General features: G+C 35.7%; 1 protein-coding gene across 3 annotated transcripts; it reads left to right on the forward strand.

The window, feature by feature from the left end:
- The first annotated feature begins 672 nt into the window (after positions 1-672).
- prdm5 (PR domain containing 5) lies at positions 673-80815 on the forward strand. Of its 3 annotated transcripts, XM_015344760.2 has the most exons (16): positions 673-905; positions 1909-1992; positions 4500-4622; positions 11791-11950; positions 13565-13739; positions 24440-24532; positions 24773-24894; positions 29257-29336; positions 31719-31803; positions 32246-32403; positions 34544-34637; positions 36160-36320; positions 40754-40847; positions 59281-59366; positions 78472-78576; positions 79765-80815. In XM_015344760.2, the coding sequence occupies exons 1-16, from the start codon at positions 807-809 to the stop codon at positions 79927-79929; spliced, it is 1884 nt and encodes a 627-aa protein (XP_015200246.1). In that variant the 5' UTR covers positions 673-806; the 3' UTR covers positions 79930-80815. The 3 variants fall into 3 exon arrangements, with proteins under 3 accessions (XP_015200246.1, XP_015200247.1, XP_015200249.1); XM_015344761.2 differs by lacking the exon at positions 24440-24532; XM_015344763.2 differs by lacking the exon at positions 4500-4622.
- Positions 80816-144179: the final 63364 nt, after the last annotated feature.

The following is a 144179-nucleotide window of genomic DNA, read 5'->3' on the forward strand; positions in this document are numbered from 1 at the left end:
ATTATGTAACTCGAATTAGGAGTGGTCATAATATTACATCTGTTATGCTATCAGCTGTATATTAACTGTATAATCAGATGTTATTTCTAATCAAACGTCATCACATGGTCTTAGTTTGTTTATGTAGTAACTGAAAATTGGTTAAATTTACATTTTAAAAACCCATGTTTGGAACCTGTGTCTGAATTTAACAACTTATTTTCTATTTTTGTTTTAACAGCGTCACGTAATATCAAGTGAATGTAATCAAATATGGATCAGTTAAGATAAGCAATGGTGCATTGTTCATTTACCACTCAGATCAATGTACTGCTAAATCTATTACTTTCCCCAAGAACAGCACTACCTCTCTAATATTAATACAGAAATCGATATATGTATATACATTGTGAATGCTATTGTCTGCATTTTATGTTGTTTTTTTCTGGGAAATCAAAGCTTTCCTTTTCTTCATTTCAATAAGTTTTCGTACTGGTAAAATATTTTTTTATTTTGTAATAGTTGGTCAAATGTTTATACACACGTTAAAATCTGTCTCCGTTTTCTAACTTTTAAGCGAGGTATTGGGCGCAAAAACAGTGTTCATCTTTCAGCATTTTGAGATTTGTAGCTTTTGGGCACAAACTTTCCACCAATCAGGTCGCATTAATGCGCTCTGTCTAGGAGGAACAACATGGAAGTTTAAATCTGGGGTGTATGTTTTAGAGTAGGAGAATACACACAGTTCTCGCATGAAAATCTAACATCTCATAAACGAATAGTTATTATGAGAGTTAAATTTTCTTATAGAACAGTTTTTGAAAGAAATGAAAATGCTGGGTATGTACGTGCCAGAAAGATTTTCCCTGAAGTCTTCTAAGGTCCAAGAAGGAATCGGTCTTTACACCGCCAGACGAGTGAAAAAGGTTTGTTGATTTGAGCACAATCACGAAATCCTGATTTACAGAAGTTCCTTAATGTAATGGAATGCGTGCGAGAATTTTTAATATGTGATCCAGCATTAAAGTCAAGACAAATGACTTGTGAAAGCTTACGTTGTAAGGAGACACTGGACCAGTATTGAGTGCCACGTATCTACTATATACTGTAACTGTATTGTGTTGCAATTGTGTAAGATGGACAAAGCCTTTTTTCATATCCGTTTTTATACAGTTTAAGTGAGTTCTTTATCAGATTTCATAACAGTTACATATTATATCCTCTTTTAGCAAACTTCATAATAGGTACATTTTAAAAAACGCAACTTAACAATGTTGGCGTCTTAACATGCAGGATCAACAGCTTCGACACATTCCTTAGACGTCATTTTTATAAATATGCGTAACTGATAGTGAAAAACCGGGCTAGAGGAAGACGGTGAAAAACTTTGCGTTTTGAAATTATACATATTAAAGATTCACCTTACTTTCATATTCAACGTTTTTAATATCTATACGCGAAAACAGACGATTTATACAGTACATATCTAAATGAAAAGTATGGAGACTCATGCGAATACTCATGTTTAGTTCCAGATTTTTGTTTTTTTATCCACAGGCTAGTATTTATCTGAACAGATATTATGAAAGAAATGTTTACACGTTGTATCTTTCGTGAAGAAATTGTTTTACACATTTATAATCTTGTATAAGGATTTTACCATTGAAATGCAGGCAGAGATTGTCAGTTGTCTTCAAAAATACAACTTAAGTAGTGTGTACCAGTGGTAAATAGAGGATTTTTATTTAATTGAACTGGCTTGACAACATGGCAAAAATTACCTTTATGCGTGTGTAAACTATTATTTTTCCACTAGATAAAACAGCATAAAATTCAGATTGCTTTGAAATAAAATGGTATCTAGCAATCAATGTCTGTGACATTGATGCTTTTGAAGTGTGTATTGAGTTATTTTATGTTCTCTTTCAGGGAGAGAGATTTGGCCCCTTTGCGGGTGAGAAGAAAATGCCAAATGAGCTGGATGAAAGTATGGATCCCAGATTGATGTGGGAGGTATGTTGTAAGATTATTTACAGACAGATTGCATACTAATCATTTTTAGATATTTTATTTACTGATGCTACTTTATACATAGTACTTTTCATTTAGCATTTAAGACTTCCTGCTAAAAGCAAAAGTTAAATATTGCAATTCTTGTACTTGACTGTGTATGCTCAGCATGAATATGGAAATCTACCACAGAAAATTTGTATAGCATATCCTTTATATAATATAAATTAATATTTTCCAATGGGAAAGTAATGGGCACATTAACAGAAGCTGAGAAGAATCAAATAGTAAGACAACTACAGGCAACGGGGTACATGATTTTTGTAGTTGCATAGAACCATTATTCATGATCTCAGATCTCAGACAATGGCAATCAGTTGAGACCACGTGGCAAAGAGTTTTGATGTGTGCCCAAGCTGCATCTTTGCAGTTGCTTGTGAAGTGCTCAATAAAATGTTGAGAAACTTTGTCAATTCTGCCAGTTCTGCTCTGGCTCTAAAGCAACTTGCATGAAAATTGAATCCGTTTTTTGCTTTCTTTTTGTCTCACTGCCAGGCAATTCAAAACCTGACTTAATTGTTCTAACCAGCACATTTGATGAAAACAGGATCAATTGGCTAGTAGATAGATATTTTATTGATCCCGTGAGGGAAATTGCAGTGCAACAGCAGCTTAACACACACAACACAGCCACAGTGTAACGAATTATATAATAATAGTACAATACATACAATACAATACAATACAATACAAGAGTTACTCACAGTCCGGACACACAAAGAACAAACTAGAACAGAACAGTACACAGAAAAATTCTATCACACATATGAATATAAATATAGATGTAAATATAGATATGGATGTAAATATAGATATAATGTATTGCACAGGTCCCTGGCATATATTGCACAAAAAAAGGTTGTAGACGGGAAAAAGAAAAAGAAAAAGAAAGAGAACAGATGTAGCAGTAGATGTGTAGATGCGTTCAGTCCAGAAACAGGTCACTGTCGATGTTGCCTCTGCCAAGACGCAAGGTGGATGCGTTGTACAGTCTTATGGCAGAAGGCAAGAATGACCTCCTGTAGTGCTCCCTGTCACACCGTGGATGAATCAGTCTATTGCTGAACGTGCTCTTCATTTCTGCAAGCCTGTCATAGAGGGGATGGGAGAAGTTGTCCATGATGACCTCTAGTTTGGACATCATTCTCCTCTCAGCCAGTACCTCCAAGGGGTCCAGGTCAGACCCAATGACAGAGCTTGCTCTCCTGATGAGCTTGTATTGTTAACCTAATTATATTAATCATAATTTATAGATTAATAGTAATTTATTGAATTTATGTAGTGTTTTTCATCTCAAAAGATCCCAAAGCACCTAACAGATGGGAGAAATATGCTACTTTCATAGCTTGAAGTGTAGCACCCACCAATTATGGTAGAGCAGCTACAATACACCACATAATAGGCAGAGAAGTGAGAAATTGCTCACTTAATTGACACCTGATTGATAATGAATTCACCAACTGGACTGGGGGAGGAATTCATGTAGATCTGACTGTACAAACCCAGAATGTAATTTTGGCAGAACACAGAGGATACCATTCTTGTACTTGTACATTTCCATGAGCTTTTTAATAACCAAATAGTGTGGACATTGGTTTACCAACTCGTCTGAAGGATGTTATCTCCAAATAGGTCTCCTATCACAGTACTGACCAGGCCCAGCCTTGCTTAGCTGTTAGATCTGACAATATCAGGTAGAATGGTTTCTGTAGAATTGACATTTAAACCCCATCAATGCATTTCATTGACAACATTGTTCATACTGTATATGAGCTCACTATTCCATGGAACACATTTTCTGTCAGACTCTGATCAAGTCAGTGACACATGTTAGAGAACCAACACATATGGGCTTAAAATATGACAAACCAAGCAAAATTCTTTTTTATGATTTTCAATTGCTAATGCTCATACACCTGTTTGGTTGGAACGCCACTCTCCCTCCACCTTCATGGTTTGGAAAACTAGCACTGCTGCCACTTTCTATTTATCTGGTTTGTTTTCAATGTGTCTTTGAGACAGAGCTTCTTGCTTATTGAATTTTATACCCTCTCATTCATGGCTGTATGTCATCATGGTCAAACATTCTATCAACATTGAATGTGCTTGTGTGTTATCTACATACTTTTTTTCTTGACACATTAACCATTATATGACATGATATGTTTTATATGTGGAAGCAGTATTAGATTAAAATGCAAATAACATGAGAATGGTGCATGAGTGATTCTTAGTCATGCTGTAACACTTAAGTGAACTTTTGCTGCATGTGAAATGTATGGTATGGAATGATATCATAAATAACTTTGAAAAGAAAATGTTTTTCATCAGACACCTAGCAGCCATTTTACAGCATCATCCATTTCATTTTCTTTAAGTCTCTACTGTTTGCTCATAAATTGAAATGTTAAAGGAAAAGGTTATCTTGGAAACATTATTTCACTTTCCAGGTTCGTGGGAATAAAGGAGAAGTTCTTTATGTTCTGGATGCTAGCAATCCAAGGCACGCAAACTGGCTGCGTTTCGTCCATCAGGCCCCATCACAAGAGCAAAAAAACCTGGCTGCTATCCAGGTAAAGCTGTCTTCTTTTAGGTAGCACCTTTATATTATCTTGAAATTAGAGTGTCTGTAGATATTTTGTTTTTTCTGGATCAGTTGCCTAGTGAATTTTTCATTTTTTATCTAATGTAGAATAGAAAGCATACTTTCTGTAACAAAATCATCAGTTAAAAATGTACTGGTTGACAGTAAGAGTAAGAAAATTCTCTATTGTATCTAACCCTTAACATTTCCTGATATCAGAATTCTAACTGAAACTCAAGAAAGTGAGAAGTGAGCAGAATAAACAAATGTGTCCTAACAAATTTAAAACACTAAATTGAGGAAATTATGTCTGAACAAGACCAATACTGTCCATACTTTTACGTCTTACTACAAGAGTCACACACCAATCTGATAATCTCATTTAAATGTTCTTCTTACATGCAGTTTCTTGTTGGAGTTCAAAAGTTCAAACTTTATTAAGTCTTATTATTCTTTGGTCTCCAGTAATATGCACTGTACTGTTTCTCATTTTTTGTTTCTATGGTTAGGTGCCCATTTGAGATATTTCAGACTGTTTAACTTATCACATCACAGACCTCGACTTCAATGCAATGACATTCACTAGAGAACTGAAAATGCAACAAGACGGTTTCAGGTTATAAAATGTCTCACTTGATGGTTTAGATAGAACAATTTTAACCTTTCTGCCTTAGATGCCTTTGTATGCATTACACCTTTGGTTTCTTTGTTTCTGTATGTAAATGTTGAGGTCTGCAGGAGGGTGCCCTGAAAGTTTGGTGTGGATACAAGATCATTTTATCTCCTTCTTTGAAGACATTTTTCATACTACTTTTTCCCTGCCCCTTGTTGAAAGGAACAGGGTATCTACAATAGCTGGTGACTTCTCTTCGCAAGGGTCTTGCTTTAATTACTGTAGTTCAGGTTCCAAAATATGTCTACTGAACTCTAACTGATAATGTAAACTCCTTTTCAAAGGGGAAAAGCTTGTTGGGAGTAGCTGAGATAAATTATGAGTAAGTGTATCTATTATTATAACTGTATTTATTACTGAACATTTTCCGTAAGACAGTGGTTGAAGCATAATTTACTATTTAAGTAGGATTTCAGTACGACACCTACATGGCCCCATAATTTTGACTGGCTGTACAGTAAAAACTATGTTGCAAAAATACTTCAACTCGTTTAATTTTAGTAGTCATCATTTAAATAGGCAATGCAAGTTTTCTGCTTAATTATGGTTTAATACAGCTTGCAAGACAGGTAGACTGACAACATTTAAACATAAAACACAAAGTCCTTATGTATTTAGGGTAGCACAAATGTTATCCTTTTTACTCATAAATTAAGCATTATGAAAACAAGTGGTAAATTGTTACATCAAACATCTTGTAACACACTTATGATTTAGGTAGCATTTTTTTTGCCCTGAACATATTAATCTTATCCAATAAAAACGATTTTTTACATTGCAGCTTGCAATGTGGACGTCAGTTTCTGAGAGGTCTTAAAACCAGAGGGCTAGGTGATTAGTAATCTGACAGAATGCTGTTCTGTGTCTAGATCATGAAACAAAGGACTTGTTTAATAGAGTTGGAGAGGTTAATAGGAACAGAAGTATTTTCTCTGAACTTTGAAAGACTATGGTTTAGATGATGCTATATTGAACGATTAGTAATGAAGACCAAAGCAGTAGTTAAATATGTAAAGTTAGAACAAGCTATCTCTGTTAAGCAGGCAAAGGAAAAGAAATCATGGAAAGTGGGAAGGTTAAATTTCTATAAGCTGCTTAATGTCATTTTTATACTGTCAGCTGCACATGTGAAAGACTGCAGTCTACTCATGGTGTCTTAATAGCTATAATTCTTTCAAAGCAGAGGGATTAAATTGTTATGCAATGAGGAAACCATATCTAGAGCACACTGAGGCTGTGATAAAGATGGCATGAGCCTGTCCCAGTGATGTACTATTTCTTAGCAAAGATTTGATTTAATGTCCCTCAAAGTCAAACATTCAGTTGAAGAAATAATTAATGTAATTTTTCACTGAATCCATTTACAATTTAAATTAAAACCACATAGGCAACATATATAAGAGATATTTAGTCATTCCACCTTGAGTTTTCTGTTTTTGTTTTAAAACTAGTATTCTGAATTGAACTTTCATCCTTTTTTGCCAATAAATTGGGATTAAGTTGCCTGGAACCTCTTTTCTGTGAAAAATAAAACAGTGGTGTATTTCTTCTAGAATACTGTTGCAGTATTTCCCTATGAAAGGTTTTAACTCCCCAGTGTAGACCCTCAGTCTCCTTCAAATGAAAACTGCTAGAAATATTTTTATGTTAAATGAGTTTGCTTTGACAACACAATGTTTGGTCTTTAGATATTATTTCTATGTGAAGATATTGTCATGTAAGCACATTTAGCTTTTCAAATGTTTAACATAAATTAAATAAAATACCACATAGTCTTGTCTGACTTGGAATAGAGCAAACCACATTTTTTTCTCGAATGGTTACTAACCGTATAATATATCTTTGCTGTCTTCTGCCAAGAGACATCAGAGTGACGCTATGGTCAAGTCATAAAGTAATGTTCTAAACAGTTTAACAAAACAATTTGGCCTCAATCTTTTGTTGATAAACTTTGAAAATAGGGTTATAGGAGGTATAATCCAGTGGCTCGCACAATCTCAACACTTAATATTGTATAATTTTATGGGAGAGCTTAGCTATTCAAAGCAGTTTTTTTTCTTTTTTGTTATTGATTAAATATTTTACTCAATTACAGTCATGAAATGAGCTAAACAACTTTCCCAGGAAAATTATTTTCAGAAACGACATTATTGACTGCAGGTGAAAAACCTTTTTTTGTACTAGAAATATTTTGACAAATATTCAGTTTGGGTAATTCTTTGATGGTAAATATGGGTTAAATATCTAAGTGGCTTGTAGGGTCAAAGTTATCTATGGTCTTACATGGACTGAAAAACAAGACTTTTCCTGGAAAGAATATTAGGCCTAGAGTTTAACCCCTAACAAATGCTGGTACACATTTTATACAGCTGAGTTGACAGGAGCAATCAGGATGACATGCTTTGCTCAGGGGTACAACAGCAGCACTGTCTGTACAGGGAAGTTGAAAGCTGAACCTCTGATTTTAGATGTAACTAGGAAAACCTAGACAGTTCTCTGTGCACTTCTTTCTTGATCATATGGATGACATAAAATAGGCAGCACCAAAAAAATCAAATAACACAAAATAGCAGATGAGAAGATCACCCTGTAATCCACATTAATTTATCTTTTAAATTAATTGGTGGATATGTTTCATCAGTATTAAAAGCAATGAAGCAGTAGGAAAACTTGGATTCATGCCCCTTTAACCAGATCTGCTCACAACTATGCTGCCCATTCACTGCCTTAATGCCTTTAATGCCGTGTTGAAGAAATCTGACTATGTGAAGATTGAGGTCAGCTTTAGACATCTGTTTCTGGCTCTAAATTAAAGTATAATTCTGTCATTTGTTATTATGTAATGTAGAATTAATAATCTAAAATAATATTTTAAAAATTTTACTTTTCTTGGTATCTCCAACTTTCTCATAATAAAATGTGGAAATTTAAATTTAATATTTAATATTTTTAATGGATCCCTTATATAAAAAATAATAAAATAAAATGCACAATTTCAGTAGTTTTGTTCTTGTTAAAAAGTGTTAAAACAGTCATATTATGATCATCATATTAATTAGATATATTTTAAATTCTTTATTTGTAGTTATTTGGTTTTCCCATTTCTATGTATTTCTGAGAGGTTTATTTCCATTGCAAAAATGTATATTTAGTGTTTACATGTACTAAGCATCAAAATAAACACTGCAACATGAATTATGAGAAAATTTACATTTTATAGGACAGACATATGTAAATTTATAATGCTGATTAACATCTGTTATCAACGGTTGTTGTACTGCTTAAGTCACAGGGTAGAAATCTGTGTGTAGCCACTGCTGGAATCAGTGCATTCACACTGCACTTCAGTAGGCAAGGAAGGTCGAGTATCGAATCCTCCATCCGGGTCAGGAACGTGCGTCTTAATCCAGTGACCATGGATTGTGGCTCCTTATGGAAAGCTATGAGGATAAAATCTGTTGTAATAACAATGAGCTATAATGTAGCCACCACAAAAAAAATGTTTGAGAAAGAACTGCTGATAAATCGAATGTAGATGTTCATTATGAAATCCCTCCAGATAAAACTGGACTATAACAATTCCCTGGGCGTTCATGTGTTGGCATTACTTAATTTACACTCTAATGGCATTTAAGTAGAGCTACTTGTTAAGCCATTGTGTAGTTGTTCAATTTTGATTTAATTTGTGCATTTACTGTAGCTTGACCTCAATGAGAGGAGCCTGCAGCTGGTCAGGACAAAATACAAGAATATCATCCACAGTGCTACTGTTCAGTAGAGTACAGTTCTGTCCTCTGAATGAAAATATTCCTTATTTTAGCCAACAAGAAGAAGCATGAGCAGAGTAAGACTGGGGAGTTAGGAATCATCATCATCAGCACAACAAAGAATGTATTCCTTTTTTGGGATCTTGTTTTCTTCCCAACATTTTTGTGGTGTGAATCAAGTAGTATAGGTGAGCCCTCCCAAGTTACCGAGAGTCTTAAGCCAGGTAAAAATGTCTGTATTGGTTTTAGGCACGAGATTAATTTCTTAACTGTACATTGATGCTGTGAATTGATTTGATGTTAAAATGAATAGCTCGTTTGGCCCTATGGGCTTTAATGTCAGTTTCTGTGCAGTCAAGAGAGCCGGTCATATTAGGAAATGCTGCAAGAAATGGTTAGATCTCATAGCATGGCTACAGGCAACAGAAGCTACATTTACAGTGGATAGAATTAAATATGAGAATATTGCCAGTAATTTTATGAATCCCCTGTTTGATGGTATTTTGGTGCAAACACCACTTTCCTTATTGTTCAAAACTGATGCACTCTGAGTTGCCAACACAGCAAAAAAAAAGCACTAGTCACAAGGATTCTCAGCCCTATGAAGAAGGTTTAAGTTTCTTTTAACACTTCGCTATGACAAGCAGTATTAACAATGTCTGGGCTTAAGAGATTGGAGTGTAAAGTATATCTTTCATATAAAAATTATCAGCTGTAAAGCATGATCTAAAAAATTTCATCCTCTCCGCAAAGCTCTAATGTCAACTGGATCCCTGAAGAAATGTGACATCATTGGTCATGATTGGTCTGTGAGTTAAGCTCCTTACCTCAAAGTCAAGTTAAGTTTGACTTCACCTGCCCTGGAACAGGTTAAGAATAGAGGATGTTGCTGTAGTTACTTAACTGTATACAATTAAGTCCACATTTACAAAAGTTATCCAGTAAACTGAGTAATTTTGCTTCAAAAAGCAGCCCCTTGACATCTCATCACAGTGGCCTAAACAAAACCTCGATTCATTGCTAAACATGACTTGGCTCCACTGCTGGCATATTTGTTCCTTTCTGTGTTTTTTCTTTATTGATTTTCATTCAGGTGGGTTAAAGCACCTCATCACCTGTGCCCAACCAGCTCTCTCATTAATAAGGTGATTTAGTCTTATGAAACAATAAAAAAATCACGCAAATTAAACAATCATGTCTCAGTCAGTCGTGAATGATCAATGAATTATAATTATGCAAAACACATTTATAGACATTTATAGACACTAGAGTCTGCTTAGACTTTCTCATTCTCCCCTGGTGTGTCAAGATGAGCAAAGCATGCAACTGGTGAAATTGGATGGGTATAAGAAAAATAATGGATATTCTATTCTATTCTGTTTTGTTAAAGTATTTAATATTTTGCTTATATTTAATTTTTATTTATGTGGGCAATTAGTAACTTGAATTAGTTATAATTATTACATGCTTAATGTTGCTTTGCTGCATTTCACAACCATCATAACAGACTTCTGAAGTTATTCAGTACTACTCATTCTAACAAATAGCTGCATTTCCACTTTATATTGTATATGACTAACTGAAATCGCCACCAACCTCTACAGTGCCGAAGTAATCACAATCCACTGTTTCCAGAAGACTTTGACAGTAGAGTTATAAAGGCTGCACTGCAAGAAAGCAAACCTCTCATCAGCTCCGAAATTAGAAAGGCCAGAATACAATTTGCTAAAAAGTACAGAGACGAGCCAGTAGAGTTCTGGAACAAAATGCTATGGATAGATGAGTCAAAGATAGACCTCTACCAAGTGATGGAATGGTGAAAGTGTAGAGAAAGGGATGAACTGCAGGACAATCAAAAGCACCACTTCATCTGTGAAACATGGTGGAAGTAGTGTCATGGCTAGGGCATGTATCTCTGGAACAGGCTCACTCATCTAATGTACAGTAACTAATGCTTGTAGCTTGTAGAATCGAGAATAACTGTTTACAAAAACATCTTGGCTGCGTCTGTACAAGAAAATGCCTCCAGATTTATTGGCCAGTGCTTCATCATGCAGCAAGACAATGATCCAAAACTCTTTTCCATGCTACCAAAGAGTTAATCAGGGAAAAAAAAAAGTGGAAAGACTTTGACTGGTTTAAATCCAATTGAGCATGCATTTCACTTGCTGAAAAAGAGAATGAAGTTAGAAGCCTCCCAAAACAAACAACCACTGAAAATCGCTGTAGCGAATGTTTGGCATAGCATCTCAAAAGAACAAACCAAGACTTTGGTGATGTGAGTAGGTCACAGGCTTGATGCAGTTATTGTGTGTATAGGATTTGCAACCAGATACTAAGTTGTTTACTACTTAATTAACTTTGAGTCAATTCCTGGAGCTCAAAAAGTGTTATTTATTCTAAAATGTTAAAGTGTATATGCTCAAGAAATAACCAGAAAAAAAATACAGTTCTGTACTTTTGGCTCATTCATCTTTTCATCTCAAATCTGAATTGTTTTGAATATAGAGCAAAAACAGCAATTTTGACTTCACTGTCCCAGTACTTATGGAGGGCACAATATGTAAAACTGTGCTATAACAGCAAAGTTGTGCATCAGCCTGTCCATTATTTATTATTGCTTGTACATGTATTTTGTATTTGAAATATTTATTTGGGTAACATAATACCAAGAAATCATGCAAAGTTAATTTTTGCATTTTTGTATTTAATAACAGGATGGGGAAAATATATTCTATCTGGCTGTAGATGACATAGACACAGATACAGAGCTTCTGATTGGCTACTTGGACAGTGATATGGAAGAAGAAGAGGAAGAAGAGGAGGAAGAAGTTATTAAAGATGACGATGAAAACAGCAAAGAATCAAAGCATCTTGGTGAGAGTCTGAGGTTTGAAGCTTGTTCCTGGCTGAACACTGATTTTTTTTTCTGTGCATGCAGTCTTGGATGCAGAATCCAAACAAGTATGATTCACATTTACATCATTCGTTTCATCACTTAACTTGCACATTGTTATTTTCTTTTTCTTTTTCATGGTGTGTTCCTTGATACTTTTGCATAAGTACCTTCTATATCACAAAGACATTTTTATTGTACTCCATTAACTAAACAATAATTCACATTAATTTGAATATTGAAAGTGAAAAACTGCATTTTTATATGACATATCTGGACAAATGCAGTAATGTAACTACAAAACAATATGTTGTTCAATTATTTTGTAAACATTGCATTGCAAAGGGATAAGAACATTATCAGACCCTAAAGACCATGTCAGCTAATGTTTTTTTCTAACCTAACATGTGACATGTATTTTATGGAACAATTACTATTGTGGTTCCATATTTGAGTCATTTACATGATGAGTAATGGTGATGACAGCTGGTACAATCAGGCTTTTGTAAAATACCCCCTTCGTGCAACAAATGAAGCAATTTTGCTTTACCCAAACTGCTGTGTAGTGGGGTTGCTGGCACATAATGGTCACTATCCATCATGCTGATGGGAACTTCACTTACTGTAAGTGGTAGAGGAAGTGGGATTCTTCCTATATGAAAAGTGCTTTGAGATCCTTTTGGATGAAAAATGCTATAAAAAGATATGTAAAAATGCAAGAAGTTATTTTACAGTGTTCAACATATGAACATCCTGATTTTTCTCACTCATAGTTCAGTGCAGGGTGGCATGGTGCTTAGCTTTGCTGCCTAGCAGTACTGGGACCCTCAGTTCAATTATAAACCTGGGGTTCTGTCTGTAGAGTTTGTGTTTTGTGTTCACTTGGGTTTCCTCTGGGTGCTCTGGGTTCCCTGGGTTCCTTACACAGTCCAAAGACATATTGGTAGGTTAATTGGCTTGTTAGAAAATTGGGCCTGCAATGTGTGTGTGTGTCTGGGGATGCGTGTACCCTGCAATGGACTCGAGGGTGAATCCTGCCTTCTGCCAATTGCTTGGGATAGGCTCTAATTCCCACATGACCTGTATTGGATATAGCAGTTAGAAAATGAGTGGATGGATAGTTCAATGTACACAGCTTAAGAGTTTTTTTTTTTATATTGGGGTTTCTCTATATTCAACAATATTTCTGGAAGTCAGGAGATTGCAATGGCCACTTTCAGAAGATTGTTCCTTTCCTTTTTTTAAATTGCATTATTGTCTTAGCCTTGTTTATTAATTGATGAAATAATAAACTACAATCGATGATCATTAAAACTCTAGGTGTTATTTTAGTCAGTAGTACATTAGTGCTGTACTTTATGTTCCTTCTTTCATACTAACATTTCTGGCCATTAACACGCTAAGTCATACATGCAACTGATAGAATGATTAAGTGCCATAGCGTTCATTTGGAAATTGTAAAGTGGAATATTTGTCTCTCATTTTTAGTTTATTTCCGTTTACCTTACAAAATAACCAAAAGGAGGATAAATAGTGAAAGTGAGTTATATTACCAGTACTCTGGGCTGCCGTGAATGAAGTCTCTGGTTTTGCAGAGATAGCGATCAGAAAAGAAGACCACCACTGTCTCCTGTGTGAGAGCAGTTTCCCCAGCCAGGAGATTCTTGCGGCACATCTGCAGACCTTGCATCAGAGGCCCAGTGAAGACAAAGAATTCAAGTGCAGGAACTGTGGGAAGAAGTTTCCAGTTAAACAGGCTTTACAAAGACAGTGAGTTTCTTTTTTATTAAACAAAAGAACTGCAACATACAGGTCTAATAAATTTAATGAATTATATTAGTTAATGGTTAGCATTGCTACCTCGCAGTGCTGAGGCCCTGAGTTCAGTTCTGGACCTGGGGTGCTATCTGTTTGGAGTTAGCATGTATCTGTGTTCTTGTGGGTATTTGGCAAGGCACTTCAGTTTCCTCCCACAGTCCAAAGACATACTGTTAGGTTAATTGGCTTCTGGGAAACTTGTCCATGGTTTGAATGTGAGTGTTTATGTCTGTGTGTGCCCTGAGATGGACTGGTGTCCTGCTCAGGGTGTATAGGCTCCAGCTCCCGCTCGACCATGTATTGGATAAAGAGTTTAGAAAAATGGTTGGATGGATATTCATCATGAATAAAATCAAAGAGCATGTGAGCTAATATACAGATCAGTATGAAAAAGCATACAACTCAAGGTTGTATATTTCTGCTGTAGGGCCTTTTATGTGTACATGGCAAAGTTTGTGGATTGTTGATGTTTGATTTGGAGGCTTAATGTGTTCCTTGCTTTGTTGATAAGGTGCACATACTGTGACTTATCTTGATTAGTGTGGGATCAAACATAGTTTGATACATATAAAAGTTTTGTAAAACATCCTTATTAATAATTATTCTGAAGCCTATGAGTGATTTGCAGCAAATGGCACATTCTGGAAGTAGCCCGGTATCCCAATGAAAGTAAAAACTGCAACAAAATGTAGTTTCTCCTTCAAAACGTAAACATTGAAAAAGCGAGTACTGAACAACAAGCTAAAGCACAGGAGAAAGTGCAATGATGCAATTGAGGACCTGGGGGAAAAAAAGCAACAGCATAGAGAAGGTGATAGAGAAGAGCTGGACCCATAATGTCACAGAAATAAATGTATGTCAGCCTGTCCTGAATAACCCGTCTGCCATCAGATCACCAAATGATTTTTCTCCACTAAAGGACCTAGTAACAGACAGTTAATTAGAATGCTCAAGGCTATAGCTCCCTGGGCACCAACATTACATATATGAATATTAAGGTATGAGACGCAACAAATTCAACAGTTACAGTGTCCTAGAAAAAACAAAATGAGAAGTGGTGGTTCTTGGAGAGTCTATTCTGCAGAAGCCTGCAAGTAAGATATGAATGATATTGAATTAAAAACGTCTGTTTTCTCCCTGGACATGGAGTGGGCGTCATTGTCCAAAGACAGGGTCTGAGCAAACGCACATTAAAACAAATGTTGATGTTGTTCATGTTGAGATGGGCAACTTTTGCATAAACAATACTCTTTCCAATTGAAACAAATTTAACGACAAACAAATTGAAAAGTAAGACCAAAGAAGGGGTTTTTGTCAGAGATCCTGCCTGCACCACAACAAAGTGAGCAACTACAAATGTTAATTTGTAAACACAGCACATCGATGAGGATGTTGTTTAAGTGTTTCTCAACCACTGGCGATCTTTCTATGATAAAGGATACCTGTATATTTGAGCAAAATTGGCAATAGTTATAGTATCTTACAGCAAATATTTACTGAGAAATTCAAAACCATTTTAACTAGAAAAGAGGCAAAGACTGAATGTGCAAAGGAGATACGGAAGGAATACTGCCAAAATAACCCTAAGGGGAAAAACAGACCATCAGTGGAGCAAGTAACTAAACAGTATATTTAAATATTCTAAGTATTAGGAACAAAACAAAATAAATAGAAACATTCAGTATTACCATGTATTATTGCTATAATTGGAATCACAGAAACATGGTTAACAGATAATAATAGTGATGAATTAGTGGATACACAGCAGTCCTGTTGGATAGAAAAGATACAAGAGGTGGGGGCTTAGCACTGTATGTAAAAAAAAACATTCAGGCTCAGGACGTAACTGAGATTAGTCAAGACCTTCAGAAACTATAATAATCAGATGTGTAGAATATATACAAAAGCATAATATTAGAAGAGTAATACAGACAGCCAAATTCATGTGTCCATTATAATGTAGGCACATACAGATGCAGTCATCTATAATGTTCATCAAACCTCGCGTTAAAGGTAAGGATGCAACATTATACCACACTTTTAGCCAGTGTACTGCAATCAACCTTTCACTGCTCAAAATAGAATCGATAGGTGGCCCTTCTGATGTTGCTTTAGATGTTACTGAAATGACAGCTACATTTAATCTGTGTTTTTCTTAGTCTAATAACCACTTTCTTGAAAATATAACATATGTGAATATACAGTATGTACTGCTGAAACATTGTATTTTATTTTAGTAACTCCTTTAAAAAATTGGTGTAAATGATTTAATCTAAGATGAACTAAGCACTGTACATGTACAAAGGTAATATGGTAGTTGTTGTACAGCATACTGTAGAAATCTGTGGATGTTCACAGAATTCTGTGTTCCTGTGTGGAACATTGGAAATTGTAGTTTTTTGGCATCCAGGAATTCAGCTCACATGCCGAATTAAAGTACATGCTTTTGGTGGTTAGTTCTTTCGATTCTGTTAAAAAAATTGAATATTATTTCAGACTTGTAATTTTAATCAATTTCACTCACAAAACCAAACAGTATTGAAAATATTTATGTCTTTGTCCTCTCATATCAGAGCTAGTACTCAAAATACTTTGTTTTTAGTCTATCTTAATACATCGCCTGTAATGTGGGAGGCCCTAGTTCGAAACACGTCAAATGTAGTTCTATTTTATCACATTGCCTCTTGGGGATTACTAAATTAAGATTAAAATAAAATTAGCAATAACATGAATGAGCCTGTGTGGTGCAGAACTACTGTAGCAAACAAGAGATCCTGGAGCTGTTTCACAGTCCAAGAGAGGGATAGTTGGGAATTGAACCTAGACCTCCCACACATGAGGAAAGAATTCTACCATCAAACCACCAGTGTGTCGCTCATGTATCAACTACAGTGCAATTACCAATGTGTAACTGTAAGTCTTTCTTTGAAAGTAATTAAAATATATTTTTTATATGTTTATTTTATTTTTATTTAGTATGATATATTTTTAAAGGCAAGTTTTACAGTATAATATATTTGTAATAATCTAAGATAAAATTATGGTTTCTAATTACTATTTATACCAAATTACAGTATATTCTATGTAATTTAAATTATTTTCATGTTATACAGTATTGTGTCATACAGTATTTTATTTGGATTTGTGCGTAATCATTGTAGTTATTTAAATTGTTGCTAGTAAAGTAGAAATGCCCTACAATATGATTAGCCATGGAAGAACTAATGGATTAATAAACATTTAATTTTTATTATTAAAGTAAGATTTGAGTGACAGGCACCTACAACTGCTGTACATTAAGGATTCACTGAGCCACCTGGCAGTTTTAAAGAGTAGTTCACTTCGCAAAAATATAAAAGGCACGATGCATTGCTGTTTGTCATGTTGAAACACTTGTTGCTACTTGTGGTATACCATCTGACACCTTGCACATGCATCTGTATAATGAAAGTAGTATCATATGTGTGAAGGGAGAATGGTTATTATGCAAGGTTTCAATTTTCTTCACATAGAGTGAGAAAAATCAGTAGGGACCTCAGTACATAAAACTGAAATGGTAGACAAGGCTAATGTCTTCAGATCTTTATTCCTTATTTTCCCAGATCACCTATTGGAAGGAATAATTAATTAAGTAAAATATAAGGGGAAAGGAAGCGATTTCTAAAATGATTAAAAAATAATGTGATCCAGCATCAGAAAACAGATTATTATAAAAAATGTTCTTATAAAGCTCAAGAGAATGAAAGTTAAAGGCTAAATACATGTTCAGTATTAGAACTGTAGAAGAACAGTAAAATATTAAGTGTGTCAGATAGTATGTACAGTAAACATTTTGTAGTGAAAAGGAAATGGTCCATTAAGTTATTTACCAGTGAAGAAATCAACAATGTGCCTGAGGAATGAGTGAGTTCTATTTCAGACAATACTAATGTTGAAGAAGCTTAAGATTTACAATTTCTAGAAGACTTAATGTAAATCTCCAGAATCCGATGCTATTTTACCAGATATATTTAAGGAAACAAGAGGTTTTAGTCATAGCTTTTGAGCAGTCACTCAAGCTGGGGTAGTACCTCTGAAAAAATTGCTAATGTAGTGCCAATCGACTAAAAGTGTGACAAAACCAAAGCAAGTAATTGTAGGTCAATTAGTCTTACTTCAGTTACAGTCATAAGTACAATTCCTTAACTTTATGGAAATTTTAATTGGAACTAAACTAGATGATCATCTGTATGGCAAGAGAATCCTAGGGGATAGTCAGCATGGATTGCTTAACTAAATTGTAAGAATTAATTGAACAAGCAACAGCATTAATGGATACAAAAGATGTGTGGAGCATAATGTATTTAGACTTTCACAAAGTCATCAAGCACAAAGTATGAAGTGGCCATTTGCATTGTTTGGTGTCTTGTGGTGTTTGGCCAGCTTTTGTCACAAAATAATTCTTAAAACAAAGAAGGAAAGAGAAAACATATTCCTCTGTTGTATTCACTCTAGCTAGCTGGGGAACTTCAGCTCTTTATGACATAAAGGTACAGAAGTCTACATTGTTGAAATTTGCTAGAGCTTCATAAACTAAAGAAAATTAAAGGAAATAGAATTCAAAATAAAAACCACAGAAGACTGCTGCTTTTCTCAACTCACATTAATGATTTTGATTCTGCTTTAGTTAGCAAACAAGAAGCAGAGGACACGCAAGTAGGAAGATTACCAAACACTCTAGAAGCTAAAAAGGAAATTAGAGAAACGTTGACAAAAGACCGGGTTAAATAGAGAATATCAGAAAATGAATCATGAATCTACAGTAAGATAGAAAATACTGAATTTGAAGTAATTTTAAATTTGGCTAAACCTACCATTTGTTTTATTTTAAATGCATATAAATAATAGTATTTAGCATGTAGAAATGGTGTTTTCAGACTTTTGAGTTTTTACCACTTTTGATTGGCAGGCGCATGGCTCAGGTAAAACTGAAAAATGGGGCAAAATTGTTTGTCGAGGAAACAATAAAAGAACACTTTTCCTGCATTTTAAATGCACCCTAAAGCACAGCAAATTCATTACAAAATGTATAGGCGTTGTGCCAAACCTAACCCTAGCTCGGGCACTTCTAGAAAATATAAAAAAAAAAACTTGCCTTAAGGAACTGTGTTCAAAAAGTTGCCCAAATGACTGCCAAAAGAGAAGTCAGAAACATTTTAAGTAGCTGTTTAACAGTATTTTAATTTTATCTGCTGTGAATCTCTTAATTTTCCAATGATGAATAGGTGTCATCATTGAGATATTTAAAATACTTTACTCTTGATACAATACCTTCAGAAAGTATTAACCCCTTGAACAATTGCAAAAATTGTTGTGTTTCAACAATGCATTAGTTTTGTGATGCATTAAATTCACACAGCATATGCAACAACTTAATGGGGCAAAATATTTTAAGTTTTCAAAAAAAGTTCATTAATCCAGATGTTCAGACTTAACCCAGAAATACAAATTTTAGTTGAAGAGCTTAAGTTTTATGTTAATACATTTTAAGTTTATACATTTAAACAAGTCAAGGAATGTCCCACTTTTTGAGCTGAGATTCCTGTATTATGGCAACTTTTTTATTTTTTGTTTGTATATACTTTTATGTTTATTAATATAATATGGTCATTAGAAGGTGAGGTTTAGAGAAAATGTACAAGATAATGACAATCTCTCACTAAGTTTTATAAATGTAGTGCCTACTGTTATCCATTTTAAATGCACAAACACCTTGATTTCCTTTTGTGTCTGGTTCATAATAAAAATAACGGTTCAGAAGAACTCATATTTGTCAATACCTTTTGAATATTTTGAAAATTTGAATCACAGACTCTTGCAGTCTTTTCTACACTAAAAAATATTTATTTTAGTATGTCAATTAAGGGAATTCGCTTAATTTTGCGAAAGTATCTGGTTCCTCTTCTCTGGATGAAGTACAGAGCAGCAAAATATTTTTTATATTGCAGTATCCAAAATCCTAAATCGGTATTCTAAAGGAGCATTGTACAAGAGTAACATGCCTTGATTTAAATTCTGCAGTTTTTACATTCAGTTTGGTTTTTGTGGCTTCCCTTCAGTGTGTGGGACAGTGTTTTCCAGTCACTGGTGCTGGAGTACAGTTCTTCTGATTTCTTTTCAGTTAAGCCTGTTTACTCTCAGAAGATTTAATTGATTTTCTGCAATCTGGACTCTCAAATAATCTTATTTATGTGTTAATGCCATGGAATATAGTAAACTGAACTCTTTCATTGTTGTTTTCCTGTAGCTTTCCTAATGACTTAAAATGTTAATTACTGATACCATAATAATATTGTCAATACCCCTGTGTAGATTCTTAACACGGCAGAGGAAAGCAAGAAATTTGCCATCTGCAAAGACGAATGCAATGACCATCAGTTTCTAGCATTTTGGATTCATGGTGTAATCATAGCTGGCCCAGGGACACCAAATATGTAATCATAGCCGGCCCAGGGACGCCAAATATGTAATGATGCCATAGCCAAATTAAATGTAATGTAGCTCTCTGAAGGCACCAGTTCTGTAGGGTTTGGGCATTTACTGGAACAATTATTAATTGTAGCAGTAAATCACAAAATTGATTCTTTTGATGGCTTTAGAATCCAACCATGCGATATAACTCAAACAACGCACAAACACAGGTACTAATACACGAGGATACATTTATTAATACATAGAATATGCATGTAAACCTAACAGATCTTATCGAGAGGGTTATCAGAATACAAAAGGTATATATTCAGTCAGTTACAAAGAGTTACACATATCAAGTTGACATACGTTCAGTATATCATTCATTTAGACCATTTCATAAATGAACTTGGTTATAACTTCTACATTAGATACTCGAAACAAGTACATAACTCTTAGGAATTAAATTGATATCAACTGGTTGGGATAGCAATTGAATTCTCAAGCCGTAATGCATTGAAGTACTCATCCAATCTCTGGGGATTCAGATCTCCTGCGGGCACAAAGAAACAGTTGCAGGCTGTTGCTGTCCAATCCGCGCTCTCTGGCTCGGTGCCAGGCTGTGCTGTGCGGCTTGCGATGGTGCACTGCTGATGCTCACTGACCGGCTAGTTAGTGTTGGCTTCAACTAGCAAAGTTTGTGCAGAGGAGAAAAGATGACTGTGGGTCCGAGCAAGTCAGGAAGAGGACCGGTTCGTTCCTGATGAAGAGCTAGTTCTGAATAGTGATTCAGCTGTCCACAGTTCCGACCTGTTCACGAGGCCTGCTGCTGGTGCTAACCTCGGGTGGATCCTCTGGTTACTCTCTGGCAACCTCCGCTCTAGACTCTTAGAATAAAGGAAAGTTCTGGCACTCGGACACACTGGCCGTTCCGTGGTTGTCCGGGCTGAGTCTCAGGATGGTCAGGAGGCTTGCTGCGAGAATGTCCTACCCTTGGGAGCCTTCTGCTCCTGGGCCGTCCTGCCCTGGAATTCTCCTTTGAATTCCCTTTAGAAAAGTCCGCAGAATTCTCCTGAATCTTACTGAATCTCTCAGGCTCTCTGTGTTGCCTGTTTTTACCTGGAGGAGCTTCAGCTCATTGATTGGCTGAAGGTTCCATGGGTATCAGAGTCCCACGTGGGTTACTCGGCCCTACCAGTCCCTGATTGGTTGATCAAGGTGAGATATGAGTCACTTACTCCTGACACTTAGGAATGCAGTCCAGATGTCCATCTGGCACTCCCTAGACAGATAGACGCCAATGGATGACCATTGATCATGATAGCCAGACTTAGCTAAGTGCATCCCCTTTTGGGAGCTGTCCTTATCAAAGGAACCTTAAATCAGCCTGCATGAATAGTTTCTCTGTGGCGGCACCACAGAGATGAACAGAGAAATGGGGCCTCATTTGGGAAAGCTCAGAAACACTTAATTCTGCCTTATTAATAAGCCTCGCCGCTACAATGGGTATCTACTTATATGACCTTTTGTTCTATATAGCAGAAAAGCTTGAAGATACCTTAATTCACATACCTTACATACCCACAGTGAACATTGTTACAGGCAGGTATGCACTCTTTACACTGTGAAACAAGTCGGAGGCTGCGCACAACTTTTTAAATCAGAATGTACAGTACCTGTATACAGCCCTTCCTTGCCAACTGCAAGGCTGCTGACCACTGAACTCTCTCATTCATAAATTCTGTATTAAATATCACTTTTCAAACAGGGGAAAATGCTTGCTCATCCATGGTTCTTCCTGTGAAAACTTTTGTACCATGAGTCCACCCAACTAGGTGTTCAGTTACAGTACAGTTTTAACATTAACACTTAATTTCAGTCCTCTCCTAAGTAAATTCAGTTATTTTGCTGTTTTAAGATCTGTGCTGTTTTATTACTTTTATATGTGAATTATAATTCAAGTTTTTGTATCTCTCATTGCCAACCTCAGGATTTTTCTGGAATGTAACCCCCCTACAGTTGATGAGGGGAGATTGTATAAATGACTTATTTATATTATCTGAATATACGCATCAGTCCCTGCAGCTCTCAATTGGCTGCCCACTGAAGCTCAGCAGGGTTGAGCCTGGTCAGTACCTGGATGCTATGGAAAGCTATGGTTGCTGCTGGAAGTGGTATAATTGAGACTAGTGGGGGATGCCCACCCTGTGGTCTGCATGGGTCCTAATGCCCTGGTGTAGTGGGTGCTATCTTTCGGATGAGACGTTAAACCGAGGTCCTGAATCTCAGCGGTCATTATAGATCCCCTGGCATTTCTCGATAAGAGTTGGGAGTTATCCCGGTGTCCGGGCCTTTACTGTGGGCTCCATATTGTCCCCATGTATGATTGGCTTGCACTTGCCCTGTGATGGACTGGTGCTCTGCCTTGCCCCCGTTGCTTGCTGGGTAGGCTACAGTTTCCCGTGACACCATATGGTATAACGCTGTTTGGCAATGACATGACATATCATTGGCATTTGTTAATGGAAGCATTTATGAAGACTCATTTTATAACTTTATTTTGAAGTTTATTCTGTGTATCCAAAATAGACGTATGTATAATTTTATATTGTTCTTCATAACTACAGTGTAATGAAAAAGTACACCCCCTTATAATTTAATGCTTTAACATATTGAGACACATTTGACTCTCACCTAGTACTCACCAAGCTAACATAATTTGACAAATAACTCAAAAATTCTACTTTGTCATGAATTATTTTAAAAAAATGTAAACTAGTCTTCAATATTTTTGTGTGAAAAAGTACACCCTTAGTTCTACCATCTTAGTTAAAGGGATGTGTGTAATCAGGTGCACCAAAACATGTGCAAAAGATTAGATGACCATCAGGAAGTGATTCCACCTGTATATAAATCAGACACTTTGTCAGTTTGATCTTAAGCACTCAGGTTTGTTGTAACACATCATGCCCAAATCAAAAAAAATCTGTGACAGTCTTAGAGAAAGAATTGTTGCTGCTTATCAGCCTGAGAAGGGTTACACAACAATATGAAGTCCATCATTCCACAGTAAAACAAATATCTATAAATGGAGAAAATTCAAGACCTTTGCGAATCTTCCCAGGAGTGGCTGTCCTCCCAAATTATTTCTATGATCTGATTGTATGATGCCCCAAGAAAACTAGAAAACCAAGGTTAAATCCAGGATTCAGGAAAAGATTGAAAAACAGTAGCTTTCATGAAAGGGTAGCCAGGAGGAGACCCCTGCTCTCCAAGAAGAACATTGCTATATGGCTTACGTTTTCAAAACAGTACTTTAGTGAAAAAGAAGACTCTTGGAACAACATGCTTGGGACATACAGTATACAGTAATTCAAAAATGGAGCCGTCTGGCCATAGGACAAAATGTCATATTTGGTGAAAACCAAACACTGCCTTTGGTTGTTCAGGTTATACCAACCATCAGGCACAATTATGGTTTGGGCCTGCTTTTCTGCCTCGGAGCCTGGATGCCTTGCTATTAGTGAGCTTGCTATGAATTGCACCACCCTATACCAGAGCATTCTAGGGGAAAATGCGAGACCATCTGTCCGACAGCTAAAGCTGAACCGAAAATGAATCATGCAACAGGACAATGCTGCAAAACACAAAAGCAAGACAGTCTCACAAAGAACAAATTCAGAATTTTGGAATTGCTGAACCGAATTCTTAAACCCCATAGAAATGCTGTGTTGGGACCTAAAGACAGTTGTGCATACAAGAAAGCCCTCAAACATCAACTGCATCAGTTGAAGCAGTTCTGTTAGGGAAGAATGAGCCAGAATTCCTTCCAACTGATGTGAAAGACTAATCAACTGCCCCAAGAAATATTAAACTTAAGTTATTGCTGCTAAACAGGGTTCCACAAGTTACGGAATCAAGTGCTACACTTACTTTTCACACAGATATATTGAATGCTAGCTCAACTTTTTAAATAATGACAAAGTAGATTATTTTTGTTAATTGTCAAATGAGTTGAGTTTTACAGTATCTACTCTTAGGAGTTGGTGGAGCTCACATATGTCTCAATATGTTAAACTGTAACACCTTAAGGTGGTATGTATTTTTGCATTTTTACCACACTGTATATTTGTATTAAAGGTGTAGAATACACATCAGGACCCAGGTGTCTTTTTCTGACCCGATTGTTTGTGTCTTTCTAGTGTTCTTCATTGCACAGAAAATGTCAGTCCAGGAGACACCTCAAGATCCCACCAGTGCTCGCTGTGCAATAGCACCTTCAGCTCCGAGTCAAGGTTTTAACTGAGATGCTTTATTGGACTGTCGATATGCATGTCTGCTTTCCAGACTAGTTGCCTGCCCTGCTAGCTAATGCAAGAATCTTCAAAAGCTCAATTTTCTCAATTTACCAAAGGCATGAGGGTAACTGTATTTTAGAGTCTCTGTTCATTTTTAATTTTGCAGGTTCCCTCATGTGAATTAATTATGGGTGTGTTGTAACTATTTATATTGGTCTTTGTTCCTTGAATTTCTAGCTTTGAGCAGCATAAGGAAGCGTGTAAAGGTGATGCCAGGTTTATATGTAAAGCTGAAAGCTGTGGAAAGAGGTTCAAGAGTAAAGATGCCTTGAAGAAACACAAAGGGAACGTTCACACAGGTAATTATGTACCCATCTTTTTAATAGTCTTGGGTCACAACCGGTGTCAAAATCATAGTCACATTAAACATTTGATGTGACTGATTTTGGAAATTAGGGAGCTTTTCTACAGGTTTTGTGTTTTGTGTTTTTTCATGCTGCTGGAACATTTCATTTGAGCCAAACACTTTAATTTCTTCTTAGGTAGATTTAGATTACAACCACAAAATATGAACTTTTATGACAATCCTAACCTGTAGGAGGACCTCAGTTTCATTTTAAAACTAGTTCTCTGCCATAAAAACTTGTGACTTTTCTGTGCCTTTGAATTGCGCAAGATGCTGCCAAATGATATTTTAAGAATAACATCAAGGGGACAGAGCAGGAATGTTTGCATATCTTGATATATTTTGTGTTGTACACTTTTTGCGTGATTATTATACAATATATACTAATGTTATACTAGTTTGTAGTTAAATTTTATACCACATTATTTATCACATGCAACACACATGCATGTATTACATTGTATTACATTGTAGTATAAACTTATTCTGCAATTAGTTTTTTTTATTTAATATAATGACAGAGTGATTTGACAGTTTTTTTAATTCAAATAACTCATAAGGTATAAATTCAAAATTACGCTTATTTTAAGAGAAAACAATCAGAGGCATATTGCATATCATTATATCATGTGAGATGACAGTAGCTCTTGACCTTGATTAATTAAATGTCACTCTTTAATTAAGTAGAGAATAGACCTACTTTTAGCAATTACTGTACCGTGTTCATGTTATGTTTTTTTTTTAATCTGGTACTGTATATTACATAGTTACAGTTACATTATATGTTTCTTGGGACACCCTTGCATGGCATCATTAATTATTTGCAGCACACGGGAATTTATTAAATATCCTATGGTTATCAGTAAAAAATGTTTGATCAACAAATGTTGTGCTTGTTTTGACCAGAGGATCAGAGGAGTCTTTCAGGTGAAAACTGTTTGGCCCATATGTTTGGCTCAGATGCTGTAACAATGTGCAGCTTTGGTTAGTGACTCCTCTGAGACTGCCTTATTCTTATCACGGTCAGTTTCGCAGCTTGTTACTTTTAACACTCAGATCAGAATGGCTCTACTGCAAACCACCCCATTTGAGCAAAACATGTTTCCTTCATAGGTTGCATGGGGGCAGCTGGGCTACCACACATCTAGCAGGAGTCCTGGTGCAGATTTTGCAGTTTGATAACACGTTATACAGTCATTAAATTACACTTCATTATTGTAAGCGATGGATAACAGAGAACTTGGCTAGTTAACAAAGGAAAAGGCCACAGAAATTGTGACAGGACCAAAGGCTGGATGATTCATTAAGCTTACTTTGTGAGTTGTTACTTAGAAACTACAACAATATATCAGTCTTATCTTTTAAGTCACCCTTATTATTGCTACGGATAATTTGATGTTTATTTGTATGTACAGCTTGATATTTGTGATGCCTGTAATATGTGTTGGCAATTTTAGTCATTAAAAGATGGTATTTAGTATTAAAGAAACAAGAAGCAGATGTGAATTTAAGCTTTCAATTGAGCCAGTTAATCGGCCAAGGAGGTACAGAAGCTAGGCACACTTGCACAAAGTGCGTAGTTAAAAGCTTCTTATACCATATTGATCTTGCTCTGTACCTTGCCTACGGTGTTACCTTATCTAAATTACTTCATCCCAAGATACTTAAAACCTTTTTTTCTGGAAATTTTTGAGAATGTAAAAAGTTCAAACTGGAAAATACTGCTGGTGACAAAATATCTTAGCAGTGAAAATATGGCATTTGATTTTGCTATGAATATATCAAAATTATATATACATATTCCTTTAATATTGGATGTATTCTTTATAGTGATTATACATTGTATAAAGCTTTATACCAAAATGGCCATATGCAGTGAAAAATCTGTGCCTCTATGAACATTGAGATTTAATGAATGACTGTTTTTAGAATAAGTGATATGAACCCATCCTGAATCATTTTAATTGTAGTAACACAACTTTTGTAACAACCATGAATCATTTTGTCTGAGCAGTAGACAGCTTGCATGTTATAAAACAGTATTTGTAAGGTTGTTAGTTTTAGAATGTGTCCCGGTTTATATCTTGTTTGCCATTTTTTGTATACTTTAGTATTTGTGATTCTCTTATTTTTATCAGTCTTAGAATTCTAGTAAAAAGAGCTTCTTCAATGTTTCTGAAAGCTGATTTCCACAAAGTTTACAGGGTAAGACAAAATGTGTCACATAAAGCTAACACATCACAAGACGTAAGACCTTCAGTCAGTTAAACTCTAATTCAATTTCCTATTTCACTTCCCCTCTTTTAGATTTCAGAAGTCTTATTTGAAGGTAAGAGTTTTTTTAGCTATGTGCAATGCTGATTTGCTTCCCCGTGTACTTTCTGTTAATCAGCCTTTCAGAAGTGTGATTTACTAAAGTCGCTTTATTAAAATGGACACAACATGTTCAAAAAAGAACCAAGAATCACATGAAGTACATTTCAGACTTTAGTTTAATTTACTCGATCTGGTGTTAGCCCTGCAATATTAATACTGGTCCTTCTGAAACTGAGCAGAAAGGCTATGACCATTGTTAAAAAATTTTCTACATTACATAGTTACTGTTTCCTAAATTTCACTGTCTTGAGGTGTATACAGTGTCTTATTTGGTTTGTGCGTGAATGAATCAGAGACATAGTGATTTACTCTTAAGATAAGGCACATTGTTGAACATTGTAATTTACATGTAAGATAAACTTATGTTTGAATTTTGTTCAGTGCTTGTTAACTCTACTTTTTCCAATACACTGTGCTATGTAAAAGGATGCTTTCTTCTTTGGACTAGCAAGAAAAAACTTTTTGTATGGTATGCTTCAGGGTTCATTTGAGGTGTATTTTTCTTTTTCTCCCTTCACATCACATCTCATATACTCATGTCCTGGCTCCTTTAGAGGAATATAATGGAGAAAAAAATATTTGAAACATCTACAGATGTATGTCACAGGAACATTTGGACATAAATAAAGCATGAGAGTCTGCAATAATTGTGCCCTGTAATAAAATAAGTTTTATAGTCTATTAAAATGAACTTGAAACCATTGGATATAGACAGAGTTAATTAGATGTCACTTTTTAATCCAACTGTGAAAAGGAAAGGAAATACATCTGGTAATTGACCTTTGACCTACCATATAATTTTTCATGGGTATTCAGATTAATAGCCCCTTGCACTCAACAGTGAACAGAGTACTCATGTCTGGTTGTATTGTGAATCACTGGGTTACACTGTCAAGAGCAATTCCTAATGAGAGGCAATGTCAACTTTTATGTGCTTTAGAGGCATGAAAGTTTACAATATTATTGCTCAGCTAATGCATTTTAAATTGTGACTGAAATGGTTAATATTTCTAGATTTTCCATTAATGCAATTTTTAGCTACAAGTGATTTTTCTGGAAATTTTGTAACTGATCAAAGCAAATTGTTTTTTAGTCATGGAGTAAAAATTGTTTGCTAAAATTCCACAGCTGCCTAAGCATATGAGATGTTTTGAACTGCAAAAATGAAAGCCAAATTTTTAACTGCCAAGCATGTTCTTTGTTTTCTTTGGTAAATGTGTATACAAAAAACTGTTTACAGTCTTGGTTAAGTAATATATTCCCCCTTTATTTCAAAATATTATCTACCATTGGGTACCACTATTTTTTACTAAGAGTAATATTTATAACCATACTATAGTTGTTTTTTATTAATAAAATAATGAAAAATAATGTAATTAATGTATCTTATTTATTGTGAACTAGGTAGTCCAGTGAATTAATTCAATTGCAGTTTAATAGTTTAATACTTTTTAATGATAATGCGTGGATAGAGATTAAAGAGTACAGTAAGCTTGTTGGATAAAAAACAACAGAACTGCCCGTCTCTGTTCTTAAACTCTTCGGTGCATGCATTCAGTGTTTCTGTCGTATCTGCTCCACTCCAAAATAAGTCTCCTGGAAGTATTGGCTAGCTGTAAAATAATAACATACAGTATGTATGTTTGATTGACTCTCTATGTTGTTGTCATTGAAAAACAATGCCATTAGATTTTGTAAAACATTCTGTAGTGGTAATATGTTATTTTATTTGTCAAAATGGCCCAAATTGAAAGTTTCTAAAATTATTGCACCCCTGCTGAGCACATCAGAAATTTAACACCTTCAGAGAGAGCTTGAAACGCACAGCCTTACTTGTGTGGACTGACCTGTGAAGAGCCACACACCCGCTGCCAGTTTTGGGGGGTCACTTCTACTTTTCCTGGTCAGAATCACTGATGGTGTTTTGTTTCTTTCGTAGGAAATGCTCGCAAGAAACTGATGTGCTCCATTTGCAATAAGAAGTGTTCTTCAGCTGTGAACCTGCAGGAGCATCGAAAGGTCAGGTGGATAGGGCTGTCTCGCAGTATGATCTGCTTACACTTAGGTCAGGATGTCATGACTCTGGAACCACTGACCAGACACAAAAAATATACTCTTGCCCTTTGATATTCCTTTTAAAAGAGGAAGCAAATTTGAGAGTAGAGTAGATTAGAGTAGTTTATGTGTATTTGATGTGTGTAATGTGTTTTTTGAACAGCAGATGATTATAACAAATCTCTTTGTTTGAAAATTGTAACATTTTAACAGTTTAAAATGGTATAATGTTACTGGTTCTATGTTTTATGTCTATTTTAATATTGTGAATGTAACATGTTAGGTGGTCCAGTCTGTCTCAGATGTTAATTTGTTATGTAAAACTTTGTAAACATACCTTGGCTTTTAGGTACACTCTTTTCAAATGAGGCTATGGGATGGAAAATCGTTCTGAACTACCATTGGAAATTAAAACCAAAATGTTTTTTTTACATTTTCTCATGTTGTGTGACACATTCTAGTAAGAAATTTCTCAAACACATTTCTGCGAATTCCCTGAACATTTTGCTGGGAAATTCAAAACTTCACAAACAGGCTGCAGTTTTTTTACAGCTCCATCACAATCCTGATGCCACCAATTTATTTGTAAATAAAAATGTTACAATTAGCCTTACTTAGAAAGTACAAATTTTATTTGGAAATTGAACAGAAAGGAAGTAGAATTTTCCTTAAAGGAGCGGTGTTAGTTTAATTGGACCTCTGTTGTTGTTGTTTTTTTCCACAAAGCAACTTGATCAAAAGTGTTGATTGGAAGGTTTGTATGCAAAGGTGTCTCATATATTTTATTCTTGCTAGGTGTGGAATTGCTTTTTGATGTTTATAGTTTTTAAAACGCTGTTCTTTATTGAAAAACTCTCAAAAATATCGTTAATTATGACTTCACCTAATTTCAGATTAGCAGTTAAAACACACAGTTCATTTATTTAAATAATACATGTCTGAATATGTTGTTTTTCTCTTGCTTAAAATGGAAGAGATGATGCCTCTCCCCAGTGGAGATCAATTACTTGCACAGTGGGTGTTCTTGTGAGGCATACAATAAATCTGATTTACCATCACCGTTACCAATTTGGAATATTTCCTTTGAAATTAAATGCAAAAAAAAATCCTTATTGAATAATCCCCTTAAAAGTTTCATGGGAAACCACAGTTTTTAATCTGCTAATTATAGTAATGACACTGGTTTCATCTTTAAAGCTCTGGTAAAATGTGTTAGTAGGAAAGTAGTGTCTGAAGCTAAGGCTGTGATATACAAATATCTTTTGCTATGGATTCACAGAGGTATTAACAATTTCTTACATATTTTTTATTTTTTTGTGAATTCAAGTCTTTTTCAGTTCTGGGGTCAGGGATGGCTTAGGGGAAAAGGAGATATATTTCAAGGGAACCTGTCATCACACTTCGTGTTCCCTTAGCATCAAAACTAGTGCTTATGTGCAAAATAATACATCTTTAGTTGTTAATCATTTTCTGTTACTGTATGTGATTTTTTTTCAGTTTTCAGCCTTCAGTTTCAGTTTCAGTCTTCAGTCAATCTGCTAGAATATTGTAGAGTAAATTTTACACTGTAGAATTAATAATCCTTCAATCAAAGTGTCCAGATATGGACATTTACAGCATTAATTGAGTCATTTTAAGCCATCTTTTTAACTTCTGATTTATTATGAATTATGGAAATTGTGAATGTAAAATTCTGTTGAGCCTATTATTTTTTTACTCTTTCTTTTAAATTATGGATTTATTCATTAAACATCAAGATGAGGAAATGGGAGTGTACATTTTTTAGCCATCACAGATCCCGATAGTGGCCTAAGGAGTCTTAATGAAATTCTCTCATTTCATATTGCAGTGGTAAATGTCTTTATGTTTTATTGATACTTTTCTTTATAAAGGTTTTAATTTCATGTCCTATATGTCTGAGTCATTTCTCTGTATTCACATTAAACTATAAGAGACAGTTTATTTCATGTAGGAAATAGGGGTGGAAATATATTGGGAAACAGTTATTGAAACTTTTTGGTAAGCTAAATTAGATTTCCTTTTCCCTTTTATTAACATCACACACAGCGCAGATCTCTTCCCCACACACAGTTCTGCTAATGTATTTTTTCACTGCTATGAAAGGCAGGGGCTTTTCTTTCACATGTAATTTAATATATTAAGAGATTATAAAATATGTAATTTCCACTAGGGTTTTCAATGTTATCTTTACACCAAGCAAAAATGTCTTGAAAGCTCAGCACAAGAGCAGTTGGAAGCTCTATTTGTTTGATCTGTTGTTTTTTTTTATTATTATTTTTAAGGACTGTGTAATTGTAATGTAACTGTTTATCTCTACTTCCATAGGTTCATGAGGTCTTTGACTGCCCAGCATGTGACAAGAAGTTCATTTCAACTAACCAGCTTAAACGGCACATGATTACTCATTCAGGTAGAGTTACATTCAGGCTTGCAGTGATAAAGTTGGATAAATCTGCTACCAAATTATGTACAGGTAGAAGAGGTCAGAGTTATTACACTGTATATGACTATTTCAGAACATGATGTGTCCTCTCCTAGATTCTCCAGTATTTTTAGGTGATGTCCATTCTCTTTGAAGTCAGTCTTTTTTTAAGTAAGGCAATTAATCTGTATTTAGCATTTGGGAAAGAGGATTTGATGAGCCTACCAATTTCCTTGAGATAAACAAGCATTCATCTTTTAAGAAGTGATTTAATGGTCGAAAATGAAGGGCATTAGATGCCTGTTTAATTAGTCTGAACTAAATTGCACTGACTTAATTGCAGTCATCTCTCGGAGGAGCAGATTCTCCTCCTTTCATCTGTCCTGTAGTGTAAAAGAAGATTAAATGTCCCCTTCTCCTTCTTTGGCAGAGAAACGCCCCTACACCTGTGAGGTCTGCAGCAGATCCTTCAAACGCCTTGACCAAGTGACAGCTCACAAAATCATCCACAGTGAGGACAAGCCCTATAAGTGCAAGCTCTGTGGGAAGGAGTTTGCACATAGAAATGTGTACAAAAATCACAAGAAGGTGAGTCAGGGGTTCACACTTTTGGGTTAAAAAATCAAGAGATTGGAAAACAATTTGATGATTAAAGTATAAGAAAATATGATGAGTGATGTAGTATTTCTTGTGTGAGGTCTCCCTGAGCATGGTCTTGTATTACCCAAGATACCTACCAGTATTTAATCTATATCCAGCTTTTTGGTACCAGCAAACTCATCATTAAGGTCACGTGTCTAACCAAAACACAAGACAGTTTCAGGTTTATGTGTACAATAGCAGCTTGTGTCATGTTTCTATGTCCAAAAGCAAATGTAAGGAATTTGGTATGAAACTGGTGTGATAACTCAGGTTATATATCTATTATTTACTTTTTATACCAAATAGAGTGTTTGACTCGATGTTCTTGTCAATCACTGAGATGAAAATAGTAAATTACCTTACATACAGCTTTCCTTATTCTATATTGTTATGCATTTTTTCTGTTGTACAAAAGAGAGTATTCAAGTGAAGTATTATAAAATAAAATAAAGAAAAAAATATTTAATATTTACAGTGTGATTATTTAGTTTAGTTTATTTGGAAGAAAACTAATCTTTAATCATTCTCATTTCATTGAAAGACAACTGTGCCATGTACCATGATCTTTTTTTGTATTTTACTATGATCTTTGTGAGTGAAAAACATATAGTAGAAGTAACATTGTAGATTCTTGTTTATATATAATTTTAATCATGACATTGACCAGCTGTTGTCATAGATGTAAAGCAATGTGTAATGTTTAATCATTAACATGTTCACATGTATAATAGTTATAAAATATGTTCCTTATCTTCCAAAGAAGAGTCCTATTGTTCAGAGGTTTCAGACTTTAGTGTTACTATCCCCTTAATTGAGCTACATTTAAAGTACAGTACATCTTCTGAAACCTCTACATATGCTTATAAAAGTTCTGAGCATTTTAGAAGAAACTGGATCCTGAGAAAGTGGCCCCAACCTGCCTGGCTTAATTTCTGTATGCCTGTCATTAGATGTGACCTAAGGTTATACTTTCAACCACCAGACCTCACCTCTTTAACTGGAGCTCAGAAATTATTAGACTGTAAAAAATCACTTGGCCAGTATCCTCCCCAGACCCAAAACTTTTCTCCCATTGCTGGTAAATGCATTACAAGATACTTACAAGATTGTTGCAGTTTGGCTCATGTTGAGTGCCATATGGGATTTGACATGGGATCTCTGCACCATCCCATGCTTAAAGTAATAAATCAAAGGAAAATAGTTGTAATTAATCTCACAGTACAGTGAAATTATCAGTTTTTTTCTTTCATCTGGAGTATGTGCTATGTTTATATCACCATTTACATTCTGTGTTTGTGTGTGTTAGTGTTGTGCCAAAATGGCATGGGACCAAACTCCACAAAAGGGGTCACAATGAAGAGATATCAGTCTCAAAATAATTTCGTTTTTTTAATTTATACAACATTTCTTACAGTAGCTACTATGTATATTTGAAGTGCAAGCTTTGAACAAATAAAGTAATGTGTCCTGTAAATGTGGGTAATTTAGTACTACATGTTTTTGAGTCTGTTCCTATACTGCTAATGCAGACAGTCCTTGGACTTCTGTGTACACATAGTGATTTGTGAATACTTAGCTGTAAGAAATCTGAAGCTTTCCACCAGTACTGAAGTTATTTTCCCTTATCAGATTTGCAGTGTTTACACATCAACACATCAGGAGTATTAGGAGGAATTAAAAAAACACAAGATGAATAAGTAGTTTAAATTAGTAGCATTGTAAGATATACAAAGCTCCTTTAAATTCAGGACTCACAATCCTGTTATCTTTTCTCTGCTAATTGGGAAGACCAGCTGATGGATTGGAGAGATAAAAACACAAGACATAGAAGCACTCTACAATTAGAACTCTGTTATTTGTTATTTGATGCTGCCTGCTAATTCCTGTTTTTCCTCCTCCTCTCATGAAGTCCTGGATAAATCCCAAACAGCTATAAGAAGATTGAATTTACTGCATTAAAGAGGGATGCATAATTATCACTGCACCATCTCAATTAGAAGAGCTATCTGAATCCACTTAAAGGGTTTGGATAATGAGGGAGATTGCCTGCTGTTGCTTCCCATGATCTGAATCTTTTCATCTCCAGACTCATTCGGAAGAGAGACCATTCCAGTGTGACGAATGCAAGGCTTTATTCAGGACACCCTTCTCCCTGCAAAGGCACCTGTTGATACACAATAGTAAGTCACAGATTGAAGGTACACAAAGTTTCAGGTGAAGAGCGAATGCCAGAGTAGTCATAAAATACATAGAATATTATAAGGGACAAAAAAGTAGAGCTAAACCAGAGTTCTTTAAATTAGCTAAGGCATTATGAGAAGAATCTCAATCAAAAACGATTAATGTTTTCTAGGAGTTGTATACTACCAATACTTTATTTCCTAATCTAAAAACAAGAGGGGCTTCTGTCTCAAAATGATAATCCAAAATGATGTCCAGCTCAGCTGGTATTTCCTTCCATATTTCTAGTTTGAATGATAAATCTAGGGGGACTACTAAGCAGAACATTTTAAATTAGCACAGTCTTTGTATAATATTGCCTTGCAACCAGGACTGGGAATTTACTTGAATGTTTAATATAGATAGGAAAAATAGAATTCATCCCAGAAAAGACCTGATTTTTTTTTACATCTGTTAGGTAACACTGCAGCAATGAAGTACATTATTGAGAAAACAATTTATTCAGTTTTAGATCATAATTCATAGTGACATAAAATGATTTTAGGGAAATTAAAAACTGTTCCTTGCTGATCAAAGTAAAATTCAGTAAAAATGCAGTAAAAACGTTTCTTACAATTACCTTTTAAAAGTACCTGGTTTGCATAGTGCATGAAAAGAAGATACTACTATACCTATTTTTATTATAAAACTGTATTATAAAAACCATGAAACTGTAAATATTATTAACATAAACATCCATATTCTCACAGCACATTTTAGTTGACTGCATACTTAGGGAAAAGTTTCATTAAAATTGTCAACTTAATTACTGTGAATATATGGCAAGTATATGAAGCAAGTAGAGAAGACTACTTTCAACATTTAATCATTTGGATTTTTTTAAGAATGCAACATTTAATAAGTAAATGCAAATTATTTCCTGGGTTTTGAAGACTGGAAATACTGTAGATATCTATGGAATAACAGTGGAATTCACCCAGTGTAATTTTCCTAATAGTAAAGAATGAAATTTAAACTAGGTTTCTTAAGAAATGGTAGAATTTGAATCCCTCAGTATAATCCAGTAACACATTTGATGAATATTAACAGAAGTGTATTCCATCCTTCTGTCAATCCAAACCATATTTTAAATTAAAAGTAAAATTGCACTACACATACTATAAATGCGAAATACACATACATTGAACCGTGATTTTGAAATGCTATACATGATGTGAAATGTGGACTGAATTTAATTTTTAACATAGCTGTTCAAAGAAGGCAATTGTGCAGAAAGTGGTCTTCATTCTCTTTAAAATTGTTTATTCTCTGCTTCTTAATGGTTCAAAAGATAGAGATATAATTCATGTGTAATTACTTACATAAGGCTCTCTCAGATTTCCTGTTGCATTGCACAATTCACATTTTATAACAGTCCAGCAATCAAATGCTATTATCCTACAGAGATTTCTTCTTTAAGCATAAGTCAAGCAATTTCATAGTTACTGAGGTAGTGTTTCTTTTTATTGTCATTCATTACAGGTGAAAGGACTTTCAAATGTGATCAGTGTGATGCTACTTTTAAAAGGAAGGACACTTTAAATGTTCATATACAGGTTGTGCACGATGGCCATAAGAAGTATAAGTGTGATTTGTGTGAAAAAGCTTTTGTGACTCCCTCTGTTCTGAAGAGCCACAAGAAGGTGAGTTGTCTTATTTAAGAATGAGTGATTGTCTTCGTAGTTACTTTAAGGTTTTTTTCTGTACAGCTGGTACTAAATAAAGGTTGGTACACTCACACTCTTTACAAACAATTAGCTCAGCAATTCAGAGGGAAGGGTTGTGATCAGTCACCCATGCCACTTTCATCTCCCAGCAAGTGATTGCTGTGACGTCCCAGAATCCTCAAGGCTTGTGATGACATCAGTGACCGATAAACCTCTCCACCAATAAGAATTAAACCTCCTATATGCCATTGTGGGGCTTTTCAGTGTGTTGAAATTATAACAAAATCATTTTAAAATACTGTATAATTAAATAAGTCCATTAAGATCTATATAAAATAATCTTTCAGCTTTTGCTTAAATGTAATATTTATTATAGGTAACATTTTCAAATTGTAAATCTTCAGTTTGATTTTACGTGAATTTATGTAAAAGAAAGCTTGTGTGACTTTATTATTCTTAAGTAAAACCTGAAACCTGCTTAAAAGTGACTGATTAGATAGATGATAAGATGTATGTGTGTCAAGTGACACAGTGGTTAGTATTGCTGCCTCACAGCACTGGGGCCCTGGGTTCAATTCCTGGGGTCCTATCTGAGTAGAGCTTGTATGTTCTTCCCATGTTTGTGTAGAGTTTCTCTAGGTGCTTCATTTTCCTCCCACAGTCCAAAGACATACTGGTAGGTTAATTCTCTTCTGGCAAAATTGTACCTAGGATAAGTGTGTGTATGTACCCTGCAGTGGATGTGTTCCTTACAGTGTTTACCCTGCCTTGCGTATGTTGCTTGCAAGGATAGCCTATGTCCCTCAATCCCTGTATTGGATACAGCAGCTAGAAAATGGATGGATGTGTGTCCATAATTTTTTACCTTCTATGCTTCGATGTTTGGCTGTATCTAATTATTCCTTTTCATTCATCTTACATAAAGAAACAGTTAACAAATTCATGGAAATTTTGTAATGTTTTTCCAGAGAGTTTAGAGATTAGTGACTGCTATTGTATGAACACAATTTCCTTCTATTTCAAATAAGATTTAAATATTTTGCTTTAAAAATGAATTCCAAACAAGTAAAATATCTCATCATAGTTTATATGAATCCATTGTTGTCTTGTGTAATTATAGGTATGGTTGAAACTGGTTCCAGTCTTGGCACTTAACAAAACAAATTGCTTAAATACTATTTTGTGAGCTTCAACAAAGACTAGTACCTTAAGTTAATGCACAATAATGTACTGTGAGTGTTATGTAAAAATTAGATCTGTAGATGAAGAAATAAGAGGGTGGAATAGTGGTGCAGTGGTTCAATTCTTGAGGTGCTGTCTGCGTGGAGTTTGTATGATCTCCCCATGTTTATGTGGGTTCCCTCCAGGTGCTCGTGTTTCCTCCCACAGTCCAAAAAACATTCTGGTTGTTTAATTAGCTTCTGGGAAAATTGGCCCTGGTGTGAGTGTAAGAGTGACTGTATTTGTGTCGTGTGTGTGTCCCTGCCATGGACTGGCATCCCGCTTAGGGTCCTGTCCTGTCCCACCTTGTGCCCCTTGTGTGCTGGGATAGACTCTGGCTACCCTGTGACCCCAAACTGGATGTAGTGGCTAGAAAATTGAAGGATGGATAATAATAATGTAGTATGGCAGGTTTTATTTAATTTCTCTTGCCTTTTGAATGAAATCTGTTTCCAGCCTTTCTGATGCATTTTATTCAAAGTATTTTCTGTGAATTATATTTAAGCATGTGTGAAACAGACGTTATTTTATCACTTTCCAACACCCAAGATGATGACTGAGTAATTCCAGATAAATATATTATTCTGTTTCTAAAGTTTTGTATTTGGGAAGTTTTTATGTTATTATTTGATTAGAAGAGCTTAACAAGACATTTTCAAGTGTTATGTACTGCGTTTATATAGTACTTTGTCTCATGTGTCAGCATGGTATGGATGAGTTTCAATTGTAGTTTTCCAGTATAGCAGACACATAACATTCTTCAGAACAAAGTATATCCTTTAATGGTGTTAAAATGAACGAGTGATTTAGCTTTCATTTTTACAACCATTAAAAAAAGAAAAAGTAATAAACTACAGCTGCTTAACATGTGTATTGTTTTCAAATACTCATGTAACAGATCACCCAATGGTGGTTATGAATTAAGGAATATCTTCATGGGGCAGTATTTCTGTATTGTTGTAATATAAAGTATTAAACTGTCACTTAACATTTATAAATAAGTTTTAAGTGTTCACGCTGGGGTATTTATTATCATCAACATGTCACTTCCCAAATGTAAATTAAATGTTACTCATACTCATTATTACAGTACAGGGAAGATTTATCTATCTTACACAAGTTCTAACCATGGTCTTTTTTAGTTCTGTCTATAACAAACTCCTTAGACCACTAGATACAAAAATGCATCTACTGCAGGGAGGTACTGTAGGTGATTAGAATTTACATTCCCTCTGGGTTTAAATACATCTCAGTTTTATACTGAAATGCATTTGGTGGTCTCCACTTAGAAGCCAGTGGGTGTTTGGAGTGTGGCCAAAAACCACCACACTATTTGGGAATCGCTGCTGAGGGGGTAAATGCTTTACAAGTTAAAGATAAAAATGATCCTCAATACTTTTGTACTTTTGTCAGATATTACAGTAGAAGTAAGTTTTCATACTAGTTTTCATACTAAAACCATGGTTTACTCAATGACGTTTTAGACATATAACCTATATTTCTACTGAGAGAAGTTGTTGACTCTGAACTACTTTCAACAGTCTGCCTTTTCTATGATCCTCTTACCTTCCTCTTTATCTATGTTGAAACTGGCATGGAACTTAAGCGAATACCCATATGTCCTTGCCATTAGTTTTTAAATAACAGAAGTGTTCTTAATATATAATAATGAAAAAAATACTTTGTTGTTTTGTATTGCTTTATTCACATACAGTACATTCAAAATGTTTTTGTATTGTAGCTACAAATATACTGTAAATGCTGTAAAGTTTATCTGAAAGCATTTTAGAATCACCATATGAGAGGAACCTTGAGATAATTAAATGAATGTCAGTAGCCTATTTTTAACCACATATGGTATTAATTTATAATTTTAAACTCATTTCCTCATTCACTATAGTGTAATTATAGAAATAATAGATCTCATTTACTTCCATTCCTCAGAAATACCTACTGCTAGCAGTTCATATTATTTTTATGCATTTTTTTTACTTATACATCAGATTGATATTAAACCACTTTCTCATCTACAGTATGTATTTTTTGCATTAAAACGTGGAATTCAGATCTGTATGTTCCATCTATTGTTCAGACACTTCTGCTTCATGCACGGTTCAGCCTCCATTATAAGATCACAAAACTACTCAAATATTACAAAACTAACACATTGTGTATTTCTGTTGAAATCTGTGAATTTAATGTGATCACCAGCAAACAACATTATTTATATCAAGGTTAATACATTCTTAACCAATAGAATGAAAAAGTCAGTGACAAAATGTACATGGGATTTATCTGTTAGACATATTTAATTTAAATTTGAAGTAAGCATTTGTCTTAAAATGTACACCAGTACATACAGTGCATATGTTGTGATAATAAAAATGAATATTATTTCTATTAGTTCACATAACAGTTACAGTAAAAGAGATCCTGGTAAGGCAAAAGCCTTTTTTTTCTGTGCATTGGTCATAAATTTCCTGTCTGCACCAGAGCTGCTCACTGTTGAAAAGGCTCCAACATCTTCTGAAGAGGCTTTTACAGCTGGCTATGCCAATCTCCCATTCAGTGAGAGCTCTGGACTCCGCTCCCTTGTGGTCACTTTCTTCTAAACTAAAGTGACTTCTCTTTTGGACCAGCAGACAGCTACATGCATTACTGTATCTGCTGAATAACTTTTTTTATTGGAGTCTATGCCTAATCAAAGCTTGGAGTATTAATAACATTAAGACACTTTCTATGTCACTAGTGTGTTATGAAGGAAGTTCTTAGAAGAGGAGGATTATAAAAGAAAACAGAACTCACACTTCAAGGGTTCTGTGCTGAAAAAACAATTTTCTTATGCAGCTGAAGTAGACAACAAATTACTTTAGATTTAATCCTGGAGATAATCATTTCTCAAGACAATACTTGATGGATCTGTGGCAGTGTCTTTTGAGCTGCTTTCAGAGACAGAAAGAGGCAAGGATATGATTGTACATGGAATGGGTTGCTGTATAATTGCCTATTTTGTGTGGCAGTCGAAAGAAATATAATACTATAAGTACCTGAGCAAAGTGAAAGTGTACCCTAATGAAAAATGTGTAGGATGAAAGTGTGCTTAATCTGTTTCAAATGCATTGTCTTTATGTTTATTTAATATGACTAATCTTCTCTTTCTTCACAATATTGCTTTCATTACATTACAGACACACACTGGGGAAAAAGAAAAAATTTGCCCCTACTGCGGCCAGAAGTTTGCAAGTAATGGAACCTTGAGAGTGCACATAAGGAGTCATACAGGTAAATGATATTTCTAGTGTTTCTTTGAGCCAACTGTTTTAGGAATTATGGGCTGCCCTTCTACTGTCATAGTTATATATATATTATATATACTGTAGTAAACACAACAAGCTAAAATTACAACAAGGTGTCACATGGGGTTTATTAAATGCTAGTTCTTTCAGACATTTTGTGTAACAAAAAACATAACATCCATTGGGTCAACACAAAACTGTGTTCTTTAAATCCAAAATATTCCCATTATCATTTTTGTGAGCAAAGTATATAACCTATATTACAAAATAATAAAATAATTTTATTGTAACAAAATGAAATGAATTTGTGTTAATGGTGAGTAATAGAATAGTTTTTGTACTACAGCAGGTATGTCTTTATTTTGTAAAAAGCTGTGGAATGACGCTCCAAAGAGTTAAGATAGATTATATACACCTGTACTTATTTATATGAATGTTCGTTTAATGGAAATTTAATAGGAGTGATGCCAAGAACAAATTGTGCATTGGGTACTGTACAGAACTGTACTTAGGTATGATTAATAATGTCTAACTAGGTAAGCAGTTATTTTTTTTACTAAAAACACAAACCACAGTATGAATGTTAGTTATTGTTTCTTTTGTCATTTTTGGTGAAAAATGTAGACGTATAGGTGACATTTTTGGGGTCCAGAACAGATTGTAATTTTTCCCCATAAGAAATAATGGAAAATAATTTTTCGTTTGCTATACGAAAGGGTTTCTGGGAACAAATTATGTTTATAAAAGGAGGTACAGGTGTATTTATATATAGTGTATATATTTATTTTATTATTGTTTGTGTGCTGAACCTCAAGGGTATGGGTGGTACTTCCATTCCCTGTCAGGTGGAACAGGAGCAATTGCAAAATGTTACAAAAATGAAATCTCAAACCTAGTAGATGTTTTTCTAGCAGAGAAGCTTGTGTGAGTCTTGAAAGCATCAGAAGGATCTGTGTACTGGAAGAGAGCCAGGCAGTCTCATAGACCAGTAAGTGCTAGTTGTATATTGCCTGAGTTGACTTTACTTGCATCCAGAGACAAGGGTGAGCACAGTGATTTACCAGAATGTAGTATTATGTAGCTAAGACACAAATCCTTGTGGATTACGTTTTAGCCAGTTTGCTACTGATTTATTTTCCAATGAGACTACAGTTATTTCTAAATCAGTCTAACGAAGTACGGGAATTTCTGCTGTCACTTTTGTTGTTTTCACTATTGGAAATTGTTATTTTAGAGTACCTGGAAGAGTTCCTGCAAATACAGTATCTGACTTGGAGTGCAAAGATGTAATGTGCTTTTTTGGTTACTTGAGCAAACATTTTGATTGTCAAGAGTAAAGAAAACATAAAAGCAAAAATGAGTCTGCAGATTTGTGTTCTATGAAGCTTACACCTGACAATGTCACTAGTGAAAAGAAAAAAAATCACAGATGGTGAAGTATACAGCAGGAAAATAATGTAGCTGATAATATGATAGAAAATAAAATAGTGAAGGAACACCAGAATAAGAGGAAAATTATTTTATGGTATCAACAACTAAGATGTTCATTACCTATCACACACATAGAGAGCTAGTCTATATGGAAATGAATATTTTATAATAATGCCATAAACTTTGAAGTAGGAATCCAATGAGGACATTAGATCTCATAAATAAATATCCACTTAATAATCAAAGTAAAGAAATAATATTGAATTAGACATGCCTAAATCATATGCCATCATATGAACAGTGCACGTTTCTTGCATTTTAGCCATGTGGTAAGGGATTTTAATTACTTTTTGTTTTCATTTTTTTGTGTTTGTGTAATACAGCATAAGAAGTTTATTTTCTCATTTTACTTTCCTCCAGTTAATTATCTGAGAATTATATCTGTTACAAGTTGCAATCCAAAATAACACTGATTGGAAATGTGACTTACAAATACGACTGCAGCTCAGCAGTCGGTAATTTTCATTTTAATAGAACAAAGACTGGTACACATGCAAGCTTTGGATCCCACACCCTGTTTTCTCTTTGAAACTCAAGATTTAGTGCATGACACTCGCTATGTAAATTCTTAGTGACTGTGTAAATAAATATAAATTTAAAAAGTTTGTGTCGGGATGTGAAATAGCATTATTGTCAGAATTATTGTCATCCCTCTGTACTTTAATAACTTTCACATTTCTTTTATTTTTGTGCTTTCACTAATATGGGATGATTCTGTCTTGACTTGTGTATGCTGCATTTCTAAGAATGCCCCTTTACGCAGTTCCTGGTGTGTTTTTTTTCTATTGATAAGGGAATGGGCAAAGAACATAAAGAGGCATTTAAACTGGCACAATAAAAAGGCTGTTTAATGAACATCCACTCTCAATAATGCACATTGCTGCAGCTTCCATGTCTCAGCAGACAACCTTTGTGACTGAGCCAGTTCCTTGTTGGGCTTTGTTTGGCCGCGTGGGAGCCTTCAAGATTTCTGGTTTCAGAGAACATCAGAAGAAAACTAAAAATAAAGTAACTTTAAAACTTTCTTTAGCTGTTGAATTTCTGATAAAGTTGAATTTTAGATGTGAAAACAACTCGACATATACCAGCTGTAGAGAATTGGTTCCCTATTTTTTCATTAAGTATTCCAGCATTGAATACTTAAAATATTTGTGAAAAAAATCTAAGATATAACATGGTACTGTCCTTCACTCTTTTATCAAATGTGGAAGTTGAAGTGAGCGAGACTGTTAAAATAAAAAAAAATAAAAAAAAATAGGATATTCTTCTTTATGTTCCAAAAATGCAAAGTATGTCACTAATTTACAGGGAAAAACATTTTTTAGTTATCTTCTCAAGGAACTAATACCAAATGCTGCATCAAATGCAGATGAACTCAGATTTGACACTAAGCTGTAGAATGTGTCATTTTCAGAATGATAGATCAAGTACTTTGCAGTCCTGACCTACATTACAGCCTGATAGATGTTGAATGTCTGCAGATTAATTTACAGTAATATTAAAACCCATTGCATATCGGCTTCATTATTATTATAAAATGTAAAATCTTTATCATAATAATGTACTATAGAATACTTGAGGTAGTGGTTTAATTTTATATTCTAGTCCTAAGTAAGTTTCTAATTCTCCTTTATTACATAGTCACAAAAAATAGATTTTCAAATCTTTCTCCTTGCTAGGAGTCTTTTCTAGTCTAATACCCCTGAATTGTGTTTACATTTTTACACTTTTTATTCTGCATCAGAATTTTAGTATTTAGATGTCACAATTTGCATTTTATTTTAAATTATTTTCAGGCAAGTTTCTTGCTGTAGATCAGCATTTGTGTAAAAAAAGGAGATAGATATAAATATATTTACTTAAAGATAAGTATTTTTCCAGGGATTCAGTAATAACTGACATGTGGTCCCACCCCCTGCAGACCTTATACCCCCCTCATTTTGCCTTTATCTGGAAATGCAGGAATATTAATGAGGCCTAACAATAGCTAGTATTAGCAGTGTGTTTGAATTGGTTTGGGGTGAGTGAAGGTGCATGTGCAGGCAACAGAGATGGTGAGACCTCGGTCTGGTGTGCTGCTCTGTAATCCATCATCCACACTAACAAACCAGCAGAGACAGAGATTACGTTCTGTAGCTCTCTCAGAACACTGCAAGTCTTTTCAGGGCCATATCCTGTCAACCCCGACTTCTGGGGGTCACTGGGATTGAAGTTGAATTTGGTCTTAAATTTTCCTGCTAATGCGGGGAGCGCCCCACTTGATTGTGAATCACAAACACAAATACTGTGAACTGCTCCCTTTAAACCCAGACAAACTAATAGCTTCATACAAAACAGATTCCCTGTAGTAAAAAATAACTAAGTAAAATCAAATCGAAGTTGCATACATTCAGAGTTTACCCAAAGTTTATATCGGTGGACCATTTTAACCATCTAACACCTAAAGCTGTTCAACCAAATTGCCTATTATAATGTAATGTTGTATTGTTTTCCACCACAGATTTTTTAATAGGATTTTTAGAGTCATTTTATTTTCTGTAAGAATGTACTGTATTACCTTAGGTGCACACTGTAAGTGCACAAATAATGGACTTGTTTAACTTTTTTCCTTTTAATCTTTACATATTATGGCAAAACTACTTTTTAAAAACAGACAGTTCATATTACTATTATTATCAGCTTTATTTCAAATATACTAAAGGTGACTCTTACCTGCTGCAGCTACAAAAATCCCATCTTTACCCATCTTTCTGGAAGAAATGTTTGCACCCACCCACAACAAATTGAAAGAATAATGTGTAATCCTTATTTCCTTAATGCTTTACTTTAAGGCAATCTTGATCGATCTTACAGATTTATGTCTTTTTCTCAGGAAGGAAATATATAAACAAGGATTCTGAAAGCAGAAACCCTTGCTTTCAAAGCAGTTCAGCTCATCAAAAGTGCACAAATAAGTAAAAACCCCACACTGCTAATACATGGCTTGTTTTCTTTTTAAGCCTTAGCTGTAGATCCTTTCTTATTGTATTTAAACAGACACCTCTGTATAAACAAAATCTGTTGGTTTCGGAATGCAGGGGGATGGGTGAGACCAAGTAGCTTGGTTTTGATACCTCAAAGGAAAAGAGAAAAGAACACTTGAAACAAGCATGATGCAAGATGCCCTTGCAGCCTTTACTGGCTGTAAATCTTTTGTTGATATCTGGCACCTTTTAGGAGTTTAGCTTGCATCTTAAAAACAGCTCTTTTCTAAAACAGTTCACAGAATGTTAAACTTTGAAGCGTTCTGAAAGGATAGAGATTATTAATGATATAAAGGTACAGAAGTTTTAGACATTTTAGAAGTTAATTCATTTGTTTTGCTTTTAAATGTGTGGGATTATAATATATACTTTTGAGAGCTGAATTTAGAAGGCCTAGCATTCCTATTTTCTTGTTTTGGAATATATTCAGAAAAAAATATTGCATGTATGCATTTATTCTTATTTATATAAGAAGGTGATGTTAATTACTCCCATAGTATATTGGTACATAACTATGGGCAAAAAAATGAAGACAATAAAGTAGAGTTCACAGTCACTGCATCACATACAGCATGACATGTAGGTTCTGGGACTGTCTGAATTAACAAAATTAAAATTTTGTTTTAATTCAGTAGCAATCAGTATCTGAAAGATCTTAAATCTTTTTGTAAATGCAATATTGTAAAAATATCTCTCAAACACAGAAAAATTACATTCAGTGCTATATAGTTAAACTATAAATGTGCATAACCATGCTTGTGAAGTTTTAGTTGCCTGGACTGAAACAGTTAAGTTGGTTTCTGTGATATGTGTTGTACCCAGCAAACAGATGGTGATGTGAGAACTATGTGGGATTAGAAGAAAACAAAAGCAAGCCCCTATTTCCTACAAGCATTCATCTTTACTAGCTTCTCTGCCAATGGAAGGCTTTGATTTTAGTGAAGCGTAAGAAACATTGCATGCATAAATCTCAAAGTCGTTATAGTAGATACCTCAATTAAATTGTCTGTTTACCTAAGGTGATTGGTATCAATGATTTACTTGTAGAACAATATTCCCACTGTGATCCCAAATTGATAGCTGGATATTAAATTAATTACAATCTTTTACATTTCTGTATGAAATACATGAAAAATTAGCTACACAGTCATGTTTTTTATTAAGCGTATCAATAGTCTTTCTATAATGCCCTACAAAATTGGTTGATGTGTCTCTGGCAAGCAAGGTTATAAATTAGAATTTTATCTTTCTAAAAAAATATTTAGCAAAGATTACAGGAATATAGTCACATCCAGATTCCCACTAGTACATTTTTTTTTTAGTTTTAAACACTTGTTTATGTTAAATAGTCTGTTAAGGAGTATGTGCTACATACTTTTAATATTAATATTAAGGATTCCTTGTTTTATTCAATTGTACCCATCTCAAAGGGTATTTTGATCCATCCTAAGGTAGATAGCTTTTTAAATGAAGTCATGGGCTTTTGGTGTTTCAGTATAATTGCACAAAGATGATGGTATGGTTGAAGTGCATGACTGCAGGCTGGTTTCTGATATCTGAAGGAAAACCTACAGTATTTTTGATTTTCAGAAATTACAGTTGCCATCTCTATTTAAATTATTTGTGTAAAAATTGCTTACATGTAGAGTCCCTTACAGGTAGAGCTGGTCATATAATATAACTTTTAAAATAGTAAAAATATTACAAACCATTACATTCTTTTCATTTAAAAAACAAAAATGTGGGGATGTTTATGAAAATTGGGATTACTTCAATATGATTTGGCCATGGGAGCACAGAGAGCATAGATATAACCAAAACTGCTCCTTGGGTTTCTGTTCTAGAGCCTATTTTCTTTATAAATCGTACTGGTTGATATGATTATATCCTATATAGACAGTATGATGTTATTTATGTGTTATTTATGTTTCATAGTATTTTAAAATATTAAGATGTACTGGCTTGGAAATACTTCATATTCTTGTCTAGGTGGAACATTGGTTTGAAGGACAAAGATTTGAATTGATGATACGCAGGATTTTTAGTGCAGAATCAAACTACAAAGTCATAAATTGGCTTTTTACTTCAGCCTAAAATATTTGTGTCAAGAGCAGAGTGAAAAGAAACTGATCTATTTTATGCCAGTAATTGATTATGATACAGAAATACACCATTGTTTTTACCTGGTGTTTCTGGAAAGTTCATACTGTGTGTCACAGTGCTTTAACCTGCATAATGAATTCAAGCAGTGGTAAAAACCTATTCAATCCATGTCATAATGGATTGAATTTGCTAAAAGAACTTCACTGACACTTTTCTCTTTCAGGTGATGCAGAGGGTAAAACAGATTCATTCAGACAATAAAGTTCCGAGATCGTTAAAGAAGTTAGGCTATTGATATTAGTATAATTTGAATTTTGATATTGTGGTGTATGAGTTGATGTTTCATGGTTTAGATTTTTGCTGCCTTCTTTTGACAAGGCTTTTTGTAAAAAGGATATTAATTCTGAAAATGTCTTGTTAAAGGGGCTGCATGATGGCAAATTAGTCTTCAGCATTGCTGCCTTGCAGGGCTGGGGGCCTAGGTTCAATTCCAGGGATGCTATCTGCATGGAGTTTTTATGTTCTCCCTGTGTTCACATGGTTTCCTATGGGTGCACTGGTTTTCTCCCAGTGACTCCCAGATGGATGGATGTCTTGTTAATGAAACCCATAAAATTAATGGACATAATGTTCTACAATAATCAGTACATGCCCTGTTAGACCTTGTTTTCATGTAGGGCACCACCAGAAAACACCACCACTAATGTTGCTAAATTAGATAAATGGAATACATGACTAAATATTTACCAGGATGCCGTGAGACAGGCCTTTAAAACATTCAGTCCTTAAACTGAAAGACTTTAATATGAAAATTCAGACTTTGAATTTGGCCAATATGATATTGTCAAAACTTTAAACAGCAAATAAGTTTATAAAATGCTGACAAAGAGATGTTCCCAGCATGATTAAAGAGACATTCTGTTTTTGTAATGACAGAATTAAAGAATAAGATTATTAGTAATAATACACATATCCAGCATAAAAAATATACACCTATTCCAATAGTGTTTGATATAAGTGTGGTGTCCTACAATTTTAGATAATGTCCAAGCTCTTTTTGTTTCTTTTCTTTGTGTGCATACCCAAGTATACCACCAGAAGATTTGATAGTATGATAGTTGTAACTTGTAAGTGATTTCTCTAGAATATACCTGAGTGGCTGGTTTAATTAGAGGCACGTTAATTCTATGTTCTCTGACACAGCTTTGGTGAGAGGAGTAATATGTATGAAACTCTTAATGCCTACAGAGGCCTGCACCCTAAGGAGGAAAGACGTTTCTAACCGAGGTATCTTTTAACCAGGAAACCCAAATTCCCAAGAAACACAGAATAGCAAGATCTCTCTAGCAAGGTTTAAATACTTAGCTCCAGTCAGGTTTTGTTTGGATGATTATGAAGTAGCGGCTCTATTCTGGTGCAAGCTTTAAGTCCCAACTCCTCCAGACTCTTGTCTCTCCTCTTCCTTGTTCTTCGTGTTCCCTCTGTATTCTAAATGTGATCTTATAATGTGTGTTTCTGAACTCCTCATTGACAATCATTAACCCACAACTTACACAGGTATACTAATGTAAACTTTACAATGGTTTCTGATCAAGGGACCCCCACAACTTAACAAACATCCTCCCTGCCATGAAGCTAGAAGTGCTTACTTTGCCAAGTGTCACATTATCTAAAATCTAAGAGACACTTCTCAGTCATCTAAAGCTGTAACAGTATTTTAAGTATCCAATGATGTGCCATTTTGCTGAATTACAAATGATGTATACACATTTTTTAAGTTCACAGTTAAATCAAACCTTTAATGGGAAGACGTTAAATGTCAGCAAAAGCAACAAACTGTGTATAATAATTAAAATAAGCTACAGACTATTACTTGATGTAAGAAGTGTGAAAAATGTTTTGTGCTATACCCAGGGTCGACAATGGTTGTGGGTTTAATGAATTTTTCTTCTTTACAAGACAGTGTTGTAATTAATCAAATCCAAGTTGGCTTTATTCAACTCCTCATTTTGGACTTTATAGACAACTAAATCAGATTGTGAGTGAACACTTGTTCCCATGCAGTGTTTGAAGTGACATTAATATTACTACATGATGAGCTAGATATGGGATCCTGCCATCTATTGATATTTTAGTAGCTGTTTGAATACTCTATTTTATTTTAACTATGTACTGTATATATCATTTTGCAGAAGACTTAACATAAGGTTAAAGCAAGAGATGGGCACATGATAATAGACCACAGGTTTTTTTTTGGGGGGGAAACCCAACCAACATGACTTTCACAGATATGGTAACATGAATGATAAACAAAAGGATAATTAACAATTGGTTCATAGCTGAAACATCTATAGACAGCCTGTGATAGCCAGGTTATAGAAGACAGGACAAAGCATGGCTGAATGTATCAATCTGTTCATCATATTAGAAAAAGAAACAATTTTAAAAAGAAACTAGTTTAATTTGTATACAAAAATTAGCAAATTAGAGGAAAGCCATATTGAACAGGTGTGACTTCAGTTTGAACTGAGCAACTAGGAGACTATACTAGAGTGAGAGTATAACATTGTTTAAGGTTGAAACCCTGTTATTTTATCTTATTATCTCTTATCACATATGAGTAGAATTTATCTGCCAATTGGAAGGAATAATTGGCACCATCGTTGTAGAGGGCGCAGTACATCAGGTGAACCATCTTAAGGGTAATTGTGAAACCTAATAGGCCACTATTGAAAAAGGCCCAGAAAAAGCCAGATGTGGAATGATGAATGCTTCATGGAACCAGTTTGAATTTTTCCTACTCACAATTGTACAATTTTAAAGCATTTGGTATTGTGCATTAGGAGTCCAATAGGTTCAATTAACTGTTTTAATGGACTGTTTATGTAGGGCTAGTAAACTAAATTACATTCTTGGAATTATCTTGTGACTTAAAATCTATGTTTCTGCAGGAAAAATAAATGTACTGCACAGTGCTGTCATCAGGAATAATCTTAATATCTCATTTCAATTGGTCTGTGTCTCTGCTTGTCATGTATGAATTATACGAACACTGATTTATATGTACACTGTTTGGAATGAGGACATTGAGTAAATATTTTAAAAAATGATTTAGGATGTGTCAAATAAAAATAAAACCACATTGGGAAATCCTGGCATGCCTATATCTGTTAAAAGAATTCATAATAGGTAAAAATACATTTGTTTCATATTTGGCAAACGGTTTACCTTTAAGATACCCGTAGTAAATGCTTACATTGTACTGTATATGCATTATGTAAATTATTTAAATAAATAGCTGGGTAAAATGTTTTTTTAATATATATATGGAAAAATGAAGACACATTTGTTTCTGCTGTAGTTCTTTTTAATATTAAACAGATTTCATATGAGAATGATCTGAATGAAGTAGTGTGTTTAAAATAAAAATCATACAATGGAGCAGAAATTACATGGAATTTCATCTGTTTTTGGTAGTCTTCTGTGAACTAAAAAAACTTGCAGAGAAGAAAGCAATTTGTAAAACAGTTTGACCTGTCATGAGGCAATCCACAGTAGAAATATCATTCAGGTATTATGTGGCTGCTGTATGGTTTCAGATTTTATGAAAGCCTATATTCAGGCGTAGGCAACATTTATGAGAAAATGAGTAATGTGGAACAATCCACCAATCAAAGGAAAATATGACACGTTTATTCATTGAAGGAAAGTTGCTGTGGGAGAAGTTCAGCTAGGATTTGTGGATGAGTTGTAATTTATTCACTGGACATTGGTATTTTAACATAGTTGTTTCCAGAACATTGTTCAGTCATGTCTGATATTGATTTCCTACTGCTCATTGCTGAGTGTCTTTCTAAAATAGGATCTAATTTTTAATTAGCATTTGTGAACCCCACAGGGCATGGACTTCCAGTTTGTCCCCATGGTAAAAATTCCCAGCTGTGTTTGATTGGGCAGGAATGCTTTGCTGTGCCAGAAGAATCAAACTGAAAATCTTTTGAACTACTGCCCAGAGCCCAAACCACTAAGCTACTCGTATCATGTTTTGTAAGCCATTATTAACAGCTACTTAAAACTTATTTTTGTCCATTCAAGTTTAGTGTGCAGTTGTTATGTTTTCTTCAACCATATGCCACCTGAATCTGGCTAGCACACGTATTAAAACGGATTTCCCTGAGTTGTTAAAAAAAGCTATATAGAAACTTGTTCATTCACTCTCAGCTGGATGAATTTATATGTGTATGAGGGATTAAAAGGAAAACTTTAATGGGTATAAATAAATCACAAAAAGTATAAGTTGCAATGAAAAGGTCGAGCACAAGTTGTTAGATATTGCAAATGCTGATCAAAGGCATTGGATTATCGAGGATAACAGATCAATATCAGATTACTTCACCAGCCTCTATTGGCATCTGCTGAAAGCTGTTAAAGGCAAATTCATCAGAATTCAAGGAGGCTGTAATTAATTTCTGATGGACAGTGGTAATATTTTTCAGGCTAGTTCTGACTACAAACACTTTGTAATATGAACGTTCGGCATTATTTGGACTGCATTCATCCATGTGTTTGGCAGCCTTCAAACAACATACCTTTAAAGTAGGGCTGATCTTGAAAACATAAAAGTGTCAAATGGATCAATTAGCAGATTCAGCACCAGTGGCTTCTGGAGCCTTCGTGGTGATGGCAAGGATTAAGGACAGTAGGGTCAAAGAAGATGGTGTATGGTTTCAACAGATGTTAAGTTAGTTAGGTTTGAGTCGGATCTGTGATAAGTATTTGTACTTATTTTGCACTTGCAATAAGTTAAATTAAAAATAGATTTTATTGCTTTTATGTTATTTGTGATTGTGATGGGTATTTCCATTTTTATTTTATTTTTTCACTTGTCCTTTGCAGAAAATCTGGCTTCATTTGGAACAAAACTAAAAGTATACCTTTATGTGATGATTGGAGTTAATTACTTGACAAATAACAAAACGATATTAACTCTTCACTTCTTTAACTGAAGGACCAGGAAAACTATATCTTCCTACTTGTCTTTCAGTGATTATGTGCCCATTGTTCCTCTGTTGCAGACTCAGGAACGCCAACATTCATTTTCAACTGTTAGTGGTGTTTACATTGAGAGTGTATCCAAGCCACATCATAAACACATGGTGAAATACTGCACCATCCACAGTGTAATAACGTATTATCCAGTGCTCTTAAAATGGTTAACCTGATACCTCACTTGTTACTTAAAAGCTAGGTTTGGTGAAATTAGTACTGTATCTGGATATCTGCATCACCTGTTAGTCAGCAAATGTAATAGAAAACATGCTTTATTAAATTGACTTGTACAATAGTATTCATTATATCCATTTTTGCTTTGCATGAGTGTTACAAAGTGCACAGAGGACATCATTCAGAAGTTTTAGCTAGTGAAAACTGAATGAATTCCAGAATAAAACCCTTCATCTTCTTCAAGTCGGAGCCTCCATTCCGGCATCAGGCTGTTTTTGCAAGTTTGAGTGGTCCTGGTTACACAGTCTATGCTTATGGAAATAATCTTCAGTAGTTGTTCTGTAGCAGCTGTCATTCTACCACTGACATAGCTTTTTTGTATTCTGTGCATTTTGTGTTGTTTCAAAACAAAAAAAAAACATTAATAATTAGACTCAAATACCACTCATATATTATATTATAATATGAAACAATATATTTACAATTGTTGTAACAGTTCTTTCAAATATAAAAAATAAAAATGTAGTTATAATTATAAAATGAATTTGGCAATGAAGAAGAAATATTTTACTGAAGAAGTCTGCACTCTGAAAGCTTCTTGTGTTTTTGATGTAGTATGATGTATTTTGTAAACTGCTGTAACAATTGTAGTAATAAACAAAAATAATTTCTTTACATATCAGTTAGAAATTGCCATTCTCCTGGGAAACTGACAATATGTTAGATTGTAAACCAGATACTAGTTTAGAGCAAAATGTTTAGGAATACTATCAGAATGATTTAGTATCTTAGAGATGTTTTTACATAAGGTCAGAATATATATCTCCATCTGTGCACCACACACTATTTTAAGTATCTTTAGAGATGAGATAATGTTGTGTTATTCAGGATTTTTTTCCCTTGCAGATGGGATTTTTTATTTCAGTATGTTGTCACTTGATGATTCATGTGGGAACTGTGGGAACTACTAGGTTTTGTGTGAAGGTCCGCACTTACAAGTGTAATAATTAAAAATTGCTTACACTTATATAATGCTTTTCTAGACACTCCACTCAAAGCGCTTTACAGGTAATGGGGACTCCTCTCCACCACCACCAACGTGCAGCATCCACCTGAATGCTGCGACGGCAGCCATAGTGCGCCAGAACACTCATCACACATCAGCTCTCAGTGAAGAGGAGAACAGAGTAATTATGCCAATTCATAGATGGAGATTATATGGAGGCCATGATTGGTAAAGGCCAATGGAAAATTTGGCCAGGACTCTGGGGTAACACCCTTACTCTTTTTGAGAAATACCCTATTTTTCTTAATGACCACAGAGAGTCAGGACCTCGGTTTTATGTCTCTAATAGTAAATACAGAGAACAGCTGATCTAGAGTGATTAAAATATATATTTATCACTGAAGGAATGCTTCTAAATGTGACATTTAGAGAGCATAATCATTTAATTAAGTTAATGTGACCATTTTGAGTGAGAAGGTACAGAATTTATCAATTTGTAATATCTAGTTTAAAATGCATAAGAATGTTATGGACAATTTTATTTAAAAAGATGTATTTATTAGCATGACATAGATGCCTTATTAGGTGAATTTTGTTGCAAATTTTAAAAGGTAGGGTAGGTAGGGTTCCGTGTCATCAAAAGATTTTTCTGCATCCAGTGAATTTGAACTTAGGGGAGATGTCCAGTTGAAGGTGTGTGTTATTATATATTGAAACTGTGCTTTAAAAAAATTAGTCAGACCATATTACCACTAACACCCGTCCATCCATTTTCTAATCTGCTTTATCCAAGACAGGATCACAGGAGGAGCAGGAGCCCAACCTGGCAGAGAAACAGGTGTAATGAAGAATACACCCTAGACAGGACACCAGTCCATCACAGGGACACACACACACATGCAAATTCACACATTAACACCAGAGCAAATTTTCCCAGAAGCCAATTAACCTACAGTTAAAGCATATCTTTGGACTGTAGGGAAGAAGCACCTGAAGGAATCCTGGGGCACGTGAAGGAAACCCACACAAACACAGAGAGAACATACAATCCGTGACGATAGTGCACTACATATTGAACCCAAGGCCCCTGCTTCATGGCAGCAATGCTAACCATGGCATAGCCATGCCGCCCAATACATTTAACAATCAACACAAATTGAAAACAACTATTAAACAGCCTTAGACTGTTAACTCTGGTATATTATCTAAAATAGAGTTTTAGCACAAACATATGCAATGTAATGTACAAAACATTGTCAGTGAAGGCTTAGGTGGATTCTCAGTCATCAGGCATTTCAACAGTGTGGTATTCAATTACTTTTATTGAGGGAGAATGGATAGGTTATTTTTAAAGAAAGACAAAACACTGAAAAACACTATACAGGATAAAGAGAGAGTCTCTCTGTAAATGTCTCATAATTATATTTTTAACATCAATACAGAGAGCATTGTAGTTCACTGTAGTATTGATTAGACAGACAGCAATCTAGTTCATTGGTCATACTGATAAAGCTCTTTGAATTTGAAAACAGTAACAGTCTGCAGGTCCCATTGGATATGTTCAGTATATGTAGACTAAGAAATTAATCTTTAAAATTGGCATCACCATTTAAAAATAAATAAAGTATATGTGGTTAAGCCCAAATCGACACAACAGATTTTCTTGAGAAGGTAAACGTTAAATGATTTTGTGTTTGCAAAATGTCTCTGCATCTTCAGGGAAATTGAACAGCATCTGTCTACCTCCAAAGAAAACACAACACCAGGCATTTTAAAGTAGTAGCCCAAACATTTTCCCATATTTATAAAGTCTCCATTTGTCAGACTTAAACACAGGGTATATGAAAATTTTATGACCCACAAACATAAATGCTCACTGTTTCCTGAGCACGCACAGAATTAGCTTCATAGTGTGGTAGTGGTGTAGGCTGAAGTGACACATCTCTTTCTGACATCACTACATGTCATGTCACAAGTCTACATGTGACCTGTTTTCCTAAGATGGAGAAGACCATTCCTAGCCAATGCCCTGGCAGCACTTTGGTCCTCTTTGCCGTGAAATAAGTCCATCTTGAAAATCCAAATGTCTCCCTTTGAATAAAGAAAAATCTGCATTTCTATAACATCATGCCTGAACCAATTTGTTTAAAAGAGAGCACATAATAGATATTGGATTGTTTTGTTAGTGAATAAAAATGGCATAAAGTTTTGGATTGTTTTCATGAAAAGTTGGTATAGCAAAGATACCTGATGGTTACAAACGTAAAAAGAAAATACAGAATGTTCTACACATTGAATCCATTTGGTAAAAACTTTTTCTTTATTTGTTTAGCTTTACGATGGCAAGAAGACATTTGGGCTTAGCACCATGAAGTACATCATGACACTACTTGCCATTTTGTCTCCTATGTTCCAGTCATTGTTTTTGTAGGATACTGGAGTGGGGGGTTGTGCTGCCAGTCTTAAGACAGATACAGTCTATCCTAAATTAAAACCAGACTCATTTTACCTCTGCCATGTACAACTATGAGTATTCTCCTAAAATGTACTGACATTAGAGTAAAGTTTTGCATCTATTTAGGCTGTGGTCTGCACTGCAAAAAAACCTAGTGTGGTGAAAGTAGAAAAAACACCCTGTGTATTATGATGAATAACATACGTGGAATGTGCATTCTTTTATGTATGCAATTTGGTAAAGAAATAACTTAGGAAACCAGGAAAGTCATCTTATAATTGTACTAAGAGAATATAGTAGAATTATAATTGTAGCAAACAAGTTATCCAGCATACCACAGTCAAGGTAAAAAAGACAGTAAATGAAGACAGTAAAAAAATCTGTATAAATAAACTGAGCTGCAGTCATGGAGGCATGTTTTCATGCTGCAATTTGCACCTTATTAATATCAAGATTTATTAAATTCATTTGTGAGCTCATTGGACTCTTGTTTAAATCTTTTCATGGAGCTAATTTATTTACCAATCTGCTGTTGTGTTCCCGAAGGGATTTTTTTCCTGCTAAGTATCCTTGTTAAATTACCTCTGGTATGAGGAAAATTATAGAATACATTAATGCAATTCTTTTTTTCTCATATTTCCTACTAGTCTTGAGTTCATTTACAAGTGGAGTTGTACTGCTTTCTCAATGTCCCCATTTTACAAGTCCCCTTTAAGTATTCAAGAAGCAGAAAATAGTTTGTGTCAGATCTTCTGCTTAGTCATTTAATTTGTTTATAGTGTTTCAAAACAGATGATATGTATGGCAAGTGCATTTCTGTCAGTGGTTGCTCCAGGGAGAGATCATTTTCAAACATTGATTATTGGGTTTAAAATACCATGAAGATCAAGATTATAGGGTAATCAAGTGTGTATAAAAATAATTGTTTTAAACAGAAATAATTTTGAAAAAAATTAAATATCCACAAAATGCAGAAGAGAAAAGACTTACAGGAACCTTTTATATTACAGTGTTCTTAAATTGCAGTAGATAAAGTTTTTCCTGGTCTGGATCACTTAGCAACACATATTCTAGTAACATTTGGAGCCTGTTTGTAATTTAGTAGTTTTGTATCACTATTTTATTCAAATTGAAATAATTAGGTAAAAAATATTAGCATTTTCAATGTAATGATGTGTTTAAATCATTAAATCATTTGGTAGGATTTTTGAATTGCTTCATCTTTAGGTACATGATGTTTTCCATTGCTGAAGTCAGATGTGTAAATAAACATTACAGTTTAAATTCTTTAACTAATGTATATGCAAAGCAAAAACTAAATATAGTTAGGTTTTGAGCTTTCTTTAGGTGCTTTTTGAAATCAAATAAGGATATGTTGCATTTACCTTATACCCAAAACTATGTACATTCCCATGAATCTTTCTTCAAATAACACAACACATACAGTACAGTAGGTACTTTTTCAGAATATATAGACATTTTCTTCAGTTGTGTTTTTGGTGAATCTTACCTGTAGACTTGAGGAGTTGACTGAATAATTATTCATTTAGAATCAGCAAAAATAAAATAAGAAGTCTACATTTATAGTTTTAAAGGATTCTGTGACAACTTGTCATTTCCCCCTACTGTTGATCTGGTAGATACAATCTTCCAAACTGCATGTTTTTCTTTTGATGTCTTGCATTGTACTTCAAACGATTCAAGACGTGACAGCAGTAGCTTAAATGCAATCAACCTCTCCAGGCACAGGCCTCAAGGAAGTGCTTCTAGAATTTCGTTGCAAAGCAACTTACAATTTGGGAAAAAAAATCAATGCTTAATCTGCAGTAACCTTCCTTCCTGGAATTCAACAAGACAGGAGAAGTAATACAAAGTACATACTGTACAAGGTAAAATCAGAAGCACTTGCATCAGACACTTGGAGTTTTTTAATTGTATAACGATCTACAATAGGAAAATGTTGCTAGAAAATTTAATAATTGTAAGACTTTTTTTAATGTTCTTTGCAATAAACGTAAACAAAATAGATCTTAAAAATAGTTTGTTAGTAATATAATAAGTGTGAAGGGGTGGTCACTACCTAAATTAAATTAAGAAATGCCATTACTTTCATCTTATATTTTGTTGTTATCATATAATACATAAATGTATTGAAGCAGATTAACCTCAGAATGCAATATTTTTCCAAGTCTATGTAAAAACATGTTGAAACTGTGGACTAAGTAATGAACTATATATATTTAATTATATATATATACTGTATATGTTGGGAACATACTGATAAAATGTTTAAGATTCAATAAGTAATCGAAATATGGTCGAAAAAGTAAATTTCCGTTAAAGTACATGACGTATTTTATAAATATTATAAATAGTGTATAACATTACATCTTACTAATGTTGACCATCAAATCCCAGAACCGTGTACTGTATATGTTTACAGTTGTTAAGGATGGTACCAGTTTTACCACCTATGTGTCCACTGTATGATTATCTCAGATCTTTATGGAGAACCTAACACCTGTCCGTTCCCAGTAATATAAAGATATTTATAAATATAAATGTATAGATTTCTGATACAATTAAAACATTTTCATGCAATTTCTTTTCGGTAGTTTCAGAAAATTAATCCTGTTTGCAAATCAATCTTTTAATATAATCAATGGGAAAAAATATATTTTTTAATAAGTGTATGCTATCTTTGAACATCGTCTCAGCTGTCAGGCAAAGTCCATCATAGTCTAAGTCTGAGATAAAGTTGGCTGTCAGATAAAGATTCATCATAGCAAATTCAAGGAACATTTCAGTCATTTGTAGCCAGTCTTGTTTATTTACAGCTCAGCTTTGTATGGAACCATATCTTAGCAGGTAAGACTTCAAACAGTGGAAATGTAGAACTTTGATCCAGCTCTGCATGTGACCAAAGCATAAACTTTTTCTTCATGCTTGTAATTTCTGAAAGCTGTGATCTCGCTGTTTGAACTAAAGATTAACACTAGACCAGAATTTTTCTAGCCTTTTAAGGCAGCCTCTGTGAGATACCTTGATATGCCAAGACAGCAGGTTTTTTTTTTCTGTGAGCTCTTTTGCCGTCCTCTGATGCTTATCTTGTGTGCAGGTGAGCGCCCCTACCAGTGCCCCTACTGTGACAAAGCTTTCAGCAAGAATGACGGCTTAAAGATGCACATTCGGACACACACAAGGGTAAGCATCACCTTCTTTCATTTATACCAGTTCTTTTCCAGCAAGCTGTATTAAATGATTCTGATGTGTTCAATGTGATTTATTTTATGTTAACAATGTTAAACACTAGGTTTTACTTTACTCCACATTTGTAAAGACATGGCTGTATTGCCACACAAAATGTATATTTCTTGTCACAGCATGCTAGGTATGTTTACCTTAAATGCTATCTATATTATGTATAATATCCTGACAACAGATTACGTTTGTTGGTCTTGAATTTAGAGTTACCTTGTTTGGCTTTAGAAAACAGCTCAGGAATTTCCATGCCTGGAGCTCTGTTGTGTTCCAAGTACTATATGGGATGACTTGTATTCCATACCGTAACATACCCTCATTGAAATTTCTCATTTCAAAACAGTGGTATTTGAAAAGCAGGTTAGTTACAGAAATATTTATAGAAATACAAAAAAATCTAGAATGTTGTTCTTTCCAGCGAATAAAATACAGAACATGCTTGGTGATAAAAAAAAATCCAGTGTCAGAGTCAGAGGAAGCCATGATTTCATCAATCATATTGTAATCTTCATTAGTGTAAAGGCAGAGGGTGGCAGTATACATTATAATGATGTACTATTTTTAGTTTTTCTGGTGAAGAATTCCTTTCATTCCCTTCACTATTCTGAGAACATTGTGCCTTATCAGAGAGGTGAATAAAGAGTGAGAGTGATAACTGAAGCTCCTACTGTCTCCACTGAGAGATGGTCTTACTTTAGAAGAAAATAGACAGGTAACCCTAAAATAAACAGTGGGGAAATGAAACATAAAACATCCCTGATTTTCAGCATTGCAAGCATAAGTGTCACTCTGGGTCTCTTTCACGGTCCCTGGGCCCAGATCATTAGCTGCCTTTAGCTTACATTCTTTCATTAGCTGTCTGCTTGCTGGTGAGTCTTTCATTCTGCTGGTTCACTATTCATATCCCATTGCTCTTAACACCTTCAGTTTTCCACCAATGTGTGCCTCTTAATATCCCATATCTATCAATGAGTTGGTTACTCAGCTTTGGCTGCCGCCATGGCAAACAGAAAATAGAGGGAAAAATAATTTTTTTTTCTAACAAAAGCCCCCTTTACTCTGCTCAATTTTTCCACTTTTTTATGTTTATATTTAGAAAAGACAAAAGTTACTGGGTAAATAGATTAAACAGAACATACATTTTATTTGTTGTTAGCCCACACTAATAATACATCCACAAGAATGCTATACTGTGATTACCTCCATCTTCTAAGATGTATCTACCATGTAATGTATATATTGCATTTGCACAGCCTTTTGGATAATATTTTGGAAGTAACAGCTTGCTTGAAGTACAGTATGTTACTTTTAATCCAATGTGTAATGTTGTACATTATCTAGATACATAGTGCAAATCAGTGCAAATGGTATAATTGAACAGTCATATTTTATGTTACAGCATTTGTTATGTAATTTTGCCATTTTCCACTTCTAAGTTTAGAAAAGAGATTGGAGGAAAATAAAAGGTATTCCTCCTGCTCATTTTGCATGTAATGTCATGTAATGAGGAAGACATGAAGTAAACATATACTGTAGCTAGGATTAGAATGACAATTTTTCTTTTCCTTTCAAATCATACTTGTCACACCTATAATTTAGACATAATGTACCGACACGAAAACCAAGAATATTAATTTAAACTTTATTTATGGGTACACTGGAAGCCACGAAATTGAATGCCTTTTCCTGAGTTTTTTTAATGTACAGACAATATACAATACAAAAACCTTTGCTGAAAATACCTAAATCATACCATACCTAAATCATAATCATATAAAAATACTTATATTAATCTGTAACTGAAGCAAACTGATTCTTGTCTGCACAGTAACTAAGGGAATAAATGATTTCATTAAACTAAAGGAAGCACTAGCAATTTTTGTAGTAGTCTTGTAAGAGAACCAATGAAAGTATTTATATGGTCTATAGGAAATAATTTGAAAGCAAACTGCTTAGTTTGTATAATTTAAAATAATTGAAATTAAAAAACCTACAACACCCTGGTTGCATACGTATACACACCCCCACCCCAACTAATACTTTGTGGAAGGACCTTTTGCATTTATTACAGAAGTAAGTCTTTGTGAATAAGTCTCTATCAACTCTGCACACCTGGACTTTGCAATTATATTCCACTCTTCCTTGCAAAAAATTTCAAGCTCCTTCAATTGCCAGGGGATCTCCTGTGCAGAGCCCTCTTTATGTTATTTCACAGGTTTTCTATGGGATTGAGGTCTGGGCTCTGACTGGACCATTCCAAGATCTTGATCTTCCTTTTCTGAAGCCATTTCTTGGTTGACTTGGATGTGTGCTTTGGGTCGTTATCAAATTCCTGATATTTTCTGACAGAGGCCAGCAGGTTTTATGCCAAAATATCTTGATATTTGGAGATAGTCATTATCCCATCTATCTGGAATAGAGCCCCTGTCCCAGCTGAAGAAAAGCAGCCCCAAAGCATGATCCTTCCACCACCATGCTTCACAGAAGGTATGGTGTTCTTTGGATGATGAGCTGTGTTGTCTTTACACCAAACATATCTTTTAGAATTAAGGCCAAAAAGTTCACCCTTTATCTCATCAGACCATAAGACATTTTCCCATATGTTTTAGGGTGATTGAATGTATTTTTTTTGCAACATTTAGATGGGTTTGGATGTTATTTTTTGTGAGAAATGGCTTCCACCTTGCCACCCTACTCCATAGCCCAGACGTGTGCAGAACACGGGAGATTGTTGTCACATGCAAGGAGTGACCAATACCTGCCAGAAATTCCTGCAGCTCCTTTAATGTTGCTGTAGGCCTTTAGGTAGTCTCCCTGATAAGTTTTCTCCTTGTCCTGTCATCAACTTTGGAGGGTTGTCCTGATCTTGTCAATGTGTCATGTGGTGCCACATGTTCTACACTTACTGATGATAGTCTTCATGGTGCTCCATGGTACATCCAATGCCATTGATATTCTTTTATACCCCTCTCCTCATCAGTACCTTTCAACAATAAGAACCCATAGATATTTTGCCAGCTTCTTGCGGACCATGGCTATCCCAGTAGGATGCAACCATGAAAGTTTCAAGTTTCAAGGAAATCCTACAGGAATAGCTGATTTTATTTGGGGTAAATCAGACTCACTTTCATTGATGGCAGGTGTATGCTACTTACCTTTGGACATGATTTGATTGGTTAACTCTGAACACAGCTATAGCCCCCATTATAAAAGGGTGTGAACACTTATGCAACCAGGGTGTTGTAGGTTTTTTAATCTATTTGTTTTTCTCTTGAATTTTGTTGGTTGCAAGGTCACATTAAAGATGGAAAAATGTCTGACATGATATAGCTTGATTTCTGGCTTTACATCACAAAAATCTGCAATTTCAGTAAGGTTCAGTAAGGTTTTGTAGACTTTTTATATCCATTGTATGTATAACCAATACAGCACTTATACCTTTAAATGATGAATGTTATTGATGGCATATGGTGTCTGTCTGGTTAAGGAGACTCTGGACGCTTAGTTGAAACCTAAATATTGGAGTACCAGCATCCAACTCTCACATTGATGTATGTAGGTTCCAATCACACAGACAAACCAACAGGTAGAAGCTGAATTTGAACTTAATCCCATATAACATCATACAGTGTATTAAACTGAAGGAATGAACCCCATTGAATCAAAATAGGAGAAAAGCAGTTAATTAAAATGTTCAGGTGGGTAGCTGCGTCGGCATGCGTAGGCTGCAAAGGAACAAGTAATAGGTTTATTCCATGCTGAAAAAAAGAAGAAAGAGAACACAACGTTTCGGCCGTGGAGCCTTCTTCAGGTGTGAGAGAGACAGGGCAGTAGGCAAAGGTAAAGTAGCGGGAGAACAAAGGTTGGGAGGGAGGAGGAGTGAGAGGCGGGAGCAGGGGACAGAAAGAGAGGCCAGTCAAGAGGTGTGAAGTCAGAATGGGTGCAGAGAGGTGTGAAATGAAACTTCCAATGAATGGAGAAAATTTAAAAGAACAGTAATCTGTCGTTAAGGGAAGGGAGAATGAGTGATCCTAACTGCAGAATAATTTTAGTTTCGGTGGTCTTTCTGATGTATGAGTTCGGAAAACCGTCTTTGAGAACACAGACGGAGAGATTAGTGTGGTCGTGGCCTTCAGAGGTGAAATGAGAAACAATGGGCTTGGAGAGATCTTTAATCTTCACAGCCCTGACGTGTTCTCTGAAGCGGTCTCCGAGTCTCCTTCCTGTTTCTCCAATGTAGATGGCTGGGCATTTACTGCAAGAGATACAGTAAATAAGGTTGCTGGAGGTACAAGATGCTGTCTGGGTGATCCGGAATTGTCCTGAGGGGCCTTGAATGAGTGTGGTGGTGGCTGTGTACTTGCAGGTGATACAGCGAGCTCTGTTGCAAGGGAAAGTGCCTGGTGTGGATGGTTGTTGAGGGTGGTCAAGGGAGCTGTGAACAAGGAGGTTACGCAGATTAGGTGGTCGGCGATATGCGATGATAGGGCGATCAGAAAAGAGGGCCCCAATGGAGGGATCATCCTGTAGGATGGAAAAGTTCTGGTTAATGGTCCTGGGGATAGGAAGTGTGTTAGGGTGGTAAGGAAGCACCAAGGGAATGCGGTTGTTACGGCGGGAGTTCCTGATCGGGTTGATGGTCCGGGGGGTGTTTTTGGCTCGGGCAAGGGCCCTGTCAATCACACTGCTGGGATATCCTCTGTTGATAAAAAATGAGTACATTTCGAGGGCTTGGTTCTCGAAGTCGATGTCGTCGCTGCATAGTCGTCGTAACCTAAGGAACTGTGAAAAAGGAAGAGAGTTTTTAGTGTGGTTGGGGTGAAATGAGCTGTACAGGAGGTAGCTGTGTGAATCCGTGGGTTTGTAATAAACTGAAGTGGACAGTCGGGGGTAGTTGATAGACAAGTGGATGTCTAGAAACGGAAGAGTGGTGGAAGATATGTTAACCGTATATTTGAGGGACGGGTGGAAGTTGGTGAAATGGTGCAGGAAGAACTCAAGCTGATCGTTGGAGCATGTGGCGGCACCGACACAGTCATCAATATATCGTTTGTAGAGGTCAGGGACATAGCCAGTGTAGGAGGCGAAGAAGCGTTCTTCTACCCAGCCGACAAAAATGTTGGCATAGCTGGGTCCCATTCTGGTGCCCATGGCAACTCCACTGACCTGTTGGTAAAAAAGATTATTGAAAGAGAATGCGTTCAGTGTGAGGACCAATTCTGCAAGGCGTACCAGGGTGTGGGTGGGTGAATCAAGCACTGTGCGTTTGTCCAGTGTGTGCTTGAGTGCTGTAAGGCCGTCATTATGGGGAATGACGGTGTACAGAGATGTGATGTCCATGGTAAAAATGTGGCATTCGGTACCCTGAAATTGGAAATCATTGAAAAGTTGGAGCGCGTGGTTGGTGTCTTTGATGTATGAGGGAAGATCTTCAACCAGCGGTCTCATGAGGCTGTCGAGAAAGGCTGAGATGTAAGTAGTTGGACAGTTACATGCTGATACAATGGGGTCTCACGTTTAATTGTTTTTCCTCATAGTTTTCACTTTTGTCCTGTGCTCTTTCATTGCTGATTCTGAAGAAGGGTAATGGATTGACTTTGTCAATGTCTTTGAGGGAATATGTGTTTTTTATATCAATTGACTGTTAATTAACTACACGTATTGATCACTGGCATGTCTTCCTGACCTGGTGTGTTATTGAAGACTGTCGACAGAACATCTTCTACTTGTTTAGTAAATTATGTGGATATGGTACATACCCACTCTCCATTATATAATTAAAAAATGTTTTTTAGGCAAACAAAATTGAATCACTTCTAAAATTCACAAAGGCATAGTATTGAATAGACATATGGCAAATGTAAATTCACAATACAGATTTACAGTTGTCATCATCAGGGTTGATAAACAAGGATCTACTGTGAAGGTCACAGGCCTGTCATCTTTACAAACAATATAAGCTGTTTTACAGGAGTCTACCCCATTCCTCATGTAGACCCAGTATAAGCACGCACCTGTTCACTGGTCTCTGAGCCCTCGACGCATGTGTCATGTCAGCTCAGGTAAAAGGAATAGACAGTTCATGACATACATGACATAACTGTAACATTCACAGTTAACACATCTCACAAGAAAGCTGTTGTTATAGGACCAGCATGAGGATGGGTGCTATTCTGCAGGACTTTTGTTACATCAGGAGCCTGTGGAAGAGCAAGAAGTGAGGTTCTAAGACTTAATCAATGTAGCGCCCTGCAGACAGGTTGCCATCAATCATTATAGACATTTGGTCTGTTGCACTCATGAATTAGTGTACCATTCTACAGTGGTGTGCAGTGCACTCTGACTGAACCCCTTCTGATACAGGCTTGAACCCCTTCCCCCCCCCCCATCCTCCTCCAACAAGCTGTCAACTCACCGTTCATGCACAACAAGTGCGCACATGTGCCCGCACACATCGTTAGACCATTTACTCACATCGCAAAACAGAAACCACAACAATGCAGAACAAAACAATGCCACAAGACAAGAGTCAACAGCAGTTAGACACCAAACATTTTTTTTCACCAGCTGATAGCAACCTCAACTTTAAATATATTTGAAACAATATCTTTGCCCCGAATTGAAGCACTCGCATTTATTGATCATACATCCTAGTGGCAACTAGCAATGACAATGAAAAAGCCTGCAGTACATTGCTAAACAAAAGACCATCTTTATACTAGGCAACATTTGATAATAAACCATAATCTACCATAAACTGCAAACTACTGTGGGTACTTCTACAGTAGTTTGTCTTGCTGAAATACCATACAGAGAATTTCCCTAGCTAATAGTAAGGGCTGCTGTTGGTGGACCCAGCTAAACAAGACTTAATTTATCATTGAATGATAGCCTTGAAAAAGGCTTTGCAATCAAACTCACCACAATATTATTCATATCTATACCACCAATCGCCATTTTCACTATTGAAGGACAGGGAAAACTGGCAGGATGGACGTAAATGTGTAGGTCATAGTACAAGCTTTAGCCTGATTTTGACGTAAACACCTTCTTCAAGTCATGGAACAGGCGCAGATGCCCTTTAGAGCTACCCCTTTAATAATAGATTTTCTAATGACTGGGCAATTTTACTATCATTTGCTTACTACAGTTTCATTGCTTATCCTTTTTGGAAAACCAGAGAAGATCTGCAGAGCCACAGCTAGCTAGCTTCTCTCTGTCGGTGCTGTTCAGAAACAACACATTGAGTTGATGCTCACCCACCGACAGCACGTAAAACGTTTTGACATGCACACAAATGACATTGATTTAATGTTTGTTTGAATGGTTGTTTTAATGGCTATATAGCACATTAGTATCTGTAATTTTTATATTAGTTATTGAATATGACTTGAAGGTTTTTTTCTTCTTCATGTTTTGCAACCTCTTTTCATAGGGGTTAGAAGGTGGTGACTGCACACCACTGCCATTCTGCATACCTGTTCTATGCTTGATGATGTCCATATGGGTGGTCTACATCATCAAAGAGCTGTTGTCTCAACTGATAGTGATTGTGCTGCAGTATTGCTCCAATACATTAATGGCATGAAGGCATTGTTATTTTTTTCCCCTAAAACTAGGTATATTGGTTCATAAATCAGTTCACAACTTGTATCCAGTTAATTAATATGTGTTAAAACGCAGCTGTTGATTTGTTAGAACTCAAGTGCTCAAGAGACCGGGCAGTGGTAGAAAGCTTGAAGAGACCTGACTAGTTGAGGCTCGAGTACTCCGGGATGGAGGGACAGTGGGGTGGAAGGAGGAGTAATAATAGAATAATAGACTATTGGGCAGCATTATTTAAATAGCCTAGGCCAGTCAGTAATAAAAAGGCTAGCATGGCAAAACTCCAGCTCTCAGAGGCATTGCCCACCTCAACCTGTCGATCAGAATCAAGGAGCCTTGGCTCCAGGGCGGAACCTAATGCAGAGCTTCAAAAAAAGGGGACCGCATGAATTTAGTGGACAACCCTATTCATTGCGTGGGGTGTGGGAGAACAGGTAGACTGACATAATAATTATTATAATAATAAAGAACTGGTTGGCAGAGCAAGGAAAAGAACAGGTGATGCGCGACAGTCTTAGAAGAGACAGGCTCACGACGTCCCTGGTGTGAAAAGGGAAAGGCTGGCATGGCACAGCACCACCCCAGTACAAACTGCTCAACACAGCCCATCGATCGGAATCAAGGAGCCTCGGCTTACGGACGGAACTGACTCACAAGCTCTTCAAAACAAGGGGAGCACATGGCTCTCAGGGGGGCAGCCCTCTTGAGCAGCCAGAGATGCTGGGTGATGAGCTAGATGGCCGATTTGCTGAACTGAGAAAGAGCCATGAGGGATCACAGCTATTCTTCTTCCCAAAGACTTCTCTTAGAGGAGGGGTCTCACCGAATAGCGGTGAGGCAGGAAACCCCCACACAGTTATCCTGTTGGAGGGCCCAGTAGCCTGTAATTCAAGGCACATACCCTAATGGGGGGTGTCTTCGGAGACCAAGCCAGGCATGCACTGTCAGCCCGGTCTCCCAAGTTCCTCACTCCAATGGAAGCACCCAGGTGGGAATGGCTAAGGCACCATTTGGATCATGAAAATGGGTGATAAAGGAACCCGTCTTTTGTTCCCACTCATTTCCTGGAGCCCTGGATCAGCACAGGTGCAGGGAACAGTCCCAGATGGTGTCCAAGAACAAATGAATCCACAGGGGGTTCAGACTAAAGGAATGATGCTCACCAAGCATTGGAGTGGAAACAGGACGCCAGGCTCCCTAGGAAGAAAAATTGAGAAATCTCTGCTGGGGCACTGGAAGGTGGCTAGGGAAAGGGAAAATACAGAAAAAGGAAAAAGTACCTGAGACAGCCCAAGAAACAGAAGGTGAGAGAAAAGAAAAAGAATCCCAAAGGTCTGGGAAAAAAAAAGTCTGCCATAGAGTGAATCCAGAAGGGTGGCAGGAAGTCTGGGGAGAGTTCTGGGGTCCTGGACGACGAAGGCTGCCTCCTGAAGCGGGTCAGAACTGATGGTGAAGAGAAGGCCAGTGGAAAAAGAGTCCAGATTTTCAGGGCGTAGGCCAGGAGCTGGCATGCAGACTTGTAACTGGAACTGGAGGTATAATGCAGGAGGAAGTAAAGGTACTGAGGCTACAGTGCAGGGCGAAGTGAAGATGTGAACTGAAGCTGCAGCACAGAGCAAAGTGAAAACATGAACTGAAGCTGCAGTGTAGGGTAAAGTGAAATATGGATATTTAATAATAAGTCAGCATTATGAAAATGTTAAAAAGAACTACAGTATGTGTATCACATTTTAAAATTTACCATGTTTCATGGTCCCCTCCACATTTAAACTAAATCTTTAAGGAGTCTGAAGAAACTTTCCAGTTAATTGGAGTGGGCACTCCTTCAACTGTCTAAGGGTACAGAAATTAATTAGCTTTTCAGTGTTCTGAGTTTGGAAAACAGCACTCCTTTATTTTGGATATAAGACTTCTAAGAATACGATATGTATGTAGTTCCATTCACAAATTATTTCCTCTGTGAAACCCAGCTAATGGATTTTTTCAGTAATGGAATTAATTCTTGATAAAGAAGACAATAGACACACTGCCCAAAATGAGCTAACTGTTAATCTTCTATTTTGAAATGTATTCACATCCCTGGTTTGAGAAAAAGTCCAAACACATTGTGTAGCAAACATTGAAATACCTGTGTTCTGTCCTTTCCTCTAGAACTTTCTACACTATTATAAATGATTTTATTTTTAGCTAATAGTCAGAATCAGTCTTTAATATGTAATTTTCTGATTCAGATAAGTCACAAGTGCTGCTTAGACTTTGCCGGAGCCTTATAATTTTCTTAAGGAATACATCTACCAGTAACATTACTTGAACCGATCAATAAGCCTGTCAAAATAGGTATTATTGTCTCTTTGAAGTTATTGAGTATTCCTAGAAGAAAAAACAGAATTCACTGAATAGCTGTATCAGTGCACTTAAATAATTCCTCTTACTGTACAGGATCTTATGTTTTTGATTGCTAAATATGTTCAAGACATTTTAGAGATTTATAGAGTTTAGACATTTCACTTGGAAAATGTAAAGTGTTCTTTTTATATCGCAATCATGGAAGCTACATTTTATACACTAACACGTCTAACAGGTCTTCACAGCAGCTAAGTTATAAATTTCAGGGTAATTTGAAAGAAGGAAGTAGTCTAAAAATGGTGATATTACAGTAACATCTTAGCATGTTATACCATTTTATCACTGAGATCTGGGAGACATACTGTGGGTTTATGGGCGTTTAAGTTCAAGTGAAGCAAAGAAAAGAGAATGAGTGCAGGTGGAACTGCTGGTTGCCAGACTCACTGCATATTGCTTAATTAACAGGGTATCACAATTTAAAGTAATATCATACCCTGGTAGCAATCTTAAGTTTAAAGGTTTTCCAAATATTCACACATTTGCTTGTGAAACCTGATGCCCTTTAACTCTTGCCAGCTGTTTTGTTAGACTGCTCACCACACTAAGGGTTGCTAAGTTGACAGTGGAGTCTACTCAGAAAACAGAATCAGTGTTTGGCTGACATTTATTAGTCGACTGCTTCCTGCAGGACCCCACATATTAACTGTTAAAACAAAAGCTGCAGTTCAGAATTTGTGTCAGTGGTTTGTTACCCTTTCGATTCCTTGCTTTGGAAAGACAAAGGATGACTTCTTGACCCTGGAATTAATACATCCTCGTGTTAGGCTTTTTTAACCATACAAAACAGGGAACTCTAGCCATAGGTGGCTAAAGATCAGGGTTCGTATTTGGATTACACATGCCCTGGAAGCTCTGTTGGCACAGCTGGGAAACTAACAAGAGCTCTTTTAAGACAAAGAATCTGAATTACTCACCACCAATAAACCAAATTTTGCCATGTCCACAGGGGAGGTACTTAGACCAAACAAGTGGTTCTTGGAATTTGCTGTACTCCCACAGTTTTCTTAAATTAACAGTCATCTGTGTGCCTCACATCCTTGTATCAGTCCTGTTGAGGCTGTCTGCTTCAAGGTTTCTTTCAAAACAGGATGGACACACTGTCTATGAGACTTAAGACAAGCCATCATGTTGCCAGTTGCTTATCTTTAGGTTGTGTCTTTTTGGTTGCAAAGATTTATCTAGTAAGAATTAACATTCTATTGTTTGTTTGTTAAGTTTTGTTAAGTTCCATTTATTTATAATATAGCTTATCCTTGCACCCCTAACCAGTAATTATTTATTCCTGTGCTTTGTTGTTTTTTAGTATTGGATAGTGTTTAATACTATCAGATGTAATAAAACTTAAAACATTGGTTTTCATTGCTGTATTGAAATGCAGATTATTGAAAATATCTAGTTCTTTATCTTACATTTCTGCCATAAAATTGGAAAAGAAAAAAAACATTTTTGGAGCCTTTTCTTGTTCATTATACAGTATGTTTAACTTTATGTGTTTCATGCTCTTAAACCTTAATTGTGCAAACAACTAACAGTAGACTAAGGAGCAGGAGGCTTTATAATTTTGTCAGTTTTTCAAATTTACAATGCATGGAAATTATGGTTTTTCCAGTCACAGTAGGTAAAATAGTATTTAGTTCAGCATTTTAAGACCATAATAGTTCCATAGAAACCATTAAAATATTTACTCATGTTTGAAATGTGCTGAATCGTGCTTCTGCAAAGTTCAATGTTCCCAGCTTGCTGTACATACATTTAAAATTCAACATTAACCATTAATATGTAATTTAGAAAATTAGTTCCAAAGAACTATCAAAGAGCCAGGGTTCATCACATTTGTTGCATTTGTAAAGGAACAATGTTTCTTATTAGTCTGTTGATTTCAGATAGTGGATATAATGATGGAGACCTTGGGAAAATGTAGATAATAATGGTATTTCTGCTGTTATAGACTAAATAAACAAACTCAGTTAAGATGTACATTTTATTTCAAGGTATTTTGTAAATGTACTAAATCCTGAACATAATTCTGATCTGATTGATCAGTTTGGGAGAAACTGCATCCTGAAATTTTATACTACAAGAAATGGTGGTATTTCTTGGTGAATAAATAGCCAGAAATGGTGGGGCAAAGCGGTGGCACTGTGGCTAAGGATATGCACCTGTGGCTGGAAGGTTGCTGGTTCAAATCCTGTGACCAGCAGAGGAATTCTACTCCATTGGGTCCCTGAGCAAGGCCCTTAGCCCCAACTGCTCCAGGAGTGCTGTACAATGGCTGACCCCAAGCTTCCCTCCCTGTCTGTGTCTCATGGAGAGCAAGCTGGGTTATGCAAAAAAAGACAAATTCCTAATGCAAGAAATTATATATGGCTGATAAAGTAATCTATTTAGCTCATATATTAAATGTTTTCCCAACAAATAAAGTTTGGACCTAGTAATACACAATTGTCTGTTTTAAATATAACTGTGAATGAATGTCCAGCAGGGTGATGTTTACCTGGTGTACTGTTTCTAATGATGTATTGCCCCAGCTTGCTGCTAAAATGTGACATATTGTGTGAGCAGCAGAACCTGAATTTTCCGCGCCTTTCCACGCCTTAGCTGTAGTGCTTTCACTGTGGATTGTCAGTGTGAAGAACAAGAGATATCCTGGTAATCCACATTCATGGTGCAACACATTATGTTGACTTTCTATCTCCCTTGATGCTTGGAGACCTGCAGATGTTAGCTACATTGCTCCCTGTCTCAGGAGGATTTTAAAGTTATAATTTCATATAAGCCATGTTTTATATGGTTACATATATTAACCATGATTTACCCAAAAGTTATCAAATTAAACAAATGCATCAACTACAATGCTGCAAAAATGAAAGATGATACTTTAATGTTATCCAAGGCTTTCAACGCTGTCTTTTAATCAATGTACTGATGAAGCAACCTGATACAAAAAAAAAAGAAAGAAATTGAAACAGTTTTATACAGTAAGTGCTGGAAACTAGGCTTTTCAACTTTTCAACATTTACTTTGTCCTTTTCCCTGTGCAGATTTAAAGATGTTTGCTCTTCCTGTACTGTCTTGATTAAATTGATTAAATTCCCTTCCTGTCTTGATTAAAGTCTGAGTATCACCTGATTTAAAAAAATAATTACATTTAATACTTTGAATAAAGAACACCATGAAATTATTAAGTATTTATAATTTATCTTCATTATGAGAAAAAAGAATATATTTTTCAACAGTCATTTTTATCATGTAATACTGCTATAATTATAACATAAACCATTATTGATTAATGCTATTTTAGCCGTGTCTCAGCATTTCACTCATGCACAATACGCAGTGCTTGATTTTTTTGTGCTGTACTTATATCTTTTGACAGCCTCCATCTCCCCACACAAGATATTCATACTCCCATCTAATACATCTCATACTTATCTAATGAGTTATTTCTGGTACTTTCAGGAAATTCTTTAATCTTCTTTAAAAGCATTAAGCTGCAGCTTTAGCCATGATTCATGGTTGCTTGAAAATGGGTGAACACACAAGCTGTCTATTTTAGTGTTGCTGAGTTTTGAGTTCAGAGTTTCGGGACTCTCACAATATTAACACATGCATTGCATTTACCTTAGCACTACAGAATGATTCTGACAATATTATTCAAACTGAAATTCACACAGACCTGGGTCATGAATACATAATGTCAGTGAGGATGGTTTCTATCCATCCATTTTCTAACCGCTTTATTTAATTCAGGGTCACATGGGAAACAGAGCCTATCCCCGCCAACAATGGACACATCCATCATGGATGGGATTCCAGGCCATTGCAGGGCACATACAGACACAGACAAACACACACTCACACACAAGTGTCAACTTTCCTAGAAGCTAATTAACCTACCAGTATGAAGAAACACACGTGAGAACATACAGAATCCATGCAGATAGCACCCAAGGTTCAGAATTGAACCTATGGCCCCAGTGCCGTGTGGCAGCAATGTCGTCCACTGTACCCCTTTGCTGCTAGGATAGTTTCCTTGCATGTGAAAACAAAAATAAAGTATTAATACACGTTAATATATAAAAACAAATGAAACAAACTTGATTATTTATTATATTGATTTATTACTATGAAAACTATGAATATTTTAATATTACTATGAATATGTTTACATTTAAGTGTAATTATTTTTAGTCCTCCTATCGCATGCTGTATATCTTCACTGTAGTTTAATATAATATGACGGATTTGTGAAGAAGGCATCAAGCTTGTGCCCAACTTCCTCTGTTGTTTCTGTAAGGTTTCTTTAAAGTAGGTGAAACCTTATTTAGTCATTCTTCGAGATAGCAGAAATGCAATCCCAGTTGTTGTCATTATCAAAAAGGTTAGAGGTGTAACTCCATCCTGAGGATGTTTGGTAGTAAGGGCCTTCTCATCTGCAGCTTCTTCAGCACCTGTCCTCTCTGCCCCTAGCTGTTCCTGTGGCTTCTCATTGGTTCTCTGATGCCACATGCTCCCCAGTTACCTCTTTAAACCCGGCTATGTTGGTCAACATCATGATGTCATACTTGTGTTGCTGATCATTCTTCATCTGTCTTTAATCAACTAATCAAAATCAAGACGTAGGTAATGAGTCTTGAATGCAGCGATAGGACCCTAGTACATTGGATGCAGCATGGAAATCATGTTAGATTGTAGAAACGTCAACTGTTATATCAATTTGGAGAGCATGAAAGGAGGAGTTTGGGTTAACCTGGGATATTGACCAAGACTAACAACACTCTTGGTTCAGCATTTGCTCACAATAATTATTTACAGCTGGATAAAAATAATGAAGAAGCCAGTGGATAAAAAGAGTTACCCTGGCTTTGTGGATTGACTGCCAGGTGTTAGACCAGTAAACCCCTTCTGCAGCTCTTCATAGTCCCTATTGTGTTAGTACTGTTGCTTTACATTGTGCAAGGTAAATCATCAACTGCTGTATTTAACTTCTGAAATGCATGAGATGTCAATAGTTGTTGACTTTATTTTCAGACTTATTGTACTCTCTGACTGTGTTGTATGGGGTTTTAGGGTGAAGATAAAGGAAAACATTGAATATATTTTTCTTAAAAGACATCAGTGTGGATGGATGTGTTTTTACTTCATCACTTATAAGACAAAATGCAGAAGAGGTGCAGACAGCACTGGTAAATTACAGAAAAGTGTTCTCGTTATGGCATATTAAAATGAAAGCACAAGTTTCAGGCGCTATCACATAGGTAAGGGTGGGTTTAGTTGGCTAGGGCTGTCTCTGATGTATGAGGTGCTTGTAGGCTCATGGCCCTGTAAATGAGGGATACACCTCTCCCTTGATCAGTGCTATTGATCCTGTGATGTCTCGAAGTGTTTCTACTCTTCTTCAGTCTTTCCTCTGTGAGGATGTGGATTTCAGAGTTGTGAGATGAGATGTAAAACAAAGCACGTATTTGGTGATTCCAAATATGAAAAGTTTTATAACAAAAATATTTGGGAATTCTAAAAGGAAAAAATAAAAAATTATTATAAAACACTTTCAGGGTAAACCCAGAAAATACTTAAACTAAATCATTTGTTTTGGAAATATAAACATTGAAAAACCAAAGACCTAATAACACTGCAAAGGTGTTTGAGACCCAATGCAACATTTATTTCTCAAAACTATACCAGTGACTTGAATCAGAAACCTTATAATATACATAAGCTTTGTACACAGTGCACAAAATAACATTACACCGGAAACATGGCCAAAACATATTTGAAACACATCAGAATTACAGTATGGTGTCTGATATATTCCAGATGGTCACTTAAAGGTCATGAGATAATTGGTCTTTCTTTCATATAGAATTTTATGTTCCTTAGAAAAGTTTGTTAGAAGTTTGCTTTAATACCATCAAAACTCTCATGGTCACAGATGATATATGCAGGTTGTTTAATTTTTGTTATTAACATAGCTGAAGAAGTAGTTAAGTTGGAAGAAAGTATTTTAAATGTTTTATAATAAGTAATAAAACTAAACATTTTTCTACACAACATACATAAAAGGGGTCTTACATTAAGGACTGTGGAATATGTTCTGGCAGCTTTAGTGAGAGATGTAACAGTATAATTGCAGAGTTGTTGGTCCTTGAAAGAGCAAAGGCTCTTACTACACTCTCAGAAATTCACATTATCTTGTAAGATTTGACCTATTCATATGGTTAAAGTTTTTAACAGTTCTTGTATAAATTGCCAGCTCTTTCTCTCCCACCCTGTATATCCTGTCTCTGTTCACTATTATTCCACCCAAGATAATTTGTTTCCCAGGTTCTTATCTTTCTGATGAAGCGCTATTTTCCTTGAAAAAAGAAAATGTGTCGTATTTGCCGAATAAGTGCAATCACAAAGAAATACAAATGTTGACACATGAAGAGATATTGTAGTTTTTAAATTTACTATCAAAGTTCTGTCCTGTTTTCATGTACAACAGCAATTCTTTCAACAAATGTTTTCTTTGGAAGATTTTCTGTCATATACCAGCACAAACCCAAAGTCAGATATTTAGGTATTATTACCATGAGACAATAAATTGTTGGCTGAATACACAAGTCATTTTTATTTTACTTCTTAGTGAAATAATTTTATTACAGGTCTGCAGTGTTGCAAACCTTTTTGCAGTGTCCAGTACATTGAAAGGGATAATGTATTTATTTAAATGAAGGCTCACTGATTTGGATAATTTAACTTATTTGGGATCACATTATAAAAGACTACAAGAAGGGATCTGATTACAAACAAGGGGGCACAGAAATATTCCTGCTACTTATACTGTATATGTCCATGCATGATCATTAAAAATGAGCCCATATAGTGTCAGTTTTTCCATTTATCGGCTTGTGCTGCTTCTGCTTTTTAGGAGTACTTTTAAACAGGCGTATTTTATTTTAATCAGCCATGTTTGTTTTTGAAATCTTATCTTAAACTCGTGTTTTACTTTAATTGTGTTCAGAAAAAAAGTATAATTTACAGTCAAAACCTTTTCCAGGTGTCTTCACTGTAAGCAGATTCCTAGAAACCCACCACAGTTGTTTACTCCAGCACTGTTTGATCAGACTCCCTTCAAAGATCTCGAAGGCAGAGATGTATCCTATTAAATCTGCTTTGTTTAAAAACAACATAATGTAGCAGGTTGTTTTTTCCTTAGTTAAAACCATATGAGGTTTATAATCTTACTTTATTTCTCTAACAGTGAAAAAAAATTCTGTATAACAAAAATAGCCAGTTTACAAAAAGAACCCAGTCATTACAAAATAAAGATGTTGGAAAGGAATGCCAAGTTACAAGAAATGCTTCTCACAGTTACATTGTTTTTTATTATAGATATCAATTCTTTGTGTACTTTAATTGTATTGAATTAAAATAAATTAACTGTCAGGTTTATATAAAAAATATATATAAAAACAAGTTCATATACTTTTTGGCAATATTTGGAAGTGGATTGGATTGGGATACTCCAGAACCAATGGTGAAGGCCTTTGTACTATACCATAAAACCATGAAGCCTGTACAGTACATCTGCAACAGATGTTAACATGATTGTGTTGACAACATTCAAAATAAATAAAGCATACTAAATTTAAACACAATCAATAGTGATTAAAAATAGCATCTTAATCTATCTTTAATGTACAGAACTCCACTTTTACAAATGCAGGTTTTATTACTTTTTGTTTTAATGTAATAACAGTGCAGTCTTTCCTGCAAGAAGCTCAACTTTCAATGTGAAAAACAATCAAAATAACATGTGTTTAACTAACTGCTGATGTTTATTGATAACTCTGCTTCATCTGACTTTTAAAATTACATAGTGTCATACTGTTTATTATTTTCTATTTTTCTGTTCTGATTTACTGTTGTCCCTCTGATAAAGACTGGAGCAGGATAGTGATAGCTTGCACACTTCCATTAAAATACCTTAATAATATTTTTGTGAAATAAAATGTGAGTATATATTCAGAATTATTATAATTAAAAATATATAAGAAGAATAAACATGTTATATAGGACATTTCAAATCAGTTTGCAATATATAAAAAGCACATTGTACCTTTTCAAAAAAATATATACTGAAAATGTAAGGTTTTAGGCAAATTTAAAAGTACATCACAAGATGCATATTTTTTTTTGTATCTGCTTTGTTTTCGTGGTTTTGTAATTTTCATTAATGTTGTGCTTTGTTATGTATTATAAGTACTTTGCAATGATTGTTTCTAAAGGCAATGGATACTGATATAAATGGAAATAATGATAATATAAATAAAGATTTAAATGGAAGCTCAGAATTGTTATGTAGCAAGAATGTTTCAGGCAAAATGGCTCATTTTAGTAAATATCAATCTGAGACTCATTTATTTTTAAGAAGTAAAGATATTGGCTTCAACAATTTGACTAATTTGCTTGTTTCAGAGGAGCACAAAGCTTTGTGTAAAGACTTTCCTCCTGTTCTCTGTTTTAATTGTATTTCAGTGTTGGTTCTGATTATCATATAAAACCATAGGTTTCTGTAAAGAAAATAAATATTTTGGTGAGGTTTGTTAAAACCAACATCTCAATGGATTAGGGGAGTGAATGTAATATCTAAGATAATTAGCAGGAGCAATTGTAAATAAAAGAATCCAATCTTCAACCAGGCTTACTTTTCTCCATCTATCAAACTTTCTGTTTGAAGGTTTTCTGTTTCTCTTAACGTAACCATTCTTTTTAATGTGTGCAGTATGCTGACTTACACTAAACTGAATAAATTGTTTAAAATGTAGTAATGCACAATGATCTTATAACTGAATTGTAAATCAGATAGTGGTGTTGACATGGAAATCTGAAAGCTTAGCATGTTTCAGCGATTGCCCTGTCTGGTTAAATTTGATTTTGATTGTTATTATTGTTGATTTGATTATTGTTTCCTTGGAATTTTCTGCATGTAGGGTTGAATGCCACATCTCCAAATGGCGTGATCACTGTGTGTTTCTCTGTATGTTTTCAGGAAAAGCCATACCAGTGCAGTGAGTGTAACAAGGCCTTCAGCCAGAAACGAGGCCTCGATGAGCACATGAGGACTCATACTGGGGAGAAGCCTTTCCAGTGCGATGTGAGTTTCCGTTAAATTCGATTGAAATATATTTTGGTTTGTTGCTTTACTGTTTACTGTTAGTACTGTAACATCAGCTAGTGAACCTTATTTAAGTGGAAATAAGAAACTGTACTCTGCTGTCTGAACTGACTTCATGATATTGATGATGATGCAGCTCTCACAAGAACATAAATGTTAGAGAATGAAACATAAAAATACAAATCAACCTAGGTAGTTCACAAACATTTCTCTGTATTGTGTACTTCATAAATGGTATCTGGATTATTTAACAGTGCTTCATTACAATACACAATACATCACTATGTTGTAGTGATGTTTGGCAACATTTTTTTTTGTTTAATTGGAAAATCATTCTATTTGATATTGACTTAAATTACATTATGGTCTTCATTTCAGATCAAAAAGAAAGAAAAAATTACATATTTTATTATTCTTTTTGCCATACTGTATTTAAATAGTTGCAGTAAAAACAATGTTCATAGTGATTTATCTTTTTTCACTTTAATTAGAACTGTAGAACAGTTGTTAGGCTCTCAGGAGGCATCTTTTCCATGCTCATGGTTGTTATTGTAGCCCTAAATCATTTGAGGAAGCTTAATCCTGAACACATGCAGAACACAAGCTTTTTCATAGTCTACAAACTGTCTCCATACTGAAATGACTCCTTAAATGCAAAAATGAGTTTATGTAATATATCCATGGAGAATTTGAGAAATTACCATTTTATTCTGTTAAGATTTTTAAAACAGATGATATACTGCATTTGGTCTTTCTTGACATGGTTCTTGGAAGTCTTTGTGGCTTAAAGAGATTTTAATGGAGAAAAGATGACACCTTGCAGTTTTACCCCGATTCGAATTACATATGCTTGTTACTGCTTCATGAGAAAAAAAAAGGAATTTCATGAATTTTTGCCTGCTTGGGATTACCACGTTTATTTCATAAGTGAGCACATAACAGTAAATCACTCTATTGTTAAATAATATAATGCTTATTCTTCCATTGCTTTTATAGTCAATCAAAGTGGCAATACTTTTTTCCCCTTTATTTCTGTAGATAGCAGATACATTTTCCCTTATTATTCACATTTTATGGTCTTCATGGTCTTCCACAGTCAATTTAAAAAGTAGGGTTTAAAAAGTAGGTCTCTCATTTATTGATAACTTGCTTCTGTATTTGTCCTAGGTCTGTGATCTCTCCTTCAGTTTAAAGAAAATGCTGATTCGGCACAAGCTCACTCATAACCCCAACCGCCCCATGGCAGAATGTCAGCTTTGTCACAAGAAATTCACAAGAAACGACTACCTCAAGGTGCATATGGAGAATGTTCATGGAGAAACAGATGGATAGAAATGTACAATATTTGCTACAGTATGTAGGTGATTATTTTCCCTACAAAAAGCAATAAATAAAAGGCAAATATATCTGTATTAAACTATTACCTTATTTTCACATTCCAACATTGTTTAACCAAATCTGTATTGTGTGACGTTTTTGTGTTCTGAATGTATTTGTAATTAAAGGAAATGTAGAATGTTGAAAACATTTGAGGAAACACTTTATTTTAATTTCATACAAATATTTCATTCTGTTACTGTACTTGCTTACGCTAATGTTGTGTCCTGTTATCGACCTGGGTACAAAATCTGCTTTACAGTTAATTAGGCTTATTGTGTTGCAGGGAGTTCTTCTGTTTAGTTATTTCCCTGATAGTTATGTTAAAAATGCTTTTAATCTTACGTGTCATTTTCTCTGCAGAGAAACTGTAATTTAACCTTTTCTAATTTAAGTATTTAATTACTTTTTAATTTTAATTTTCTTTTTGTAAGTAACCAGGAGAAGGTAAAATAAAAGTAAGTATGTGCCACTTCAATAGTTCAGTCGGTGTCATATTTCTGTCTCTGACTGGGGAGAAGAGCTACATACAGTACAGTATGAGCTGTCGATTGTTGGTTTTACACTCTTTTTGGATATTCAGTGGTTTTAAAAAAATGATTAATTTTAATATGCTTTCTAAACATCAGAAATATTTGAGAGTTTAGCATTGCCTTTTCTTGATGCGGTGGTCATTCACATTTACATTTACAGTGCCTTTCCCAGATACACTCACTACTTTCCACAACACCTCTCCTTGGCAGATCTACAGATGCAGCCATTCAAAGTGAGTGGTACAGACACATACCGGAGGTAATTGTTTGGTGCGAGTGAGGTTTTATTCAATCTCTGACCAAGGGAAACGTTTCATTTTTTCAAAGAAATGTTTGTTAAAAAATAAAGTCATAGTTCCATGGGATTCAATCACAGACCATGTGACATGGGAGTCAGGAAACTAACACACAGCGCCACCAGATTTGATAACACTATAAAAACGCTATAAAATAATGTGACTAGCCCCAGAACAAGTTTACAGCGCAGTACAATAATAAATGCTGACCATGACTTTAGAAGCATAAATTACCTTACACTCAATTTAAACACAAGCTGTCTTTAGCCCTCTAAGCTGGTTCATACAGAAATGTAGAGATCCAGGCTCAGAACACACAGCTTCATTAGCGAATACATATGCAGGACAACTAGAGAAGACGTTTTACAGAGGATGGATTCTTAGAAACATCCCATCAGTGACATCACTGAAGTCAACTCCTAGGTACTGTAACTGTCGTGTGGATAGTTTCACAAGAATCAGACAAAGGTTTCGGCATCGCTTGTTCTAGATAAAATTGCAAAAAAAAAAAACAACAACCCATAATGTACTTCTTTGCGGCTCTGTTTGCCCAAATCATTATTCACAACGTGAAATCTAGAAAATAATATTACGTAACCAAAATCCGCAATATGGAAACAGAACCTGTGTAATTGTTGATAGATGATGTACTCGTAACATTTTTACAAGACGAACTACAACATTTAAAAAATGACTTGTATGTACTTGATATCTCTAATCAATCCACGGCGACATTGTTAAAAGCAGAGTCGCAGCACAAAACGAAACTAAAACTCCCTGGGCATACCATTTCGCGCTTCTTATTAGTTGCTCAAAAGTAATTTGACCGTATGAAATGCATAATATAAACCTAGAAACATATACGTGAGCAGTATTTACATACTGTAGTATCGGTGTTAAGACATACCTCTCAAATACTGTAAATCAAGTTAAAAATATCTCAAGACCGATTCTGGTCATAATGAAACCATGTTTCGTGTATGTTTTCTTTAAAGTACCGAGACCAGGCATATACTGTATGTTTATGTTCCAAAATTAATATCGTTTATGGCCTTCACACGCGTTGCAGTATGCTCCTATTCTTTTTATGCTCAGCTACTAAGATTTCCCTTCAGTGGTAAAATTCCATATAAATATTCAATACTTAAACGGGCACAGTTAAGACATTAAATATACATATACATACTGTATACAGTACAGTTTTCATACGGTAATATGTTTATGTTCCTAAATCAATCTCTTTTATGAGCATGTGAAAGGCATGGTGAATCGATTCTCAAAAATTACTGTACTTTGCATCATTTGAAAAAAAATGCGTGATTGCTGTGCTGTGGTGTTTCTTTTACAAAGACGGTCAATGAAAAAAAGAATGTTGACCATGGCAATACTTTGAGTTTACACTTACAGCTTGTCCAAGGTCATTCATTATTAATACTATTAGTAATATCTTCGTTAAAGACTTTGATGGCCACAGCTCAAACATGAGAGGTTGAGCTTTATTAGCTCCACCTTGCGGAAATTCCGGATACTATTATTTTGCTTGTCGTATTATTGGAGAATTTACGGTAACTAGCGGTATTTACCGGTAACTTATGGTAGACTGCGTACAGCACATTGGAAAATAATGTGGTATCGCCCGCGCATTTTGAATGGCTGCATCTGTAATTTGCTGATGTACTGTAATAGACTTTGGATAGCATGGAGGCACTTTGGCAAGCATTGCTACGTCACAACCCTGGTTGTCCTGCATTCAGTTATTGGGCTGCTATCAGTGTGGGCTTTGTACTTCTCCTCATGTTGGTCTCCTCCAGGTGCTCCAGTTTCCTCCCACAATTCTCGCTATAAGATGTAATGATGTATGTGACAGTCCTCCCAATTTGTTATCATTGACTAGCTTACTAAATCTACCAGAATTGAGATAATCAAGATTCCAATAACATACTGTAAAATGGACAGAGCAATGATCCTAATACACATACCTTATCTGTACTCTGTTTTCTATTAACTAACCAGTACTCAATGCATTCTGGGAAAATTGACCCTGGTGTGTGTCTGTGTTTCTGTCAAATCAAATCAAATTTATCAAATGCACAACAATACGGCGTGCAGCAGTAGTTGCTGGCAATGAAACGTCTTTTTCTGCGAGCTCACAAAAATTACAAGAATAACAAAAATCACACAAATTCACAAAAACACAAAAATCCTAAAATTTAGGTTACATTTTTGAAATTGAATAAAACTCAATGTGAGTAAAGCTGTTATGTGTCCATGGTATATGCAATATATGCATGTAGTGCAGTTATGCTGAATAAAGCGAGAATTGTATGTCAGTGTAGCCATTACAGGTGATTTGCTAAGGAGCTACAGGTTGGCTATTTAGCAGTCTTATTGCCTGGAGGTAGAAGCTGTTCTGTAGTCTGTTGGACTTGGACCGAATGCTTCGGTACTGTTTACCGGACGGTAGGAGGGAAAACAGTTTGTGACTGGGATGACTGGGGTCCTTGAGAATGAACCTGGCCTTCTTCAGACATCTAGCTGAGTAGATCTCCTGGATGCTTGGTAGCTCACAGCTGGTGATAAGCTGCGCTGACTTCACCACCCTCTGCAATACTTTGCGATCCCGTTCGGAGCAGCTCCTATACCAGGCAGTGATGCAGCCAGTCAGGATGCTCTCAATAGTGCACCTGTAGAAGTTGGCCTGGATATGTGATGGCATGCCAAACTTCTTTAGCCTGCGGAGAAAGAACAGGCGCTGCCGTGATGTCTTGACCACGGTGTTGGTGTGGTGGGTCCAGGTTAAATCCTCTGTGATGTTAACTCCCAGGAACTTAAAGCTGCTGACCCTCTCCACTGCAGTCCCATTGATGTGAATAGGTGTGTGGTCTCCACCCTGATGTTTCCTATAGTCCACAATCATCTCCTTAGTTTTACTGATGTTCAGAGAGAGGTTGTTCTCCTGGCACCATACTGCCAGGGTTTCAACCTCCTCCCTGTATGCAGACTCCTCACCATCTATGATCAGGCCAATGACTGCTGTATCATCCGCAAACTTGATGATGGATTTTGAGTTATGCCTGGTGACAGTCATGGGTAAATAAGGAGTAGAGAACAGGACTAAGCACGCAGCCTTGGGGGGCTCCAGTGTTTAGAGTCAGGGTAGAGGATATGTTGGTGGCCACCTTCACCACCTGGGGACATTCCGTCAAGAAGTCCAGGATCCAATTGCAGAGGGAGGTGTTCAGTCCCAGGTCCTGGAGCTTGATGACGAGCTTTGAGGATACTATGGTATTGAATGCTGAGCTGTAATCAAAAAACAGCATTCTCACATATGTTCCTTTCTTATCCAGGTGTGAGAGGGCAGTATGGAGGGCAGTGGCAATAGCATCTTCTGTTGACCTATTCTGGCAGTATGCAAATTGCAGTGGGTCTAGGGTGTCAGGCAGTGAGGAGGTGATGTATGCTTTGACCAACTGCTCGAAGCACTTCATGATAACTGATGTGAGTGCAACAGGGCGGTAGTCATTTAGGGACAATGGAACAGGGACAATGGTGGTTTTCTTAAAGCAGGAAGGAACTATAGACTGAGCTAGGGAGAGATTGAATATGTCCGAGAAGACATCTGCCAGCTGCTTTGTAACCATCCCGGAAGGGAGTGTAAACATTGTCCAACGTGTTTGTTCCACGTGTCGGGCAGTCGATGTGTTGATGTAGATTAGGCATTGTTTTTTCAAGTTCGCACCGTTGAAATGAATGCCGTATGATGAATGCCCCCTCAGGATGTGTATTCTTGTGTCTGTTAAGGTGAGAGTGTAGTTCATCCAGTGCCTTTGTGTAATTTGCCTGCGGCAGAATATACACCACTGTGAGAACTACCGATGTGAACTCCCTCGGGAGATAGAAAGGGCGACATTTTATTGTCAAATGTTCAAGATGTGTAGAGCAAGATGTTGAAATAATCTCCACGTCTGTTCACCAGGAATTGTTTACCATGTAGCATACCCCACCACCTTTGCTCTTACCCGAACATTCTGTCAATGTGTGCCTTGCGATGGACTGGTGTTCTGTCCAGGGCATACCCTTCCTTGAACTAATTGCTTGCTGGGGTAGGCTCCAGTTCTCCCGTAATAATGAATTGGATGAAGCAGTTAGAAAATGAATGGAGGAGGGATTCCACTTTGCACTTCTGAACCAATTGTGTTTTTTTAAATGTGTTTCTATGTGTATTTTAAATGTGTAGCATATCTTATTTTTATAGGACATGTGATATGTTTATAAAATGGTACTACAGAACACCTTGGTTATATGTTGCAAATTAGTCTGTTTGACAATAAATGTTTAATAATTTTCAGAACTTTTTGCTGCCTTGTGTGCTTCACATCATACCACTACATTAATATCTTAGTATACCTGTCTTTGATTTTCCTTTTCTCTATAACCTCTACAGAGATATCCATGATCTTACCCTTTAATGTACGCTATTTCAACTCCTAAATCTAAGGTTTATCTAATTTTCATTTGTATGGATCTATAAAATAAAAACTGCTTTGTTTGAATTATTTCATAGATGAGAAACAATCAATGATCTAATAAGATGTACTGTACAGTAGACGTGTATTATTCTGGTGGGTAGCTGCGTCAGCATGCGTAGGCTGCAAAGGAACAAGTAATAGGTTTAGTCCGTGCTGAAAAAAACAAGAAAGAGAACACGTTTTCCACGGTTGAAACGTTGTGTTCTCTTTCTTCTTTTTTTTCAGCATGGAATAAATCTATTACTTGTGTATTATTCTGTTCAAGTTTAGCATCATGTCATTATCTGATGGGTTTGAATGGATTTGCAATTATTATTTACTGTATTTTAAAAATATTATGTTGAAAGCTATTTTTCCTTACAAAATTAAGACTTTAAATGCTATTATTACAAAATGTTTATTTTAAATTTTATAGTGCATTATTAGAAATAAATATATTTTCCTTATTTATAAATGATTTAATTCTTCATTACAAGATTAGTTAAAAACCTATTTCTAAAAACCTATTTTACACTATTTTTTTGCAAAACTAATGAAGGCCCATTTGTGACAATCTTTCTTTTTTTACTCCTCAACCGTTTGCTTTGTTAACTATAATTTATGCTGGATCTTGTAAACATTAAATGTTTTTAATGCTTTGAAAGCTGATTAAATATGCTCAGCTTGCTGTTAATTTAACCCTTGGTTTAGCTGGCTTCCGGGAACCATCCCATAATTAGAGCTTTATAAAGCTCATGAATCGACCCACAATTACTGCCTGACAGATCTACAAAGAAGCCCACAAAAGCTCCCATCTGATGGCTTCCGCCAGTTGATACTCCTATACAGTATGTGGCTTCTGTAAACATAACAGCCATGTTTAAGTTAATGTTCCTGCTCTTGCTGCGATACAAAATCAGTACCTTGTTTGTAACTCCCTTTTTCTTTGTTATGAAGAGATGATTAAATTCTGTTGACATCATTTTTAATGTTGTCAGTTTTTACAGTTTATTATCTAGGTTTTATTTTATTGTCTACAAGGCTTTCCAGTATAGATTCTTGCTCTTTCGTCATTCTCTGGCAATCCTTTTTGAAATTTGGGATTGTCATTTTTTCCTTCGGTACCCTCAATACAAACGTCTGATTTTAGTCAGTTTGTTTCACCGCTAAAATCTTCATACGAGCAAGGGAGGGAGGAAAACTGTCAAAATCTGCCTTTTCTTCATGCTGCATGTCTCTCACTGCCTACAAAGGCAGAACTGATGTTGTTTTCACTAACACTGCTGTTCACAAGCCACATGGCTTGCTGTTATGTAGTAACCTGAGGATACCCTTATCACACTGACACTTGTGGAATCCCACTTAAGAGAGGCTAATGTTAGCAAAACAGCAATGTCTAAACTATAGGACCTAGTTGAATACTTTTAATGGTTGGCACATCCAAATAATTCTTAATGTGAGTTGGTGAGTTCTACAGAACTAGACCTAAGTGAAAAAACGAATCTGTCCTTTAGTCCTTCTATAATCTGTTATGTTGCTTCTAATATCCTTGAAAAGCTGTGTATCATGACAGTAATACTACAGTACCTAATTATTGCACATTGGGACATCCAGTGTTGAAGAAGCAAACTAAACTAGAAGGTGTTGACAACAAAGTACTACAGTACATATGACTTGGTTATCAGTTTCCTTTGGTTTTAATTGGTTATAGAATTGGTTCTATATAACAGTAAATGTCAGTTTTTAATTGTTTTCATAAAAAAGAGCATACTGGTTTTTTTTATAACAAAGTCTGGCATTCCTGTTCAGCTCTAAAGCTTTTTTTCCTTAAAATAATATCGTTATCTCATTTTTGTTAATTTCCTTTTTTAGTTTTCCAACTTATTTTGCTCTAACCATTTTCCCATCGATGCAGCATCTGACTAAAGTGGTTTAAGAAATGTTAGAATATTTGAAAGACAGCGTTATTAGTGCCGTTGTCAGGAGAGTTCTGTTTCTACAATGGCATGTTTCAGTGAACATTTTTAATTGGAAGGCATGGAGGAATCTGGTGGTCAGGATGATACCCATGCTTTTGTGAAAAGACTTAACAGCTGATACCCAGTCTGTCACATTTGCTTCTTCAAATTAATTTCCCTCTCAGTGGGAATGCTGCATTAGCATGGCTTTAAAGAGATACATGGTGTGCATCTTTCAGTTCTTCATGTGTAGGTTCTCAACCCACCTTTGACTCACGATTGACAGCAAATGAGATCAGAGGCTCCTGTCCGTATGGGGTCTGTCATCACCAGCCTATGACAAGAAGTAAGAGACTGGCTCCAAGAGCTAAGACTGGCAGCCACAGCTACTAAGAACAACCCGACCAGATGCTCAAAATCATGTTCTGCAGTAGGTAATAGAAATACCAGCTTTCTGCCCTACAGTTCTGTCAAACAGGCACTTTAAACACAGGCACTGCTAACAAGAACAAAGGTAAAATACTCTTCATGTCGCCGTGAAAACAAGAACAAAGGTAAAATACTCTTCATGTCGCCGTGAAAACAAAATTTACTGTTGACTGAAGAGTAATAACTCCTCATTTACACAACCTTTTGAGATTAACTCAGGGCAAGGAGATAAATTCTAGATAAATGCATCATGGACAAGTCACTCGGGGTTATGCCAGTATTTATTTAAATGGTGTTTACACTGAAATACTTTGCTGCATTGAATTGCAAATATCCTTCATCTTTGCAAATTTAGACTGTGTATTCTTGCCAGAGATTAGTATAGAACAGGGTCATGGCATTGAAACAATGACTTATGCCAGAAAATGTAGAGTTATAATTCTATAGTGAGTTATAATGCTACGGGAAAAAAATGTAGTTTGAATTATTTATCCAATTACTGATGCAGCTTATGTGAAATTATAAATAAGGGTAATGTCTCCTTACAAAACCATTCAGTCTCCATCACTCTGCCTGGCATATCAGCAACATTGTTGAAGGCTTAGTTTTTGTTTAGCTCTTTATACTGGTCTTTATAATATTTCCTCACAAAATTAGATACAGTGGCTTTAAGTAGTGTGGAAATGTGAACACCATTCTCAAGGGAACTGCACACCACAAACATGCGAAACCAGCAAGCAGTCCAAGTTTGTTCTCAAAAGCCAGTTTTTTTTTCTAGTTTTGTTCTAAGTGGTATGGTACTTAGTCTGTGCTGGGATATCACATAGTCATGATTTTGTATTCCATGCCTTAAATTGAATGCTTTGTAGAGAATTGCTACTGTATATAGGAAAAAAAAAACATAGAAGCCTAGCTTCAGGTTCAGGATAAACATACATTGAAAAGTTTGGTTTATATTGCAGGTTTTGGCTGTCACCTTATTTAATTTGAAATGAAAAATGTGTGAAAGAAAGTTAGAAATGTATGAACAGTATGTATGAATGGTATCGAGTATGAATCACATGACATAGTCAAGTTTTTTACTCCTACAGTATACAGTATGTGGTGTTCCCATCATTAGTTTGTGCACAGTCATGGCAACAGTATAGTACAGACTGCTAGAAACATTGTACAGAGACAGTCTGTAAAGCAATTTTTGAATCAAAGACATTATTTGGTTTTGGTTGACATGAATGGCCATAACTACCCTGCACATCTCAAAGCTGCCGAAATTGGATAAAATGCAGTGATCCAGCTAACTGTAGCTAAATGTGTCATTATATACTGATTTTCTCTTTTTATATTTCCACCTTTTTAAAAATACTATGAAGCACCAGAGTAATTACAAGCACCAGTGACTATCTCTTGAACAATAATGAAAACTGTTTTTATAAAAATATTTGATCTACAATACTGATATAAAAATATAAATGTGTTAACTTTTAATATATTTGATTTTAAAATTACATTGCAATGTCCTAAGAAGTTTGATTTTTGAAAATTGTGAAAATTGAAAATAATATAAAACACTTCGACAACAGCTGCTGGTCAGTTGCATTTCATTGATGGGTGTAGCAGGAATGAGTTACAGTAAATTTGTTTCTAATTATATGTTTTTTATTGTAAACTGTAGTTTCCTGCACTTGAGCACCATATGTGCTTGGTCAGGCTGGGACTACTGGTTTTATAACCCACATGAACTTGGTTTATGAACAAAGTATTCAGAACAAGTTACGGTATTATTATAACCAAGATTTACCCTTTCTAAATAACCACTGTCATGAATAGAATGAGATGTTGCAGGTTGTTGTACAACTATGTTTAGTTGCAGTTTCCAAAGTAACACAGAAACTTTAAAAAGCATATTTAGAATATAATGTATACAGTACGACCAGTTTTTTTTCCAAATGTATCATACAAAATACACCTTTGTGCCATTCTAACTATTTTTATTTGCACAGTGGATGTTTTGACTTACTGTATAGCTTACATTTAAGTTAAAAAATGCATATTGTGTGATTGTAGCTTTGATTGTATGTGGATTGCTGCTGTAGAAATAGCTAAGAAAATAATTGCACAACCTGCAGTCATACCAGCTTTGAAATGGTATCCGCAGCCTTCAGAAATATAACCTGCTAAGAACTTCACAAACGTCACAAAAATAGAAAAAGTATTTGGTGGCAGACACATTGATAGATGTACTGAATCATAATATGACACAAATATAGTATACTTCTATCCTGTATTCAAAGTCATGATATAGGAAGAGATTTTTTTTAAAGCAAATTATACACAACTAGTGCTTTTCTGGATACTCCACTTTAAGAGCTTTACAGGTAATGGGGACTCCCCTCCACCACCACCAATGCACAGCTCCACCTGGATGGTGCAACGGCAGCCATAGTGCTCAGTATGCTTACGACACATCAGCTATCAGTGGGGAGGAAAACAGAGTGATGAAGCCAATTCATAGATGGGGAATATTAGGAGGCCATGGTTGGTAAAGGCCAATGGGAAATATGGCCTAACAAAGTCAGGTTACAATGTAACATTGTGAGTGTTGAGTAAAACTAAAGACTGTGTTCAAGATTAAATGCAAATAGTGAAAAGAGTTAAATAAGAATAACAAAATGAGAGAAAATATAAAATGAGGTTATTTTTGTATTTTCAAATCCTTTTTAAAATTACCTGATGTAGAAGAATGATAGCAAGGTCTCAAATTTAGGATGAAGACAAGAGTAGAGAAAATTTGCAAGAAAATACACAGTTCAAAAGATAAGATAAGATCAATATATTAGCCATATACAATTTCTTGCATTAGGAATTTGTATTTTCGCATACCCCAGCTTGCTCTCCATGAGACACACAGGTGGGAAGAGAAAAGCTTGGGGTCAGATCACAGGGTCAGCCATTTATACAGCACCCCTGGAGCAGCTGGGGTTAAGGGCCTTGCTCAGGGGCCCAATGGAGTAGGATTCCTCTGCCAGCCACAGGATTTGAACCTGCAACCTTCCAACCACAGTGATAGAGAATGGATGTCTCTTCAATTCGTTTTGAACAAGAAGATAATTTAATTTAATTCAAATCACCTATATACTGCACACAGTTTTAACATGAAAGGTTCCTTCAATGTAGTTATTTTTTAAAGAACCAAATTATAACAGTAGTCATTTTTTATAGTTACAACTATGGTGGTTACACTTTTACTTGAAAATCACAATTTTTATTGTTTTTCTACAAAGTGTGAAACAAATACAGATTGAAAATTGTAATCATTTATAATATTACTTAAAACAAATTCATGTTATTTAATTACTTCATTATGGAGTTTCTGGAGTAACATTTTCTTGCAGAGTTTCTGTTCAGTCAAAGTAAGTCTTGGATACATACTGTATAAATAATTCATGTTTTTGTATTGTGTGTAGTATGGTAAGTTTCCTTCCAGGCATTCGTTATCATGCACAGAAGGGATTAAATGTTTTAAGTTTCAGGTTTCACTGTACTGAAGATTGTTTGACATTATCTTTGGAAAAAAGGTATTAGGTCAAGACATCAATAGAGATCAGTGTTCAGAAAAGCTACAGAACAGATTGTTTAGGGATCAGATTAGGCCTCAATTTGTGTGAACAACATCATATAAAGGGCACAGTTGCTATAACATGGAGATGTTATTCTATTTTATGACGAAGATGGAATTGTCTCCATGAGTCAGACCTAAAGGTTCCAAAGAAAATTTACTTTGTAGATGAAAAAGTTGGTTGCTCCAGTTCTTCTTTTCATGTAGGTTTTTAAATAATAATAAATGGCATTAATTATGTACTGTAATACAAGGTTACAATGTGGATTTTGGAAGTATGGTGATGGACCTGTTTGTAATTCAAACAGGTTTTTTACTGATTTCTGTGCCAAATCTCACAATTTTTTTTATACATGCAGAGGCCAAGGTTGTATCGCCTCATATAAAACTAGATTTCCAGAAATTTCAGATTGGCTCTGTGAAACATAAAAAAACTGCTTTTTAGGGTTTATGGTATCAAGAAGTACTGTAGCTCCAAATCCAAATTACGAAAAGGTAGAGGAACATCAGCCAGTATTCACACCAGTTTTCCATAGCTGAACTAAACCACCCCAAAGTGACACTTCAAAACCACACTCCACATTAAAAATGCAATTTTAGACAGTTTTTAGTTAAATATGAACAATTAGTTCCAGTGCTGTTAGAGAGTAAGAGCAAACCCCAACCCCTCCAAAGTCTGGTAATGTTGATTGTCTGATCCTTTTTGTCTTATTGTTCTGCTTCTTTTTGATATTTTACACCTTAATGTGAAAATGTGCTGTCACTATTGAAAACCTGTATATAACTGATCTTTTGCTCATCATGTTGTTACATTTGGTCAAAGTCAAATGGATCAGTACGAAACTTCCCATACACTTTAAGAACACGCATACTAAGTTACTTACACACATTTCCACAGAGAGTCTAGAGTGTAGAATGTAGAGTTTCTTTGTTTTTTTTTTAAACGCTTGATCAGTTAATACATACTCTTTGCTTAAGGCATATATCTCAACAAAAAAACTAACAGGTATATAACCAATTATTTATGTTTTAAAATCGAGCATTTTCTCTGCACACAACTTAAATATTCATTTTTAGACCTTCCACACAATCAGCACTTATGACACACAGACCTATTGAATCTGTTACATGGCTCCTGGTTTTCACAGTTATGCTGTTTTTGATGTAAGATTTTATTTCTATATAAGCTGATATAAGATGTTATTTCTAATATAGATTCACAGCTCTATCACTTAAAACCTTTTTACTCAATATCCCTAAAGCTTTCAGCATCATAATTTTGTTGGTATCAAAGGGCTTTCACATGGAAAATTGCTTTAATGTATTTTAACAACAGAAAAAACAACAAGAATCCTTCTACAATGCTTGTGAATAACTTGAATTATAGACTATTTTCTGTTTGACATTTTCTCTTACATGATGCTGTTCACGTTTTGAATTTGATGGTTGTCTTTTAAGACTAGCAAACGATGCTATGTTTTAAAAGCCTATGTGAAAGTTGTCATTTGTAGCACAAGTCCCATCTGAGAGGATAGAGGAAGAAAACTAATTGTTCCTTAAGCACAGAAAAACAATAATTAAGTTGTTTTCATCCAGGGCCTTCAGTGTACAAATGAGTCAGCCTTGCTACGGGTAGAGCTCTGAGATAATGAGGTTAGCTTGGATCATGTCACTAGCCAACTGTGTCCAGGATTCCTCCAGCAGGAATCACCAAGGTTAGGATGGAGTTAGATGCTCAGGGAATTCTTAGTTTTCAGTGACACAGTGACCCCCGATGTCTCCCTTGTGTTTCTGGCATGAAGTGTTGTAAATCTCCAATCAGTGCTCAGCCTCAGGTACTAGGCTATTTTGCCTGTGATGTGTTAATAGTCAAGTGGGTCGAAGGTGGGTGGGAGGAGCGACCTTTTTGTTCCCTGTGTGATTGTGGGGTTTATAGCTGTGCACCGAGACATGAAAAACACACATTTGGCTGTTACAAGTCAGGTTGGTATATTTGTTGTCTTTATTCAACACAAAGACTTATCACCAATTACCTTAGGAAAAACATTGCCACTAGTAGGATGGCAGTAAAAAAAAAGATAATAAAACATAAGAATTGAGTCATAAGAATAATTATGGTTATTCTGAAAGTTGGATTTCAACTTTGGATTTTGGATTCAGTTTTGGATTATTCATTAGAATAATATATCAACTCACTTGCAATCTCAATTGCAGCTGTCTTGCAGTACTGGGTTAAATTCAGGACCTGGTGTAGACCTGCTATCTGATTATATATTTGTATGTTCTCCCCATGTTTGTGTGGGTTTTTGTCAGGTGCTCTGGTTTACCCACACAGTCATATTAAGACATACTAGTATGTTAGTTAACTTCTGGTAAAATTGGCCCTGATGTGAGTGCATGTGTGCCTGTGTTTGTGTCTGTCTGCTCTGTGATGGGCTGGCATCCCATCCAAGGTGTATCCTGACTTGTGCCTGTTGCTTGTCAGGATAGACTCCAGCTCAGTTTATGTACAGTGACTTCACCTTACAGGACAAAATCTTTTGAAAACTCTTATATTTATTGTTATGCTGCAGCTGCAGCATGACAACTGACCCAGTCGCAGGACTTGGGGCGCGAGTATTTTGGGTTTTACGGGAGTAGCTTGGAGAGAGCTGCTGTGTGTAATGAAGGGAAAGCAATTATGCAGGAAAATTAAAAAATATGTTATTGACAGTAGAACTAAGAGTGCTGGGCAAAGGCTGAGACACTAAGAAAGAAAGAAAGAAAGAAAGAAAGAAAGAAAGAAAGAAAGAAAGAAAGAAAAGGTCTTCTTGGTATTGGCTAGAGAAAGGGTTTGTTGCTGCTGTAGCTCAATGTCAGAGCACTGATCTGAACTGATGACCTGACTTCGTTGATTGCCTGATTGAAAGATTGATGGAAGAACTGAGAGGCTCCCCGATCGTGGGCGCACGGGATTCGAGGAATGCTGTGAACTTGTTCTGGTTGGCCCTGGCAGTGGCAGAACGCAAGTCCATCCCAAGCCAGTTATAACACTTTACAGTATATGTCAAAATTTATTTTATAAAAATATCAGTTGAAAAGCTATAAGAAAATATAATGTGTAAGCCTGACAAATTATGAAATTGACATTGAGATTGCATGATCTGTTAGTGTAATAAAATTTCTGTTATCGTTACAGTCACATTCACATGTTTAAAGTACTGTACATGTTTTTGGAACTAGAAATGTTTTAACTGGTGATTGTGATGGAGAAGCTTTCTGCCTTCTTTTATCTAATGTTTTATTATTTTTATTCGTCAGTTAATACTCTGGTTCAAGTCACTTAAAAAAGGTGTCTTATCAAAAGAGAATAATTAAGTAACTATAAATATTCAAAATGGAAATTCTTTGAGTTTAAAGGTAGTAAACACTGACCTACCAAAAGAAATGTATCCCAAAAGAAGAATTAGGTACATTTCGTTGGATGTTTCTGCTACTATCTGTCTAACTGCTGCCTTGTGCATTGTGGGTAAAAACCTAGGGATTGGCACAGTCCATATTTGAAGATCCTCTTGAAGGCATATACTGTAATATGTATGAAGTAGTCCAGTAATTCAAACTTTGGATGCTGCAGTTCACATATGGCTTGTCTGCTAGATCATCAAATCCAAAATCATAAAATTAAAAATATAAAAAAGGACACAGCCCAAAAGGAATTTGCTACTTATAAACAGCTACAGATTTCAGGGTCTGTGTTGTGCTATAAACCTGAGTAAAAATACATTATGGTTGAACCCACTACAACAAGAATGGATTATGTTTCATGAGCTAAGCTTCCATTTATTTTGAAAATAAAAATAGTTGGTTTGACCTTACTTGTGAATAAAAGAACTAAGATTTCCCCTGCTTTTAACATACACAATGCCTTGCAAATGTACTCACCCTCAAATGTACTGTGTATCCTTTTGTTGCCCAGACCACTGCCTAGACCACACTGTCCATCCAAATTGAGCAACCAGGCAGGAGGGAAACCAGTTATGGATGCCAATAGTGACTTCACAAGAACTACAGAGTTTAATGATTAGGATGGAAGAACATGTCCATTAGTCAACAATATCCCGGTTGCTCTATAGAGCTGGCCTGCATGGCAGGGTGGCAAACCCATCTTAAATCTCACATGGAGTTTGCAGCTGAGGATTTAAATGATACTGCAAACATGTGGCAAAAAGGTTTTGTGGTCAGAGAAAATTGGAACCTTTTTGTCTAAATGCAAAGCATTGTGTCTGGCCCAAACCCAACACAGTCCATCACCCAGTCAGCATCATCGCTACTGTCAACCATGGTGGTGGTGGCAGCATCATGGTTTTTTTTATGTTTCATATATTATGTCAAGAGGCTGCTTCTCCTCAGCATGGGCTGGGAAACTTGTTTACTTGTTTGCCCAAACCTCCCAGTTTGGGCAACTTCCCAAACCAAGAAATACGAATAAAGTAGGTCTTAAAGGAAAACTTACTTAATTCTGCTGAAGACCTAATTCTGGGGCAAACATTCACCTCTCAGCAGGACAATGACCCAAATTCAAGGAAAAAGCTATATGGAGTAATTCAAAATTAAGAACATGAATGTCTGAGTGATGCAGTCATAGTTAATTTCCATAGAATATCATTGGCAAGGTTTAAAAAATGACATCTACCAGTGATCCCAACCAACTTGACAGAGTGTAGCACATCTCCAAAGAAGAATGTGCACTGCTATTCTGTTGTTTAAAATTGGTAGAGGCTTGTACAACCTAAAAGCACTTCTAAAGGTTTCATCCACCAAGTACTGACTCAGAGGGGGGAATACACATCCAATCACTATATTTTAGAAGTAAGCTCCAATAACTCTATAGTTCCACAAGCTCATACAATTTCTGGTGTCCTGAATTGAATTGAATTGCTAGGGCCCCAACAATATGAGGCAACAATGTTAACCACTGCAGCACGACTCTTATGTTGTGATTTTATGTGTTAATTTTAAAACATGAGAGAAATGTGAGAGATGTTTTTTATTTACTGTATATGTACAGTATGTCAGAATGGTCAGTAACTGCCATCCTTTCATCTAAGTGACCATAACAGTTCCTCTTTAAATGTGTTCACTTGCTGTACAGTAACATTGTACTGTACATACATTTAAAAAAATCATGTCGAAAAAATTCATTCTAAATATTAAAAGTATCCAATATCAGTTTAATGCTAAGGAGAAAGGTCTTAAAGGAAATGTGTTTGAACACAAATCTCATTAAAGCAGAAGAATGTTGATCCACATCACTAGGTAACTTCTAGGGTCATACAGAATACATTATGATGTTAAATTCTACTGCTGTTTTCTTGTGTTTTGTTTTGTTTTTTTTCTTCTTTATTGCAAAATACCTTGTTTTATTTATCTTCAAATGCTGTGTTACAATCCACTTTATAACTTTATTGCAAGCCTGAAGAGTCCAGTTCTTTTATTTGGAAGGATGCTTTGCTGTGTTAGTGTTAGGCATCTAGTGATTACGATAAAGTATTTACTAACCTAATCAAAACATTTGTGAGAAAGTGAGGAAAGATGCACCATAAATTCACTCTGTTCATTTGTCCATTTCCCTCAATAGACAGATTTTTTTTGTTGGGTAAGGGCTAAAATACTATTGTGCAAAGATCTTTCTGGAAACCCTGTATTAGATTAATTGCCTTGTAAATATATGACATGTAAAATTTCATGTCTTTGTACCTGTACAAACACATGGGATCCAAAGTGCTGTGTGTCAACTCAAACAGAAAAAACTGTGCTTTCAACAATTAATCATGGTGAAACATTGACAGTTTGAGAAGGATAATTTATGTAGCCTTTAAAGCACATTCTAAAACTCTTTATTTCTAGATGGTTTCAGTTTTGTTGTTTTTTTGTAATTTGAGAACTTAAAGAAGCTGCTTGTTTTACTTAATCAAATCAGTTTTGAAAAAGGTTTGTTTTTGGAAAAGGTATTTTTAATTATGTTTTTAATGTTGTTAGGTACCTTTAAATACAAAAATGAAGATGTTTTTTTTCAAAAACAAACTTTAAAAGTGCATTTGTTTTGAAATATATAAAATTGCAAGCATTTGTTAAATTCCAATAGGAAAATTATTGCAATAAATCTTAATTAGATCTTTCCATTTCACAAAACAGGGTAGGTGGAATCATCCAAAGATACTTCTCCTTTTGCCTTTGAGTATTTAAATTTGTCATAAAATCTTTACATATACAAAATATAGACTTAAAAGTGTCCTTAGAGAGTTCCTCCCCCTTTAACATTGTGAAACGCTAACAGCTACAATGATTCCCATAATTCACAGCGGCTGCATGATCTTAAGACACCATAAACTCAAAACTTGTTCATTGCAAAACACGTTGATAGAAAATGAAAAGCTGTATAGAGGGTTTTCTTTAACAATTTTGAATCGATATGTGAATTTTATTCACATATCGATTTAGTATCTTAATAGGCAAAGTCAGTAGCTTAGCTACAAATAAATATTGTCTTCTTTCTCCAAATCTTTTGTCTGTGCCCCAGTGTAGGGTGAGACTCAGGCTTTTTTCTTCAATTAACCATGCAACCCATGTCACGAATGGACCACACACAGTCCCCATTATTCACTAAAGCTCCTCATGAAGATAGCTAAAGGCTGCAGACATGCGGCAGCTGCTACAAATAAATCAGTTTATTAGACAACAACTCATTCCAGAAACAACTAAAGGTTTTGCATTTTGTATTTTAATTTATTGAGATTTCAATGAAGAAAATTGAGTCTACAGTCAAATATTCAATTGGCACATAAACTTCATTCTCACATGTTTTGTTACTTCAGTAAAGCATATAACAGAAGTGGCTACATGAGAGATATCCATTTCATATTAATTTAGATAATTAGGAAATTTGTTAATAAATATCTGTTAAATGTTTTACTAGTTTTGAGTTTCTTCCCAAGGGTCTCTAATTTATAATTAATTGATTTATTACCTTTAATCTTTAAATTAAGGAGAAAGCTGTATACTTTTTGAAATCATATAAAAATATGAGAGTTTTGCTGTGAAATGGATATGTATGGCTATGTAATGGATATTTCTTGATCAAATAGTGAAACGACCTGACAAATGAAGACGTAGCATGCTCAGTACTTTGGCTTTAACTGGCTTGTCTGGGGAAATGTCAATGCTGGTTGGAGATCAGCGCCATCACATGCCTCATCCCTTATGAGGTACTGTATGAGCCAGGGAGAGCTGCTGCAAAGGTGATGTTGTTGAGGAGGGAGGATGTTTGTACTGTGTTCAGTCAGGGAGCTTAATGGACAGGAAGTGAGAGATTAGAATTTGACCTCCACCCGAACTTCTGATAAGTAACACCTTTAAACAGTTTAATATTTATTTACCATGCACCCCTTTAATTTTAATATCATCAGCTAATTCAAAATAAAAAATATGATTGAATATACACATTGTTGCATTAATCATGTGTTGAATATACACATTGTAGCAAAAATAAGGTTCCTTTCATCAAGTTAATTCTGGGATCTTTATTGCACCTGACTAAATATCATATACATCATTATTTCAACTTAATCCAATTATGTGCTATTTATTTCACTGGTTATTCTGAACAAATATTGTGTAAGAGGAAAGTAAACATCCTATATTCAGGAACAATAACAGAAAAGGTATTCTTTCCTCATTTATCACGCTCTTTCAATGTTATACAACATTGTGTGTAATTTATAAAAAGAAAAAATTTATTGTTGGTACTACAAACCTAATAAAATGTAAATGTGATGAAAACAAAAGGACTTAGAAATTCTGATGACTGCTGCAGCTGCATAAATACACATCACTGATTTTTTTACTGACCTTTCTGCCAAGCCTTTTATGTGTTTTGTAAACTCAAGGTGAAGAGAATTACAATTAAAGCCTTTCAAAGGTCACTTATCAATTACTGTACATTGAAATAAAAACATAAGATAACATATCGTGTTGTTGTGAACTGTTTTCACTTTGTTTAACAATTGTCTCTTTCCCAATACTAGTACAAAGATGTAATGTCAAAATGCCAAGTAAATATCAGCAGTGCAACCTTCAGAATGAGTGACATACATAAAGTGCAGAACTCCAGTGCCAGTTGCAGGACTTTGCTCCACAAGCTTGGTGTTGCAAATACAGATCCTCGATTCCCCTGTACTGATTTAACATTAAGTGTATGACTGGATTGAAATGCTTACTCTGGTTTATTCACTGTATTATGGCATGATGGGCTGCAATGGAAACAGTAACAGATTAATGGTCACAATAGGCAACAGTGTAAGCAGTTAAATTAATGGACCCTTTTATGTTAAAATATACACTTATTTTAATCAATAAAATTTGCACAGTAGCTCTTTTGAAGCAGAATTACTGAAACCCTTTGAGTTTCTCACCTCTACGATGCCCTTAAAAGCCAACTTATAGGGTTAGTTGGAGGCTTTGTTTATCCAGGGAAGTATGTACACAAACAGCACCACTCCAGGGATGTGTCATACCCCCTGGGGAAAGGGCATCTGGGTCTTGGCTACAGGTGGGGTCTTAGAACATAAAACACATGATGTAGGAGAAAGAGAACCAGAAGCAGAGTTTTATTGGGACTTTCAGAGAAACAGTTTAATTCTCAACAGAAAAAATAAAACAGCTTCCTTTAGAGCTCTATTACAATGTTTCAGGACTCTTCTTATGACTTTGGGCAGCTAAGGGATATACACAAACATAAACACTTTTTATTTCAAATAAGATTCAACCCAATCTTTTCCAGCCTCCTTTTTCTCTAATTCCCTGCTATGGCCACTCACTTCCAAACTAACTTTTTTTTTTCTACCCCTTGCTGCTTCATCCAACGCCCTGCTATCAGCTTTTGATGTCAGAGTAGGACCTCTTTCAGTTCCTTTCGCCAAGTCACAAGCAAATCTAGTTCTTGAGTGGAGGGTTCTGGCAGGCTTTAGAGTCACCTTTTAATTAGCACCTGACTAAGACCTGAAAAACACAGCAGCTTAGGCTTCTTGTTCACCTAATTAATTCAAAGAAGTCATTAAGATCTGAGACAGAATTAAAAGCAGAAACAAATGTTACACTTGATGACATATTTCCAGACTTCTCCTGGCTTCTTGTAGCCCAGTTACAGCACACAGCTATATTTCCCTTTCTTTTTTATAGTCCTCTCCCTGTGATTTCAATTTAACTACATTTTCAATTTTTTCAATTCAAGGTGCATTATTAGCGTGACCTATGTGTACAATCAGTGCTGCCAAAGCAAATAGAAATAAGAAAACTTACATGGAACAAAATAAACTATATCTCACCCAGCTGCAGTTACAGCCAATCAAGGAAGATTGTTAGGACCATAGACTTCCCCTATATTTACTGGATTCTCACTCAGGACATTCAGTGACAGATAACAGAGTATAATAATCTTTCAGCATTGGAAAATGTGGTTCATATGATGTAAAACAAATATAAACTGCAATAAAACACAAGGGTTCAGTGACAAAGCTTTTTACGGGCCTACTGATTTCACATTTGCAGTTACAGATACTAAGGATATTCAGTTAGGTTTTAGAAAACAATTCTGTATGACCCTCTCTTCATTCTGGAGAGCCATAGCCCTGCAATTTTTATAAGTAACAGTAACATCTTGATGTGCATGACAATTCAATTAATTGCAGAAAGAAATAAAGTGTTATGAAATCCAGGGGATGACATGATTCTTAGAACCTAGATTAAAACAGAAATACAGAAATACTTCATAGGTACTTTGTTAAGAAAGGACATTTTTCTGTGATTTCTACTTAAAGTGATCGTTCACTGAAAGGCTTCAACAGAGGTTTAGAATAAACACTTATTGAATTTAGTTTAACCGTTGGCCTGACACATGATCAGTTTATACTATAACCACATTTGAATGATAACTCAATGCTTCTGCACAATTTTATGTGCTATAATTGTGAGGGGAAACACAAAATGAAAACTGAAGGAGTTATTTAAACAAAAGGAGAGCTCTTCAGCTACGTATGACTCACATCCTTTGTTCATTTGCTTAAATATTAAATGCATAGTTCTACTGACATGGGTCCAATAGGTTTGTAGATGAAGTAAAACTAATTTTGTATCACCCATCCTTCTTTTAAAGTCAGTGATTTATGACTTTTGGTCATCTTCATTCACTTAATTTAAAGTGATAAAATAAGAAAGCACAGGTTCCTGATCTTAAAGCTGGAAGCCTGTTAGGCATCAGCCTTGAACCAATAATTCAAAGAGCTCTGGTTCTGCCACTGCAAGCACATGCAATCACAGGGGAGAGTAAGTACTTTGTGCTGTCATGTGTTATTTCCCCGTTGTGAATAAAGTACATCAAGGTTACAAAAGAAAGAGCATTATCTGTTGTATATTTTTAGTAGGCATGTGTATAAGTAAAATATAGGAGGAAAATATACAAAAGTGAAAGTTTATACATAATGTACACAGTGATCAATTAAACAAGAAAATAACTTGTCAAAATAAGGAAATAAAAGGTGACTAAGGGATAGGTAAAGGAGCACCAAAACTGTTATTATTTCATGGTACCATTACAGTTAAATTTGGCAGTGTATCTCTTTTATTCCAATTTGACACAAAACTAAATTATAACACTGCTACCACTACTGCCACCACTGGGAACTGGGAAACTAAGGTTGCTGCTGGAAGAGGTGTTAGTGGGGCCAGCAGGGGGCGCTCACCCTGCGGTCCATTTGGGTCATAATGCCCCAGTATAGTGATGGGGACACTATACTGTAAACAGGCGCCATCTTTCGGATGAGATGTAAAGCCAAGGTCCTGACTCTCTGTGGTCATTAAAAATCCCAGGGCGTTTCTCGAAAAGAGTAGGGGTGTAACCCCGGCGTCTTGGCCAAATTTCCCATTGGCCCTTACCAATCATGGCCTCCTAATAATCCCCATCTATGAATTGGCTTCATTACTCTGCTCTCCTCCCCACTGATAGCTGATGTGTGGTGAGCGTTCTGGCGCACTATGGCTGCCATCGCATCATCCAGGTGGATGCTGCACATTGGTGGTGGAGGGGAGTCCCTATTACCTGTAAAAGCACTTTGAGTGGAGTGTCCAGAAAAGGTCTATATAAGTGTAAGCAATTATTATTATAATTATTATTACTACAAAGACAACTCCTGCTACTTAAACTACTTATAATAAAATGTGTTGAGTAATGTCCCAGGAAAATACTAAAATATATTGGGGAAATTGTCTGTACTTCAATGGGATGCCTATTGCGTTTTAAAATTGAATTATAATGAATATACTCCCTCCACCCCACCTGGCTACAAAATATTCAGTATTGATTCTTTTTTGGAAATATCTCCTAGATGGCCTTACACAGGATGTCTACAGTCCGTTGAACAAAATGAAAAAAATGCATGAAATCCATTGAGGTTTAACCATGGTTCCTCTTTCAACTTTTGAACAGACTTGTGCTTCTATTTCTAGTAACTTATTTGCTGTTGAAAGAAAAAGAAATGGAGTTTATATTGCACTTTGTTCATGTGTTACATGTTGGTGTCTGTGGTGAATGCCAACACCATGCCACAACACGTGACCTAGAGTCAAGCATGTCACCAGATTAGGAGTGTACATTTAGGTGGTCTATCACTGTTCTCTAATGATGTTCTTGTGGTCCCATTTCAGAGAAGCCAAAAACCAGTCCATCATGGAGGTATTAGTTAACAAATCATCTCCTGCAGATTGACTCTGAGTTTTCTATAATCCACTGGAGGAGCTGGAACAGCTGAATTCCCTACAAATGCTGTTCCTCTTCCTTAAAAACTGTTCATCACATTCCCAAGGACAGTGTGACACACTGAATCTGGCTCACCCCTCAGTATTTGGCCAGGTTTTCTCTTAATCAAAAGGAATATGTCCCTTGTCATGTGAATTACACAGCTTAAACTTCAGCGCCCAGTTTCCATCTATAATGCTAAATTCACTCTGGATTTATCATTCATCAGCTTCTCTTCATAACAAAATACTTGCAAGTTTTTTTTTCCATATTACTCATTACCCCATATCATTTCATCTGGATTTAGAACTGCTGACATTGAAGCACTAAACTCTAAAATCTAAACTCTCCACAACTCAAATTTCTCCTCTCTCCCTGAACTACAGGAGCTCAGTCACAGCCCCCACCCTACGCACCCAACTGGTGTTATATCCTAATTGCTGATCCTGCAGAATTTTCAATTAGCCAAAACACCAAATTAACCCATTTTTCCCTATGGAATATCATTCCTCGGCATACTAATCAGACAATTAAGTCAAGTGTGTCCAATTTAATTCCAGTAGTAGGAGGCTTCAGCCAAGCCGCCTTGGCTAAGCTGCCCAAGCTGGCACCATCACAGTATCCCCTACATAACGTTCTTATTGTGTAGTTTACTATTACTGTACATACAGTATATTACATGGGTATACTATGCAGACATGCAGTATATAAGTTTATTTCCTTTTTATATCTCAATAAACAGGACAGTAATTAATTTTTCTAAGAAACATTATTTGTTTGAAAAGTTATTTTCTATATATTAGCACAGGCTATAACATTTAGTTAAATTAAAAACAATAACTAAAATCCATCTTTTTTCTAACTGCTTTATACAGAGTCCAATTCAGGTCTGTGGGGGAGCCAGATCTTATCCCGACAAACAGTGACTGCAAGGCAGGATACTCCCTGGATCAGTCCATCGCAGAGCACACTCAGACACACTCACACTTACAGTACACTAAGGCTAGTTTTCCCAGAAGTCGGTTAAACTAGCAGTATATGTCTCACAAAGAGCAAATTTGGGTATGTGAAAAGACAAATTCCTAATACAAGAAATTGTAAATGGCCAATAAAGTGATCCGTTATGAGAAAGCTGCTTATTTCTGGTATGGTTTACACCAGAGTGTATCCCAGAAGCTAAGTCCACAAGGCAGTACATACTGCTCAGTGTACCAGCCCATTTCTGGCGAAAATGGTGAAAATCACGCAAACTCCACACAAAGGCCTTTTGACCACATTAATGTTAAAAGCACTTGTTAAAAAGTATGGATTTCATCTTTCAGAATTCTGGACAGATTATACTGTAGCTAGCTTGTGTTATTCACATTTTAGTCTGTTCCATCCTAATTTGTATGAAAAGAATCAAAGGGAAAAAATGCAGTTCGATTTGTATTTATACAGATGTACTGTATGCAGAAAAAAAAAAGTTAATTGGTTAATCTCCTAGCAGAAATCCCTTTGGATTTTGTCAATTCAGGGCTTTATTGTGTTCAACAAAGATAAACTTCACTTTTAATGCATGTTTCAACTGATGACATTTTTTTAATTAACAGAAATAAGTTTATGAAAAACTGAAGCCTTATTTCTTTGTGTTGACCTGTGGATTATGTAGCATATGTGTACCTCAGCTCATGTTTTCAGACTGTTGGAAAAAGGAAGAATGTATTTGACAGATCTCAGCCATGTTTCTGTAAACATTTATCCTGAGATTGTATACGCATTCTTAAAAGTACATTTACTGAGTTTAAAATTATATGGAATGTTTGCAGCAGTTAGCAGCATTCTCTATCATTTTTATCTCTTTAGATTTTAATGGCTCTGGAAGCGATAGTTATTAATAATAGTCTAGGTTATGCCATTCAAGGAAAAATGATTGTGTAATTCAAAAAACTTACATCAACAGTTTACTCTTTAATTTTCACCTGTTTGGGAATTTTAGAGAAATCAAATCCTTGTGTGGAGTTATGCTTTTAGTTCTAACTTGGTATACCATGTTTTTGACCATAAAAACACTTCCTGATATTTTCTGGTCTCACATTTTGGTTGAAATTCTTTGTTCTTCATTACAAAATGTGTTCCAGGTTAGACTTCATTACAAGCATGTACAGAAATTGGAACCATCCCTGTTACATTAATGTGCATGAACAGTGTGCTGTTAACATAAAACAGATTGTTCTAATCTCAGCATGTGAACTGATCCTATGTGACATCACAACTAACTCACACAGATAGCTTTGAGTCTGAATCTATTTTACATTATGTTGTTAAAATATCAGAGCTTTGTGTACCAAGATTATTGAAATAATGTCAGGTTTGATCCATATGTTTTTAGTCTGTCATAATTTCATTATTTATGAACTAGTTTCTCCCAAGAAACCACAAAGAACTTCAAAATGGTTACACGGTGCATTCAAGTTAGGTACACCTACAGTGTGTGAATAATAATACCTGGCGTGTCCATAGTGCTGTCATAAGTTCCATGGTGCTTTTCTTCTATTCAGTCTCCAAAACAAGCGAATGGATGGACATTGAATGCCCATGTGAATTTCCGACTGACAACATTTGCAGAGAATATATTCTCTTTTCCAAAACTGGGCAACCCATTTGCCCTTTATTTGTGAAAACATCAGCTTTGTAAAAAAAAGTATTTCTCAGTATCTCCTGTGATGTCAGTCATGACTTTTGGAATTTTTCACTCAGGATACAACAACTGACATGAGCACAAACATTCTCAAGCACATGAAAGATTCTGATAACATTGTACTTGTAAAGGTGAATAATATTTCTTGTCCTGATTATTATCTGAGAAAATATACAGGATATGTAAGATTTCTATATTGTTTCAGTACACATCAAAATAGAATGCATGTTGTAAATTAACTAAATATTGTGATAGTTTATTTAATCAATATTTAGTAGTGTTTTTATATTATTTTCTATTAGATTTTAAACTTTGGAATACAAATCATGTTACATCCGTAACACAGTAATGAAATAAGCATCTCAGAAATTTATTAAAATATCCAGGTTTTTACATTAATGCTATGCAATCATAGACTATGAAAATTTCTTTTACTGAAAAGCACATTCAGAAATGTACACAATGAGTAGCTCTGTATACATACCTGTAAAGTAAGTGCCATTTCATTCCCCCAACACCAGGAGTATAATGAACTATGCATAAAAAAGAGTGCATCTACCAATACAGTCAATTAAATAGAGGTTTAGGCTTTGAGAGACACAACTATTCTTCAGAAAATTTATGCCATTTGTTAAGGCACAGACTTGGCTAATAACAAAGCTGTGTTTCATTCTTGGGCTTTGACCTTTGCAGTTCCCCTAAGTCGAAGTAGTATGTCAATGTCTAGCATGCCTGACCAGCAGCCAGTCTTGGGCAGGGAGAAATGTACTGTAGTTGCCATTACCATAACAGTAAAAACTACAGAGCAGGCAGAGTCTGACTAACTCAGTAACATCAAATTGTGATTGTGACATTACCAGACGAGGACTTTAAATACAGTAGATCGACCCACCGAACGGCTTTTAGACATGCACATTGATGGTCTCCTTAGGCAGATTCCAACATTTCAGAGTTTTTCTAAGAGGTTTAAAATTTTGTGCAATTAAATGATTGCATAGTAATCATTTAGATGTTGATTACCTGGGTGCAGGAGCAAAAGCAAAATGGAAAATGATTGCCACAGTTCTAGAAGGAGTGGCACAGTATGTAAGAGAGTGTTTTGGACAAATGCAGAAAAGAAATATAGTGGAATACATCTGCCATAAGTCAGAGGTGTTCAGTCCTGGTCCTTGAAAATCATTGTTTGCAGGTTTTCTAGGCCTCTTTAAAGCGGTAACACTTGAGGAGATGGGAGAAGCTGATAAATAGATTCCATCAAGCCAGTATCCAGCTGGTTTAACTCTGCTGGAATGAAAACCTGCAGACACATCAGGCCTCCAGAAACATCACTGGACCTTACACCAATCACTTCTGAGTCTGAATCTATTTTACATAATATAGTTCTCATCAGTGCTTTGTGTACCAACTACAAAATACAATACTGGAATAGTCAAGTTTGATCCATGTTTTTAGTCTGTCATCATTTCATTACTTATAAACTTGTTTCTCACAAGAAACCACGAAGAACCTCAAAGTTATGTGGTTACATGGTGCATTCAGGTGAGGTACTCCTACAGTATGTGAATAATAATACCTAGTGTGCCCATTACCCTGAGTGAGTGGTATAATTTGCTGGCTAGTCGTGAGCCATTAAAATACCCTTAAGGTATGAGTTACTGTAGGGATTACACTTTCAACAAACAAAATAGAAAATACGCAGCAAAATGCTTTATAAATTTCACACGATTTGCATTAATCCTGTTGTTGTTGGAGGATGAAGTCAAAAAGTTACAGCCTTTCTAAGACTTCTAATGATTAATGATTAATAAATTCAGTGAATACATGCATGGTTGTTGCATTATGGTGGTAATATTATCAAAACATCCTGTGTTCATCATTTGCATACATAGAAATTGATTCAGAAAAATCCTTATATTTATGTTTTTTAAAATACATGCGAGGCTAAAAAAATGACGTGTACTCAACTGCTGTTGGTAAAAATATAGACTTACCAATTTAATACTTAATATTAATGCTAATTTTGCAACATGGGTCTGTTAGTGTCTGACATACAGTAACAGTTTCTTGTTCTTCTTGTTTTTTTTAATTTTAAAAGAAAATTTCCAAGGAAAAACAGCAAAAAAGCTCTTCACCTCTGCTACTCTACTTTGTAGTCCTCTATGACGTTACTTTCAAAAAAGCTACAAAAACCATACTGCAGTAAGCCTCTCTATTTCTCTCTCTATTCATCCATTTTGCTTCTCTGTTCTATCTCATATCTACATTAAGGGGAAAAAGGGTTTTTTATCAAATCATTCAAACTCAACTTTGTTGGCCTGTACTTTTAAAGTACAAAAGGATTATTCATCTGTTTCTGATCATGACACCAGACAAAAGCTTCAGTTCTGTAGACGAAACAACTTTAAATCTTGCTGGACAGAGTAACAAAGAGTAAAGCCTTGCAGAATTGTGCAGTTCCTGTGGTTACAAAATTGCCCTTTCTTTCTTTGCTACTGGATCATTACAGTAATGTGTGGGATCACTTTCTGGAATGGGCATATTGTCAATGTTTATTTAAGGTTTTACATCTCCGTATGTTTGTGTAACTCTTACCTGTTTGTTTTCTTCCAATTAAAATTATTATTTTTTTAAGTTAAAAATGTGGCATGAATAAATTATGCATTTCTCTAATGACAATTATTCATACTTCTTTACGCAAATGGTTGAAGGAGCCTGGATAAAGATGCCCAGCCAAGATGCTGAAGGTGATATCCTACCTACTTTTAAAGATTAAAAATAACATTTCATGAAATTATTTTTATTTTCACTTGTTACATCTGTTTATCAGTATATCTGGACTTCATTAACTTGAGCATTTCTTGAAAAGAGTAGTGGTGTTAAAACAAATGTCCTGGTCAAATGCCCACCCTTTCTTTTACCAGTTATGGCTTCCTAATAATCCCCATCTATGAATTGGCTTCATTGCTCTATTCTCCTCCTCACAGATAGCTGTTGTGTGGTGAGCATACTGGCACACTTTGGCTGCTGTTGCACCATTTAGGTGAGGGTGCTACCCATTGGTGGTGTGGCCTACCAGGATAGGCTCCTAGTCCTCTGTGACCCTGTATTAGATTAAAGTGGTTAGAAAATGGGTGGATGGATAATTAAATCATTAGTTCTTATCCTTTAGAAAAACAAGAGTTCATCCTAATGAGTGAGTTTCCACCAGCCCACAGAATGAAGGCACAAACATTTTGGCCTACTTTTGTGAGCTTGGAATAGTACATTTCCTGATCACAGAGAGTCAACCAAATTTATGGCCAGAAGAGGGCTATGTTTCTTTTTATAGTTCAGGGATTTTTTTCTACTTTTTAGCACTCTTCCAAGCAAAGATAGAAACTCTGGGATACATTATATTGTTTATAGAAACAGTTCTCTGATAAAATTATTTATCTATTTTTAAGATCACTGTGCTGTAATTTATTTTTACATTGATTTTAAATCAACATTACCTTAACGAAGGAACAAGAGAGAGTTATTTTGGACTGTAGCATGCCCGGGCTAAGGGACTCACCTTTTTTTTGTAAATTATCACCTTCAAGTTTGATTCTGTCAGAACTCAGAAGCTAAGCAAGGTTGGGTCGGGTTATTACTACGATGGAAAATCTTCATGGTAATCCAGATTGCTGCTGTCAGTGGTGTTGACAACCAGTAATTGTTACTTTTCCCTCTGAACAAGAATTTCCAAAAAAAACTAATTTCCATCATGCTGACTGGGGACACTGTGCTGTATGAGTTAATGTCCTGACATTTGGTCTTAAAGATCCCATGGAATGCTTCATAATAATATGGGTGCTAATCCCATACCCTAGTTAAATTCTGCTTTGGGTTTTGCACAATCTGCTTTACCAAAAGTTCTTCCTTAATTCAATGTTTGAAGTAGTTTCACACATTTTTGCCTGATTTGTTATGCAGTAAGCCAGTTGGTGCCTGATACCTACACGTACACACATAATTCATGAGGATGAAATGGGCAAGGCTATACTGTATATAAAGTGCTTTAGGATAGTATCACATATTATAAATAGTATACTGTATGTTAAGAAGTAAAAAGTTGCCCAGAAGTGTAACCCACATTGTGCATTGTTATTTGCTTCTGGACTGGGACTATGCATATACAGTACTGTATGTGCATACCTGTATTTATATTTATATATACAGTACAGATGTACATAAATGTCATCTACATGCAACATTTTATCTAGAAAGTTTCCACTTGTTTAAGTTAGTTTTGGTGTTTGCATCCTATGATCTTGATTCGGAATGTTATATTTTCAGTTTTAGTTTGTCAGGGATATGCACTGGGCTATAGCTGCATGGAAACTGCAATTTAATTAAGGTGGTGACACACGATTATGACTGTTGGTATTGTGGTGTTTTTTTTCCCTTCCTTTAGCAATTTCCTTATTTCTTTCTTTATTTGTGTTACACCTGACAATGTGGTAATTGACAAGTACCTCAGCAACATGGTTGCTAATCACTGCCCACTGTGCTGATTTTATTGGGACAGAGAGAGGATATTAGAAGATGAATGTGACGATGCAGAAAGTGGAAGGAGTTTAAAGAGCAGACATTTCCTTGTAGAGTATGTAGACCTACAGTTTGGATTTAATCTACTCTATATTTCATCCATAAGTATTATTTTCCTGGGACTTCAGTCGAATAGTGCTGGGAAACCAAGAGAAAGACATCTTTCTGGGTTAGGATATACAGCATGTGGTAAGCCCGGTTACTGTCTTCAAGTTAAGACTGATTTTTGCAAATCACTTTATTGTGATGTCTTCCATTAGATCTGCAAGACATTTTTATATGATGGTGGGTAGCTGCGCCAGTATGCGTAGGCTGCAAAGGAACAAGTAATAGGTTTATTCCATGCTGAAAAAAAGAAGAGAGAAAAAACACAACGTTTCGGCCATGGAGCCTTCTTCAGGTGTGAGAGAGACAAGGCAGTAGGCAAAGCTAATGTAGTGGGAGAACAAAGGCTGGGAGGGAGAAGGGGTTAAAGGGGACAGAAAGAGAGGCCAATCAAGAGGTGTGAAGTCAGGATAGGTGTAGAAAGGTGTGAAATGAAACTTCCAATGAATGGAGAAAATTTAGTAGAATAGTAGTCTGTCATTAAGAGAAGGGGGAAGGTGTGATCCTAGCTGCAAGATAAGTTTGGTTTCGGTAGTCTGGTAGTATGGTTTGTTTCTTAACTTAGTGAAATTGTCTCTATAGCTTATTGCTTCTTGTGGGTTTGAATGCTGTGTCCCTTTTCTATCATTGACACTACAGTCATTCACCCAATTCAAAAATCTTGTAGTTTGAGAATCCTCAAACTATAAAACTGAGAGATCCAAGTCCTTAATAAAACTAAGTCATGTAATTGAAATGCATAACATATTACTAAAAAGAGAATGATAATAATATCTTTACACTTATATATCACTTTTCTGGGCACTCCACTCAAAGCGCTTTACAGATAATGGGGACTCCCCTCTACCACCACCAGTGTGCGGAACCCACATTATATTTTTATGTATAGAAAGTCTAACTATAGACTCCTAGTGTAGCAGGTGCAAACCCGCCACAATCACAGTCCTTTCTCTGCGTTGTGATGTGATCAAACTAGTAACCCGGACCAGCAGGAAAGTGCTATACAGGTAAACAAAACTCATATGAAACATGTCCATCCAAAGGTTCTTCTTACTACAAAACTCAACCAGGAGAGCACTCCCGAGCGGGACAGAGAAAGATCTGCGGGAAACAAGCTCTTTTATCACCTGTCCGGCACGTACTGTACCACTAATTTCATAGCAGGTCCAATTTCTACTAAGGACATGATTTCGAAATTTATCATCTATCTTCTGTCATAGGGACAATGACTACAACTATTAAAATTAACATCCACCCCCAAAGTCACATATATAGTACATTCACCAATACAAATTATATTTTCTTCCCACCCCTACCGGGAAACCTAAAGTGGTACCTTTCCCGCCCTGCCAGGGACACTCTCCTTCACAACAAACCCATTACAACTCAGTTTGTAATTCAGTGGAAGACTAGATCTGTACTCCGTTACACTAGCATGATGCTTCATGAAATTAAAAGGATTATCAGTGTCAAGTAAATATAGCTTATTAAGATAATTTAACATAATAAGTAAATAAATGATATTGCTGATGACTCCAACTCTATGTCTTAAAGTCAACTGTTTGGTGTTGTTTAGTTGTTTGTGTGGGTCACAGTTAAGTAGATTATTAAATAGACAAAGACAAGCTTTCAGGCTGAAAGCATATAGTAAACATGCCCTTAAGGGGATTTATTAATGCACAGTAAACACATTAGTACAGGTTGCAAATATTCTTATTGCATGTTATCAATGTTTCAATAACTAGTAAGAATAAACTCCACTTAAATACACTTCGTTGATGTCATAATCTGACAATCCTCTAAAAAGTAAAAAAAAAAAACTCAACTGATTGTTGAGTCAACAGTGAATAATCATTTTGGAGGTTAATTGTTTTTTCAGTGCCTATGCAGGGATATACAAAATTGCAAAATAAACCTTTGATGGTTAACTGTGCACAGCTGTCCAATGTAACCAAACTTCCACCAAAATTAAAGGTGTATTTTCCTGTATAAACGAACTTATATACTTTACAGTATAATCTACCTGAGAGTTTAAAAATTGGATGTGCTTACAAAACCCATATACTGTAAATACAGTCATTTCGAATGCTAATTAAATAAATATATCTAGACATGAATAAAGATGAGACATTTCAAATTGTTTATATACAGTAGTTTATAATAGCACATTTCACACCTTTCTGCATTTTTTAATTAGGTACAGCCTGATCTTATGTCCACTGGAACATCTGCCTTGTAAAGAGTGGTTGTCTGTATGTTTGGGGAAAACATCTTGTTCATTATTACTGAACAACTGGTATATTTAGGCAAATACCCTGGGGTTATATCTCTGTTTATACATTCTATGTTGCATCTATACCTAACAACTGAAACAATTTTACTATTATTATTAATGTAGCATTATTAAGTTATGGTAATTATGTTTGATCAACTTAATGTTTTATTATTATATTATATTTTATTATTTTTATCTATGTGTGTTCTTTATTATACTGCAATTTCACTTGGATTAGAACCATTTTTAAAATTTAAGTTTCTAGTACAAAATATACAGGTAGGAAAAATTAATGGAATTATTTTCCTGCCTCATTCTAGCAAATATTTCTGTCTTCATGTAAGAGCAGAATGTTTTATAAAATATTATTTCCTCATAACATTACAGCAGATGAACAACCCCCTGTAAGAAGACTTTTTGCTAACTCTTTGTATCATACATACAATGTAGCAAAAACATTCATCTTAATGTTGCACCACAGAAATTCTATAGAATTAAAACTCTATTTGTCATATTTCCACAGTTCCAGTCTTTGCATGCTGATCCAGAGGACTTTTGCTATTGGACTAGTTCTGGATTTTCCAAGATATAAAACTTGCCTTTTTATACTGCTTTGAAACTGCACTCTGTATTCCGGGATAGTGCTTTAATAAGAGAATCAGTTAACAAAACATAAGTTTAATTCATTTATAACATAAACAATTATCCATTTTCTAACAACCTCTTCCAATTCAGGGTCACAGGAGGGCTGGAGCCAGCCCCAGCAAGCAACAGGTGTAAGACAGGAAACAACCTTGACAAGACGCATGTCCATCGCTGGGCACATACATAAACAGACATCTGGGACAATTTTCCCAAAAGTCAATTAATCTACCAATATGTTTCTGGACTGTGAGAGCAAACCAGAGTAACCAGAGGAAACCCACACACACATGCGGAGAACATACTCGGTTCTAGAGGTGAACCCAAGGCTCCAGTGTTGCAAGGCAGCAATGCTAATCACTGCACCACCATGCCACCCCTTAATATTAACATAAAGCATGGAAATTCAAAATAGGTCATACTGTATGCATAAAATCAACACCACTCACCCTGAGCACTGGAACCCCACAAGGCTGCTGTCTGAGTCCAAGGTTGTACTCCCTATTTACTGCACAGCAAGACACAGCAATAACCGCATCATCAAGTTTGCCGATGACACCACTATAATAGGACTGATCAGTGATGATGACGAGTCCACTTACAGGGATGAAGTTGTACAGCTGCTTAGGTGGTGTCATAGCAATAACCTGGACTTGAACATAAAGAAAACGAAAGAGCTAATAGTGGACTTTCGGAGACACAGGCCACACACTCACAGCCCACTCAGTATTGATGGAACGGAAGTGGAAACAGTCACCAGCTTTAGGTTTTTGGGAATTCACATCTCTAAAGATCTAACCTGGACTGTGAACACTGACTCTATCATGAAGAAGGCTCAGCAGCGCCTTTATTTCTTGAGGTGCCTCAAGCGATGGGGGATGCCAACACATGTGTTGGTGAACTTCTACCGCTGCACTATCGAGAGCGTCCTCACCAACGGGATCACCGTGTGGTATGGCAACACCTCTTCGCGAGAAAGAAAGGCACTGCAGAGAATGGTCAATATGGCCCAGAAGATCATCGGCTGCGGTCTCACCGAGATTAAACAGCTCTATGAGGACCGCTGCCGTGGTAGAATTCTGGCCATCACAGAGGACAGTCACCACCCAGGGCATGAGCTCTTCACCCCACTGCCCTCAGGCAAGAGATATAAGAGCATACGGACACTTACCACTAGATTCTTCAATAGCTTCTATCCACAAGCAGTGAGACTGGCGAACACATTTAGCCATCCCCCTCGGACCACACCTACACCATCACCATCTACCTCATTGTAATTTATTAATTGTACGTCTCCAGTCATTGTTTACACGTCTGTATTGTTTACATTCAAACTGCATGTTTACTTGCACATTGTCTATTGTTTGTTTGTACATTGTCTTGATACACTGTTTGCACTTTGTTTTGTTTTTTACACTTGTTTTATAATCGAGAGACTTTCTGTAAGTAAGAATTCCATTGTACCAGTACCGGTTACATATGGCAATAAAGTTCAAGTTCAAGTTCAAGTTCAAGTTCAATTGCAGAAATGCATTTCAACATCCATATCATTATAACTGTGTGATAGAATTACTGTTTAAGACAGAACTGTAATTCTAAGAAGAGAATGCAAATGATGGACACCTTTAGTATTTTCTGCAATATGTTATAGTCATAATGGGAATAATTTGACCTCTATCATGGTCCTACAAATATACAAAGCTTAAATCTCTTTGATTGCTGTTTGATGTTAAGGACAGTTTTAAGCAGGTGTTTTCATTAAAGGCCCATGGTCAACTTAGTACATCTTCAGATGGAGGATGTGACTCATGTGGAACCAAAGGGAACAAAAAATACAAATTTTGACCAGTGAAAGCAAAAAGTTTCCAGATGCTACGCAAGCTCATATCAGTGATAGACTACAAGTGATATACGTGACTAGAAAAATGGATAGTTACACATAATTTACATAGTACATTAGAAGAAAATACCTTTTGGAGACAATCAGTGTGAATACAAAACATGCACATATTTATGTGTGTCTCTGTATGTTTTGGTAGGCTTATGCATCTGTGTTTATTTATATTGCACACTCGAGAGATCTAGAGGCCATGTATAGACCAGTTTCTTCTCAATATCCCACATGGAACTTATCATTTTAAAGGATAATTCCAGATTGAGGAGGTCTTTGATTTCCCAGAACATGATAGACAGCCAAAGTTGACCCCTAGTAGCTTCATTCAGCCATATAACAACTAATGCTCAGGTTCAAATTTTGATGATCTTCCATTAGAATTTAAAATACATTACTCAGGATTAGTCAGAAAACTTCACACTGAGCACAGTGAGTTCCGCATTGCTCCAGCAGCACATGCCAACCATATGTTATCGCTTTAACTTTTCTTCAAAGAATCAATTAGGAACAATCATATACAGTATACTGTATATAAATATAAATGAATTTAATCCATGATTAAAAAGTTTGGCAAAAGAAAGCAGCATGATCACAGGTGGCAACAATCTTAGTGTAGATTTGTAAAACCTGCTTGACTATTTGTTTAGGCACTTCTGCTCTGTCAATGTTTCTCCCTCCTGACCAGCTTTCTCTTCCCTTCTAGAATGTTTAAAAGTGGAAAATTGTTTAAATGATAGTTTATTTCTTATTTCAACAATTAAATTATGTACAGATGTGAGAGGTATTGTGAATGCAGAAAAGTATTTGCCTTTCACAAACAAACATGTCTTTGGTAAGTAATAATTGTTGCAACAAGTTAACCTGCTCTCTCAGTTTAAGGTTAGTAGGAAGGAAACATTCTAAATAATTTAGTATTGACAAGAGCATGTTCCACAAATCACACAAGCTGACTTCCTTTTTAAAATTTGTGACCTACAATTCAGTATAGGGTTACATGCATATTTTATTTTTATATTTTATAAGCATAACATTAAACAAGTAAAAACATGTATCACTTAAGTATTGAATTGAAGAATTAAAATATGTGATTTTATATGAATAATGAAAGTCATAATTTTTCATAAATATATCATTTGGTTTGAGAATGAGACAATGAGAAGAGATCATTTGATCCATTTGTCAAATCTCTGAATATGATACACATTGCAGCATATAGGCTTTGCAATTGATCATAACTGTATATAATTCCATATGACACATGCCTTTAGAATATAAGAATGAGACTGATGATGTTAAGCATAGTTAGCTGATTCCCATATGGAAGCAAAATCCACAGAAAAGAGATTCAGGGTAAAATGCAGCTTTTACCATTATATGGAAAACGAATAAAGAAATATATACACAAAAGATGACATACAGTACAGTAGCTATGTATTAATGCTTAATTTTCCTGTAAAGAAAATTTAATAAAGAACTGCTGTTTAGGGACATACTATATAATCATTCAATAGCTTCCTCACATCCATGTTAAAGGCATGTGCAGACCACGTTCTGAAAGCATGTGCAGACCAGCTGGCAGATGTCTTCTCGGACAGATTCAGTCTCTCTCTAGCTCAGTCTATAGTTCCTTCCTGGTTTAAGAAAACCACCATTGTCCCTGTTCCTAAGAAACCCAGAGTAAGCTGCCTAAATGACTACCGCCCTGTTGCACTCACATCAATTATCATGAAGTGCTTTGAGCGGTTGGTCAAAGCATACATCACCTCCTCACTGCCTGACACCCTAGACCCACTGCAATTTGTGTATCACCAGAACAGTCAACAGAAAATGCTATTGCCACTGCCCTCCATACTGCCCTCTCACACCTGGATAAGAAAGGAACATATGTGAGAATGCTGTTTATTGATTACAACTCAGCATTCAATACCATAGTGCCCTCAAAGCTTGTCATCCTGATTCCCCTGATTCCCCAGGCCTACCAGATGAAGCTCCTTAACTTGGCCCATAGCCACCTCCTGGGTGGACACCTGGGGGTGAAGAAGACGTCCGAGAGACTACTCTCTAGGTTCTTTTGGCCAGGGATCTATAAGGCCATTGAAAAGTACTGTTCATGAATGCTCGGAGTGTTAGAAAACGGCTCCGCAACCTTATTATAGAAACCCTTTGATTCCCCTCCCAATTATTGAAACCCCCTTTGAACGAATTGGGATGGATTTGGTGGGGCCTCTGATCCAAACCACCAAAGGTCACCAGTATATTTTAGTGATAGTGGACTATGCTACAAGGTACCCCGAAGCCATTCCGTTGAGAGCTGCCACCGCCAAAAATATAGCTAGGGAGCTAGTACAACTGTTTGCTCGGGTCGGAATTCCTAAAGAGATCTTAACTGATAAAGGAACTCCTTTCATGTCTAAAGTCATGCGAGACTTATGTAAGCTACTGGGAATACATCAGATCCGAACCTCGGTCTATCACCCTCAAACCGACGGGCTAGTCGAACGTTTTGATAAAACCCTGAAAAGCATGCTGAGGAAGGCTATGGAAAAGGATGGGAAAAACTGGGATCAGCTGCTTCCGTATCTCATGTTCGCGGTACGAGAGGTGCCACAGGCCTCGACCGTTTTTTCCCCATTTGAATTGCTATACTCTCGGAAACCACGGGGCCTATTAGACGTGGTCAAGGAATCTTGGGAACACCAACCCTCACCTTTACAGACCATCATCGAACATGTGGAACATATGAAAGAACTAATAAACTTTATTGTTCCCATTGTGAAAGAAAACCTGGAGAAAGCACAAGCTCAACAAAAACAAGTTTATAATAGGGGAGCTATTGTGAGAGAATTTCAACCTAGCGATAAAGTACTGGTATTAATTCCGACCCCAGAATGTAAATTCTTGGCCTCCTGGCAGGGTCCTTATGAGGTGGTGGAAAAGGTGGGACCGGTCAACTATAAGGTCAAGCAACATGACAGAAGATGGCAGCATCAAATCATCAATTTATTAAAGAAATGGCATGGGACCGAAGTTCTGCTCACCCACTTCTCCCCTGACCCTTTGGAAGAAGAAACTGGAGCGGTAGCCATGGGAGACCTGGCTTCGGCTCAGAAACAGGAACTACAAGAATTCCTGTTCCAAAACAAAGATGTTTTTTCCCGGACACCTGGTCGAACCCATCTTATACGACACAAGATTACCACAGAACCAGAGAAGAAGGTAAGACTACCCCCGTATCGAGTACCTGAAGCTAAAAGGAAATTGATTAAAGAAGAGGTGAAAAAGATGTTAGAAATGGGAATAATAGAAGAATCACATAGCGAGTGGGCGAGCCCGATTGTTCTGATCCCCAAGCCGGATGGAACTGTTCAATTTTGTAACAATTTCAAACGGTTAAATGAGATCTCACTGTTTGATGCATACCCCATGCTCCATATTGATGAACTAATTCAGCGATTAGGCAACGCCCGATACATCAGTACCCTTGATCTTATGAAGGGATATTGGCAAGTGCCGCTGGCCGAAGAAGACAAAGCCAAGACCGCTTTTGCCACACCTGAAAGACTATATCAGTATAGGGTCCTACCCTTCGGTTTGCATGGCGCTCCTGCAACATTCCAAAGATTAATGACCGAATACTGAGACCATATCGTGATTTTGCAGCTGCCTACTTGGATGACGTTGTGATCCATAGCACGACATGGGAACAACATCTACAACACCTGGAAGCAGTGACTGGAGCTTTGCGAACAGCAGGATTAACATCCAACCCCAATAAATGTTGTCTGGGGGCTCGGGAGCCAATTATCTTGGTTATACGATCAGGAGAGGATTGATCATGCCCCAAGAGCAGAAGGTGCAGTTAATTAAAAACTGTTCCAAACCTGCTATAAAGAAGCAAATCCGAACATTTTTGGGACTGGCAAGTTATTATCGACGTTTCATTCCAGGGTTTGCCTCCATTGCCGCACCTTTGCACGATTTAACAAAGACGAGTTCTCCGGAAAAAATAAAATGGACTGACTTGGAAGAGAGGGCCTTTTGAGACTTAAAAACATCTCTCTCTTCTCAATCTGTCTTATAGGTACCGGACTTCAATAAACCTTTCATTGTACAAACTGATGCTTCTGACACTGGAATTGGAGCCATACTCTCGCAAGAAATTGATGGACTGGAGCATCCTATTCTATATATTAGTCGCAAGTTAAATCCTGCTGAAAAACACTATTCTACCATAGAGAAAGAATGTCTAGCAATAAAATGGGCCCTGGACTATTTTAGGTATTATTTATTAGGAAGACGGTTTATATTGTACACAGATCATGCGCCATTAACCTGGATGTTACAAAATATGGATAAAAATGATAGAGATACATGATGGGGACTTAGTCTTCAAAGGTTTCAATTCCAAATGGTATATAGACCCGGAAGGAAACAAGGGAATGTAGACACCTTCTCGAGAATGCACTGTTTATTTTTTTCTTGACCGCCCGAGGAAGGGGCTGATCTCGGGGGGGGGGGGAATGTAAGAGGACCAGGGGAAGGGTCATTTATAACCGGTATTTCCATAACGAAACACGGGATATGCTAGATATAGACCTAGGCAAGATGGCCGCCAAGGATAACCAGCTGACCCGCTGTTGGAAAAGATCTATGCGGCGAAACAATAAGACACAGGTGAGCTGCATCAGGAAACAGAATATAAATGCCCCAGAAGCAGTGAGCCGGCACGGAAGCCGATAAGGTGAAAGGATTTTGGAGGAAGGAGAGGTTTAGGATTGTGCACGAAGGAATTAAAGAATAACAGACTATAACAGAATGGAAGAATAACAGGAATTAAAGAATAACAGACTATAACAGACTATAGGATACGGTATATGACAAAGATTTACAGATTACGACTTGGATTAGTGTGGACATACGGGCTCGGAAATTTGGATTGTTAAAGGATACTGGCAACGGATTATGGAACATACAGACGAAGGACAAAGAAGATCAATGTGGTGTGAGTTACATCTCTTTTACACCTGTTGTCCCCCGGCGCCACCACACCATATTAAATAACAATAAAGCCATGATATTCATAGGGTCTACCTTCACGATTTTGCCTAGTTGTGCAAAATTATGAGTGATCACTTTGTCCTTCTTCACAGCCCTTAATTACCTATTCGTCAACTGTGCAGTACAAGAGTAAATACAGGCACCACTTTGATCTCATGGATCTATTTAACCTGACTTGCATCAGTGACTGTAGTAAAGGCACAGCTCGCCTAACAAAGAGTTGTTTTGTTCAAGTAGAAGTGCATCATGGGTTAGGCATTAGTCATTCGGTTTCTCTCAAGAAAGCATTAGATGTGGATTGTTTATAGATCTGTTAGGAGAGTAATATAGTACTTGTGAACATTGTGCTGTAAAGTAAAAGAAACTTTAAATAACAAAAAAAACTGCAATGTTGTACACCTAATTCACCCTTTTCTATTATTAATGTTCTGTAATAAATGTTATTACAGTACAGTAGTGCAGCATTTATAATAGTAATAAAAATAGATGTAAAAAATAAAATGCAAAACAGAAAAAAACAAACCTAAATTCAATATACAGTTTAGTAACAGTACAACAGTGATCTAATCTATTTGTTTGCACATGAAATAATGTACAATGCTTTATGTTTAAAGTATTCATCGCCATATCACTTTCAATTACTAGCTATCCAAATCAGGGTTATGAAGCCCGAAACCTCTTCTGGGAATCATTGACTGCAAGGTGAGACACAGTACACCCTGCATGGGATGCCAGTCCAATGCAGGGTACACTCAGAAACAGAGACTCACACCAGGGCCAATTTTCTTTTTGCAGGAGCCAATATAGCCACCAGTATGTCTTTGGCCTGTAGGAGGAAACCCACATGAAAACAGGAAGTGCACACAAAGACGAATGTTCACATACTGTATGTGGTGAAAATTCCATGCAGATAACTCTACAGAAATTGAACCCAGGGCCCCAGCATAGTGAGGCAGATATGCTAACCACTCTCCCACTGTCGCGCCCTACAGTATTCATTTTTATTAAAAATAATTATTATAATTAAATACTGAGACTATTGCAGAATATTTAACAGCATAAAACATTACTACAGAAATGCTTGTCTCATGAGCCGCAGAACCATAACTTATTTTCACCAAACTTATTAAATCCTGCATTTGAGATAAACCCAAATTACAAAGACTTAAAAATATCCAACCCTCCCAAATACAGGGGATCTATTGTACACTTATGGTATGGCTGAACATTGTTCAATAGAATACCTGCATGATTTTATCACTATAAAAAACAGAAAATAACATACAGCTTATCTAAACAAAAGTAAACATTTGTAAACATGTTTATCTTTTACTTAAAAGCAAGTTGTCTCCCCAATCCATGGAATCCATTCATCAAATTTAATGCAGGTTTAGTTTTAAATGCAGGTGATTTTAAAAATATATATATATAAAAATTAAAGCATTAAAATATAAAAATAATATATTAATGTCAACACGTTGCTGTTTCATGACACAAAGAATTTCATGTAGTACAAAGAAAAACCTTCACACATATATGATTCCGCCTTTTTATAAAACAGGTTCTACAGAAAGAAAGCACTTGCAACGTGACATATAAAAGATTATGATATTGTGCAGAAAATGAACTTTAAGGAGCACCTACATAATTTCTTTCAAGGACATTCTTATAATTTGGGAAGGACTCCAGATAAAATGGATGGTAGAGACTATTCACTGTCATATGTTCGTGATTGATGATATTCAGCACACGCATGTGTCAGTTGCTGTCTGTAGCTTGCCAAAAAACAGTAGGTCTCCAGTGTTGATTGACTCCTCTCATGTCTTCCTCTTGTGCAGCAATGTCATTTTGGTACTTACTGTATACTCTACAGCATTGTGATCTGACATGTTTCATGTTTCTGTTAAAAACTATACAAATTAATTCCATATCTGTTTGGAATTTGGATATAACAAGGGTATTACAAGGATATAGTAACAAGGAGAAGTAGATCCAATAGCAGTAGTAGAAGAGGAAACTGATTGAGACGAAGTAGTAAAACTACTAAAGTACTACTAAAGACACTACCAAAATGAAGCAGAAAAATATACAGTTTATACAACTTTTGTCTTTTACTTTCCATTGACATTCAAATTAATGTCTATAGATCCCAAAATAAACACATTTCACCTATTTGTTTATGTTATTTGTGGAATTTATAAAAGCTTTACTCAGGTAATTTTACTACTGAGAACTACTTCTAGTAGTAACAAATTGAACAATCTCTGGAGAAATTTAAGAGGCTTTATATTATCCATATGTGATTATTTTTGTAACTTTTGCTTTTCATGGATTATCTCATAACTGAGTGAAGGCTTAGTGAAAGACAAAAAGATGATGTATTTACAGTATCAACACAGGGTTTAGAATAGAATAGCACTACAGAGACTTTAAGTTCATCGAGAATTGACACACCTTTTTGAATGCCATGCACTTCCACTTATTTACTCATCAGCCTCAATAACATTGATGCATTGCAGTGAATAATGGGATCATTTTATCTCTAAAGCAACCTGGGGTTTTGGTGCAGATGTTTGTGAGTGCCTGATGAAAGCATTACACCACCTTTACTTAAATATCATGAGTGATTCTTATTGTAATCGCATTTGTCAGAATCCTATCTTGCATGGTGCAAAACCTTCATTTGCAAAGAGCTAGCAGGAAATATCCAGCACAGTTCAAAGGCATCTAGTTTCTAGTTAATCATCATGTTTTAGTCAAAGAAAGTTCTTTTTCCTTCCCCCTTGCATTCCAGCAAAGTAAAATTATCACACGATAACCGACTGGCTGTAAACCAAAAGTACATGCAGAGTATGCATTTAGAAGGACAACATTAATAATATTCATAGAGCAATCAGTCCATGGGTTTTTCAAAATGAGTACCAGATCATGGTGCTTATTTTTTTAATATACAGAAATTGTAACAGCTGGATATTAGCATCAGGTGTTTCCCACATCCAGGTTCCCTATACCCCTATATTTATATCTTTTTAACATTTACTGATCTTATTAAGGATGTAAGAAGAAAATTAAGTTATTAAAGGGTACTATTATCCTTACATTACTGAAATTTTCTGAAAGAAAAACATGTTTCTTCATGTCCAACAAGCAATTTCAAAAGAAGAGAACACTAGTACCGGTCTTGCTCAATGGTTTACTGTTACTGCATTACATTTTTTCCAAGATATCCATAATAAAAAAATATAATAATAAAGTAATATGAGAGAATGTTACAATGCCTCCATGCAATGTTTTTCAGATACAAATGACCAGATTTTATTATTTTAGCCTTACTGTATAGATTCTCAGACAGCAGTCATTCGGTACATACTAACCCTCCGTCAATAAAACTCAGCATCAGTAATCCCAAGGGTAGTTTTTTCTGAGAAGTGAATGACCTTGAATTTACAGGTTTTCAGCTAGATTGTACTGTATGCCTTTCATTTGACACTGTCAGGACTTTTCTTGAAATGATTCATGTTTTTATTTATGATATAATTCCAGTTCAGATATAAACTATTATCTTAGGGTTTCAAATCATCCCCTATTCTATATATTTTCACATTTTTAAAGAACAAAAATCTTATTTTAACATAATAATGATATAAAATACAATATCTCCTCTAAAGAACATAAATCCATAATGTTACTAAACTATACAGCTTTTACTAAACTGTATATGTACTTTAATTAAAAAAATAAAATAAAAATGAAATATAACATTGACTAGAAATACCTGGAAAGATTTTTTGATTGTTGAATTCTGTGATCCAACAATGTCTGCATTGCTATCATAGTCATTGATTGTCTGCCAATGTGAATATTATTGGAATAGGAAATACAGAACTTTCCTTTTTATAAGATATATTTTGTTTTCTTGCTATCAGCAACCTGACCTTTAAAAGTATGAGTAAAAATAATTTCTTTTTTAAATATACAGGAATTATCATCACCATATGCTATACAACATTCAGACATTAAACATATCAACATTCCAAGACACCATTTTTGTTTCTGTTTATTTAGGGTATAAAGGAACTGGTACGCTTTGATGTGGCATCAACACTACAGGCAAGCAGCCAAACAAACAGGCAAAAAGCAAAGTAACTTATTTAATTACCCTTGTTGCAATGAAAAGGGTCTTAAACAATGTCTTTTAATTATGAGCGATTCTATAAAGGTTTTTCTATAAAACATAGACTTAAATTACAATTTGCTTCTGGCTAAAATGGTGGAATAATTAGGATACTCTTAAATTAAAGTTTAATCTCAGTTTACAGTGATTCTTACAGCTACAACTTCATATTCCAATCTTGAGAAGCGTGACGTGCCATCACTGGGGCTGGCTACCCCCTCCCCCAAAATCATAAACAAAATATCCAATTCCAGTGGGTTTTTTGGCTTGTGAAGTAAGAAGTATCTTTCTGTTGCACAGCTCCACTCACTGACAGATTTCATTGTGGGCTGCTGCATGGAGTCTGTGAAATATGATTTCATGTCTCATGTGGAAGGAAATACATTTCTAGTAAATTGGCTACCCTGAGTGACTGTGCCAATAACTTTAAAATCATGAGATCACATAGTTTGTATGAATTTTCTGGTGCATGCAGGGACAGACCTCACATGTGATCAACTACTCCTCTTTCAGGAGGCAAGAAATTTAGGTATATGTCAGCTTGACAAAGGTTCACTTCTGGAATCTTGGAATCTCCTGTCCCACAATGCAGTGCAGTAAGTATTTCATCCTGGTGCAGAAATGCCTTTGCCAGCTTGAAGTGTGGAGCTTCATGCTTTAACCAGCCAAAGTGAAGAACATTCACAAAGATCAATCCCAGTGTTTGATAGCACATATAAGCAAAAAAACATTAATTTTGAAACTGTAGGAAAGCAATAGCTGGATTATGGCTGGATGGGTGAAATAGCCTCCTCTTGTCTGCCACTGGTCTTATGTTCTTACTTACCTTAATGGAAATTGCTTTTTTATTACACAGTGGAGGTTGGTCTAAGTTTTTCTCTGGCTGTACTGAGACTAGAAAAATTGGTCTCTGGTGAACAAAGGAAACAGAAAGAGTAACTAGATGCTCACACCACAAAATGGGTTCAAGACAGTTGATACAGTAGCTACCTTTGCAACAGCATTTACACAGTAGGTTTTGTCATAGGGAACAGAGTAGATCTAGTTCTGTGGTTCTCAAACTATGGTATGCCAGGTGGTATGCCATATGACCCTGGAACTTTGTTGTGTGCACTGAAAAATTGGGAAGGGTTTTCATATTTTCTATTTTAATATGTGTCGAATACGCAGCCTACAGTACGTACTAGGATACAGTGCGTGCTAATACTTGAGTGGACAACTATGAGCTACTATGTAATTCTATACCATTCTATAGGAATGTGTGCCAATTGTATTTAAAAAAAGTTATCTCCAGGAAATAGGGAGGTAGGAGAATGTGTGTGATTTTGGAACAACGCCAATATTGTAAGCATATATTTATGCTTACTATTTATGTTAACAATACTGAACATTGCACATCATTCTATGCTGTTGATTCATGTTATGCATAGACAATGTAATCTAACTGTGCATTATCTGTACATTGTTGTTGTTTTCAAGGTTTGAGATGGTTTTAGGGGTTTTAAAATTGTTCCAAGTCCACATTACTTACATTAAATTGAGCGAGGTACAGTAGAAAGTTGGCCCATCTCCATAGGTGCTAATGGCCAAATCACTTCAGAGACCTTGGCAGACTTGCTGAGACATGTGTGTCGGCCAGACCACGATGACTCGCAGCCCTTGGTTGCTGTGGGATACAATAACATCCCCACAAGCAATCGCTGGCCTCCTGCAGGTCTGAGGACTAGAGCAGGCTGGCTTTTGTTTCAACCTTCCCCCTACCAATCAGGCACACAATCTTCCAATGAATCATTCCATCAAAGATATGTTATTTATTCCCAATACACCATTAATAACTCCGTCATCGAGCTACCTGTGAAAGTACAGCTCACTGACAGCTCCACGGTGCACATAAGCAAACCCAACTCTTACCTCTGAGTATCTACTCTTCTTTAAATCTCCAAAGAGGAATCCACTCCGAAAAGCCACCTCAATTCTGGAGAGAGCAGTCTGTAATCCTCTGTCCCCCAGGGCCTTGCTTCGTTTAACAACAGGTACCTGAAATGTTGTTCATTCTTCATTACTTTCCACTACAATGAACAGCTTTAATAACACATTTAAATGATAGGTATGAACATACGAAAAAAGGTTCTCCAAAAAGGTTCTCCAAAACATTGATACAGATTTCAAACACTGAGCTATGAGAGATTCAGTTTGACTGCAATTTCACCGGAATGCTTCAGAACCTGTGTGTAATTAATAAAAAGTACAAATGATGCAGGACTGAGCTTCTTTGAATGAGTAGATATGGATATGCTATGGGTGATGAAATGTACGTTAAGTCAGCAAACAGCAAACAAATGGCAGCACTAGTAGTAGCATGAGTGGCTAGCTTGGGACTGCATGTCTACGGTGGGTAGAGCCATGCACCGTGGGTAGAAGACACTGCGTTGAATTGGAGATTAGTTTGAACTGGAAACAGAAAGAGAGATCACAGTTAATAGGTGGATGCACTGGCCAGTTAAAAATTGAAACTTTGTGGTGTGCAGTGGAAGATGCTGTATGGTCCTGGAAGAAAGCCTGATGCAGAATAAAAGAAAAAAAGTGCTATTTGCTGAAGTTTATGTAATGGATAATAATGCATTCTGAGCTGTACCCCTGAAAGATAAGCAAGAGAACCATACATATGAGCTATATATGCAGCTGGAAGCATTGTAAGGGGAAAACCTGAGGGCCAACCCCAACCAGTTGAACACCAACCAAAACAGGGGATGGTAAATGTGGATGGGGTCACATTACTGTAACTACCTAGGCCTGAGTGCTAGGGACAGCGTGAGGGTGAATGAGGAAGCCCAGATCCAGTGCAGACTGATGCCATGTTCTTGTGCATGCAGGTTGGTGTGGGTGTCAGTGACTAGGGGCTCCTGCAGTGAACAGAAAAGAGGATAGGGGGAAGGGGAAGAGATGAAACAACAGTTTTAGGCTGGGCCCTTAGGTGTGGTGGGTTGGACACTGAAGCTGAAATGAATTGAGAAAGGTGAAGGAAGGAGAATGAATTGGGTGATAAGACAGAGGAAAACAGAAGGGGAACAAAATTGTGCAGTTGCTTGGAGTTTCTGTAATGCTTAGGACATCTGTGAAGTGCTAAGGCTGAAGAGGCGAGGAAGCAACTTTGGTCCTAGATGAACAAAATGAAAGTAAGGTCCCAGTAATGCCAAATGTGAAACATGTCCATCTTTAATGAAGTGCAATGCAGATGTTAAAATAGATATGTGCAGCAGAAGTGTTAAATTAGAATTTGACTTCCACATGAACTTCTGTTCAACAACATCATTTGACTTTCCTTAAGTAGTTTTTTCGTAGAAGCATAGAAAGATGCACAATTGATGTTGGGTTGGGCAGAAATGTCTTGCTTATTGTATTTGTATTTATTGTATTCTGTTTTGTTAAAGAATAAAAACAAATAACGATAAGGACATTCAACTGTTAATCAGGTTGGTGAGGCTTAATCATTTTAAAATCTACAAACTCCGTTGACATGTTCAGATAGAATTGGTCCCTAAATCTGTGAATTACAGCTTGTGTAACAAATGATTCAAGAACAGTTTATCCCACCATCTAGCATCACATCACCAAACATGTTTGAAGTTTGGACACTCAATGTTGTAGCTCCAAACATTAATCAAAATAACTTCTGGTTTTGGTCTTATGGTCAATGCCAGTGACACCAAAGCCAGATGAAAAAGAAATGGTGATTGAATTCTAATGCAGCTCAGCTTCTTGTGTATGTAAGATTTTTAAGTGATGAGCTTTTTTTGAGGTCCATTTATTTTGTAAGGCGATTTGGGGTAGAACCACTGGACACATCATTTTGATGATTTTACATGAGTACACAGAGAACAACTGGATTGACTTGTCTCAATTTGCCAAGGTGTGCATAGACTGTGTTGCCACAATGACTTGCAAAGATAGTGGCATGAAGCATTGTGAAGCACTTGTTGCCAAACATATTGACGACTAATGAAACTAGGTTCCTTAAGCTGCAATAAAAACAGGCAACAGTATAAAAGTTTGTCTTTGAAACATCAAATAGTTGACTTTCTCTGTAATGAAATGTGTGCTAATTTGAAAAGCTTTCTGCTCCACTCAGAAGTGCTCTGGCTTTCTCAAGGGGCAGTTATAAAATGAGTGTAGTGTATTTTTCTTAAAAAGCTGAGTGAACTTTTCACATTAGAAAACTCTCAACTTGCTAGATGTTTTAAATTCTTGCATACACACCATACATATTACAGTTATTAAATGACGTGAGACCACAAGGAGTAATCTTACAATATTGGATGTCCGGGCAAAGTGAGGAATTTTGTGCAAAACATTTCACTGTAGAAGAGGAAAGTACATGAGACAGTCATTTATTTTTTTTTTACTCTTTCACCATTAACTTCTAACCTCCAGTGTGACACTCGACTGCTTTCTGCTTTTTTCCCCCCATCTTTCAAACCTGAGGGACTACTTCAGTAATCCTGCTCATTTGATATGGGTCAGAAATCTCTTTGCAATAGCAAGTGCCATAAATCTTGACCTGTGGTCACAAGAGCAACCAACTGGACTGTCAAATAAAAGAAATTTGAAAATTAAACTAACATTGGTTTCCCTATTATAGGTCTGGATCTATGTGGGTACAGTGTACTTGCTAGTGAGTGTTTTACATGTTGCAGCAACATATTTGTGTGAGGCAGATTTTTCCAATTTGAAAGCAGTCAAAACAAAACACAGCATGTAGATAGATATTGAGAATGACATATAATTAGCACTAACAGGAATGAAACCATGTATTGACAAGTTATCCAGGAACCACCAGGCCCATTCAATCTCAATGGAGAGAATGAGTTTGGTTTTTATTATGCATTTTGCACAGGATTGCAATTAGCATTCATTTGTTACTGTACACATTGCATAAGGTTGTTAATATAGCAGTAGTACAGCATAGCAAATTGCATTGGTTGGATAGTACCGTGACTAATGAGTGCATTTTTAAGGTAAAGTATGTGAAAAGTATCTTAAAGTAAAACTATTAAGAGAAAACATCCAAGACACTAAGAACTCAGAATATTTTATTCAAATATCTATTTAACTGGTGGTGGATAGATTTTTTTAACTTGAAAAATTCCATTGCTCATCAAGCATCTCTTGATTAATAAATCACATGTGCAGCTCATTTTAAATTCAGTGTATTCAACAACTTACAGTCTTAAAACCTCCCAAGTGTTTTATGCACTTAAATTCACATAAGACAAATTAATCTTCCTGTGCATGGATTCTTCTATTTGGTAGATTTAGTGTGATATTGATAGATATATTCCAAAAAAGCATAAATCTTCCATTGTAAATTTTGTTCATCCTCAAACTGTTTTGTTTTTATTAACAGCTCAGATATACAATATAATCAATGTTGATCTGATCTCTTAAGTTCTAGAATGCTGTTGAATTAAGAATTCTAACGTTGGATTGGAGAACTAATAAAATCAATTTTTTTATCAGGAAGTAAAAAAGAATTGGAGAATCATTAGAAATATAGTGTATTGACAAGAAAATTCTGGGAAAAAATATTTCTGAAATATTTAAAGGGTTTAAATATTCTTCATATTACTGTATGTATAACTAGGATTAACAACACCCAAGGATTAAGCATATTGAAAGGTTGATTGAGTGTTTTAGTTGCAGTAAATTTGTTTCAACCTGCTTGGCTGAGGGCCAGCCTCCTTGCTATAGGACGAGGAGAGTAGGACCTGCATGCAGAGTGAGGAGTGACCGAGGGGCAGCTACAAAGGTGGAAATGCGGTGGAGGAGGGATCCAAAAGACAGGTGAGGGAGAGAAGGGATTATGTGTAGTATTTATAATGATTTAGGTGTGCAAATGACGTCTGGAATGATTACAAATTACTGACAGCTGAGGTTTATTGAATGAGGCTGTTGTCACCCCCCCACCCCTCCAAACTTTCAATATAAACTCCATATAAAGTAATTTTAAGAACACAGATTTTGAATCATTTTAAATATTGGAATGGGTCAATATGTACCACTGTGAGCCCTCTGAAACCCAAAATTTATAGAGATAAACACTGTTACAAAAAAGTAGCTCTAGTTGAAAAAAGTTCTTTACAAGATGTCAGCTGTCAAAATTATAATTTGTAACATGAGCATTTACTGTATGTGCATCAATATTTCTTATAAGGCATTTATGTACATACTTTCAAAATTCATTCCTCTCTGCTTTGCTCTGTTATGTTTAACTGTTTATTCTTTCTTGTTTTTATCATCTGAATTGATTGTTGCATCATCCTGATATATACAGTGGTGTGAAAAAGTGTTTGCCCCCTCCCTGATTTCTTATTTTATTGCATGTTTGTCACACTGAAATGTTTCAGATCATCAAACAAATTGAAATATTAGACAAAGATAACATAACAATGCAGTTTTTAAATGAAGGTTTTTATTATTAAAGGAAAAAAAAATCCAAACCTACATGGCCCTGTGTGAAAAAGTGATTGCCCCCCTGTTAAAACATAAATCAACTGTGGTTTATCACATCTTTGTGAAAAAGCTGAGTTCAATTTCTCTAGCCACACCCAGGCCTGATTACTGCCACACCTGTTCTCAATCAAGAAATCACTTAAATAGGACCTGCCTGACAAAGTGAAGTAGACCGAAAGATCCTCAAAAGCTAGACATCATGCTGTGATCCAAACAAATTCAGGAACAAATGAGAAACAGAGTAATTGTGATTTATCAGTCTGGAAAAGGTTATAAAGCCATTTCTAAAGCTTTGGGACTCCAGCGAACCACAGTGAGAGCCATTATCCACAAATGGTGAAAACATGGAACAGTGGTGAACCTTCCCAGGAGTGGCTGGCCGACCAAAATTACCCCAAGAGCACAGTGACGACTCATCCAAGAGGTCACAAAAAACCCCACAACAACATCCAAAGAACTGCAGGCTTCACTTGCCTCAGTTAAGGTCAGTGTTCATGACTCCACCATTAGAAAAAGACTGAGCAAAAATGGCCTGCATGGCAGAGTTCCAAGACAAAAACCACTGCTGAGCAAAAAGAACATAAAGGCTCGTCTCAGTATTGCCAGAAAACATCTTGATGATCCCCAAGACATTTGGGAAAATACTCTATGGACTGACGAGACAAAAGTTGAACTTTTTGGAAGGTGTGTGTCCCATTACATCTGGTGTAAAAGTAACACAGCATTTCAGAAAAGGAACATCATACCAACAGTAAAATATAGTAGTGGTAGTGTGATGGTCTGGGGCTGTTTTGCTGCTTCAGGACCTAGAAGACTTGCTGTGGTAAATGGAACCATGAATTTTGCTGTCTACCAAAAAATCCTGAAGGAGAATATCCGGCCTTCTGTTCGTGACCTCAAGCTGAAGCGCACTTGGGTTCTGCAGCAGGACAATGATCCAAAACACACCAGCAAGTCCACCTCTGAATGGCTTAAGAAAAACAAAATGAAGACTTTGGAGTGGCCTAGTCAAAGTCCTGACCTGAATCCGATTGAGATGTTGTGGCATGACCTTAAAAAAGCGGTTAAGGCTCGAAACCCTCCAATGTGGCTGAATTACAACAATTCTGCAAAGATGAGTGGGCCAAAATTCCTCCACAGTGCTGTAAAAGACTCATTGCCAGTTATCGCAAATGCTTGATTGCAGTTGTTGCTGCCAAGGGTGGCCCAACCAGTTATTAGGTTTAGGGGGCAATCACTTTTTCACACAGGGCCATGTAGGTTTGGATTTTTTTTTCCCTTAATAATCAAAACCTTCATTTAAAAACTGCATTTTGTGTTTACTTGTGTTATCTTTGTCTAATATTTCAATTTGTTTGATCTGAAACATTTCAGTGTGATAAACATAAAAATGAAATCAGGGAGGGGGCAAACACTTCACACCACTGTATTTAAATAAATTAAAAAAATTAAGTGTAAACTGCCTGTTAATGTAAAAAGGTTTTGCTTGCTTGCATCCATCATTAGAATTTGATTCCTTTAATAGTCTAGTCCCAAGCAACCAGAAGATGAAAAAAGCTGAAGGGGCACTCATTGCAGAAAGTACACTTCCATCTCATTGTATCTTTTTAGAGTGGCAGTTTTTCCCTGTATTGTACCCATTGATTTTGCCAGTTCACTCCAGTTCATTGCCACTACCACTTCAGCAGCCTACAGGAGATGAGGACTGCATACAAGCTTCCACTGAGTCATGCATTGCAACACCACATGTTTTTCTCCCTTTTATCCTAGAGCACAAGCATTATTTTTTTGATACCCGGAATACTGACTCAGCCCTTATTGAACCAGACTCAAAGGCACAGTTTGATAAAATCTTTCATTCAGCTCCAACCTCACAAATTTGCAAGCCTATCAAAACGCTCCTGACCCTACAACACTAATAAACTAAAATCAGGCTTTAAACCTGTAAGATCTAGGCTATAGGGTACATTTTCATTCTAAGTCACCTCATTCTAAGTTTATGAAATGAAGTGCCAAGTGGGACCCCCGAATATTTGTATGTATGATCAACTACCAAATAATTGTGAATGATAATTTCATTTAATTGATAATAATAATTGATAATTTATAGGAGGACCTCATCATAGCAGTTCTTAAAAGATGCCAGACTTGCCAACTTAATAGTAGACTGCTCAAGTAGCATCAAAATTTCACTAGAAGTTCACGGAATTCTTACAGAAGGTGATATTTGGCCACACAGCCAATCCCAGTTCATGGATTTCTGCATGAGGGGAACAAGTCACCAACTGACTGCAATTCCTATTAGTAGATGTTTTTAAAGTATTTCACCATTATTGTGTATAAACTTGTGAGCTAAGTCTGCTGAAGTGATGCACAGCTGTTATAGCACCAGTAATCTTGCCTCTTGTAAGATCGCTTACTTTAGCTTTCTTTCCAATAGCACAGCACTATGGGGGTCAGGTACTGTATGCAGTCTACTTTGCAGTTCTCAGAAAGTATGGGGCATACCTTGTGCTGGATAATTCTCACTGGATAAAATAGGCACAACTGTGGAGTAGACCATTCTATAATATGTTGGTAGGGTTGTGCATAAACCAAGCCATATGCAATTAAATTGTTATAACATGTCTGTTCTTTAGCATGCCATATTCATTGACCATAACTATGAAAAGTGAACTTTTTTTGTTACAGAGAAGCATTAACAAATGTTTCAAAGCAGCCACAGAGTTTTTAGGAGATACTGAATGCAATTAGCAGCACACAGAGATTGTAGCTTGATTCACAGTTTCTTTACCAAACATCATGAAATTGATTTACATTCTTTCAGAAAACACTCAAAACCATGTGTATCAAACCATATGCAGCCAAAACGGGAAAAGGACTCTGGTTTAATTGTATTTTTAATGTTAAGAAAAAGCTAGTCAGCTTTTATTTAACTTCTACAGTACAGCAAGTTAGCTTTAGTTCCAGCAGATGGTAACAGCAGATACTGTAGCATGGGCACACAACTTCATCATGTTCTGAGACCTGACCCTGCTGATTAATTATAATTATAGAGTAGATCTCGAAGCAACACTGCCATTTTGATTACAAGATGAGTAACGACTGCAGTATCAGATTTGTAATTATTTTTCTCTCCTAATATATTTTTGGCAAGTCCAAGTTTAAGCATCTACTGTAATACTTCATCAACTGTCTGTTGATATGCTGAACAAAAAATGAAAACAAGGAACCATGTATTTTTAATTGCTCTCCCTAAAGGCCTTGCAAAGACAAAATAACATTTATTTTCACAGTTCATGCTCCGTGTAACATATTAAAAAAGTTATTTTTACTCTATGTGCTTGCATTTTACTGTAATTCGTACTCACATATTAAATGATGTACTGTATCCTCAGTGTTAGCAGACCACTACTTAGAACTGTGTAGCTCAGTTATACTTACTCATGAATTTGAGATGTTATTGTAAAACGTATGACTATATATAATGTTTATATATATAATCATATATATGATTGTTTATATATTATTACATATATTATATATACAATAAATTGGTTTGCAACAAATTGTCAAACAATAAAAGACTCAAGATATTTGGAAATATTTTTCTGTATAATCCGAATTCAGCAAATTCTCTGAAAAGTATTTTTTTCAATATTGTGTCATTAAAGCCTTAAGGGTAGTCGGAATAATTAGCTTCATGCCAAACAAAAATATTTTATTTATCTACAGTAGTTTAACATGATTTCAGAATGGGAAGACAGTGACACAATGCACTCTGTACTGCTATTGTGTAATGAACATTTATTTTCTTTTATCTCCTAGATGTACAAATTAAATAAATACATTTTAACTCACTTCATCTTTTAGTGAAATTTAATTTATAATAATATTTTCTCTAGAAGATATTTCATTTGCAAAGTTGTCTGGTGCATGACAAGAGCTTATGAGATTTAGAAATGTATGAAATGTGTGATTTATTTTTTAAAAAACAGGAAATTTTCAATAATAATACTATAAAACTGGTTCCATTATATAAAGATGATAAAAATCATGTGTTGCAGTATTCACTTCATGTGTTTATGTGTTGTAGTATATTAACCAGATGGTAGGCACAGGGATTAGCATTGCTGACTCATACTGTAGCCCTGGGTTCAATTCCAGACTAGGGGTACTATCTGTGTGGAGTTTGTATGTTCTCCTTGTGGTCACATGGATTTCCTTTGGGTACTCTAGTTTCCCCCCACAGTCTAAATATATACAACTAGATTATTCGGCTTATGGGAAAATAGTTCCTGGTTTGTGTTTCTGTCTGTGGCCAGCATGGGATTAATGAACTGGTGTCCTGTCCAGGGTGTACCCTGCTTTGTGCCCATTGTCTTCTAAGAGGCACCAGCTTCTCTGTGACCCTGAATTGGATGAAGTTAGAAAATGGACAGATATTGACCAGATAAAACCTCATGGTCAGCATTCATTAACAGTAATCTAACTTATTTACTGCATTTACATCATGAACACCACAATGTTTAGTACTAACATTCCCCCCAAATATCTGTAGTAATTTATTATGTCAATGTAATTATTAAATCATTAAATTATTAGGAGGCATTGCTATGTGTGCAAAACCTGTATACTTCAAACGTCATAGCTTCTGCAAATTCCCATATTCCATAAAGGAGGATTCTGTATTACATAAAAAGTTAACATCAAATCAAAACCAACAATTATCAATGGATTAGATTATTAATCTTTTCACATTTGCAACAGATAGATTTTGCTGATTTATTATTTACAGTAGTTAATGCGTCTGAAAAAATAGCACACATCAGTGTCAGTATGTCAGTACAGTATATGTTTTTTAAAGACTACTTGAAGAAAGTAACTCATCTTGTGCCAGTCTAACCAGTCTAAATAAAAGCCTTGGATGATAAAGGCCATTTATCTTCAGGAGATATTGCCCTCAACCCTGCATCTGATTTTCAGATTGATGGTTAGACAGATGATGTCAAATTAAATAAACATAGCTGGAACACAAATACAAACAAGGTCAAGGATTTAATTCCAGATGTTTATTTTTGTTTTGTAAAACCTGTATTTAACTTTACAGGAAATCTGAGAGGTACAAAATATTCCTTGCGTTTCTAAGCCATAAACCAGATGCACTCATATTTGTCTATATGTGGTTATTCTTAGAATATAAAGATTCTATCATAACCGGTTTGCATAAGGACTCCATAGAAATTGTGTATTGTGGCTTTTGAAGTACTGTATGCTCTTATTATAGTATCAGATATTGAAGTATCAGATTTCTCTGAAACAAAGGGTAGGTGGAATTGGAGTGGGATTCAAATAGCATTAAATTAAACATCCTAAATGACAAAACAGAAAAATATATATTACATGAGAATCGCCATTAATACTTAAGAAACACTCCTGACATGGTAACCCTCCTTTGCCTTTATAACTGTCTAATGTTACTCACATATTCTTAATAGATGACCTGTACTGATTTACAATGTTAGGATTCCATCTTGGGGTTTTGTTGAGATGATGAGTATTTTTTAATTACCTGTCCTTTTTTACCTCTAGGCAAAATTTCAATTATAGTACATATCCATATATTATATATAAAATGATAAATGTGCTGCCATATGTTACAAGGCTATAATGAATTGTAGACGTGTAGGGGACTGTGAAGACACTAGAACCTTGGAGTTAGTATCATACTGCAGCTCTAATACAATACAAGGAATTTTAGGTTTGGAATTTAGCATTACTGATTAAGTGCCGACAAGCAGATACCTAACCTGAAACCTCAAAATGTAAACGGCAGTTATCTAGTAATATATAACATTTTAAAAATTTGTTTTGCATCCAACCAGGACTTCTTCTCCCAGCTACATAACATGCTCTTCCCCTTGCTCATTATAGTAGTACAATCTACAAAATAAAATAGAACATTTTAATACAGCAGCTTTGTAATGGATACACAATATAAATTGAGGGAAAAGCGAAAAAATAGCCGCAAAACAACCACTAGATATGACACCTTAAATTACAGATCACTGTTCACACATACCCCCAATTTGCTCGCCTTGAGACACACAGATAGAGAAGCTTAGGGTCAACAACTTATATGGCGCCCCTGGAGCAGTTGTGGTTAAGGACCTTGGTCAGGGGCCCAACAGAGTAGGAATCCTCTGCCAGCTGTGGGATACAAACCACCAACCTTCCAGCTGCAGGCGTAGATCCTTATTCACAGAGCCACCGCACTGCCTGCTGAACAGAACACATACTGATGACTTCTGGGTCAAATATATGGGTCTTTACAGTACAGGTATTCTTATGATTAAACTGGGCCCTGCTTATTATGAGAGTTTTTACATTTGCATTTCCTGGTTGAAAGTCAAACAAGGTCTTCAGAACATTTGAAAACAACTTAACAAAACTATATCACATACAGTAACTTTTAGTATTCATTTTTATTTTTCAGTAAAATCATGAGATCATATTGAACCATTAAAAAAAGTTTAAAAGTTCATGATCACACTGGAGTACTCAAGAGCATATTAAATGTTTCTACAGAGATATTATTGAGTGGGGTTTGTTTTATAAAGTGTTTGACTGGGCAAAAGGTGAAGTGTCTTTGATGAATGATACAAACCCATTTCTTGTGCCTCCACACTATGGGAGTGGCTGGACAGCATTGCTTCCTGGTTACATTTTCAGCTATAAGCCCTCATGACAAAACATACAGTAATTTATTAAAACGATATTATTAAAAGCCTAAAAGACATTAATGATTTTAGACATCTACCTGTTTTAGAGGAAGAAGAAAAAAAAACAATCCCCTTATGGAAAACACCTTTGAACTGTGGTGGTTTGATCACACCCTAGTGAATCTGAGCAAAGTAAAAGAAACTATATTAGGTTTCATTAAGGTATAATGTAAAAGTTCTGGAATGTTTCAAATTAAACATATGGTCTGAACCTACATTGCAAAACTCCACAAGAAGACTAAAGAAATATGCCTAAAGGAAATACTTTTTTTGCATCACACTTCTATTATGTGTGTCACCCCTTAATCATACCTCAATTTGTTATTCTGAACATTTCACTACCACTTTCCCTTAGTAACCAGAGGGAGCTGAAGTCAGCCATGTTATTCTTTGAGTCATTAAGTCACCTGCCACTATATTCTGTATAGAGAAATGCATTCGGTGTGTGGGCATACAGTAGGAGGCAAATGCATGATATTTTAAGTTAGCTGGAGGATGAACAGAGATCTTTCTAATTATAACTTAACTTTTAACTTAATGTAAAATCATTGCGATTCAGATACACTTGGACACAGTCTATGTGATGTTAGATATGAACCAGCAGGGTCTAGGGTGCAGTTGTAATCTCAAAATCATAAACTCCAAACAAAGATTTATATTGCTTCCGTATGAAGACTGTACAAAACAGCACAAAATAATAGCCCTTGTTAAGATGAAACTACAAAAATCACCACATTGTAGATAAATTCAGGGAAATGTTGGTAGATGAAAATAAAAATATGTTTCTTAACATCATTAATCATATTAATTTATACACATAAATGTTATATATTAGTACTGTATAACTGACAAAGGTAGCGTATTCCACTTTCTTAATAAACCTCTGCATCAAATTCTTTAACCTGGTCACTTGTTGGGATTACAGTATTTTGGAAAAATGTTTACATTCAAGTTTGTAGAATTCTATAAAAATGTTACTAAAATAAATACAGAATTCTCACCTACCATGCCCAATGCATGGTTATAACTTATTGTATTTTATTATTATAGAAAAAGTCTTAATTATTCCAATTTTGTCAAAAACGCAACTTGCATCTTGGATGAGAACTGAACCCAAGCTGCACCACTCCACTACTGAACTAAAGTGTTGTTTTGCTTACCCAAACTAACTTTAAAAGCATTTAAATTTCCTTTGCATTGCAAATACGTATACAGTAGATAATAAATAATATATTGTATAAACAACACACAATTAAAATTACTGACACAATTATAATTGCTGGCAGAGAAAGTGAACACAAACCCAAAACCCAACGTCCATTTTATTTCAAATTCTTTCATACTTAATCTACAGTATATAAATGAAAAAAATCTGAATGAAAGCCTGTACCAAATTACTGATAAAAACAGCATAAGTCCAGAAAATTGTAATAATTAGTTTGTTTTTGTGGTGAACGTGTGAATTCCACAAAAACCTTTATATAATGAAGACTTGCAGTATTTTATGCAATTTGTTGTATAGTACTTGACCATAAGTCATTCAAGTCACTACTAGCCTCTGTTTTTTTTCATTGGTGTTTAAAATACGATATGTTTCTAATATAATATATTTTATAGGAACAAGTAATAGGTTTATTCCATGCTGAAAAGAGAGGAAAGAAAACACAACATTTGTATGAAACGTGTTTTCTTTCTTCTCTTTTCAGCATGGAATAAACCTATTACTTGTTTCTTTGCAGCCTCCGTATGCTGACGCCGCTATCAACCTGAACTAATATATTTTATAATTAACCTAAAATAAAATTATGTTTTATAATTACTATGTATACACAATTACTAAAAAATCTGTATACTGTATTCAATTGTACAGTACTGTACAATATTTTAGTGTTATTGTACAGTACTGTATGTTTAGCTCAGGAAAGCCCTAATGGATTAATACACATTTAATTTTTATTATTAAAATAAGATTTACTGTATGTTAGAAACATGACATGTTAAAAAATCACTGTGCTGGCTGGCAATTTTACAGAGTAGGTCAGTCCTACATCAGATTATTTGAAAAAGTAAAAAGGTGTAGGATATTACCTTTCAAGGTGCAGGGGCATTTTCTTTGAAGCAAGCTGCAAGAAACCCCAAGCATACTGAGTGGCGGCATCTGTACTGTAATTTTGTATTAACGTGAAGTGACCAAACTTAATTGCTACACTGAAAAAATATATTTGGGCATTAAAAACAAAACTTCATTGGTTCCAGTACTTAAAGTATTTGTTGTGTTTTAACATTGTGTTTTTTTAGAAAAATATTTTCCCAATTTTAATGATTTGTTTTTCTTGCTGCCATAGCATCTACAATTATATAACAGTGGCTTTGCCTTTAATTTGCACAATTCTTTGGACATAAAGTACATTTATTATATGTGAACATACTTTCACGTCCAGAATGTTATCACACTATTCCTATAATTATGCAAACTTTGTGACCACTTGTTATAAAAAGGCGACACTGTGACAAAATCTGCTCATGTAACCAAATCCTAGTTACTCTGACCTTGTTTGTATTTATTTTAATGAATAATCAGAATATATAGATATATTCTGTGTATTGTAACATTCCCAGTAGAAAAGCTAGGGCTTTGGTAATAATCCAAACACACTGTTATATTTCTAAGACCACTCCTCTTATGAAGCCAGTATTCCCTGAAATTGCTGGAGGAAAGAAAACAGATTTTACGAGGTCTGGATGTGAGGCAAAATCACAATTCTTATTTTATAAAATTACCATTGCTATATAATAAAAAGTTGTAGATGCTCCCTGTTTTTTTTCATTTACTTAGTACAAATAAAAAAATAGTAAGATAAACAAAAGAAAGAGAAGAAAAACCACTAACATTTTAATTCACATAATACACTTTCTAATATACCCTTTTTACCTACAGTCAGCTTACATTGTAAAACTGTAAAGGGTATGAAAAAAATCCCTATTTTTAATTTGGATGTAACGCTTGTAAAGTAATAAAATTGCCAAAAGTCAATTTTTAACTTGTTTGTTTTTAACTTGACAATTGCTCATTTAGAGAAATCTGTAATTTTTTTAAATTGTTTATTTTGAGGAATTGTCTTAATCACATATACTGTATTTTATCACTCTGGTAAAAAAATAAATCAAGGAAACAAAGAAAATGGAAATTACTATATGTTTAGGTCATTTAAGAACAAAATAAAAGCAGCACTTCCCTACCCAGGGGATTGTGGGAGTCTGATTGCGGGAACCAGCTTACAGTGATTGTGAAGATGACTTTGTGAGATCCCTTCAGAAAGTGCTAGAAACGTTTCATAGAACATGAAGCTACAGAACATGAGTAAATGAGCAAGATTACCTTAATTGCCTAGTACTCGTAAGAAATAACCATGACATTAATAAAACTATTATTGCAGTGTTACTGAAACATTAAGACACCTTTTCTGTTTTTTTTTAGATATGTAAAAGTTCCCACAGTGAAATAATGTAAATTCTGCACATTCTTCTTGGACGATTTGTTCAGGTGCTCTCAAATTGCCTTGGAATTATGGATTTATGGACAGTAGTTTTCAAATTTTCCCTAAGATTCTCAATAGGATTCAAGATAGGAGTTTGTGCAATTCAAGAACATTAACTTTATTGTTCTAACGTCAATTGATATCCATTGTATCATTGGCCTTGTGTTTTGTATCATTGTACAAAACCTTTGGTGACTTTGTGAAGCAGGTTTTCCTCTACAATTTTTCAGTACTTTGCTCTATTTATGTAACCAACAATTTACCAGGTGTTCCTGATGAAGAGAAGCAGAGTTATTAAATATTGCCGCCACCACAATGCTTCACAGAAGAGATGGTATTGACTGAGTGATGACGCAATATGTTGGGTTTGCATTAAATGCACCTCTTTGCACTTAGACAAAAAGTTCCTTTTCATGTTTTACATAAAATAAAATGGAATGATAGCTATGTTGGTCATTATATGAGCATCATTTTACTTTGATTTACCAACAGTGAACATGAATTAAATTCAGTTAAAGAGAAAAGGTATGTACTGTACATAATACAGTAGAAGTACTGTAGTTCAGAGGTTAAGGAAATTGTCCTTCATTTTATCACAGCAATTTTGAGAAAAGCCTAATTATCACTGTCTCTTTTGTTTATTTCATTTAGAAGTCTAGTCACTTAACAAATATGACTTGGAAGTTTGACTTACAAACTTCTTTTGACTTCTTGAGCTAGACTATATCTTCTTGAGGCTTATTTTGTCCTTTGAGACATTGAGATGTAGTGATACAGCACGTAACCTTCTGAAAATATCTGTAATATTTTTTACTTATAAATTTTATGAAGGGGTATATATTTTTCTAAGGAGGTTAGTGAATAGAAATTGGATGCTCTTCTCAAATCTTCTCAAAAATCCTTTTGTTAGGGGTTATTTTTTCTTGGGTTTTCCTCACATTTATAGAATACCACGTTTGTAAGCAGGAATACATAAAATACTTAGGATAACTACATGGTTTTCCTTTAGTCCACCAGCAGCCTACTAAACCTAAATACAGTATCTGTCAACATCTAAAGCAAACAGCATCAGTGGACATAGTTCAGCTAATATTCCTTTAGCCTCACTGGGCCCTTAAACAATGGATCTTGCTGTGGTACAGTGGGGCAAACCAAGTTCATTAGATCCTCCCTCTTCATCCCATGTGAACTTGAATTCCAAAGCATTCTTTCTTAAGGCTTCTTAGCCAAGAACAGCAAACAAGCCAAGTAAAAATTAAACCACTATACTTGTCTTAATTTTTTTCGTGATGCTGAATGTTTTACCAGTTGAATCAACTGGGGCGTTCCTTATGTACAGTATTATAAATATGACAGTATCTCAGAGAATGTCTGTTTTCCTTATTCTCATTTAAATGAAGCAGCATTGTCAAAATGGTAGGAACACTTGTACAGCTGTTTGTTTCTTTGCCATTTCAAAAACAATGTGATAACCATCTTGTAGAAACAAAGACAAAAACATAATTTTAGTTAAAATGTATGTTTTTGTTCCCCTTCGTTTATATTGTAGTATGTAGTATGTAGTATGTATCTGTTGATTAAAAGAGTATATCTGAAATGAAGATTTAAGATACTTTGATTTGTGACCCCAAGTTTGGTGTTGCATATGGTTTTCAAAAGCTGTAAAGATTTTTAATAATAATTATAGTGTGTTTTCACCATACATAGACATGGAAGTTATTCAGATTTAATGCTGATTTAAAGTTTACCTGTTTTTTATAAAGAGTGATTACAGTACTCACCTCAGTTTATTTATTTTTGTAGAACTTCCATAATGATCCAAGTCTTTGGTACAGAGTCCACACCTCACATCAAGTACAAACGTAGGAAAGGGGCTCTGTTATTATCACATTGTAGTCAAATTTCTGACTGCTGAAGGTCTTTAATGGTGACATTATTTGGAAATTCTCACAAGATAAAGCGATACAAAACCTAATAAAACTCTCAGTTTAGTACTAAGCAATGGAACATGGTGTTAATAATTTTTATAAAAACACATACAGAGTATCCATTACGGAACACTAATGATCTTTTATGGAAGTGTGAAATAAATTGTATTGTACCTCTGTTTAGTATTTAAAGAACTATCAATTGTTTAAATTATTAGACTCAATTGGAGAAAAGTATAAATGGAAGTACATTTATAATGTTAAGAGTGATATGATACACATTCTTTTTATATACAGATGAATGTCCACTAATAAAACACCTAGAAATAAGTTTTGAGTGTATCCAGGCTTGAGATAAGAGGGCAGAAAGGCAGCAGCTATCAATTATGTGCAGAATGTCTGTCTGGAAACCACTTCTGACAAGCACCTGATTCTTGTTTAATGGTGGAAGTAGATGCATATGTTTTGAGAGTGTAATCCCTTTATGAGTAACACTCACTTTTGATATATAGAAAGAAGACAGATGCCAGTGAAGAAGACCTATTAACGACTGTGCAGTATTTGGGAGTGCATTCTTTTAAACTTACATTATGCTCTGTTGTCACAGTAGGACCAACAATTAAAATTCTTTATTTGCAGAAAACATTTTATTTCCATTGATATGCTGCTAGTTACCCTAAAATAAAAGCACTACTAGTTCCAGTTTTACAACAGTGGTAAAAAGAAAGTTTCCAATCTTGTGTATTTGAATATACAATTACTCCATGATAGATTTATAATGTTATTATGGTGTCAGAATTTAGTGATATAATAATAGTACTGAACTATCTAGTATAAGTCACTAGAATGCAGAAACTCCAAATGCATAAGAAAAATACCAAT

Source organism: Lepisosteus oculatus, chromosome 1, assembly GCF_040954835.1.
Source record: "Lepisosteus oculatus isolate fLepOcu1 chromosome 1, fLepOcu1.hap2, whole genome shotgun sequence".
Lineage (NCBI taxonomy): Eukaryota > Metazoa > Chordata > Actinopteri > Semionotiformes > Lepisosteidae > Lepisosteus > Lepisosteus oculatus.

Coding starts and splice junctions, on each gene's coding strand:
- prdm5 (XM_015344760.2), top strand. CDS start 807: ATGAAAATGCTGGGTATGTACGTGCCAGAAAGATTTTCCCTGAAGTCT. Junction 1,993..4,499: donor ATCCCAGATTGATGTGGGAG/GTATGTTGTAAG, acceptor TTCACTTTCCAG/GTTCGTGGGAATAAAGGAGA. Junction 31,804..32,245: donor GCACATGATTACTCATTCAG/GTAGAGTTACAT, acceptor CTTCTTTGGCAG/AGAAACGCCCCTACACCTGT.